Below are 136403 nucleotides of genomic sequence, written 5' to 3'. Positions count from 1 at the left end.
TTCCACCAAATTATATATATATATTTTTTAAATAAAACTCTAATAAAATAGTTAATGTGAGGGTTTTTTCTAATAGGTCACAATAATTATAATAACAGTTTGATTGATACAAGTTTTTCTTCTCAATTGGAGTCTTTAATTCACTTTTAATACCCTATGTTGTTATTTTTCCAGTCACCTGGTAAAGCACTTTGAATTGTATTTGAAAGGTACCATGTCAATAAGGTTGGATTGTATTGAATGACGACAGTACGAGTTCTAACAATTACATTTACTCTTCGGCTTAAATACAATTTCCAGGTGCATTAGCACGTTATATTTATCTACAGCAGATGAAGGCAGAAACGTTTCAATCAAATAATGGTTTAAGCCCTATAATGCTCTAAAAATTGATCAGGTTTCTTTTGGAACAATATGGATTATAAAAGAAAGATTCCTGGAAGAAAAAATACAGACAGAACCAAAAGCACATCTAAATATAGACACAAGGTCAGAGTTTTTCCAGGTACTGGCAGATTATTTGCGAGCCACAGTTGATGACTGACCGACCTTCAGAGGCCAGAGTTAAAAGAATCAAATTAACTCTGCCACCGGACAGTCAATAACCCGAGTCAATAGTGCTCCATTAAGCTATGCGTCCGTCTGGATGTGCTTTAGTTTATGTGTAAACATATCTTTGAACTTTGTCAGTAAAACTACCCAACTGTCAAAGTGACCGATGACCGTCTTTGTTGTCCGTACAGAAAGTACAAAAACAAAAGCAGTGAGCTAACAGGTACGAAGCAAAAAACTCATTGACAAAACTCATTGGCAATTTCATTGCCAGAAATTTAAAATTATACATTGTGCGCAAACACTGCATTGTGTGCAAACCCCCACCCAAGTCCTGAAATGTGATATATATTTTTTTGTCCTGTGTGCACAAGATAATTTTTTTATCTTTTGAGCGCCAATACAAATATTGCCTTTCGTGACTTCGCTGGCTCTGTACATTTATCCTACCCTACGAGAACAAAAAATGCAGTACGACATCTGAAAAAACGCGAGAATGTGCATAAATCCTTCAGCCGTTCGGGGGAGAGATTTCAGGACATGAGTCCAGAGCTGAAGTTTGCATCTCTGTGTGCGACGACCTAAACTGCTGTGAGCTGCTCTTCTCAAAAAACAGACTTGGGAAATCCGCCTCGCCGAAGAGAAACAGCTGAACCCTTTTAAAACAGGGATTATTCTTATTTTAGTAGTTTTTATTCTCTTCCAGATACTAAAGTAGATTTTACGGCTAATTTTAATGAGCAACGAATTTAACATACAGGGATCAGCATGTACATTTTGAATGTGGTACTTCACCAGAGGGTTTTTAAGTACTACTCCTGCAGCGAAGGGGAGTTTGAAGTGTTGCAAATTGCCTGGTTCCTAAGCAGCTTATCCCCTTATCCTTCACAGATGAATGTTTCATTTGTCCACAAACGCTCGGGACACACTGTTGTTCACACACAGTCGGGAGGGAGTCTGTACAAAGGGAAAGAAAACAGTTTCCAATCTTCAGGAACTGGTATGTTATCGCTGACCACGCAGGTTTCACAACACGATGAAGATGAGCTGGTGAAAAGAAAAACAAATTTATAAAAAAGAATATATGTATATATATATATATATATATATATATATATATACTAGACCCATACCACTGCTTTTGTCTTACCAACGGGCAAAATACCTTATGTCGGAACTATTTCGTCAAGAGGAATCCTGTTTTACGGTTATAGTCGAAAGACAACAGGAAAACACAACAGACAGAATAATTCAAAAGCTTTTTTTTTACTTGTTGTACATCAAAGATAAAAACATCTCCACTGTGTAGTGCAATGACAGAGAAGCAAATTATGAACTTTACAATGCGATGATTCATTTTTTTTCTTTTCTTCATTGCTCCTAAGCGTCTCTCAGGAGTGTCGCCATCATGTTGAATGGACATTTCAGCCAAACAAACATTTGACTGGTTTAGATGTATATGACTGAATATATATATATATATTAAAAATATATTCAAACGCAACAGTAAGCTTGAAAAATTTAAACAATATCATAGTCATCATAAGGATTCTTTGATGAGTGAAGAGAGTCTCCGGAATCCCTGTTGAAAGAATTGTGAGAGATTAGCGTCAGTTATGGAGTGTGTCCGTGTGTCCGTGTGTCCGTGTGTACCTCATCCATTTGTTCTGGCGAGGAGAGAGAAAAGGCGGCTCTGATGTAGGCGCAGGCCTCGTTACTGTTGATCATGAAGACGCCTCCGGGAACCAGCAGCACCTTTAGCACAAAGACACACGTTATTCAGCTTTTCCTTTCACGTTTTCCTCTTTTTCTCCACAGTTGATCTTTTCATACAAGTCGTGAGAACAGAGCCGGCCTTAGTTTTTTTTTTTATTATCTGCAGCTGATTGTACTGGGTCTTGTACATTTCGGTTTCGAGACAACACAAATGAAACAAAACTTGATCTTGATTTTCTGAGTCTTTTTGTACAGATTAGACAAATAAAATATAAAATGTTGATTAGTGAGCTGGTTATATTTTTTTTCATCAGACAGTGCAGGCTAGCTGGTTCCCCCTGTTTCCACTCCTTATGCTCAGCTCAGCCAACTGGCTGCAGCTTCACATTATATATATATATATAGATATATCTATATAGTATTTTTTTCAAAAACGTCAAACTATTCCTTTTTAACATCTTTCCGACATACTGCTCCTTGAAATAGACAAATAATGTCAGCATTGAATGGTGGGACAGATAAAGCATGAACAGGGTTCTCTTTGTGAATTCATGACAGATTCAAAGTGTTGTTGCTGTGAGGAGGTTTTAAATATCCAGGCCTCAGAGGAGAGAAACTGCTACGACGACTGTGCGGAGATCTGGAACAAAAAAACTAACTGTCTATTCAGCTTTTTTCTATCAGGGATTTACAGTACAGTCATTCAGTGTGTATCTGTGTGTGTAGGTGGGAGACATTGAGTTGCTAAACCCACTCGCACTGTGAACAAAGGCTGCTTCTCGTGCACCGTCACTCTCTCTATTCACACAGAGAATCTCCCTCACCCCTGGCACAAAACATGTGCTCACAGTGCATTCTGGGTACCTGCTATTTGCACATCAGAGGCGAGCAGGGGCGTGTGTGGTTTTTTTAAACCTGGAGGACTAGAGTCAAATCACAGGATCGTATGTTCGGGTGTTTGTGTGTCTGTGTGGATTCTGACCTCTTTCTCCAACGCCTTCTCCATGATGAGCTTCTGGGTGTCGCTGATGCCCTTTAGTTTGATCCACAGGAACATGCCTGCTGACGGGGCGTGCCACTCTGCTACATCTACAGACACACGGACGTAAACACACATAAGCAAATTGGGGGGGAAAGGAAAGCCTGGGTGTGTGTTTTCTGACTCAGCAGTCAGAAAGAAACAGAGCCACTAAATTCACATATGTATAAACAGTATAGCTACTATTTCAAAACCCCACAAGACGCCTTTTAACCCAGAAAAAAGAAGATCTCTATTGGAGTGGATTTGCTTGATTGACAGCTCTATACAAAACGTCTGGCTCAGTCACAGTGGTGGCCATCTGCTCCGTCCACATCAGCTCCCACCCAGCACCCAGATTTGGGTTTATCCGGTTTTTAAACACAATCCATTGCTAATGTCCACAAACCTTTGAGCCATCTGTCTGCAGAGGTGATCATGGCGTCACGTTGTTTCCTGTAAAACTCAATCAACCTGTGTAAGACAAACAAAAAAAAAAACAGTTCCATACATCACCGCAGGACTGGCTGTGTTATTTATCTTGCACTGAAATCACCACAAGTGACCAGTCGAACCAGTCAGGCAGAGCAGTTGTGGCTGTGCGGCGGTAATCGCTGGAGGGGACGTACCTGTCTATGTGCTGGAGGAAGCCCTCCCGGCCCCAGCTGTGCAGCAGCTGAGACACCATGAGCTGGAAAGATGCAGGAGATGTTTTTTGTATTGTGAAATCATTGTCCTGTGGATATCACATTTGTATTTGTGTGACACACCCTTCTTTCCTTCTTTGTTAATTTTGGCCCGTTCCATGTTTCAGATCTGACGTCACATAAATAAATGGAAAAAAAGTGAACAAGCACGTGTGCATTTCTGAGTTACTGCCAACATGCTTGTCCAGATTAGAGGCAGCATATTCCTAATGAATCCCCCCTCTTCATACTTATTAAAACCTTCTCTTCGGCTGCTGCTAATCAAGACGCACCACAGGACGGCTCGTTTGGCCTGGCGGTGGCATGAATGACAACGTTCGACTTTTTCCCTCTGGTGAGTTTGATGCTGCCTTCGCGTGGTATCGGAATTATGGGAAATTCGATAAGCAGACTTGGAAACTCGTAATTACGAGTGGGAAACCGGAGTTCCAGAGTTGGGGTGACGTAATTGATGGTACCTAATTCTTTGCTTGTGTACAAAATTTGAATCTTTAATTTATGGACACGCAACTTGATATAGACCAATGCTATTTATCGTTCGATCCCTAACAAATGGACTACAGTCGATTATTACATGAGCCATTTCGCCATTTTTTCCCAATTTGTCCCGACAACAAAGCACTTGAACGTGACATTCTAGTTATTCCGATTCCACAAGTGGGAAGTAGGATCTTCCGACTAGCACGTAAAGGCAGCGTGAGTTGTTGACGTGTTGGTTTAACTGTGGCTTGTATAACGGGTACAGACATTTAACATAACATAGCCTCCCCTGCTCTATGCTTACCGCTGCATGGATGTCTGCTTGGTGCAGTACTTATTTCTTTTTTTTTCCCATTTGCGTGCGACCAAGATGGAGTCTGCCACACGGGATGAATATCAGACACCAGCAGGGAGCAGGTTTGCAAGAGTGCCGGATGTTTATTTAGTGAAAAGAGCAGGACGTGGTGGTGTCACGTGACAAGGTTTGTACTCACCTGCGTGAAGGTGCTGGTGTGCATCGTCGAGGCCTGGATGTGCAGCACCACTCGCTCCACCAGCGGCTTGGGACCCGTCACAAAACCGATCCTCAGTCTGGAGCAAAACAAATAAATAAAAAGGATTCAAAGACATAAACGTTCTGGTGCAGTAATACATACATACATACATCTCCCGCACAGGATCATGTGTAATATTAAACTGGACATTACTTAAAACATTAAACCCCACAACCTAGAAAACATTAACACACAAAAATCAACTTGCATGTGTCTCTAAAGCTTTTATACGCTGACTTTGCACATTGTTGTACGTTCTTATGTGGCTCTTTGTGGTTTATTAATGTTGCATGTTCTGTCATGGAAAAATGGTCTAAATTCGAACAGCAACTAACAAAGATAAGATTAAATTAATAAACGCAGATTCTTAATTCCTACAGTTTTACTTCATCAAACAAATCAAGATCTTTCTTCTTTATATCTGTAAGTGTGATCATGTAGTTTAACGTGACTAAGATGTGAAGGACGTATGGCTGTAATGTGTGTGTGATAGTAATGGTTAAAAACTTTGCACACAACTTATAATAATATTAATTCTCATCCACAATGATCAGCAACACACACACACACACACACACACACACACACACACACACACACACACACACACACACACACACACACACACACACACACACACACACACACACACACACACACACACACACACACACACACACACACACGATACTCACCCCGAAGACAAGATCTTAGAGAAAGAGTCTGTCCTGATGATCCTCCCGTCGACGTCCATGGAGAGGAACGTGGGAGTCCACGGTTGCTAAAATAAAAAGAAACACAGAACAGGAATCACAATTGCTAAGATCAGAGTATGAAGTAACAATAAAAAGGAGACAACTCAACTGTTCTAAAGATTTAATGTCATGTAAAAGTACATTTTGACAAACAGAGGAGGTGGGTGAACTCTGTTTTTCCTCGTACCTTGTCAAACTGCAGGAAATAGTACGGGTCGTCCTCGATGATGAGCATGTCGTACTGCCTGGCCAGCTATTAAAAGAGACCAGAGGACGTTTATAGAAAACGACAGCGTGAATCTTCAGGGAAATCAGCCTCACAACAAGCTCTAATTAGAGGGAGTCGGCCTTTCCCCCGTGGCTTCTCATACAGTGCATCCGGGAAAGTATTCACAGCGCTTCACTTTTTCCCACATCTTGTTATGTTAAAGCCTAATTCCAAAATGGATTAAATTCATTTGCAGGTTTTCATCAAGGATGTGTCTGTACATTGCTGCATTCATCTTTCCCTCGATCCTGACTAGTCTCCCAGTTCCTGCCTGATGGTATTGGCCAGGTGATGAGCGGTGCCTGGTTTCCTCCAGACATGACGCTTGGCATTCAGGCCAAAGAGTTGAATCTTTGTTTCATCAGGCCAGAGAATTTTGTTTCCTTCAGTTCTTCAGTCGCCTTGTGGCAAACTCCATGCGGGCTGTCATGTGCCTCTTACTGAGGAGTGGCTTCCATCTCCAAATGTGGAAAAAAGTGAAGGGCTGTGAATACTTGCCGGGTGCACTGTAAATCTGACTGAGGAGACGCACCTCATACACGTCTTTCTTCCTCTGAGCCGTCATGGAGGCACCGGTGGGGTTTCCTCCATTGGGGATGGTGTAGAGGAATCTGGGAGCGGTGCTGCCGGGCTCGTGCACCTCCGACGGGTCCCACCGAGACAAGACCTCCTTCAGGGCGGTGGGTATGATGCCGTGCTGGTCGCTGGGAACGTTGATCAGGTTGCAACTGAGCGGCTGAAGCTAGGAGCACAAATCAAAAAGGTTAAAGCAGCTCGAATTTACTGTAAGTCTGTCGGTATAAATATATACATATAAATTTGGAAATTGACAGTTCTCACCGCTGCCAGTGTGCCCGAATACGTGGGCGCATCCAGCAGAACGTTGTCTCCAGGGTTGACCAACATCTCAAACACCTGAAAACCCCAATAACAGTGAACACACACACGCGCCGGATCTTGGGCATTCACACTTCTAATGAAATCTGTATGAGGAGTTTGTTAAAGTGTGACGTGCGAAAATGTCCAAAATGCGCCTAAATTGGCTCACTAAAATAAAATGGACGACTTCCTGTTGGTCGTCAGTAATGGCGGGGGGGGCTTTTTTGAAGGTCTTTGTCACGTGATACACGTGCCTACCAATCTTTTGTTCATATACATCAAAGTTAAAGCAGGGAGAAATGTGGCAACGGGCTCTATGGAGTCATTTTGGCACGCCAATGAGCCCGCGACCCCTAAAATATCAACATTCTTCTCAAGCACGTTCAGGCCCTCAAAATTTGCGATTAGTTTGCGTAATAATAGTAATAACAATTCCCTGCTGACTTGGCAGTGGCTCGGTCCCTAATTACAGGCAATTAGGATAACAACATTTTCAAAGAGGTAAAAGGTTCCCTGGGTTTTCAGGAACCCCAAAACAGAAAATGACTGACACCAACTGCTGTATGTGACGTGGCCCCGTAACAACAGCATGAATGAGAGTAGAGCGCAGAATGGCAGCTGGCGCTGTCAGTACCTTGCAGAGCCCCTCCTGGCTCCCCGTCGTCACACACATGTCCATCTGGCCTTTCTCGGGGGTGTAGGCGGCGGTCGGGGGGTTGTGGAGGTCCTTCTGCAGGTTCTTCATCCACGTCAGCAGCTCGGGGATCCTACGTAGGGATGGACACATAGATCACACTGTAATAACAGGTGACACTCATAGATAACGGTAGATATGGTGTGAGATAATCTCTAATCGCTGATTACTCAAAGTCAACAAATCAGTCGTCGAAGCGACTCACTTGTTTACAGAGGAGGTTATAAAAAGATAACCTCCGCACACTCTGCTGGAAACCCGTTAGTCTGGTGTAGCTTGAAGTAAAAGTAAGATATATACTTTTTTAAAGGACAAGTTTATACAGTATTTACTTCTTTCTATCTCAAATCCCAAAGTGCGGTCGATAAGATGCATTTCCATTAAAACTCTGTGTATTTTGAAGTTATCGATACATTTTAACATCTCTGTCCGTGTGGATGTGGGATTCCCGTCTCCGTCTCTCACCCACTTGAGGAGGAGTACTGCAGGGCCCTCTTCATCGTCGCCGCGTCGAAGGTGACCGTCTGTCCGTTCGTCACCGTGATGGACGCCGACTCGAAGGGGAAGGTGTTGGGGTTCGGCAATCCTCCGGCCAGAGAGATCAGGGTCGGGGGCGACCGCATCTGCAGCTCCGCTTCGAGAACACAGAAAGATTGAGGGATGACTTGACGGAGGCTTCAGCTGTTTGTTTTGAATTTGTTTCAGGTTTTTATTTCATTTTAGATGTGTGTCAACTGTGTGTCGTAGCAGTTCAGAGACTGTATCTTCGTGTTTGACAGGTTTAGTGCAGGTGATGAGGCAGAGACAATCACCAAGAAGCTGCTGTGACAGTGATGACACGTTCCAGGTTGTGATGTTTTCATATGAGGGAATAAAAAAACACTTCCAACTTTTCATTCTCATTCATCACAGCTTTATCTTTCACCCCAGTTCTCCAGAGGACCCTGTATAGTCACTCACAGCTGAACAGGCTGTGCTAGTTTGTGCTAATTTGACTGAAAATTACTTTGGGACTCTGCCGCCCTGAAGCACAATCTGAACGGACTGAGAGTCAAAATCTGCTCTTAACACATTTATTATTTTGGCCAATACTGTTGCATATGTGTCCATAAATCACTGTGTTAAATGTATGGAATTGTAAGAAGAAGAAAAAGGCCTGTTATTATGTCCTCAAAACATGTTTTTTCGTATAAACGGTCACAAAGTCAGATCTTCAGTTCACCGAGACACAAGAGACAAAGAAAAGCAGCAAAATCATTTTAAATCATGAATCATAAATAAAGGCTGAAGACATGACCGCCATGGTTGGGTAGTTACGGATTACATGTCATGTAGATTACGTAATCAGATTACAAAATTATGTAACTATAATTAGACCAGATTACATGTGAAAAATGTGTCAATTTTGATGTTTTTTTTTAATATGACAATTTCAAAACCACTGTCCAAAACAACAACAACAACATATTACTGTATTTCATTACTCACCAATACACACTCTCAGGTAGCCAGTTTTGGTAATGTCATATTTGACTTCTATGATTTATAGATAATGATAATGCTTTTTTGTGTTTGTTTTGTAAACACTGAAGAATATGCTTAATTAATTGTATTTGCATTGAATTTTTTTTTGATGTTTCAACAGTTTGAAATATTTATGTGTGGAACTCAAATTCTTTTGCGGTTCAGTACATTTTTTCCCCCTTAAGGTGCAATAATTTCAATGTTTGATTTTGAAGTAATCCAAAAGTATTCAGATTAGATTACATTATTTTTGTAATCCAATGGATTCTTATAAAAAAGAACCCACTCATTTTCATCAAAGCAGGAGCGATGCACCATCAGAAATACTCACTCAGCATCATGATGGGAGAGGGTTTCCTGGCCGCACTGACAGCCGTCAGAAACCGTGCGTAATTCATGATTCTGCAAAAAAAAATTAAATATAAAGTGACAGAGAAATGGTTTGGGTGTGTTTGCAATGCGCTCATCCACCTGTTGTCGATACCGATTTCGGAAATCTTGTACTCTCTAATATCGACATCGGCCCCCAAAAATCCATATCGGTCCGGCTCTTTATTTTTCATTATCGTTTATTCCGTAAAAAATAATAATAATAAAAAATGCTGAAAAGTGTCAATTGCGTTTCCCCAAAAACCTCACGATGATGTTTTGTTTTGCCGGCACACCAAAGATATTTAGTTCACTGTCACTGAGGAGCAGAGAAACCAGAACATATGTAAGAAGCTGAAATCAGAGAACTGTGGACTTTTTTCTCCTCCCGCAAAAACGACTTGCACCAATTAATCAGTTATCAAAAAATAGTTGGCGATTATTTTACTCGTCGATTACTAATTATGATTAACTGCTGCAGCTCTAAGTTTAACTAGTCTAATACAACCACAGAGCCAGTATATATATATATATATATATTTTTTTTTTTTTTATGGCATCTCTTTATGTTGTTTGTTTTTTTTAACTACATGGGAGGAAATTCAAGTTCTGTGACTCTGTGACCTAACCAGTTGATCCAGAACAGTGAACTTTTCATTTTGATTTTAACTGACAATGTGTCACTAAAGGCGACATGACAGGGAAATCAACGCAGTTCATTCCTGGCACTTCTTTTTAAGGTTTTTACAAAAACAGAAATCCTGTTTTATCAGAGGAGTGTATTTTTTAAGGGTTGCACTAATTTACAACACAATAATTTACAACACACTAATTTACAACACACTAAACAGTGTTGGATTGGAAGTGTCAGGGTTCGAAACTTATCAGGACACCACCGTGAACACCTGGAAGCGAAATTATTCCATAAATTAAAGTTATTGAATCCATTAACCACGTTCTGCTGTTGTAACTCACCTGTCGTACGCCTGTTCGATATTCTTCCGCTTCTTCTTCTACTACTATTACTACTACTACTACTGCTACTACTTCTTCTTCTTCTTCTCTTATGGCGGTTGGCAAACAACGAAATGGCGATTACCACCACCAACTGGTGAGGAATGTGGATCTGAATCACTAAAAACAAATCCAAACCAAACAAATCCAAACCAAACCAAACCAAACCAAACAAAACAAAACAAAAATGTACAATACAATTAGATTCTCCCTAACACCTTCATTTCCCTGAGGTAATGTATTAAATGACTATAGAATTCGTTCTGTGAATCTTGCTGTAAAATGTCCAAAATATTCAGTTTAATTTTGAGCTTTCTCATTCTTTGATAGAGTCGTGTTCTCTCAGTCCCATATTTCATGTTGTTGATGTTGTTGTTGTTCTTCTTCTTCTTCTCTGATTTTAGTGGCGGACCAGAAACCAGTGCCCCCACCTGTTTTTTCAGGTTAAACTGCCACTGTGGGTTTGTTCGCCGCGGGGGCTCCTGGGAAATGTCCGTTATGTGAACGTTTTGTTTTGTTTTTAATTGAACAAAGATCATTATACAGAAGATTTGGCATTAAGATTTTTATATTAACCCTTACTAAAACATTCAAGGCACATAAGGATACATTAAACAAGTGTCAACAAATTAAAAAATAAATAATATGCAAAATAAATAATGATAAAATAAATATTTGTAATAGCATAAATAATTATGAAAAGTAGATTCCCTGAACGCATAAGAGTTTATAGAGGTCAGTCTTCAAATATTTTCAAAGAATCATAAGCTCTGAGAAGCAATTTCCGTTACGTGAACTACACATAGGAACTACTAACCTTAAAAAGAAACTCGCTACAAATAGCAAATTATCCCCCGTTTTTTCTTTTACATACATTATTATCAATATTCGAGTCATTGACTGTTGCTAGTTAAGAGTTGTGTGCACCACGAAGGTGTGTGACGTTTGGTTCGTCTGCCGCCGCTGGGTGGCGACAGAGTGTCCAAAATGTAATGTAGTTGAAAAGGTTGAACATGTAATTTTGAGGTGTGACAAATATGATTTGGAGAGGAAAATCTTACGTGATAAGATTAAAAAAAATGCCCTTTTTTTCTTATATATTTTTTGTTTCTTTGATTGTCTTTGTTTCAGTATAATTATACATATTATTTTGATCTACGAATGTAACCTGAAGTTTACGAAGCCTGTGGTTACATACTCCGGTACAGTTGGTGGCGCTATGCACCGTAAAACGTTGGTTTGCGACCCCCATACACCAGAGAAGAAGAAGAAGAACTTCCGTGTTGTTAGCTTAGCCTGCTCGTGCTAACCACGAACGACACTACTGATTTCCAACGAGTTACGGTCAAAAAAAACCACAGCTTTGCACCACATTTATCTAAAATGTGAACATGCTACGATGGACTCCCCGACGTTAGTTTCGGACGGCGAATGCGTGCGAACATCAGAGCTTTCAAAACGGAACAGATTACAACTTTCCAAAAAAAAGGGGAACTCAGAGCTTTATCGACGGAGCAGTTTCACAAATACTGAACTCAGATGCTGCTCAGAGTTTGGCCACGAGCAGCAAGCAGCTATAAAACGTCCCACACACATATTTAACAAGAACTATGTGGGTTTTCAAAAGCACAGATGAAATGTGAAACTGTGATATGAGCTGTGTTTTGAAGTCTGGCGAAAATCCATCAATGCATTGTTGACTTATTTTGTACGTGCACACACACTCACACGGGCAAAAACAAAACCCTGCTCCCAGCGCTGCTGGCGTGCGGGGTAGTAACTGCAGCTCGTGCTTTGGCAGTGCATTTGTGTGGTGTGTGGAAATGAATGAGTCAACGCTGTTGTGACTCACTGTTATTGAAATCCTAGCTGCTGCGTTTTTTCCCGGTTGTGTTCCTTTTGAAGATTCTACTATTTTTATTATCACATATTTTCATCCAAATAAATATGTTTCTCCGAAGCTCTCGCTTCTCAGACACATCCTCCCCCATCTACTGGGGTGCGTATGCGTGTCATCACCCAATCAGGAAAGGTTACTACAGGGAAAAGTTGCTTGATCACACATCTCTGCTCAGAAGCTTACCGATTATTATCTGGCCACATTTGATGGCTGGGCTGTTTGGTGTTAATCCGTGGACGGTCAGTCATTCATCCCGCGTGACAACGGCGGGATCTGCGTGTCCTCTACTCCACGAGGGGCGGTGCACCACCCCCAGCAGAGCCTCCAACAGGCCTCCGCTGACGGAGAGGGGTGTCGACGCACCTCCGAGACGTTTGGGGTTGAGGTAGACACACACCTCCTTCAGCTGCTGCTGCTGCTGCTGCTGCTGCTGAACAGTGGCGCCCTGCCTCTGGCTCGGCTGGTTCTTCAGGATGGACGCCGGGGTCGAGTTGTCTTTGCCGCCGTCTTTCCCTCCTCCTCCTCCGCCTCCGCGCTGCGACGGCCGGCGTTTCCTCCTCAGGATCCTGGCGAGCCTCTTGAGAGCGGGCTCGCCTTTGGCCCGTGAGCCGCACCGCTGCTTCCTGTGCTGCTCGGTGATCACCTCCGCCTCCTTCTCGCTGAAGCGCACGTGATTGGTGGACGCGCCTTGACCGGCGCTCGCCTGGGCCAGCGCTGCCTCCTCTTCGCCCTCGCTCAGCTCCAGGTAGAAGAGCTCGCCGTTCTTCTGAATGTCGTCCAGCCATTCTGGCTCCAGGTCACTGGCGAAGGAAACAAAACAAAAGAGCATTGAGAGATCCAAAGCAGAGCGGGTACAAAACTGGGAAGAGAGGGCAGAGTAGAAGAGATGAAAGATGTACTGATATTAATCCAAAATATGATTGAGATATTCGTATGCAAAGAGGCAAAATTGTCTCGAAAAACGTGATGGTTTATCTCAAGGGTTTTATCCTCATGAATAAACTAGTACAACACCAGTGGATGGTTCCACTTGCCAACCATTATATTAAAATGATCAATTTGTGTCCTGAGAGGGAAAAAATACCCTCCATTGTATAGTTTAAGTATTTGGGAAACAGTCATGCCAACATGTCTTCAGATCGACAGGTCCATTTACAGTTACTTCAGTTATTTGGCCGTATGTACACTGTTAGAGCGAAATAGCTCAACTAAAAGCTACTATACTTACAAACTGTAATCATGTGTTTGACCAGAAAAAAAAGGGTGTTAGGGAGTAAATGGTAGATGTTTTCTTTTTTTGGTTTCTCTTCTTTTAACCCTGTGGTGGGCAGCTCTGACATGACATCCATGAAGTTCCTTAAGGGTGGCAAGAGGAAGCCTGCAATTATTTACGAAGGACTTCCTCCCAAATGTATTTATTTATTTATTCTATTTGTAAAAATACCCCCCAAAAAAGGCTGATTCCACAGCTTTTTTCACCTCTAGACCACATTGGACCAGGTCCACATAGAAAACCACTGTAACTAGACTTGTGAAATCCAGACTGGATTGTCACAGAGAGGCCAAAGACTCTTTAAAACATAGTTTCTGATTTATGAAACCTTCATTCTATTTGTAAAATGGAACAAAGGGATGATTTCACAGTTTTTTTCACCTCTTGACCACATTGGACTCTTGCAAATATCACTAGACTTAGACTTGTCGAATCTAGGCCTGTCACAATAATGACATTATCGACTTATCGTATGATTACATGAATTTGAACTCAATCCTTTTTATTGACCTCAATAACATCCATTGAGTCTACATGCGTGTTAGTTGTCATAAGAATGAACGTCAACAACAGCCCAGCAAAGTTTTGCTGCTTCTTTCCTTGTCGTGTGATTAATCTTTTACTGGTTTGTTCTGTAAAATGTCAGAAAATATGGATTTTTTTTTGTATTTTTGTGTCTTCAACTTGCTTTGTTTTGCCTGAGGCCTAAGATTGCAACTCTCCACTCTGGATAACATTTCTCTCAGCAGCAACACAAATGGAGTGGGACCAATATACTTGCGAGCTCACAAGATTCAATATCCCCCCCCAAAAAAGGTCATAAAATGATGATAATATTATTTATCGCAATAATTTCGGGGACAATATACCATGTTGCTGTCCTGTCACAGACCCACCACATAAAATAAGCAATGCATTAGTTGCTCCTCTTGCGTGGTTGCATTGGGCAACCAGCTGGAGCACAAGCACACTGATCATATTCATATTCCCTCATAGTTAGCTGACAGCACTTCAGTCTGATCTGCCACTACACGTCCACAGCTGACGCCAGTTACATCACATGACAAATAGGAACATGTCATACAGTATCGAAGACCGGGCGAGATTGACTGTAACACTGCATGTATGCAGTTGCTTCTCTCCGGTAACGGCGGTGTGCAGGAGGGGGGTTGGGCTCCGTCTAATCGCTGGATCGCGTCGGGGCCCGCGGGGATAGCGCAGTGAGCTAGCGCGGGCGAGTCACGTAATACTCTCAAAACGATTATACACAGTTACATGTATTATATGTGTCCGCAGGAACTAGTGTGCGTCGCAGGGAAACGGCGCAGTTTAAACGCAACGCACGGTCGCCAGGCGAGGGACGCGGCTACGTGCTGGACTGCGGTCGGTCGATGTCACGGGACCCGTGTGGAAACCGAGTGTAGCGAAGCGTCCTCGACACATTTTAACGGGAAAAGAAAGCTTCGTGTGTCGACGGATTCATTTTGAACAGTCGAGAAGAACACGGGGAACACGTTACCCTCCTCCTCGTCGTCGTCGTCCTCCTCCTCCACAGCGCGAGTCCGGCAACCGGCGTCGACGTTAGCTGCGCAAAAAAAAAAACCCACAAAAAAAACCGCGCAACAAATCGCTATTTTAATGAACTTCCGGTTTGCTAACTCACATCATTGTCCGTCGTCGTTCGGACGCGCTTTTGTTCGGTGGTGAATCAGCGGAGCCGATGATGTTTTTGTCGCTTATTTCTTCTCCGGCATCTCCATCATCATCATCATCAGCAGCAGCAGCATCATCATCCTCCGCTACAATGTCTCAACCATGGAGCTTCCGGTGCGTTGCCCGACCGCTGCGTGGCAACATCGCCCAGTCGCATTGCCGTGACAGGCGGCGAATACATGACAGTGATCAATGCTTTTACAATATTAATGATAATAATAATAATTTTATTTATACAGCACCTTTTAGAAGTAGCTTCACAAAGTGCTTTCACAAAAACATATATCTCAGAAAATTAAAATCATCATTCCACCAAATTATATATATATATATTTTAAATAAAACTCTAATAAAATAGTTAATGTGAGGGTTTTTTCTAATAGGTCACAATAATTATAATAACAGTTTGATTGATACAAGTTTTTCTTCTCAATTGGAGTCTTTAATTCACTTTTAATACCCTATGTTGTTATTTTTCCAGTCACCTGGTAAAGCACTTTGAATTGTATTTGAAAGGTACCATGTCAATAAGGTTGGATTGTATTGAATGACGACAGTACGAGTTCTAACAATTACATTTACTCTTCGGCTTAAATACAATTTCCAGGTGCATTAGCACGTTATATTTATCTACAGCAGATGAAGGCAGAAACGTTTCAATCAAATAATGGTTTAAGCCCTATAATGCTCTAAAAATTGATCAGGTTTCTTTTGGAACAATATGGATTATAAAAGAAAGATTCCTGGAAGAAAAAATACAGACAGAACCAAAAGCACATCTAAATATAGACACAAGGTCAGAGTTTTTCCAGGTACTGGCAGATTATTTGCGAGCCACAGTTGATGACTGACCGACCTTCAGAGGCCAGAGTTAAAAGAATCAAATTAACTCTGCCACCGGACAGTCAATAACCCGAGTCAATAGTGCTCCATTAAGCTATGCGTCCGTCTGGATGTGCTTTAGTTTATGTGTAAACATATCTTTGAACTTTGTCAGTAAAACTACCCAACTGTCAAAGTGACCGATGACCGTCTTTGTTGTCCGTACAGAAAGTACAAAAACAAAAGCAGTGAGCTAACAGGTACGAAGCAAAAAACTCATTGACAAAACTCATTGGCAATTTCATTGCCAGAAATTTAAAATTATACATTGTGCGCAAACACTGCATTGTGTGCAAACCCCCACCCAAGTCCTGAAATGTGATATATATTTTTTTGTCCTGTGTGCACAAGATAATTTTTTTATCTTTTGAGCGCCAATACAAATATTGCCTTTCGTGACTTCGCTGGCTCTGTACATTTATCCTACCCTACGAGAACAAAAAATGCAGTACGACATCTGAAAAAACGCGAGAATGTGCATAACTCCTTCAGCCGTTCGGGGGAGAGATTTCAGGACATGAGTCCAGAGCTGAAGTTTGCATCTCTGTGTGCGACGACCTAAACTGCTGTGAGCTGCTCTTCTCAAAAAACAGACTTGGGAAATCCGCCTCGCCGAAGAGAAACAGCTGAACCCTTTTAAAACAGGGATTATTCTTATTTTAGTAGTTTTTATTCTCTTCCAGATACTAAAGTAGATTTTACGGCTAATTTTAATGAGCAACGAATTTAACATACAGGGATCAGCATGTACATTTTGAATGTGGTACTTCACCAGAGGGTTTTTAAGTACTACTCCTGCAGCGAAGGGGAGTTTGAAGTGTTGCAAATTGCCTGGTTCCTAAGCAGCTTATCCCCTTATCCTTCACAGATGAATGTTTCATTTGTCCACAAACGCTCGGGACACACTGTTGTTCACACACAGTCGGGAGGGAGTCTGTACAAAGGGAAAGAAAACAGTTTCCAATCTTCAGGAACTGGTATGTTATCGCTGACCACGCAGGTTTCACAACACGATGAAGATGAGCTGGTGAAAAGAAAAACAAATTTATAAAAAAGAATATATGTATATATATATATATATATATACATATATATATACTAGACCCATACCACTGCTTTTGTCTTACCAACGGGCAAAATACCTTATGTCGGAACTATTTCGTCAAGAGGAATCCTGTTTTACGGTTATAGTCGAAAGACAACAGGAAAACACAACAGACAGAATAATTCAAAAGCTTTTTTTTTACTTGTTGTACATCAAAGATAAAAACATCTCCACTGTGTAGTGCAATGACAGAGAAGCAAATTATGAACTTTACAATGCGATGATTCATTTTTTTTCTTTTCTTCATTGCTCCTAAGCGTCTCTCAGGAGTGTCGCCATCACGTTGAATGGACATTTCAGCCAAACAAACCATTGACTGGTTTAGATGTAGTCAGAGGTGACCGAATATATATATATATTAAAAATATATTCAAACGTAACAGTAAGCTTGAAAAATTACAACAATATCATAGTCATCATAAGGATTCTTTGATGAGTGAAGAGAGTCTCCGGAATCCCTGTTGAAAGAATTGTGAGAGATTAGCGTCAGTTATGGAATGTGTGTTTGTGTGTGTGTGTGTGTGTGTGTGTGTGTGTGTGTGTGTGTGTGTGTGTGTGTGTGTACCTCATCCATTTGTTCTGGCGAGGAGAGAGAAAAGGCGGCTCTGATGTAGGGGCAGGCTTCGTTACTGTTGATCATGAAGACGCCTCCGGGAACCAGCAGCACCTTTAGCACAAAGACACTGTGGGTACCTGCTATTTGCACATCAGAGGCGAGCAGGGGCGTGTGTGGTTTTTTTAAACCTGGAGGACTGGAGTCAAATCACAGGATCGTATGTTCGGGTGTTTGTGTGTCTGTGTGGATTCTGACCTCTTTCTCCAACGCCTTCTCCATGATGAGCTTCTGGGTGTCGCTGATGCCCTTTAGTTTGATCCACAGGAACATGCCTGCTGACGGGGCGTGCCACTCTGCTACATCTACAGACACACGGACGTAAACACACATAAGCAAATTGGGGGGAAAAGGAAAGCCTGGGTGAGTGTTTTCTGACTCAGCAGTCAGAAAGAAACAGAGCCACTAAATTCACATATGTATAAACAGTATAGCTACTATTTCAAAACCCCACAAGACGCCTTTTAACCCAGAAAAAAGAAGATCTCTATTGGAGTGGATTTGCTTGATTGACAGCTCTATACAAAACGTCTGGCTCAGTCACAGTGGTGGCCATCTGCTCCGTCCACATCAGCTCCCACCCAGCACCCAGATTTGGGTGTATCCGGTTTTTAAACGCAATCCATTGCTAATGTCCACAAACCTTTGAGCCATCTGTCTGCAGAGGTGATCATGGCGTCACGTTGTTTCCTGTAAAACTCAATCACCCTGTGTAAGACAAAGAAAAAAAACTGTTCCATACATCACCGCAGGACTGGCTGTGTTATTTATCTTGCACTGAAATCACCACAAGTGACCAGTCGAACCAGTCAGGCAGAGCAGTTGTGGCTGTGCGGCGGTAATCGCTGGAGGGGACGTACCTGTCTATGTGCTGGAGGAAGCCCTCCCGGCCCCAGCTGTGCAGCAGCTGAGACACCATGAGCTGGAAAGATGCAGGAGATGTTTTTTGTATTGTGAAATCATTGTCCTGTGGATATCACATTTGTATTTGTGTGGCACACCCTTCTTTCCTTCTTTGTTTATTTTGGCCCGTTCCATGTTTCAGATCTGACGTCACATAAATAAATGGAAAAAAAGTGTACGAGCACGTGTGCATTTCTGAGTTACTGCCAACATGCTTGTCCAGATTAGAGGCAGCATATTCCTAATGAATCCCCCCTCTTCATACTTATTAAAACCTTCTCTCCGGCTGCTGCTAATCCAGATGCACCACACGACGGTTCGTTTGGCTTCGGCGGTGGCATGAATGACAACGTTCGACTTTTTCCCTCTGGTGAGTTTGATGCTGCCTTCGCGCGGTATCGGAATTATGGGAAATTCGATAAGCAGACTTGGAAACTCGTAATTACGAGTGGGAAACCGGAGTTCCAGAGTTGGGGTGACGTAATTGATGGTACGTAATTCTTTACTTCTTTGCGTGTACAAAATTTTAATCTTTAATTTATGGACATGCAACTTGATATAGACCAAGATACAGATACAGACCACGTGACAAGGTTTGTACTCACCTGCGTGAAGGTGCTGGTGTGCATCGTCGAGGCCTGGATGTGCAGCACCACTCGCTCCACCAGCGGCTTGGGACCCGTCACAAAACCGATCCTCAGTCTGGAGCAAAACAAATAAATAAAAAGGATTCAAAGACATAAACGTTCTGGTGCAGTAATACATACATACATACATACATCTCCCGCACAGGATCATGTGTAATATTAAACTGGACATTACTTAAAACATTAAACCCCACAACCTAGAAAACATTAACACACAAAAATCAACTTGCATGTGTCTCTAAAGCTTTTATATGCTGACTTTGCACATTGTTGTACGTTCTTATGTGGCCCTTTGTGGTTTGTATTAATGTTGCATGTTCTGTCATGGAAAAATGGTCTAAATTCGAACAGCAACTAACAAAGATAAGATTAAATTAATAAATGCAGATTCTTAATTCCTACAGTTCAGTTGTCTGCAAAAGTTGTCTGTAGTTTAACGTGACTAAGATGTGAAGGACGTATGGCTGTAATGTGTGTGTGATAGTAATGGTTAAAAACCTTGCACACAACTTATAATAATATTAATTCTCATCCACAATGATCAGCAACACACACACACACACACACGATACTCACCCCGAAGACAAGATCTTGGAGAAAGAGTCTGTCCTGATGATCCTCCCGTCGACGTCCATGGAGAGGAACGTGGGAGTCCACGGTTGCTAAAATAAAAAGAAACACAGAACAGGAATCCCAATCGCTAAGATCAGAGCATGAAGTAACAATAAAAAGGAGACAACTCAACTGTTCTAAAGATTTAATGTCTTGTAAAAGTACATTTTGACAAACAGAGGAGGTGGGTGAACTCTGTTTTTCCTCGTACCTTGTCAAACTGCAGGAAATAGTACGGGTCGTCCTCGATGATGAGCATGTCGTACTGCCTGGCCAGCTATTAAAAGAGACCAGAGGACGTTTATAGAAAACGACAGCGTGAATCTTCAGGGAAATCAGCCTCACAACAAGCTCTAATTAGAGGGAGTCGGCTTTTCCCCCGTGGCTTCTCATACAGTGCGTCCGGGAAAGTATTCACAGCGCTTCACTTTTTCCCACATCTTGTTATGTTACAGCCTAATTCCAAAATGGATTAAATTCATTTGCAGGTTTTCATCAAGGATGTGTCTGTACAGTGCTGCATTCATCTTTCCCTCGATCCTGACTAGTCTCCCAGTTCCTGCCTGATGGTATTGGCCAGGTGATGAGCGGTGCCTGGTTTCCTCCAGACATGACGCTTGGCATTCAGGCCAAAGAGTTGAATCTTTGTTTCATCAGGCCAGAGAATTTTGTTTCCTTCAGTTCTTCAGTCGCCTTGTGGCAAACTCCATGCGGGCTGTCATGTGCCTCTTACTGAGGAGTGGCTTCCATCTCCAAATGTGGAAAAAAGTGAAGGGCTGTGAATACTTGCCGGGTGCACTGTAAATCTGACTGAGGAGACGCACCTCATACACGTCTTTCTTCCTCTGAGCCGTCATGGAGGCACCGGTGGGGTTTCCTCCATTGGGGATGGTGTAGAGGAGTCTGGGAGCGGTGCTGCCGGGCTCGTGCACCTCCGACGGGTCCCACCGAGACAAGACCTCCTTCAGGGCGGTGGGTATGATGCCGTGCTGGTCGCTGGGAACGTTGATCAGGTTGCAACCGAGCGGCTGAAGCTAGGAGCACAAATCAAAAAGGTTAAAGCAGCTCGAATTTACTGTAAGTCTGTCGGTATAAATATATACATATAAATTTGGAAATTGACAGTTCTCACCGCTGCCAGTGTGCCCGAATACGTGGGCGCATCCAGCAGAACGTTGTCTCCAGGGTTGACCAACATCTCAAACACCTGAAAACCCCAATAACAGTGAACACACACACACACACAAGCCAGATCTTGGGCATTCACACTTCTAATGAAATCTGTCTGAGGAGTTTGTTAAAGTGTGACGTGCGAACATGTCCAAAATGCGCCTAAATTGGCTCACTAAAATAAAATGGACGACTTCCTGTTGGTCGTCAGTAATGGCGGGGGGGGGCTTTTTTGAAGGTCTTCGTCACGTGATACACGTGCCTACCAATCTTTTGTTCATATACATCAAAGTTAAAGCAGGGAGAAATGTGGCAACGGGCTCTATGGAGTCATTTTGGCACGCCAATGAGCCCGCGACCCCTAAAATATCAACATTCTTCTCAAGCACGTTCAGGCCCTCAAAATTAGCGATTAGTTTGCGTAATAATAGTAATAACAATTCCCTGCTGACTTGGCAGTGGCCCGGTCCCTAATTACAGGCAATTAGGATAACAACATTTTCAAAGAGGTAAAAGGTTCCCTGGGTTTTCAGGAACCCCAAAACAGAAAATGACTGACACCAACATCTGTATGTGACGTGGCCCCGTAACAACAGCATGAATGAGAGTAGAGCGCAGAATGGCAGCTAGCGCTGTCAGTACCTTGCAGAGCCCCTCCTGGCTCCCCGTCGTCACACACATGTCCATCTGGCCTTTCTCGGGGGTGTAGGCGGCGGTCGGGGGGTTGTGGAGGTCCTTCTGCAGGTTCTTCATCCACGTCAGCAGCTCGGGGATCCTACGTAGGGATTGAAACATAGTTCACACTGTAATAACAGGTGACACTCATAGATAACAGTAGATATGGTGTGAGATAATCTCTAATCACTGATTACTCAAAGTCAACAAATCAGTTGACGAAGCGACTCACTTGTTTACAGAGGAGGTTATAAAAAGATAACCTCCGCACACTCTGCTGGAAACCCGTTAGTCTGGTGTAGCTTGAAGTAAAGTTTATACAGTATTTACTTCTTTCTATCTCAAATCCCAAAGTGCGGTCGATAAGATGCATTTCCATTAAAACTCTGTGTATTTTGAAGTTATCGATACATTTTAACATCTCTGTCCGTCTGGATGTGGGATTCCCGTCTCCGTCTCTCACCCACTCGAGGGGGAGTACTGCAGGGCCCTCTTCATCGTCGCCGCGTCGAAGGTGACCGTCTGTCCGTTCGTCACCGTGATGGACGCCGACTCGAAGGGGAAGGTGTTGGGGTTCGGCGATCCTCCGGCCAGAGAGATCAGGGTCGGGGGCGACCGCATCTGCAGCTCCGCTTCGAGAACACAGAAAGATTGAGGGATGACTTGACGGAGGCTTCAGCTGTTTGTTTTGAATTTGTTTCAGGTTTTTATTTTATTTTAGATGTGTGTCAACTGTGTGTCGTAGCAGTTCAGAGACTGTATCTTCATGTTTGACAGGTTTAGTGCAGGTGATGCGGCAGAGACAATCACCAAGAAGCTGCTGTGACAGTGATGACACGTTCCAGGTTGTGATGTTTTCATATGAGGGAATAAAAAAACACTTCCAACTTTTCATTCTCATTCATCACAGCTTTATCTTTCACCCCAGTTCCCCAGAGGACCCTGTAAAGTCACTCACAGCTGAACAGGCTGTGCTAGTTTGTGCTAATTTGACTGAAAATTACTTTGGGACTCTGCCGCCCTGACGCACAATCTGAACGGACTGAGAGTCAAAATCTGCTCTTAACACATTTATTATTTTGGCCAATACTGTTGCATATGTGTACATAAATCACTGTGTTAAATGTATGGAATTGTAAGAAGAAGAAAAAAGCCTGTTATTATGTCATCAAAACATGTTTTTTCGTATAAACGGTCACAAAGTCAGATCTTCAGTTCACCGAGACACAAGAGACAAAGAAAAGCAGCAAAATCATTTTAAATCATGAATCATGAATAAAGGCTGAAGACATGACCGCCAGTGAGGGTAGTTACGGATTACATGTCATGTAGATTACGTAATCAGATTACAAAATTATGTAACTATAATCAGACCAGATTACATATGAAAAATGTGTCAATTTTGATTGTTTTTTTTAATATAGCAATTTTAAAACCACAATTGTCCAAAAAACAACAACAACATATTACTGTATTTCATTACTCACCAATACACACTCTCAGGTAGCCAGTTTTGTTAATGTCTTATTTGACTTTTCTATGATTTATAGATAATGATAATGCTTTTTGTGTTTGTTTTGTAAACACTGAAGAATATGCTTAATTGATTGTATTTGCGTTGAATTTTTTTTTTATGTTTCAACAGTTTGAAATATTTGTGTGGAACTCAAATTCTTTTGCGGTTCAGTACATTTTTTTCCCCATAAGGTGCAAAATTTTCAATGTTTGATTTTGAAGTAATCCAAAAGTATTCAGATTAGATTACATTATTTTTGTAATCCAATGGACTCTTATAAAAAAGAACCCACTCATTTTCATCAAAGCAGGAGCGATGCACCATCAGAAAAACTCACTCAGCATCCTGATGGGAGAGGGTTTCCTGGCCGCACTGACAGCCGTCAGAAACCGAGCGTAATTCATGATTCTGCAAAAAAAATTTGAATATAAAGTGACAGAGAAATGGTTTGGGTGTGTTTGCAATGCGCTCATCCACCTGTTGTCGATACCGATTTCCGATATCGGTATCGGAAATCTTGTACTCTCTAATATCGACATCGGCCTCCAAAAATCCATATCAGACGGGCTCTTTATTTTTCATTATCGTTTATTCCGTAAAAAAAAGAAAAGAATAAAAAATGCAAAAAAATGTCGATCGCGTTTCCCCAAAAACCTCCCGATGATGTTTTGTTTTGCCGGCACACCAAAGATATTTAGTTCACTGTCACTGAGGAGCAGAGAAACCAGAACATATGTAAGAAGCTGAAATCAGAAAACTTTGGACTTTTTTCTCCTCCCACAAAAACGACTTGCACCAATTAATCAGTTATCAAAAAATAGTTGGCGATTATTTTACTAGTCGATTACTAATTATGATTAACTGTTGCAGCTCTAGTATAGAGCCAGTATATATATATATATATATATATATATATATATATATATTAAAAAATTATTATTTTTTAATTTTATATGGCATCTCTTTATGTTGTGTTATGTCCATTCATTTTTACTACATGGGAGGAAATTCAATTTCTGTAACTCTGTGACCTAACCAGTTGATCCAGAACAGTGCACTTTTCACATTGATTTTAACTGACAATGTGTCACTAAAGGCGACATGACGCAGTTCATTCCTGGCACTTCTTTCAAGGTTTTTACAAAAACAGAAATCCTGTTTTATCAGAGGAGTGTATTTTTTAAGGGTTGCACTAATTTACAACAGCACTAAAAACAGTGTTTGATTGGAAGTGTCAGGGTTCGAAACTTATCAGGACACCACCGTGAACACGTGGAAGCGAAATTATTCCATAAATTAAAGAGATTGAATCCATTAACCACGTTCCGCTGTTGTAACTCACCTTGCGTACGCCGGTTCGATCTTCTTCTTCTTCTTCTTCTTCTTCTTCTTCGTCTACTTCGTCTACTTCTTCTTCTACTTCTTCTTCTACTTCTTCTTCTACTTCTTCTTCTACTTCTTCTTCTACTTCTACTACTTCTTCTTCTTCTTCTCTTATGGCGGTTAGCAAACAACGAAATGGCGCATTACTGCCACCAACTGGTGAGGAGTGTGGATCAGAATCACTAAAAACAAATCCAAACAAAACAAATTACGTGAACGTTTTGTTTTTAATTAGACAAAGATCATTATACAGAAGATTTGGCATTAAGATTTTAATATTAACCCTTACTAAAACATTCAAGGCACATAAGGATACATTAAACAAGTGTCAACAAATTAAAAGATAAATAATATGCAAAATAAATAATGATAAAATAAATATTTGTAATAGCATAAATAATTATGAAAAGTAGATTCCCTGAACGCATAAGAGTTTATAGAGGTCAGTCTTCAAATATTTTCAAAGAATCATAAGCTCTTAGAAGCGATTTCCGTTACGTGAACTACACATAGGAACTACTAACCTTAAAAAGAAACTCGCTACAAATAGCAAATTATCCCCCGTTTTTTCTTTTACATACATTATTATCAATATTCGAGTCATTGACTGTTGCTAGTTAAGAGTTGTGTGCACCACGAAGGTGTGTGACGTTTGGTTCGTCTGCCGCCGCTGGGTGGCGACAGAGTGTCCAAAATGTAATGTAGTTGAAAAGGTTGAACATGTAATTTTGAGGTGTGACAAATATGATTTGGAGAGGAAAATCTTACGTGATAAGATTAAAAAAAATGTCTTTTTTTTTCTTATATATTTTTTGTTTCTTTGATTGTCTTTGTTTCAGTATAATTATACATATTATTTTGATCTACGAATGTAACCTGAAGTTTACGAAGCCTGTGGTTACATACTCCGGTACAGTTGGTGGCGCTATGCACCGTAAAACGTTGGTTTGCGACCCCCATACACCAGAGAAGAAGAAGAACTTCCGTGTTGTTAGCTTAGCCTGCTCGTGCTAACCACGAACGACACTACTGATTTCCAACGAGTTACAGTTAAAAAAAATAAACCCTACAGCTTTGCACCACATTTATCTAAAATGTGAATATGTTACGATGGACTCCCCGACGTTAGTTTCGGACGGCGAATGCGTGCGAACAAACGGGCGACATCGCACGGCCGCATAAGGTAAAGTTGAAAGCTAACCTCCTCCTTCCTTGTGCTCATGCCGACACATCAGAGCTTTACTCGCGTTCGAATAAAAGCAGATGTCGCACGATCGTTGCGATCCATCGCGGCTGAAGACAACCAAGTTGTGTGTGTGTGTGTGTGTCTTGTTTCTGCAGCCCCGGGACACTGCTGCGGCTCCTGGCTGCGCGGTCCTTGGTGTGTTCAACGTCCCTGTCGTCGCCTCGATGGGGAAAAGAAAAGACATGATTCACCCCAGGTTCCTCGGTGAGTAAAGAGAAGAAGAATGGGTTTCAGTTTAGGTTTGCATCACGAGACAAAACACAGAATGGAAAACGTGTTTTGATTGGACAACCTTTCGATCTACAGTTTACTGTTCAATTCATTTTTGACATTTCTCATAATTTGAATCATCTACCTGTAATTCCATCGTTTTTTTCAACCGTTCCATACCTGTACCATTACACACTTGAAGAAGTCCAAAGTGTGTAAAGATGCAGACACCCACAGGCTAAGTAACTAAATCCACTTTTTCATTGCAGCAGCTGTTATTTTTGGGCTCGTGTGCATTTATTGAAATTGTGAAGGAGCCGGTTTAAGCCGCTTGGAAAGAACAGAACTGTTTTGTTGGGAACAAAAACCAGATAGTGGTTTGGGCGTATGCAAAGCCAGCGGGACCATTTGCTTCATGTCATCCCCCTCTCACTATCCCCACATTTCCTGTCTCTCTCGAAATCTTTGAAACACTTTGTCGCGTCTGTAGGCGATGGCCTCTGGCTGACACGTTCAGCAGACAATCTAGATATGAAAGAAATCTCAGTTTAACAGCTCACTCTCGTCCGTTCACGTGGATTGTGGTGTCCCCCCCTCCCGTCCTCCGCAGGTGACGGCAGCTGCTCCGGCCTGCACAGCGTTCACAAGCGGAAACACAAGAAGCACAAGAAGCACAAGAGGAAGCACCACAGCTTCGCCGAGGCCCCGGAGCCCGAGCCCGTCGCCCTTCCCCGGCCTCCCCCTCCTCCGCAGCTCCGACTCAAAATCAAACTGGGCGGACAGACGCTGGGGACCAAGAGGTGAGCGGTGATGTCGTCGGTGGTCTGGTTTGATCCTCGGCCCATTACAAACGTGTATGTGTGTGTGTGTTGGTGCTCATTTGTCAGTTTTACCAGTAAACAATTCCCTGTTGTCTGCACCAGTGTTCCCACCTTCACCGTGCATCCCGGCGTGGCCTGTCCTCCCTCGCCACTGATGATCATCAACAATGATGTTGACGACGATGATGACGACGACGATGACGACGAGGACGACGAAGAGCCTTCTGTTCCCCTGGAGCAATATCGGGCCTGGCTGGGTGAGCTACAAGTTACAGCCGGTAGATATCAACTGGACCTGGAAGTAATATTCCCTTTTTCCTGTTAGGACAGAATTTAAAGGGTCACGACACAAGTTCGTTTTTTTTATGTCTTTATAAGATGAGGATTTATTATGGATGGCTCACAAAGCATTTTCAAATTAAATAAAATTTAGACGAGAGCTACTGAAGCGGCATCTTAAACCCTGAAAAAAAGCGCGCGTAGCGAAAGCACCGCCATCTTAATATTTAAATTATCGTTTTATCCGGGTCAAAATTAAAGACCACTTTTTGGCCTCGGCGGGACAATAGATCCAACGATCCGTATCTTGTTTGTGCATCAGATGAAGACAGTAACTTGGCCACATCCCCTCTGCCAGACATGGACTCGGACTCCATGCTGTGTCCGCCCGCGGACGAGGAGGAGCGGTGGCTTGATGCCCTGGAGAAAGGCGAGCTGGACGACAACGGAGAGCTGAAGAAGGAGATCGACGAGTCTCTGCTCACCGCCCGACAGGTGTGGAGGAGACACGGAAGCAGAAAAGATAAAGTACATCAGTCCGCCATCGATTTAGAAAATGAATTCAAACATTTTTTCCCCTTCCTCTTCAGAAAGCCCTGCTGCACAAGCAGCAGAGCCAGCCTCTCCTGGAGCTCCCGATGGGCTACAAGGAGAAGGAGATGACCGTGGAGATGATGCAGAAGCGGGAGGAGCGAGCCCACAAGAGGCGCCTGCAGGCCGCCAAGAAAGCCGAGGAAAACAAGAACCAGACGATCGAGAGGCTGACGAAGACTAGCAAGGCCAAGATCAAGAGCATGCGGGAGAGGAAGTCCAGGCTGAGCCAGTGCCTCATGGTGCGGTACAGCGACTCCGTCCGGGGCATGGCCATCTCCTTCCCCGCGGGGGTCCCCGCTCCGGCCCCGGCAGCGCCGCCCCGTCCTCCGGCGGCGCCATCCAGCTGCGGCGTCGGCGGCTGCACCAACCGAAAGATATACTCCTGCTCCAAGACCGGCGTTCCTCTCTGCAGCCTCGAGTGCTACAAGACGAACCTGCTGCTCGTTCAGAGCGCAGCCTGAACTCTTACCGGGGACGAGGATCTCTCTGCTCATACTTTACTGGGATGTGATGAATGAATACAAACACTCAAATCTTTTCAGGACTCAGAATCCATGTGTAATATGGATTTACGTTGTTTTTTTTTATCTGCTTCCTTTTTTTTCTGTTTCTAGATGTGCTCTAATAATTATCTCATTCCCTGCGGTCATGCAGGTTACACAAGTCAATTATGGTATCAAAAATCTGTACAGTTGAAACATTCAATATTTATGCTTTCCATATTTTTTTAAGAAAGCTTGAGAAGGTAGTGTTGTTTCTTTTGACAATGATTCTGACAAAGATAAGTGTGAGGCTTATTTAGTTTTTTTAATCTCATGTTCATTCTTGGTAACAAAATTAGTCATTTTCCGTACAAAACTATACAAACATAGTTAAATTAATAAACGATTCCTCCCCAACACTTTGCAATCTGTGAAAATATCAATACAAACTCTGTCACCATGGAGATGTGCGTTTTTACTGGTCCAGCGTCGTAAAACTTAACGGCAGCAAACGTCTGCTGTCACTTGGAAGGCCTTGTCTGCTCTTATCAGAGGTTTACACCGACACGAGAGGTATTTGCTGACTTGAGTGTTTTTTTTTGTTCAGCACAGAGCTGCTTCTGTTGCGGAACACGATACCTGGTTTAACAACAAGGCACAGGACGTACTGGTGTGAACTCCAGGCCAAGCAGTTGACCTGCTTATCGCTCCCGTCCTCGGTCACGCTCCGCTGCTCTCTGCAGCAAATCGCCTGTAATTTGAGGCAAACTGTAACAACTGACTCCAGTCCATTATCCCACAGATACTGGCATAAAATTCCCACATGTTTTCTCTCGCTCGGGTGCTTTTGCACAAGCCCCCCGAATTTGGTTGAGCTTTTTTTTCCCCCTGAGAACGCGACCCGATGCTTCATTTTGGTTCAAGAAATCTCCGTCGCTCTGGAGAGATCACAGGGCCAGGCCGAAGGAGAGTCTGAAGGCCATCTCCACGGGAACCTCGGCCACCGAGTCGTGAAAACACACATAGAACTCCTGCGGGACGGGCTCGAGCAGCATCCGTCTGAAAGTCGATAGAAAAAGACTTTAGATGGGAGATGCATTCAATTGAACCAATCGTATACAGTACAGCTGCTTTCAGACATGCACTGGATCCAGACATTCTCCTGAAATTTTCCGGAGGGGCTGGTATGTGAGAAGGCAAATGTCCGCACACTTTTCCTGCCAGCCCCCCGAGTAAAACATTCTGGAAAATGTCAGAGCGAGCCTGTGTGAGGGAAAACGTCCAGAACGTTCATGGTGAGCGAGCGCTGCCCCCTCGCTTGGATGTCCTGACGCAAAGGAAAACTCTGGGGGGAAAAAAGAAAAACGTCCAATTTTCCAGACGTTTTTCTGGAGTTCATTGTCTGAAAACGGCTCAAGACAAATACAAAGGGCCACCAGTCAGTTTCCCTCCCATTCAATTAAAACACTGTGGACGAGACTGCTGCTTCATTCGAGTCGAAACACAACTGGCGTTCATAACTTTTAGAAAATGTAATGGGAGTTAAAAAATAAAGGCAGACATAGTGGCTTTGTTTCTATTCTCTATAATAGTCACCTTCCCTAAAAGGATAATTTCAGTGAAGATGATACACAATGATCCTCCATGGTTCAGCTGAATAGTTGTATTCCACATTCTGGAGCCAAAAGAAAAAAGAGCGAGCTCAAGAAAAAGAAAAGCTGACGTACCCGATGACCCAGTAAGTCATGGTGGGAGCAGGCTTCCTCTGGTCGGTCCAGTTCTCCGGTTTACACTGGAACAGGACCCCGTGTTCCTTGACGGGGCCCAGGCCCCAACCGCCGCCACGGGGCCCGTCTGCCGCCCGACGACCCTGCAGCCAAGACACGGACACAGACGATCAACTTGAGACGGCAGATGTGGGAGGAAACCTAATGCAAACACTGGCTGTGGAGCAGCAGATGTGACTTTACACAAGGAAAGATTTATGAGCAAAAGTCAATCCTTCATATCCTTAGAATTTTATACGAATGATGAATCGGAAATTCCACTCGTTTTTGACTTCCAATACCGGTCAAATGCAAAAAAACATAGTTGCATCACTGTCCTACACCTGTGCATACTCAACTGATACTCTACTTGTTATAACCTTACAGTTTCAGGTCGACATTAATGTACAGTAGATATTTGAGAGTTTTGGAAAAATCTGATGATATTTAATTTTTTTATTCATAACATAAACAGAATTAGGGCCAGGAATAAGAAAAAAAAAAGATTTGTCATTTTGTATTTCAAGAATGAAGACAAAATGTTGACAATAAATTCCAAATTTCAGGAGAGTCAAAACAAAAATGGAGGAGAAATATAATTTTTTTTACATTTTATTTTGCAAATGACTGCCTCGGCAAAAGGTCTAGTGCAAATGCAGACAAAAAAAAAGAATCTTCCTCCTTGTGTTCTTATGCCTGGCCCCAATACTCTTCCGTAATATTTTTTTATTATTAAAAAACACGACCTGGTCGTAGTGTAACGTCTTCACTTGCTTATCAGCGGATATAGACGCCAATATAAACACAACTCTGATCGGATAATATAGATTATAATGAATATATCAGCCTCGCCAATTTATCAATCTATCTATAATTATTTCGATATTTTGTCTTCCTGGATTCTTGTCTCGTCTTAACATAAGCGAGACATCGTCTTTTTATTCATTCATGAAGGAGGTAGCGCGAGTCACCCTGGCCGGCAGGCTCTGCTGGAACGCCGCCCGTATGGAGAGGCAGCAGTGGTGGAAGTTGCGGATAAGCTGCGGGTGAATGGAGCCGCTGAGCTGGGCCACCTCCCTGTGGGTCGGAGCGATGAAGATCCCCTGGACCGCCTCCATCAGGACGTAGTGGAACAAGGTGTTCTCCGCCCCTGAGGTCAGTCTGACACACAAACGCAGGAGGGTACCGGTACAGTTAATATAGAGGGGCCGATGGTCTCTAGAACTAAAGGGATTATGACAGGGAAAATAAAACAACATGTTGTTGTTTGCATGTGTGTGTGTGTGTGATTGATCTTCACAATCTGTGCATTGGAGGGATGGATAAATAAGTAAGTAACAAAATAAAATAAAGTAAAAAATAAGGGGCTGTCCTGCCCACTGGTGCCGAATCAGGAAGCAGTCAACCTTTTTCTTCCCATTTGATTTTTGTATATATAATATTTGTTATTGTTCTAATTTTATTCCCCCATTTTTAAAAATTCCTTTTATTTCTTCTTTGGGAATGCTTTTTTCACCTTTGGCCCCAGACCCTTGCGAGGACGCCCGTTTTTAGGGGATTCTCGGTCGGTTGATAAAGAAGTGGTCTGGACACAGCCCACTGTTTTATAATAATAATAATAATAATATTTTTGACAACATTTTTTTGGCCAGTCTTAGCCAACAGATTTTCTTTGCATCTGGAGTGAACGAACGAAAGCGGTCACAGTCCATCACTTACTTCATGGTGTTGTACATCTCCTCCGTCTCCCTCTCAGTCAGCGTCTTCTTCAGCGTTCCCAGGTAGAAGGGGTTTGGGTGCTTCATCCTGGGAATCTGGTGTAAAAAAATAACATGACAAGAATGAGGCCAGAACATTGGCTAAAACTCAATTAGTTCAGCACACAACTGAAATTTAAGTTTGTTTCTCAGTAATCGGACGGGTACTGAACCTTGAAGAGGCCTCCGCCGCCCCCGCTTCCGTCGGACCCCAGGGAATCCCGTCGCGGCCCCAGCTTCCTCGCCGAGTCCGGGGTGGAATGCGGACTAAAGCCCGGCGCCATCGACGACGAACCGGACCCCGACCCGGCATCCATCTGTCCCTCGCTGCCGCTGTCTGACAGGCTCCTCTGGGGGCTGGACCGCCGGGACTTCTCCCCGAACAGGCTGCGGCCTCTGGGGCCCGACGAGGAGCCCTTCACCGCTCCGGCCAGCTTGCTGAAAACGGGCGAGGACGAGGCCCGGCCGTCCAGACGGTCGCGGGCTGCGGCGGCGGGGAGGAACCAGTCGGCGCAGGAGAGGCAGGGAGCGGGCGGGGCGTTCAGTCGCTCTTTGATACCTGCCTCCAACGCCTCCAGCTGCAGCAAAGTGGCCTTCACCTGGAGTCACAGAGTTTTTTTTTTTGGTTTAGATCGCTTTGAATCAAACGCTTTTGTTGTCACGTAGACGTGTCAAATATGTATACGAATATGAGGATTTCACCTGGTCCACGTAGACACAGTCAGGTCCTGGAGAGCCCAGGGCTGGCGACGCACAGCCCCCCGCCTCTAACAGCACACACTGCATGAAGTGCCTCTGATGTGGAGAGAAGAATCAGAATCGTGTTTATTGCCAAGAAGGTTTTTCACGAGCAAGAATTTTGCTTTGGTGATTTTGGTGCATGACATCATGAGTGATTAATAAGAAACCCTCACTGTCGTGTGTCTAACAGAAAGAAAGAAAGAAATAAAACCCTCCAGAGTCAGATTCCTGATCGGGACATTTTAAAAAGCTTATCGTGAAAAGACTTAATGTGCCAAAGCAGCGATCAATAGTCACCAAATTTCTCTCAGATATGCTTCGTCATTAACACTTACACCTGTGAAAAAAATCGAAACCAAAATCCTATAATCCTGGACGTTGTCTTACTTTAAGCCCAATAGATGCCCATCATAAGGAAAAGACTGAATGTGATTACGTCCATAATTGTAGGATTTGTCCGTTTTGATTTTTTGTGTTTATGTCGAAGCATAACTAAGAGAAATTTGGTGATTATAGATCGCTGCTTGGCGCATTAGGCTTTTTCACACATCCCTTCCTGATTAACAGACACCGATTTGCCTCCTCACCAGCCCCACTATGAGAAGGAAGTGTCGTCCCTGTGGCTGACTGTAGCCCGGCGCCGTGTCGCCGCCGCCGCTCGCTCTCTGCTGGGGGAACACCTCCCTCCAGATGACCAGCTGACCCACGCGCTGCTCGGACGCCAGCGGCAGCAGGCAGTAGTGCTGGCAGTACAGGCACACGTCCAGCAGGTCCTCTTTGGGCAGGTGGTTGGCGATCAGGTAGGACTGGGACGGAGGACAGGGTGAGGAGGATGATTTGAAATCTTTAGTCAAGCGTTTGGTGGCAGCATTTTTGAGTGAATATTAGTTTCATGGAACTGAATAAATGAAGAGAACAAATATGGGATTAAAAAAAAAAGTGTCTGGAAGCAGCTTTGACAACTTAACGGACATAATCATTAACAATATAAAAACAAATCACTTTTTCCTACACATCCCAAATTGCATCTATATATTGTAATACAGTGATACCCATCACAGAACATGTATGAATTTAATTCTTCGTCAAACGTTAAAATTTCTCGACATGTAAATTGTTATTCTTATTTAAAGCGGTTGCACTTTATGTAAGTATATTCAATATGGTGAAAACAAAGGATGCAGCACAGTCTGCTGCTCCCTTTCCTCCTCCTCCCTTTTCCCACTCAGTTAATATTTTATCAAGCAATCAGGTTGATGATTTGCCACGGAGTCAGACTCATCGTGTTATCTCCTGTGAAAGGCCGTCTTCTGCACACAGTAACCGTCAGCTGGGTTCACCTGCAGCGTTGACATTCAAGCCGTCTAGACACGGCGGGTTACCATCAGGGGAGGATATAGATAGGCCGTCCGCTGGCACCAGAGCATGTGTGTGTGTGTGTGTGTGTGTGTGTGTGAGTGTGCGTGTGTGTGTTTCGACTGCGACATTTACCTTGTAGAACAGACAGGAGCCTAAAATAACATACAGACGCCTCAGGCCAAAGAAGTCCTCCGACTGCAAGGATGAAAATACAAGAAGAAGATAACACAGTCAGTGAATGTTGTACTGTACATTCAAAAGGAAGAGCCAGAGCCCATTAGCTTCTCATTAAAAATACTCACATACACATGAATATGAATATACTGTATGCATACAACCTTCCTCCTCTCCCATACTAAGGCCAGGAGACAGACGGCGTCTCAGCCAATCTCCAAATAGTATAAATATGGAAGTAATATGGAAGTTTCAAGACAGTAGAACTGGAAAAAAAAGCTTTTCTGTGTGTGTGTGCGTGAATGACCACATCTTACCATTTCGCCAAAATCGGAGGATTCAAAATCAGAGAGAACAGTGTCCACCTCCATCTGCGGAAAGAAGAAAATCAAATATGAATGTCACAGTTTTTGATTATCAACATGGCTAAGGTAACACGATGAGGTCATAATATGTTATGAGAAAATGTCATGTTATGAAAATAAAGTCATTTTAGCAGAAATTAAGACATAATATTACAGAATAAAGTTGTAATTTTTCAACAGTAAATTCTCAATTTGATGAGAAATGTCGTAATGTGAACTTTTAGAGGGGGCATATGAGAAGATCAGCCTGATCGTCTGCTTTCAAATGAAGAATGTGGATCATTTTGTCTTGAAATATTATGAATTTTTTAAATCAAATTTTGGACCTTATTCTCAAAAAAAAAATAATGTTTTTCTTCAATATGGCCCTGATACTCTAAAGTGCTAAGTATTCAGTACTTTAGAGTATTTTATTTTAATGTACAATTTCTTGCAGTTTTATCAATAGTCTTTGCTCCTACAGTGATCCAAAGTGTTTATGAGAATCATAAAATTTCCAAATTTCTATCCAGCTGTTAAAGTCATGCACTTTTTCATTTTCAGCAGTGGCCACAAGAGGGAACCACAGCTGAATTCAAGGAAACCTCTGACATTTAAAAGAAAAGGAAAGCCAATGCTTTTGCTGTATTTACAGATGCTTCTGGACTGAAATCTCCACGCGAACAGACAGAAATGCACCTTGATTTCCGGGGGCAGCGTGAGCCATCGGACCGCCGGCAGTCCGTCAAGGAAGAGGGTCCCCGAGATGTCGGGGGCCGGGGCCGAGGAGCCGTCCCTCAGACGGGCCGGCTGGATGAGCTGCTGGAAGAACAGGCAGAAGAAATGGTCCAGCCTGGGAGCGTGGTCCGCCTTACAGAAGGCACTGTGTGGAGGACACGATGGAGAATAATAATATAATAAAAGTAGTGAGTGATTATGTTTGATTATTTCTTTTGTTGTGGTCGAGCACACAGTTTTTACTCCAGTATCAGCAGGACCATGGGAAAGCTGAAGGCCAACGAACCTGTCCAAAGAGCCATACATCACTTTTAGTGTCCGCACCACGTCTCCCACCACCGTCTGCAGATACAGCAGCGGAACCCTGAAGGGGAAAACGGGAAAAAAATATCAAACGCCCAGCCTGGATACCCTTTTCTAGCCTCTGCAGATCAAATGTCTGGACTATCGACTATTGCTCCTAAAAGAGAGAAGGTGGCTTATACGACCCGTCTCAAGAGCCCCTTTTTTTAAAAAAAACACATGCTCCTTAAAGAGGAGTTGAATGCTGCCAACGAGAGACGAAGATGAGCACGTACAAGTTTAAATGGAGGAAAACTGATTTTTGTTTTTACAGATCATGCTCTTATTTCCTCTTCACCAAGAGTGCCGTATAGAATCGACTCATGTAATATCCATTCGGCGTGTGTCTGCATTTCATGGCTTTATTGTCGTTATCGTCTCTACCTCTCAGCGGGAAGGCCAATGACCAGTAGGTTGTTGCTGTCCTTCCAGTAGCCCACGTGCACCAGATGTTTCCCGAGCACAAGAGACGAACTGACGAGCAGAGAGAGGAAGACCGTAAAATAGGAGCGAGGAAAAATAGATTTAACAACCCCACGTTAAAGGAAAAGTGACAAAAGTGGAAAGTTGTTTCCTCTACCTGCAGATCTTCCCTCCTGTGACGTTCTCCAGCATGTCACACAGGGTGAGGAAGATTCCCCTCACTCCTTTCAGCTGGCTGGACGCTTCAGACACCGGGTACTGGTACAAGATCTCCTCCTGCACACACACACACACACACACACACACACACACACACACACACACACACACACACACACACACACACACACACACACACACACACACACACACACACACACACACACACACACACACACACACACACACACACACACACACACACACACACACACACACACACAGGAATTATACAGTACGTGCAGCCGAAGCAAAAACCTCTGGTTAAACGATCAACAGAAAGCGTCACGCAAAAATGTGAAATATCTGTCGTTGGATGCTGCGAACATGTTTTGTGCGCACACAGTTCATTTTCTAAATAGATTTCAACAAAATTATAATGATGATTCAATTTGCTGCTTATTTTTTGTCGTGAATGTTAGGGCCACTTGAAGGGAGGAGAGAGATTTCAAGAATTGAGTCAGAATTTAATGAGAAATAAGTTGGAATATAACGAGCTTACGACTTTATTGTTGCAATATTATGACTTTTCTCATTAAATTACATTTTTAATGTTGTAATATTATTATTTTTCTCATTAAATTACAGCTTTATTGCTGCAATATGATGACTTTTCTGTTTTGTCATTAAATTACAACTTATATTATGATTTTTGTCTCATCAAATTACGGCTTTACTCCTGATATATCACCACTTTCTTCTCGTAAAATTACAACTAAATTCTCAAGATCTCCGAATTTTTTCTTCTGCACTATGAACTATTACAATCTATAATCTATAGCTTAAAAAAACATTTAGAGCAAAAGAGAGTCGCGAGCAGATTCAGAGAATGGGGGTGATGTTAGTATTCTGGACGCCTTTGACGGATTCAGGCTGGGTGAGAGCCAGAGGGCCGAGTGGTGGGTGAGGGGGATAAAAACCTGGACTGAGCGAACGCTCACAGCCCTTGGCAACCACAACAAAGACACAACCCGCTGCCTCGGGAAGACATTCACCTCGGGGTCACAGCCACACACGGGGAGTTTGCTAAAAGTATGCGAGTTGTGAGCTGCTGGAGAACAACCAACGCAGTAAAAAACATCATCACACAGTTAAAACTCAAAAAATACCACCACGCAACTGCTCCAGCTCCTGCTACCCTGCAATCAAAGGACTAAAAAAAAAAAATCAAAGTCAGGGTTTAGCGGGTTCTCAGCGCGGCACTGTCATTAAGAAGAAATCAACCCGCCGGCTGATGTGGCTCCGAACAACCCGCGCTCTCGATCAGCACCGCCGTTAAGGTCGAGAAAGAAAGAAGGGGGGGGGGGGGGGGGGGGGGGGGACGACACTGTCTGGCTTGCAGACATACCAAAAACAAGAGGAACTGCAGAGCCATGAAGAACAAACCATAAAGAAAACATGAACCTGCCAATAGTCGCCCGCGAGGGGAGAATGCGATTACAGTGTCAAAAAGGTGTCGGGCAGCAATTGAGCGTTGTTTGATTCTCGCGGCAAGGAAACACACAGTTTGGCGTGAGAGGCGAGATGCCGCGGGATACAACACGCTGCGCCCTTTGCACGGATCCAGTAAAAATAAAAAATAAAAATGCTATTTCGTCTGTCGACGTAATTTATCGACGGCAGCAGGAGTTCCCTTCCACTCCTTCTGTTTCCTGTCAGCGGCACACGCAGCCGCTGGACGCCGTCCAGGGCGGCAGTTGTTTCCGAGGAGCGCCGCTCTACATCGCAGAGATTCCGAGGGGGGAGCCTTTTCACTTCCTCGACGAACGGTCAGTCTTATCGCCCCAAGTCGCCGGGAGGCGCTTTGTTGAAGGAATGTGGAGGATAAAACTGGCCGCGTTTGGTTGAGCAGTTGAATGTTGTGAGGGCAGTTTTTGTCTCCCTTTCCAGAGGGATGGAACAAGATGCGGTCGCCCAGGGTGCAGATTCCAACTACGGCCTTTATTATCTGTTAATTCTGTCATTTTAATTTGCCAAATTCATTCTTTTTCCCCGCCAGTGTCAGCACCCGCTTGTACACCTGCCTGTCACAGAATGTCGTTCGCTTTTCCCAGTGCTGCCTCGTTGCTCTGTAAAAGCCTTTTGCCACCGGTGGAACTACAGGAACTTTTTTTTAAAGTAACTTTAATGACATTTTGATTGGAAGAACTAAAAATGTGGCTCTGTGGCCGCTGTTCAAAAAATACGGGCCTCACTTTGGTAGGAAATATGAGGGCGGGGTCTTTTGCAGCACTGAGTGTCGACGACTGGTCCAAACGGGGGGTGCTGGATTATTTCATCTTCATGGGCCGACTCTTACAAAAGCTACGTATAATTCCTTGTATTTTTTTCCAATTTCCCACTTCACTGCTGCACATCTCTTCTCCGACACTGATTCAATCCAAATAACAACTCCGACGTCAATGTTTATTGTGCTGTGTGTTGTGGTATCGCACAAAAAAGTAAATGACTTCGTCATCATGTCTGAGCATCATCTTCATCATCTCTGGAGGTAAAGGCCCTCTCCGAATTCAAGAGTAGACTTTGTTTTTCCACTGTTAAGCGCTAAGGGGCGAATTGTGATTTGTGAATATGGGCCATACAAAATAAAAGTTGATTGATTGAGGATTGCTGCTGCATTGTCGCAGCCACGTGTGATAACCAATCATACCTAGAAGATCCTGAACGGAGAAAGCCGTACACTGAAGGAAAAGGAACCAAGTTCCTGGAAAGACTTTCACCCTTTTCTTTTTTTCAAAACCCACGTGAAGTCCTTTCAACGTCTGAATCGTACGTTCACACACAAACTGACCTCCTCCTGTGGCGACGCCGAGTCCAGTTTGAGCGACAGGTACATGACGACGTGCGGGATGTGTCCTATCGACATCTGGAGCTCGGCCGTGTCTTCCCCCCACAGCAGGCGCACCAGCTGGCTGACCGGCGGTGGGGACTTTGTCCTGCGGGCTGACGAGGCGTCGCCGGCACTGCCGCCGCCGTCCGCCTGAGCCGCGGTCTCCAGGGTCAACCTCACCTGGAATGAGAGGGTGGGGGGGAGGAGGAGGGAAGGCGGCAGAAATAGGAGAGGAAATGGAGAAGAGGTGGTTTTTGAAAAGGAAAGGAATGGAGCAAGAGATCGAAAAGAGGCGGAGAAGAAAGGGATAAGTGGAAAAGAAAATAATGGGGAAGAGAAAAAAAAGTTAACAAGGCTCCATGTGATGATGCTTGGCGAGGGACTGGCAAACAGAGGTGTGTGTGTGTGTGCGTGTGTGCGTGTGTGTGTGTGTGTGCCGTGCTTCCAGAGGGAAGAAGAGCTTCAGTCACTACGCGTTCCCAGAAAAAGGCAGAGAATCGCCAAAAAGCAGGATGGCGACTGTCCGAGAGAAAGTGACACCGACATCTGGAGCTAACCGCAGCAAAACAAATAACAAGGAAACTCTCTGTGTGTGTGTGTGTGCGTGTGTTTGACTAAATGAAAACCAGACCACTGCAAGCCCAAGAAACAGTGGCAAGACAACAGACGGCCTATCTCCTCTCATTTTCTGCAGGATTTCGTTTTTTTTGTAACTTTTTTTACTTTCCATACACCAGTGCTCTATTTTTTTTTATGGCCATTCATAACAAGACACAGTGGAAACAGAAATCTAGATCAAATTTCAGAAGATCGGTTTTCCTTTTCAATCAAAACTCTGATCCTGTGATTTACATTGAACCTTTTTTTAGACTTTTAACCACCTAAATGATTTAAACGAACGTTCACACACACACACACACACACACACACACACACACACACACACACACACACACACACACACACACACACACACACACACACACACACACACACACACACACACACACACACATCTGCAGCTGCTAGAGCTTAGTGGGTTGCACCGCTGACTTTGGTACAGAAGGTTGGAGTTCGATTCCAGGTCATCCCGGTGGGGGCCCTTATAGGCTTAATGCTATCTGCCTCGATGAGTGTAAGTCGCTTTGGACAAAAGCGTAAATACTGTAAATTGCTGTACATACAAGCAATATGTCAGGCAGTTATTTTTCAAATATACATACTGTATGCACATATACATAGAATAGAATTAATGCATTGTGTCGCTCAAATGTTCACGTAATTGGTGAAAGCACAATCATTTTTTTTTTCCTTCAAAAGATATGTTTGTGTGCATTTTCTTTTCCTGGTTAAATAACTGTTGAATGAATGGGAAGTTGGGTTAATCACAGAACGCATCGAGCTCAAAGCCATTAGGACGGCGATTGTTGCATTTTTTTTTACCTCCGTGCCGCGTACTGTACAGTAACTCCGGTGTGAGAGACGGAGCCTGTCGAGGCAACAACACGGTGGGTCCGAGGAGTTTTTTGGGAAACGCGAAGCTGAAACTCGGGCCGAACAGCGGAGGTTCTGCTGGGATTTGACCTCAAACCACCGGAGACTTAGCGGAACCCAGTTATGAGTTTCAACCACAAACCAACTTTGCTGGACACGCCCCAACTATATTTTGGTGTTCGACTGAAACTGCTTACATCGCTTTACAAATGTAAAACACAGGTTTGCGTCCCCGACCCGGTTGGAGCTCAAAGAACTCCGTATGGTTTTATATTTATACATTTCCAAAAAGGTAAAGACCATAGTTCTCTCAGTCCTGGACCATGTGTGTGAGAAGAAAAAAAAAAAAAGATCGTATTCCCCGGTCAGATATATTCAAACTGTATTTTTTTCTAATCCAGCGATCACTCCCAGAGCTCTGCGAGGCCTGTCAGCGCTAACCACAGGCCACCCGCCTCTCCGGCAGGCGCCTGCGTCTGGGCCCCCGGCCATTCCTGCACAGTCGTAGGGATGTTATTAAAGAAGAGCCGGCGCGTGGTGGTGGTGGAACACCACGTGATGTGTACCTCTCAACCGGCGACTCCGCCTGGTTGCAACCCAGCAGTCTGAGAGTGAGGCGAGGGGTAGAGGGGGCGAAAAAATGGATTTAGAGCCGCGCCGCGTCCTCAGTTCCGTAAGCGTGAAGCAGCGTCGATTAGACCCTAGTCGAAGGCATCAAAGCCAAAACATGAAAAGAGGAAAAAGGAAAACGTCCTAATAGGCAAACTCAAAATTGGGGGGGGGGGGGGGGGGGGGGGGGGGTAATTGGATAAAGAGGCTGAGGGGGCTTAACTGCAGCACTTTCTCATCATAAACAAGGATGTGGTTAGACATGGAGCGAGGCGCTCACTGAAATTCCAGTCTGTTGATGTCAGTCTCATACACACACGCACACACACGCACACACACGCACACACACGCACACACACGCACACACACGCACACACACGCACACACACGCACACACATGCACGAGCACGCAGTAGTATCTGTAGTTTGTCCTGGGCTAGTAAAGGGCACAGTGGACTGACTTTGATGCTAATACACACACACACACACACACACGCACGCACCCCAGCACACACACAAAACAATCATTCTGTCAGCAAACACGACTCTATTTCAAGTTTTGTCAAAAGTCCCAGTGGTGCCCGAGGAACCGTGCATTTTTTGCCAAAAGATCATCCGCTCGCTCTCCTTTCTTGTCTCTCTCCTACAATGTAATTTAGTTTGCGTCGACGTCTTCTAATCAGCCTGAGCTTTTCGATCCCACAACGGCTTCCTGTGGCAGCGAGCGTAAAAGAGTCACGCCACAGCGCTCGCCATCAACCCTGCACGCACTCTGTTATTTGCAAATTCCTACTTTTTTGATGGTCTGGCTTCTTTTTGTGTGTGCACAACCGAGACACAGACAACAGGATTTTTTTTTTTTTTTGCTACCGATCAAAGCATCATTTCTCAGTAATTGCGGGTTTTTATTACGTTCGAGCGGCGCTGGCTTCTGCTTTCTGTGCACATTTTAGCATCTTAGAAAAAAACCCAAAATGTGTTTGAGAGTAATTTCACGTCTATATTTACTGTCCCAAGTGGGTTTGTTTGCGTCTAGCCAGAGATTCAAAGACCTAACTGCCACCTTCACGGGTCAGAGGACTAATCCAATAACTGGTACTTGTTTTTTATGTATTGCAGCACATGTGGCTATTCATTGTGACAGTAAAGAAAAGTACAAAAATGTGCGCACATGTTTTTTTTTTGGAAGATTCACAATCACTGACCTGTGTTGGTCCCGGGATGCAGGACAGAACCCTCTCGATGTTTTCTGTGGTCACGTCCACGTCGTCCACTGCCACAAGCACGTCACCTGAACACAGCGCGCAGAACATCAACGTGTGAATCATAAATAATAGATGAAATAATAAAAGATGATGCTGTCAGTGCTCACAGCTTTACAGTACCAACAAAAAAAAAGGGTTTCCCAACACACGTTGAGATATTAGAAGTGGAACACAAGGCTAGAAAGGGTTTTTTTCTTCAAGAAAACAGCATTGTTCTCTTGCAATTCAGTAACTTTCCTTTGAAAAACAACCAAGGACCCCAAACTTTGCCTGCATGTTATTTAAAAAGACAATGCACTCGGCACTGACTGGTCAGCAGCAGTATTGATTGTTATGTTTGACCCGGTTTAGGGTTAGAGACTTATTACTGTAAGTCACAGTAATAATAATAAAGAAGATAAATAAAATTTAATCAAATAAATTTAAATCCACACAGAGACAAAAGTTCTAATCTCAGCTGGTGAAGTGTTTGGGGCCCGTACTGCACCTTTAGTCCCCAGTCGTGCTCTGGGAACAACCCGAAGGCCACTGTCAGCTGATCTAAGATGGCGCCCGGGCTCATAGGGAGTTTCCTTGATATACATTTTTGATATACATTTAAATTTAAATAACAATATGAAAAATTAACAGGAAGCCAATGGGGTGATGCCAGAATTTGTGTTAAACGATCACGTTTTTCCTGAACCGGCGATAATCCTGGGAGTGGCATTTCGGGGTAAATTGAAGCTGATGCTGAGTGACACCTGTTATGAAAAGAGCATCACAGAAATATAATTAATAAAAAAATAAAAGCAGTGGGGAGTCCTCAAATGCTAGGAAAGATTTATTATTTTTAAATTAACTTAAGTTGGGGAAAAAACAGGACTGAAGAACCTTCTGTACTTGGTCATCAAAGCCGTACAAAAATTTAAATAATAAAAAATAAATACTTTTATTAATTGTATGAATTTGTGTGTGCTTTTGACCTGTGCACTGACCTGTAGAGAGACAGAAGAGAGCTTCCCCTGCTTGTGTGTGTGCACACCACCGTAACAGAGATATTTCAGGTATTAAACGCTTCAATTGTTTAAGCATGTTGCTGCGCTGCACACAGCTTCTCTAAACATTAACGCATGTGGGTAATCAGCTGTGGCGAAGCACAACAGGCATTCCTGTCTGCTGGTAAAAAAAAAAAGAAGAAATAAAATCTGCCCGACGATTAGACCCCCGGCTTCAAAAAAAAGGGGAACTCAGAGCTTTATCGACGGAGCAGTTTCACAAATACTGAACGCAGATGCTGCTCAGAGTTTGGCCACGAGCAGCAAGCAGCTATAAAACGTCCCACACACATATTTAACAAGAACTATGTGGGTTTTCAAAAGCACAGATGAAATGTGAAACTGTGATATGAGCTGTGATTTGAAGTCTGGTGAAAATCCATCATGCATTGTTGACTTATTTTGTACGTGCACACACACTCACACGGGCAAAAACAAAACCCTGCTCCCAGCGCTGCTGGCGTGCGGGGTAGTAACTGCAGCTCGTGCTTTGGCAGTGCATTTGTGTGGTGTGTGGAAATGAATGAGTCAACGCTGTTGTGACTCACTGTTATTGAAATCCTAGCTGCTGCGTTTTTTCCCAGTCTTGTTCTTTTTGAAGATTCTACTATTTTTATTATGACATATTTTCATCCAAATAAATATGTTTCTCCGAAGCTCTCGCTTCTCAGACACATCCTCCCCCATCTACTGGGGTGCGTATGCGTGTCATCACCCAATCAGGAAAGGTTACTACAGGGAAAAGTTGCTTGATCACACATCTCTGCTCAGAAGCTTACCGATTATTATCTGGCCACATTTGATGGCTGGGCTGTTTGGTGTTAATCCGTGGACGGTCAGTCTTTCATCCCGCGTGACAACGGCGGGATCTGCGTGTCCTCTACTCCACGAGGGGCGGTGCACCACCCCCAGCAGAGCCTCCAACAGGCCTCCGCTGACGGAGAGGGGTGTCGACGCACCTCCGAGACGTTTGGGGTTGAGGTAGACACACACCTCCTTCAGCTGCTGCTGCTGCTGCTGCTGCTGCTGCTGCTGCTGCTGCTGCTGCTGCTGAACAGTGACGCCCTGCCTCTGGCTCGGCTGGTTCTTCAGGATGGACGCCGGGGTCGAGTTGTCTTTGCCGCCGTCCTTCCCTCCTCCTCCTCCGCCTCTGCGCTGCGACGGCCGGCGTTTCCTCCTCAGGATCCTGGCGAGCCTCTTGAGAGCGGGCTCGCCTTTGGCCCGTGAGCTGCACCGCTGCTTCCTGTGCTCCTCGGTGATTACCTCCGCCTCCTTCTCGCTGAAGCGCACGTGATTGGTGGACGCGCCTTGACCGGCGCTCGCCTGGGCCAGCGCTGCCTCCTCTTCGCCCTCGCTCAGCTCCAGGTAGAAGAGCTCGCCGTTCTTCTGGATGTCGTCCAGCCATTCTGGCTCCAGGTCACTGGCGAAGGAAACAAAACAAAAGAGCATTGAGAGATCCAAAGCAGAGCGGGTACAAAACTGGGAAGAGAGGGCAGAGTAGAAGAGATGAAAGATGTACTGATATTAATCCAAAATATGATTGAGATATTCGTATGCAAAGAGGCAAAATTGTCTCGAAAAACGTGATGGTTTATCTCAAGGGTTTTATCCTCATGAATAAACTAGTACAACACCAGTGGATGGTTCCACTTGCCAACCATTATATTAAAATTATCAATTTGTGTCCTGAGAGGGAAAAAATACCCTCCATTGTATAGTTTAAGTATTTGGGAAACAGTCATGCCAACATATCTTCAGATCGACAGGTCCATTTACAGTTACTTCAGTTATTTGGCCGTATGTACACTGTTAGAGCGAAATAGCTCAACTAAAAGCTACTATACTTACAAACTGTAATCATATGTTTGACCAGAAAAAAAAGGGTGTTAGGGAGTAAATGGTAGATGTTTTCTTTTTTTGGTTTCTCTTCTTTTAACCCTGTGGTGGGCAGCTCTGACATGACATCCATGAAGTTCCTTAAGGGTGGCAAGAGGAAGCCTGCAATTATTTACGAAGGACTTCCTCCCAAATGTATTTATTTATTTATTCTATTTGTAAAAATACCCCCCAAAAAAGGCTGATTCCACAGCTTTTTTCACCTCTAGACCACATTGGACCAGGTCCACATAGAAAACCACTGTAACTAGACTTGTGAAATCCAGACTGGATTGTCACAGAGAGGCCAAGACTCTTTAAAACATAGTTTCTGATTTATGAAACCTTCATTCTATTTGTAAAATGAAAAAAGGGATGATTTCACAGTTTTTTTCACCTCTTGACCACATTGGACTCTTGCAAATACCACTAGACTTAGACTTGTCGAATCTAGGCCTGTCACAATAATGACATTATCGACTTATCGTATGATTACATGAATTTGAACTCAATCATTTTTATTGACCTCAATAACATCCATTGAGTCTACATGCGTGTTTGTTGTCATAAGAATGAACGTCAACAACAGCCCAGCAAAGTTTTGCTGCTTCTTTCCTTGTCGTGTGATTAATCTTTTACTGGTTTGTTCTGTAAAATGTCAGAAAATATGGATTTTTTTTGGTATTTTTGTGTCTTCAACTTGCTTTGTTTTGCCTGAGGCCTAAAAATGCAACTCTCTACTCTGGATAACATTTCTCTCAGCAGCAACACAAATCGAGTGGGACCAATATACTTGCGAGCTCACAAGATTCAATATCCCCCCCCGCCCCCCAAAAAAAGGTCATAAAATGATGATAATATTATTTATCGCAATAATTTCGGGGGACAATATATCATGCAACCAAAAGTAGTGATCGTGACAGGCCTGGTCACATCTGGACGTAGTTTCAGACTAGGCCAAAGATTCTATAAAACATAGATCACATGTGTAAATAGATACATTGTCCAGAGCAGCCACGTGTCAGGTGTCATCTGCTACTACCTTCATCAGCTGAAACAGATGACTCCAAGTGGAACCGGAAGTCAATGGGGAAAAACTAACTTAGCCTGATTTCCTTTGGACTGAATCGTCCATTACTTAGTTGTGAAACCTGTTTTATATATTTTTGAAAACGTAACAAAAAACAATAATGTTTACTCAGAGTAGTCGGAACTGTTGTTGCTCGCCGATGTAGATTCACGGTCGTTGTCCGTGTCGCGCTCGGCTCCGTCCGCTTCCGCTCGACCAACGCCGAGATGCGCCGAACTCTGCCGAACATTTGCGGAAGCCATTTGGTGGAAAATGAGGCTCTTTTTTTTTTTTAATTCCGCGGCCAACTTTCTTCTTCTTCTTCGTCTTTTACTTTAGCAAAACGTCGGCGATTCTCTCTCGCCATGTTGTGAGCAGCAACATCCCGCCCGCGTCACGTGACGCGCGAGCGCCCGCTCCGATTGGGCGGACGGCGCAGTTGCCCCTGACAACGCGAGAAGCTTGCGGGGAGGAACCACAGAAGCGGCGGCGTGAAAGTTCCAGGTCCCGTTTAAATAATGAAGCAACCCGCTTCAAAACAACACCACAAGAGTGAATTAACAGGAGACTTGAATTCAAATGAAAAGATTAAATATTAATAACAATATGCGGCATTTTATTAATAAACCACGCTGTCAACGTATTTTTAAACGCGTCTGTAAATGAAGTTGCAGAAGGGTTACAATTAAAGTAAATAACGCAAAGACCTGTGGGTAAAATATCAATCTATAGACTGGATCTTTAAAGTCATGCACATGTGATCTTTTATTTGATATTTATGTATTTGTGCATTGCCCCCTTTCCCCATCTCACCTCCCCCTGCACGAGGTTTTTAAATCCCCTCCGGTATTCAAGTAAACTTCGCACTCTGGCCAAACAGAAGCACACGAGCTTTAAGGATGTTTGAAAAAAGTTTCCAACATTGAGAAATGAATTTTGATCATTGTTATTGATATTTGTGTCATGTGTAAGGGAAAAAAAACGTGACGTGTTTATGTACTGACCTGTAAAGGAGCACACTGCGGATGGAGTCGAAGTCCTCCAAGTTCTTAGAGAAGGGCCCTCCATCTATGGAAATGTTAAACATCATTTGTGTCTCATGTTGTCGCCGGGACACGCACGAACCCCAACGATGCCGGTGTGTTCCCTTTTAAAGTGTCCGGTGAATGAAGCTGCGATTTAAAAAATAAATAAATAAATAAATAAAGGAGGTGACGGAGGAACAGTCCGTCCGTCCGTCCTCACTCAGGTACCGACCGGATCCCAGTTCATTCCTCCCCCTGAGCAGCACCATGCGAGGCTGAGCGGAGCGAATCCTCCTCCACTTTCTCACGTCAATCAATAAACCCCTCTTCAATACCAGAGCTATTCTAAGGGAGGATGAAGCCGTTGGTGTGGGTTTTTTTTTTTATCCCCTCCTCCTCTTCCTCCTCCTCCTCATTCTTCTTCTTCTCCTTCTTCTTCTTCTTTGGTGAAGGTTTGAGTGTTTCTCCAGGCTGCAGAGCGGAATTTGTCCCAGTGGTTTTGTTGGCAGGTGGAGTAAAAAACCCGCCCTCTGTGGCCCAACCAACAAAAAGCCCCGCGGGACCAGCCCACTAACATTAGTGCTTTTATTGAAAAAAAGAAAGAAAAAAAATGGGCAATAACCCTTTAAAATAATAATAATAATCCCACACTAATAGCCCCCAGTCATGGAAAAGACCTAGCAATAAACTTAACACACAATATCCCTGCTGGGAGGAGGGGGAAAAAAAGTCCAAGCATCTACAATGTTATTATAAATGTGTCTATTACAAATGTGTTTTTAAATGTAGTCAAGTAAAAGCAATAAAAAAAAGAAGGAAAGAATTAGTGTTAGCGTTCAAATCTGCTTTAAGTTGAGTAAAAGTATAGCTCGTTGGGTATTGCCATAATATTATTTAATATTAATGGGAAAGTGGTGGAGGAAGTATTTACGTCATTAAGTAAAAGTACAAATATCACAATGTTAAAGGTTAAAGTCCTGCATTAATAGTTTTGCCTAAAGTTATTGATTGTTATAGACATTTAGCGACATATATATAATTAATAAAGAGTGAACAGTGACAGTGTGAAAGGAGCATCATTACAATAAAAGTTGTTACGTAAATGTGTTGCCATAGCAACAAACACCTAACCTGTTACATATTTAGGGCTGCAACAGTTAATCGTTTACTGAAGTAATCGGCAACTATTTTGACAATCGATTCGAGTGGTTTTTATGAAAAGAAAAGTCAAAATTCTCTGATTTCAGCTTCTTAAATGTGAATATTTTCTAGTTTCTTTGCTCCACTATGACAGTAAACTAAACATTTTTGGTGGACGAAAACAAACATCAGCTTCTTGGAGTTTGGGGAAACACTATTGACATTATTCACTATTTTATGGACCAAGCAACTAATCAATTAATCGAGAATATTATCCAGCCGTACAGTTGATGGACTCAAGATGAAATATGTATTAATTTAATATTTCACACGTACGCACTGCCACTCTGATCATACTCCTCCCCTCAACATCTCGAGAAGAGACAATGAACGGTCATCAAAGACGAAGAGTCAAGATGTGAATCTTGCCTCTCCTTCCGCTTCGCGCTCAGGAAGGAGTATCACGACCTCTTCATCGTGGTTAGCGAGACCAAACTGTTTAGAAACACATTTCTCAAGTCATAAACTATAGAAATGATCCCTGAAAGTATAGTCTTAAGTTTGTCACTGTACATGTCCAGCTATTAGACCGACAGTCCCGGACGTCCACTCCATGGTGCTGCCGTACGACACAACTTCTACGTGTATAATTACGCACTACACAATCAAAATTATAAAACACAGCCTCGATGTGGCAGCAGGTTCATCAATATACAATATAAATCGACATCAACGTTTAAATAATCTAGAAATGGATTACCCACAATGCTGCCCGGCGGCACGTCCCCCCTCCCTCATTGGCTGCTGTGAAGCTAGGTTAGCTTCATTTGCTAACAACAGCTCGTGTTTTTAAAGCCGAGACGTGACACAGTCTTCACCGCACGCGGGTTCATTGAATATATCCGTCAGTCAGTGTCGAATAAGTTGGGGGGTGAATATATTGTCACCGAAGAAAGGTCGAGAAATTTACAATTTCACGTTAAGAGAAAGCTAACTCATAACGGGAAATGGAATGTCCCGTGTTTTAAAACTTCCGACTAGAAACAGGGTTCCGGTATAGTTCCATAACCAATTGTCGTTGCGTGATTTTTTCTTCTTCAATGTTTTAGTTTTAATGACGATGGTCTTTGAGTCGATTAAAATTCACAACACAATGCTTAAAGCCACGGGGATATTTCCTTAGAGTTTATTAAACACAGTTGTGTGTGTTTGGCAACGGTTTGCTACTGGAAACTATTTCCTTTCCCTTTTTAATGGTACCCCCCCCCCCCCCCCCCTTGTTAAATTTAATTAAGTCCATTTAAAAGCGGAAACTAAAACACACATAAAAACACACATGGATTCCTCTGCTCCCATGACATCACCACATTGGAAAAATCATAACATGCTATATGCAACTGTCAAAGTACAGAAAACGAAAACGAAATATATGTATTATAATTATTTTATTTTTAGACTATTTTTTTTCAAATGTATACTTTATTTAGTCTATGAAGTAATTGTGTAAAATGTTACCTACTTTATGCTCTGTCCATATACCTGTCTGTCTGCCTACCAAATAAACGTCTGCATGTCTCCCTGCAGAGTATCAATAGCTATTAGCTAATATGCTTGATAACAGTATTTCTTTGATTTACCTACATTGTGCCTATTGATGGCCGGAGCACAGGGTGGGTCCAGTAAACCAGGAGCCTATTTAAGTTTGTTACTCCTCCACCAACATGGTATATATTGTTATGGTAAACTTATAATTACTCTTTATTCACTCACAAACGACTGACCCGTATCGGTGTTACACCGCCCTCTTCTGGCAAACAAGTAAACTTTATCACTCTGCTTATGATCCGAGTCTATTTTTTATAAATACATTAAATAAATTACACAACAACAAATACCTAACAGGCGGATTGTGTCTGACGAAAAACATGCAGGTTCGTTTATTGGCCCCCTTTCAAATAATAAATAAACTAATTCTTCGCCTCCATTTCGCCAACCCTCGCATTTGTTTACCTTGACGTCATAAGCGTGCGCCGCTCAAATGCGACTCGTGTCTCTGCCGCCCAGGCATGTTTTTCTTTTTATCTTCGACCTTTATGTCGTTAATATGTTGCTTTCGGTGCATCACTTAGACTCTTTCAATAGTTTATATGATGGAGACAACAGCTAGTTTTAAATTTCCCCCGATTTCTCTTTTAGCTGTATCAAATAGAGAAACAATACGGAAGCCGAGAACGGACGTGCCTGCAAACCTTTTTTTAAAATCACGTTATTATCATGTTACAAACACGATCTTTTTTGCAGGTGATGCTCCTGAGTTAGGCAGATTTGACAGGAGGAGAGGGGCAGACTGAAAAAAATGGCACATGTTCCCTCAGAGGTGTGTGACACGCAGCTGAATGGAGTTTCAGAGGTGATGGATCTGCTTCGCATAGAGGTGGAGGCTGATGTGATGGAGGACAAGCCTGGGAGGGAAGATGCGCTGTGTTCAGTGAGCTTGTTTTTTTTAAATAAAAGTCTTAGTTTGAAATATGCACCATTTAATGCTAACCATTTCTTTGTTGATTAGTTGATTATTTCCTTCATGAACTGACACATCGACGCGTGAATCTCATGTCTGGAGCGCTGGAGTTTTCAAAAGTTTAAGAATAAAGCTAAACTACATATTGTTTTTGTCTGGGCCATAGTTTAAAAACTGCCAAAATATGAAAAGCGACAAAATGAAAACACCCGAGGTGTTTTAGAGATGTATTTAAAAAGTTCTGTTGTTTACGCAGATGCCTTGCAATGGGGTATCCCAGTTACTTTTGTAGTTTGTCTGAATATACTCAGCTGTGAAAAAGTGTTTTTTTTTGTCATATAAACAGAGGAACGTGTCGAGGAAGCAGCGGAACTGGGAGAGGCAGCTCGCAGCCAAGAAGGGCAAGAGGAAAGAGGAGAAGCAGAGGAGGAAGCTCAACCGTGAGCAGGAGTCGGGTAAAGAACCAGTTTAAAAAAAAAAAGAAGGATCGAACAGTCGTTTTGTTCTTGAGGGACACGTTTCTTTTCCCTCTTCTACAGTCAAGAGCATCTGTGTTTCCTGTCGACGCAGGTGGCAGTGCCGACAGTCCTCAGTTTACCAAACGGGTCCTGAAGGCGATCACGAAAGAGCGTCTAGCTGAGGCCCAGGCCACCGGCCTCAAACTCTGCGTTGATCTGAGCATGACCGACTGCATGTCTGACAAGGTAGGTGAAGCCTCAACGCAGCATCGCTGATTCTCAAACAGCCTGTTTCGTGCGCCTTACGTTTTTTTTCTTCTGTGCGCGTCAGGAGATCAGCCGTCTGGCCGGTCAGCTGAGAAGACTGTACGGCTCGAACAAGAAGGCGGCTCGGCCGTTCCACCTGCTCCTGACCGAGCTGCGAGAGGACAGCCGTCTGTACAGAGAGTGCGTACGGATGAACGCCGGCTTCCTCAACTACGTGGCGAGTAGCGGAATTCAAATCTTTGATCCTGAAACAGAAAGAAAATTCCAAATTCAATGTACGGAGGCTGTTACTTCCAGCAGAAACAATAAGAAGACTGGTGAAAATGTTTGCTGAACTATAAAATAGATAGATAATCCATCAATCAAAGCAACATCCATCAATTACAGGACGCTCAAAAGTTTATCGTCACAGTTATGTGACGATATTAAGTTTCACCCCCTTTTCCTGTAATCTGGACCTGGGATCGTTTTTGTTCTTAGCAACATACTGGGACAGTTTTCACTTTTCACCCCCTGCTCACATGTCCCTTGTCTCTTTGTCATGCCAAATGAAATGACATTTCCTTTTGTCTGCTCATTTCAGATGGACATAACAGAGGAAAGCTGCCTGGACCTTTTCCCCACGGAAACTCTCGTCTACCTCTCTCCAGACGCCGAAGAAGGTTTGAGTGTTTTGGGTTAATTGTACTTATGGGTCAGGTTTTTTTTTGTTGCAGATCTTTTCAGTAGCAGTGTGAAATTTTTAGTTGAATTTTATTTTTTGGCCAGCAGAGGGAGCCACACGACCACTTCCGTTTGACCAGAAATAAAATAACTGCTGCTGTTGCCACCATTTTGTTAATCTAGTGGTAAAGTTGTCTGTATAGTTTTACTTTATTAAATTATATTTTAAAATGTCTAACCCACAATAGAACACAAAAATACTCCCACTATAACAAGAAAATAAAAAATAAAAAAAACATTCAGTGCTATTTGTAAAGATTGTGAGGATTCACAAGTCATTTACCTCCAACAAACAAACAGTAGCAGTGAGATGAATATAAATTACTTTGTTCGTGATACATTTCACATTTGCATCTTCAGTGTTTTTTGGCCATTTGATTTTTCCCTGATTCAAACTTTTCTTCTGTTATTTCAGCTTTGGAAACGGTGGATGCTGACAAGGTGTACGTGCTCGGAGGCCTTGTGGACGAAAGCATCCAGAAGGTTATTACTCATGATAACAGTCATGTTTATCTCTTTTGTTTTCTCTTTTTATTGAGTGCACAATTCACCCATATTTCTCTTCAGGTCAAATGAAGTCTTTAGTTGAGGTGATATAAATTTTGTACGTTTATAAAACATGGCAGGTACAACAATGTTTGTGTTCACCTTCCGCCTCTCCTCTGCAGAAGTTGAGCTTCTCGCGGGCCAGAGAGCTGAGCGTCCGCACGGCGAGGCTGCCCATAGACGAGTACATGGTGAAGAGGGACAACGCCAAGAATTTCCACTCAAAGGTCCTGGCGGTCAATCAAGGCGAGCAACGTTTTTCTTTGGGTTTTTTTCCTGAATCGTTTTTTAAAAACCCTCTTTTCGTCCGGCGCGTTAACGAAAGCCTCTCTCTCTCCGTCCGCAGTGTTCGACATCCTGTCGACCTTCTGCGACACGGGCAGCTGGACGGAGGCGCTGCGGGCATGGTTCCCCCAGGGGAAGGGTTACGTCGTCGCACCGGACGGTCGAATCCACCCGGAAGATCATGTGAATGGACAACAAGGGAACAGTACATGTTGATTAAGTGCCTGGTTAAGGATTTTTTTGTTGTTGTTGTTCAACATGTCCAGTTGCTCTTTGCACTGAAATCAAATATTGTGATGTCATGGTGCTGGAGAGGATTATTAGTTCTGACTTCAGGAATGTATTTGAACAAAAGAGAGAGAGGAGCTCATTTGACTCTTTTTTTCTCTGGAGTTTCTTTTTTTTTTTTTTTTAGTTCAGCAGCAGTGAACAACATTATTTTTGAACTACCGCGTTTTGAGACAATAACCTTTTTTTAATCATAGCAAGATGTAGTAAAATGAAAATGATGCCTATATGTTCCGTCCTGCAGAGAGTATATAAAATAAATCGTGCATAAAGTCCTGATATGATTGTTGTTTAAATTGTAGTGAACTGTTCCCTCAAAGCTATTTGCTGATTGAATGAATCAAAATGGTGAGGATATAGTGGTGGGTAACCATGTATGTTATTAGAAATGGACTCCATGTCCTCTATCTTATCATCTTTTTACATTTAATAAACTGTAAAATACACGGAGGTTTTAACTTAAGACTATTAAGAATGTTTATTTATTCCTTTTATTACCAGTTTTACTTGATAAAACACCATCGACATGCAAATTCAGCATTTAAGATTAAAATACATGACATGACACAGGATTCACTTTTTAAACATGTATTAATTTTTTTAATTAAGCCCAGAATTAGACTTTTCGGGATATACAGTGGTGAGTTCTTTCTAACGCAAGATCGAAGTGAGAAATTGAATGAATTGTCTATGTGTAGGAAGCTTCATCAAAAGGGAGCATTGCAAAGAAATCATGTGTTACACGTTATCCCACACGTTTACATTACAACCTTTAAAAATAGAATAAATAACACTCCATATAAATCCGAGGTCAATGTTATTTAGAAAAATGTGTAAAAAAAAAATAAATTGTGAAGGAGTACAGGTGAAAGCTACACAAGCCCGGTTAGACATTGTGTTAGTGTGTGATTGTGTTTAAAGTGAAACAGCACGGCTCAGTGTCGCAAGGACGGAGGCGGCCCGCCACCCGTCGACGGGGGCTCAGGCTTCATTCTTGGCGAGCGCGCCGCCCTGCTGATGGAGCTGCTTCTCCAGAACAAAGTGGACCAGCTTCTTCACCCACGACGACCGAGGGTTCAGGCAGACCTTCTCCCCGCTCGCCAGTCCAGCTCTGTGAGCAAACGGATGCAGCACAAGCACATGTTTTGACAGAAAAGACAGATAAACGTGTGAAAAACAAGATATAAACCATCAACACCATATTGCCCATGACTGTAATAATCTATCCAAGAAGGTATACATTTGACAGTTGGTGTAGACCACTGCCCGGTGTGATTGTAATGAGCTCTGATACAAGAACACATTCCTAATTAAAAACCATATATATATATATATATATACTGTATATATATAGAATTATATACAGCTTCAAGTGTTCATTTTAAAATTGTTAATATTTTTAAATTCAAGGAGAATTGTGCTTTCTGAACAGGTGACTTGTCAGTCTGCGACGGAAATCTCTTATTTATTTTCATTTCTTGAGTGAAGTGTACAACTCTGGGAGCCAAGCTGTGCCCTACATGGGATCAGTTCTCCGTGATCACTTGACAGAAAATGACACCTCTGACGGGAAATGAGTCAGTTCTGTGTGGGGGAAATTCTGACGGGGGCCTTTCTCACGAGCTTGAAGAAAACAGAAAGGATCAGCCCATCGTGTGCGGACTCACATGACTTCTATGTCTGGGCAGTGGGGGCCCTCAGGGACCAGCTTGATGCTCCTCAGGTTGTCGGGCGGGATGATCCTCGACTCCACCTGCAGGCAGCGGCAGTGCTTGTTGTAGTCCCTGCTGATCGGCGGCATCCCTGTCGACGACACACAGTCGGAACACAGGCCCCTGGGTCAGTCTCAGTGGAACGACAGTATGATTCTTGGGATGATCTTTTCGCGGGGAGCCTGGCTTCTGTCCAGTCATCGTGACCGTGGCCCCTGATGTCGCGTGGCTGCAGGTTCACGAGTCGAATGCTGACAAGGCCGCTTTCTCCCCGTGCGCTTTTCCCTCCCGATCACAGCTCACCCAGCCTCGGCGTTGTGACACTCTCGCACACGGGCACTTCCACATTTTCTCGCTCCGAATCATCTTCCTGTTCTTAACTTAAATACTCAGAGTCACTGTTGTCACTAAGACACAGTAACACACGGCGAACACGTCTTTGGAGATTCCATCTGTGTGCATCCAAAATACTGTAAAACCTGCAGTGAAGTTTTCCATTCGTTTGTTTTTGTACAACAACATGTTTGTCCATTGGTCTCCTTGGTTGAATCGCTGAGTCAATTTCTTTTGACTATTCAATTATTTAATTATCAAATTCCCTGAAGTTCAAATGCAAGTCAAAGTCCACAGGACACTGAATTCATTGTGTGAGATTACAGCGGAATTAGAGCTTCAACGAGTAATCGATTAATGTATTAGTAATCAATTACTAAAATTAATCGCCAACTACGTTATACTTTATACTACTAATTTATTAACTGACAATGAAAATAATCATTAGTTGCAGCCCTGAGTCTGAAACTTAACTTCTGCCATGTGTTTCCGTGCCTCCCAAACAGCCACCGGTTTACATTGTCTTCTACAGAAATATGAAAATCAGTGAGTCAACGACTTTAAATCATTTTTTAACACACTTCACCTGGTTGCCGTGCAGCAGTGCAACACAGACATTTCAAATTAGTCTTCTCTGCGAACCCGTTTCCACTCAGAGAGATTAATGCCCTCCTGGAATTTGGATGAAAAACACTTTTCCCCCCCAAAAGGGGGCAGAAGTTCAAAGTTCAAGAGAAGGCCGACGACGGATGGCCCACTGGTTCAGCCCCAAAGAGTTTAGTCAAACGTAATCTGGGTTTGAGCGTTTGCCAAAAAGATAAGAGTTCCTGCAGTGAAGCTCTCACCGTGGACGAGGACAAAGACGGACAGGAACACGAACGGGATGCAGAGCTTCATCTTGTCAAATCGGGCGCCTTTGGTCCTCGAGTGCGGTCAGATATCGTGCAGCTGTTGTGACTGTTTACACGCTGCCCGCTCTCCTGTATTTATACATGCAGCGATCATGTGGAAGTCCAACCCCCCCCCCCCCCCCCCCACCCAGGTTTTGAGAATATATGCTTGTTTCACTTTTGTGCATCCACGTGTGGCAGCAGCAGGTCGTCATGGGACGGTGAGTTCAGGGACCGACCACAGGGCCACATTGAGGCCTGCGATACAATACGCTCGTGGTCAGCGGCGAGAACAGATATTAGTCATATTAGTGTTTTTCTGTCGGAGTCTCTGCAGAAGAATGTGACTCTGTCTCCCCCCCCCCCCCTCCCCATCTCGCTGCCAAAGAGGAAACTGATACAGTGATCAGCAGATACAGTTTTTGAAAAACAAGCAGTGTTTATGTGGCTACAGTGCATATGATGCTGTGAGGAAGTGCCATTGATGGGATTGTAGGATTTCGTCCCTGGGGGCTTATTCTGACCTTCCACGTGCAGTACAATACGGTTACTATGCAGAGTAGTTCAGCAGTGTTTTTATTCTCACACAGTCATATTCATTTTTCCCTCGTCTGATGTCCGTTTGAAGTGTGTGAATGTGTTTTTCGTCGGCTCTCGGCCTCGGCCGCCGCTTATTGATGTCACGTGGCCTAAGCGATGGCTCTGATTGGCCGCGTACCGCACCCACAAATGACTGTGCGGAGCGTTTTTTTAGCGTCTTTCAGCTCGTTGTTTTGGTTCGCTCTCAGGTAAAACAGACGATTCAAGTTAGCGACTAGCTGGCGAAAAAAAAAGCCAAGCGAATATTGGACTTATTGTACTGGTAATGTTAACGTGAGCAAATAGCACTTGAAACGTGTAAATAAATACAAGATAAACAATGTAACAAATCCTGGACATTTGAATTAAATTGAGAAACAGTTTTCCCTTTGTTTCATGCATTTTACGGTGTTTAACGCCTTTGGTTCCCTTTTCCATAATAACCGCAATGTCCACAAAGTGAATAATGTTGAAGCGAGTTGCGATGAAGAGGATTATTGAGAGCATCCATCGGTTTTATGAAGATAAGATGAAAGCTCAGTGTATTAAGACCCAGTGATTTATTTATTTTCTTTTACTTTTATGTTCTTGTCTTTAATGATATGGACCTACTGTATGTGTCTGAAATAAAGATTAATGTAATTTTCAAACGTCTCCACCATCTCTGAATGTTACCGTTACGAATAGACAAATTCTTGGGTTAAACTGATCAGTCCAGACTGGAAATACCTGCGGGTTCAAATTCTACTTCGAGCCAAAAACATTTGTCCAATGGCAGAAATATCAATGTCGTCCAATAATTGGGCCTCAGATCCATTTGCATGAATGCACCAAGTGAGCCTTCGAGACAGAAGTCAGACGGATACACAGAGAGGCAGACAGAAAGAAACCACAGTCTGCTTGGCGGCGGTTAAAAAAAGGCGACTACCTCCTGAGCCTTGAGGAACACTGCTCCCTTATGACCGAGGACATGTGTCTTTATCAGACGGTTCGGGGTCACACATGTCCACATGACGAAAAAAGAAATGAAACAACATTGTCATGATTTGAAATGGAGGCGTGAATGCAACAATGCCTAAAAAAAATGATAAGATAGAATATAATTGAATAAATGAAATAAGAAGTAACTATTTTTTGGATGGATGTTGGGACATTGCGGAAAGTTGTAGGCTGCCTTGCACAGGGAACTGATTATTCATCCATAATAAAGTACCATAACGTAATTTTTTTTTTTTGGACAAACAACAGCTCACGGCGAGAGTTTAGCAGATTATGATTTTAGCCTCGAGAAATAAACATGTTACGTTTACAGTGAGATATGTGTGCACATGCAAACTAAATGTAAATGTATCATAAAAAACACAAGGCCTCATTATGTTATGACAGTTTCATGCCTTACCACAGTATGATGTATTTATCCCTTACTACACAATATTATACTACACTATCAAGGGCCTTGTGTGTGTGTGTATATTATCTTCACCTCATTTACTGTAAAACCCACACAGAGAGATAAGATTGACTGTAATAATCATCTCATATATTTCAGTCTGCTCAACAAAAGATTCTAACGTAGCAGTGCCTGGTGTCTTTTGACGACTTTCTGTCTCATCCAAGAAATCAGAAATTAGTTCATTTCAATGCTCATGAGACGAATGAACCATCGGACTTGCATGTACATGTATGCGGTGTGAAACACAATCATGTCAATATGTACACTCTCTTCAAAATACAGTTTTATTCGCAGGGAATTCAAGAAATGTACGGTGGCAATGGAAGGACAAATTCTTTTCTTCAAAATGTATCCAAATCCAAAAATGTGAACATGTGATCTGTGCTGTTTTGAGTCTCGGTGTGACATCTGGTGGCCTGGTGAGGTAATGCTGCAGGATGGCAGGTTTGCAACTTCCACTTTTTCGTGTGAGTGAGTGAGTTTCTCTGGTTTGGATTGGATTTTGGATTTTTTTTTGTCGACGGTGCAATAACATTGAGTGAAATAGATGAAACATCCAAAGCATTATTAGGTGTCAACATCACCACTGGTGGAATAATGAGCCCTTCTTTTACCAGTTATCAATATCATGATCTAGGTCACCGTCATCGTTACCTAACAGTGTCGACGGTGACAGTAATTGTCCAACAGGACAAACAGTCCCACCGAGAGCTAAATTTTGTGTACCAAGAACACGTGTCCATTTACCAGAAATGAATCATAAGTGAAAGTGAAAGAAGACTCAAGCACCTCACACACACTCTCACAGTGTGACACAAAGAGAGGTGTTAAAACCCTACTCGTCGAAAGAGTCTCCGTCAAGTTCAGACTTGCTGTTAGAACATGGATGAATATCAACATCCGCTGTTCTTCGAAGCCAAAGACCTGACGGACCGAGAGAAGGACAAGCTCAGGCGATACTTTCAGAAGAGACGAGATTCCGGGGGAGGCGATTGCACAACGGTCCAAACCGTCGGGGGCAACATGCACAAAATCTGCTTCAAGGAAAAAGAAGGTAAGGAATCACGGCCCAAAGAAATTGGCTATTTGTGGGACTCGCTTTGCAGGTTTGGGCCTGAATGTAGATTTTTGTTGCCGCTTCCTTTCACAGACCAGGAAAGGGTTTTGCAGAGGAAGTTTCACACCATCACTCTACCGTCCGGAGATCGGCATCTGACCGTGAGCCGAAGTGACGCACCGCAGACCCCCGATCAGCCATCGACACAGGTGAGCGCCATGTCCCCCTGTCCAAACCCGGGTTGGCGCCCTCGCGACTAGGGTTGATCACCGAGCCAAAAGAATCTGGCCCGACCGGTTGGAGAGGATCCCTGTGGCGTCTGCACGTCGTGTGATTGTGATTGGTTTAACATTGCCCGAAACTCATCGATATCTTTGACGTTGTTGTTTCTTCTTTAGACGTTTACAAAAGCGAACACGAAAGGCCTGGAGAAGATTTTCAAGATCGAAGTTTACCTCCTGTATTACCTCAGAGACAACCCCAGGGCAAACAGAGTACTGCGCAAACAACTCTCTTCCATCGGCTGCACAGTGGAACTGAATTTCGACGAAGAGGAGGCGGTGGTTAGAGGGGATATCGAGAAGGGGCCAGGAGGGGCTTTTGGTGCTGCGGAGAAATGGGAGCTACAGGTGGACCTTCATCGGTCTTCATCGGTCTCACTGAGACCTACCTCTGCTTTCATGTGCTCAATCCAAAACAACAGAGAATGCTGCTGCAGGACCGCTCTTCTGTGGCCGACGACGAAATGAAAGTGTACAGAGACACTGGTTATTCGGTGGTCGTGGGAGAAGCCGAGGCCGTGAGGGAGAGGATTGCGAACCTGGAGAAGAGCCTGCCGACCTGCAAGGAGCTGCCAATCGTGGGGGAGACCTTCAAACTCGTGGAGGGAGAGTTCAGTCGGGAAATGCGCGCACATCACCCAGGAGTTCAAATCCAGATACGTCATAGCATGATCATCGTGGAGGGACCCGATGAGGAGGTGCAGGCAGGAGCAACAAAACTCGACCAACTGATGAATAAGGTGTTGGTAAAGACGGTACAGTTCCCTTCAGACTTAATGACCTTCATGAGGTCCAGCGATGCAATCTCCAAGTACCACGCTCGCTTCCAGCACAGCCTCAGACATCCCGTTTCCGTCAAAGTGGCATTGAACTTGATTCTGTCCAGTCTGTCGTCCGACGCCCTGGATGAGGCCGAAGCGGCGGTGAGGAGAGAGCTCGGCGCCGACACTGTGAAGCTGCAGGGCGCCGCGGCCGTGCCTCCAGATCTAGACAGGGTGAAGGACATCCTCACCAGAGCCAAGAACGTGGCAAACTGCCGCGAGCTCCGAGTGGACGTCAGCTACATCCCAGGAGCCAGTGTTAGCGCTGTGAGCGCAGTACGACTGGTGGGCTACAGTGAAGACATTAGCAAACTGAAAGAGGTTCTGCAGGACTACCAGATGAACCAGGTCGGGATACAAGAAGTTCTGATGCTGCCATATCCTGAGCTGGTTGACCGCTTTGATAAAGTCTTAGGTCTGATTTGCTTGAAGCAGACGGAAGTGTCCATAAAAACCTCACCTTTGCCACATCCTCGTGTGCTGATGTCTGGGCCCCGGTGTCACGTTCAGGAGGTCCAGCAGGCCCTGATCGCCGCTCTGTCCAGCCTGACATCGGACATCCTAGTTCTCGATGGACCAGGGGCTCAGCGGTACTTCCAGGCAGAGGGAAAAGTGAGCAAGGATCTGGTGGAGAGCTCCTGTCAGGTCCTTATCGCGGAACATCACGGCGCGAACTCCCAGGATGTCAATATCCGATCACGAGGCACCAGCAGCCCCGGCGTCACGCCCTTACCTTCCATCACCGGATTGGCCAGCAACACTGTCGAGAATGTCGCGGCCGACAAAACGATCCTAAAGATAACGCTCGGCAGTTTGGAGGATGAGCAGGTTTGACTGTTTTGTTCTAATCCGCATTCAACTCAGCTAATGAAGCAGCAATATGCAACACTCACAGTGATGATATATACCTAATATCCGCAGGTGAACGCATTGGTGGTTCCCATGCTCGACAAAAAGCTGACTTCCACAGTCATTGGCCAGTGCCTCTTGACCAAAGCAGGGAACACAATCCAGGCAAAGTTTGACTCAGTGGCGGCGACTCGCACCGTGTGCCCCGGGGACGTTCTGCAGGTCGCCGGTCCGGCATCTCTCGGCTGCTCCAAACTCTTCTTCATCGAGTGTCTGCCTTGGGATGGAGTCAGGGGGCAGAGTGTGCAGGTACAGTAAAAACACCTTGTGGATTGAAAAAACAATCATAACATAGGTGAGCGATAAGGCTTAAGTTGCTATCAAGTGTACCACCGTATGCCTCAGTAGTTGGTAGATGGAACTTTCTAAGGCTAAAAAGATCAGCATTTTTAATATCAGTGTAGCCCTGTGCCGTTTTAGCGGCCTGAAGTAACATTGACTTAATCAGAAAAAACGTGGTTCTTTTACTCCGCGCCTGTTTTACTCTGCATCACTCTGCAAAAAGAAAACCTTGCAAAAGGTAGCATACTCCACACATTCATTGAAGACGTGTGCAACGTGAATGACCGTCTAACCTTTGTGTCCTAGGCTCTTGCAGACGGGTTGAAGAGATGTTTGGACCTCTGTGTGCAGCAACGCTTGGTTTCAGTCGCGTTTCCACTTATTGGACCAGGAATTGCGCTCAAATTCCCGCCGAGGGAAGCCATCGGAGCTCTGGCCGAGAACATCCGCCAGTTTGGGTTATCCGCATCCTCCGGTTGCCTCTCGACCATCCATGTCGTCGTCAAACCTGGATATCCTGACTCTGAGGAGGTGACTATGGGCCCTTAGAGAACCGCTGTGACTGGTTTGCACGCATGCACGGTTTACTGAAAAGAAAGAGCTGAACGTCATTATTATTCACAGTGCTACCATGATGTCTACCGGCACCTCAGCGCGAATATGAACCAGGGAGACCAAGGTAAACTAGACAGCAATGCTTTGATTGACAGTTAATTACAAATACAGCAAGGGAAAAAAAAATGCATTCTCCACTGTTAGATAAAATATCAAACACACCTCCTCTCAGTGATCTTCCGGCCCCTCACAAGTGACCTGGACGACATCACCCTGACAGCGGGAGGTGGGGTCAGACTACGGCTGGTGTTCGGCGACATCACGAACGAGACGACCGACGCCGTCGTGAACACGACCGACTTCGTTCATTTTCAGGACGGTAGGTGAGACCCGCAGAAGCAGAGGCTGCACTAGAGAGGCAGGACGCAGGATGTCCTGGTGAGCCGGGACGCGTTACTGTAAAGGTTGTTTTTTTTTTTAAAGCTTTGTAACGTGGCTCTTCTGATGGCAGTGGCCTTTAGTAGGCCCACTGCAGCTGAAACATCGTAATGACTTATCAGATGGATTGCCACTAAACTTGGTGCAGATATATTGACCCGAGGATGAGTCTTAATTACACTAATGATCCCATGATCCCCCAAACTTTTGTACAGGCATTTATGGATCCCACCCGGTGATTTCGGGCGATCCCCTGACTTTTCAATTTGTGTCACCACAAGATTCACATCTTTTTTGTCAAATGTTTCCGCAACCTGCCGCAGTCTTGACCAAGAAAATTTGGTAGCCTATGCTCAGGTTCCCAATAGGATGAATCCAAAATTAATTTTTTGTTATGACCATCATCATGATTTATACAGATGGCGTCTGCAAAGACATCTTAGCCGTGGCTGGGCCCGAGGTGACGTCCGAGGTGCAAGCGGGTGAGAAAAAGAAAGATCAGGTAGAAAAGCACACATTGAACAACTTCCTACTGATTTTCGTCTCTTGTCGTGTCATACGTGTAGCAACAGTAAAGCGGGGAGAGGTTTTAAAGACCCGGCCGGGATCATTCCCGTGCAGAGCCCTTTTACACGTGTGTGGACAAAAGGACGCGGGCGTCACTGAGAAACTGGTGCATCGCATCGTTCAACTCTGCAATACCTCTGGGTACAAGTCCGTGGCCATTCCTGCCATCTGCACTGGTAAATGTTGTGCGACACGACCAAAGCAGTCGTCAGTCTGATTGTTTAGCCCTCTGTCAACTCACTGTCAGTGTTAATTCTGCCCAAACGCCGACCTCTTCTGTCGCAGGGAGTGGTGGGCTGGACCCCGGCGTGGTGGCAGCTGCCATCCTCCGAGGGGTCGAAAGGGCCACATCATCCACTCCCAACAGCTGTCTCGCCGACATCCGCCTCGTCCTGAGGAAGATTGATGTCTTCCTGGAGTTCAGAGAGAAGGCGATGCAGGTGTTCCCCACTGCTGCGGTCAACAGAGGTGATTTTCAGAAAACAAGACTTCTTCCTCTGTTTATTCAGATTTTCCTAAAACTATTTTCATTGTTTTGATTGTTTTTGGATCTTGCAGTGTCAGTGCCTCATGTACAACAGACTCCACGCAGGCCTGTGGCCGCAGACCTGAGCATCCTCCACAGCAGCTCCGCAAATCAGCAGTCCGCTTTCCTGTTCGTGGGTCTGCAGGACATCCCAGACGCCATGGCGAAGCTGAAGGATCTGTATCAGGCACAGTGCTCCAGTCAAACCTTCACAACGGAGCAGCTGGAATTTCTCTCCCAGGACGACGTCGAGAGTCTGAAGCAGGTGGTGGAGGCCGAGGGACTGTACGTCCAGTCGGGCCCGGGCGGCTCAACGGTGAGCGGGTTGAAGGATGGGGTGAACCGGGTGATGCAGATGATTAATGCGTCTCTGCAGGGCGGCCTCAGGGCACAACAGAGAGTCAGGGAGGAGGAGGATTTGTACACCCGTGTGGCTTGGTGCATCCTGGGAAATAACGGCAACTGGGAAAGGCTCCCTAAAGTGGCCAATCGCAAACTGGAAAATAGCGACATCTCCGGGGCGATAGTGGACGCACAGAGCTACCAGTGGAATGTGGATCTACAGAGGACGGAGGCCACAAGACGATCAACTGGACAGAAACAAAAGTTAAAGCGACTTGAGAACCTGCCAGGTGAGAGGATTGCTCTTAGGCTTTTCTTAGGCTAAATCGTAACACCCTTTATTTGAATCTTCAATTAAAGAAAGGGTCCCACCGTAGAAGAAAGTAACATCTGATACTTGTCTATTCATTATTTTTCCCCTTAACATTTTTCAGACTTCACTCTCCCTCTGTACTGGGACAACATGGCTGCCGGGGAGAGTATGAAGGTGGTTACACTGGAGCCCTCCTCTGCAGAGTACCACGCAGTAAAGGAAGCCTTCAAACGAACTGCCCCCAAGGCTGTGATGAAGGTGGGTGGCTTTCTCCGGAGGAGACGGGGTTGACCGTGCGTAGACTTGAACTGCACAAAAGCGATCGTGTAAAGTATATTACACGGGCATTGTTTTGATGATTTGTTCATTTCTTTCTCATTAGATCAACCGTTTGCAGAACGTTCACCTGCGTCGGGCCTATGAATCGCAGAAGAAGCACATTTCTGATAAGAACGTACAGGGGGGCGGCGCAGGTGAAAGGCTCCTGTACCACGGGACGACGCAGGAAAACTGCGACTCCATCATGACAACCGGATTCAACCGGAGATTTGCTGGGCAAAATGGTAACGATCTTTTGGACCCATTGCCCCCAAAATAATAATAAGTACCACATCGATCATTTTGGAAGGTGCTATCGTGGTAATTGTCGTAAATTCCCTGTTCTCTCTTATTCTCAGCAACTTTATATGGTCTTGGAACCTACTTTGCGGTGAACGCCGTCTACTCGGCCCACCCCACCTACTCAAAGCCAAATGCTTCAGGCTGTCAGTTAATGTTCGTGGCTCGGGTCCTTACCGGCCTCTACACCGTGGGCCAAGGTGGAATGATGGTGCCGCCTCCTCGCAACACCCAGCGGCCACATGACCTCTACGACAGCGTGGTGGACAACACGGACGACCCCAACATGTACGTTGTGTTCCACGATGACCAAGCGTACCCAGACTACCTCATCACCTTCAAGTGACTGTAAGGGGGCATTTTATGCGGTTTCCAATTTACAATTATGTAGAGAAATAATGATGATCTCCAGAATAAATGTTTTCAGGTATGCTCAATGGAAGTTTCCGATATTTGTAACCAGGGGTGTAGCACCAAATTCTGGGCCCTATACATAAGCAGTCTCTGTGGGCCCCCCGCAGCCATGATGCTGATTCATAAATGATACTGTGTGTGTGTTGTAATGGAACCCAGACTTTAGTTTCTTGGGGAAGACATGTCGAAGTCACTGGTTAGTAGATTAGCTGACATTCTCATGCTGAGTCGTGATGGGCTGACTAAACCATTTTGCGAGGGGTGAGAGGTCCCTCTGAGAACCTCCCCTATTTTTAGAAATACATAGTTCAGTCTCTCAACCAATGTATTCAGGCAATTTTTACATATATTATGACACTAATTACTTAGAAAACACTAATTACAAATAAAAAACCTTTTAATTCCAGGTTTAAGTATCCCACCTTTGGACCCTGGGTAGTCTGCCCCCTGCCCCCCAGTACTACAGTAATACCGTTTCCATGTTTGTAAAGGTATATTTGGAGGGTTAGAAAAACATATATAAGTAAGTCTTCAGTACTCGATGTTTAAGTTAATGATGATTTCTTCAGTGATGAATTATGATGGATGATTGTTAGATTTAAAAGCCATAGTTTCTGCTGTAAACCAATCACTAATAATACATGTTGACTCATTGATGGTGCCACAATGACTTTTTTGGTCCTTCTAATGAAGTAAAAAATGGCAACATGACAACTCGCGTACATGCATATGTTATTGGGGACTTGACACAAAATAATGCAGTTGCTAATGTTTTATTCTGTTGATGATTGCAAATTGTTCATGTATACAGTTATATAAAGAGGTGTAGGAACACTTTACTCAAATAAGAAATGTTGATATTTTTGTATTAATTGTAGTTATATGGGACTAACATTTGATAAGTAGCCAAGTTGAAGCTGCATTAATCAATATTTTGTATTTGAAATGAAACATAGCTTCCAACGAGTTGTTCATATCCACAGAGAATTGTCACCGAACTCTGCTCCCCAGTTGACCGAAAAACCCAATTGGAGGTATTATTCGTGGATCCACTATTTCCCAATTTTTTACAGGGTTAAGTATGATTACCCTCTTGTGTGTTAACAAATTGAATTTTTTCTTTAATGACTATATTCAGAGAAATCCTAATGCACACGCTATTCTTACGCCTACCACTATATGAAAACTATAACCATTGTTACAAGTGCAGAAGCTATACCTGTTGTGAACCTACAGTTACATAGCTATATATAATACTATAGCTCTATATATTTGGCTAAAGTGTATAGTGAGTTAAATGATGTCAGGGCATCGGGGAGGCTATGGAGACCCTCAGGGCTCGATGGTGATGGTCGCCTGGCCGAGGACCTGCCTGAGAGAAGGACAGTCCAGAGTGGCGATCACTCGGGTGGAGCCGGCCCTCAGCGGGATGAAAAACTCGGTCCAGGTCAGAGAGGAGCCTCCTGCGATCAGACTGAAACCAGGAAAGTTAGAGTTATTAGAGAGGATATTATTGATTTTTGGTGTACGTATGTGATGCCAAATTAGCTGAAATTGTGCTACGCACAACCAGCTCACCTGTAATATTTGAATTTGGGCGGCATGATCCCGGGTCCTTCCATGCGAATGTAGACGCCCTCCAGGCTGAAGGTGAAGGGGTTGGTAAACTGGACACTTGCCATCATCTCTTCACTGACTTTGCCTCCACCGGATACCTGAAGAACAAACGGGACATAAATCATTTAAACAACTTAAGGGGAAGTTCTTGGGTTGTTGGCTCTGTAGACAGAGAAAGAAAATGGCTGCAGGATTGTAGAAAGTAGAAGAAAAAAAGCGGCCATTATTTCAGACCTCAATGATGAGTTTGGGATTGTGTAGGTTGACGACTTTCATGGCGGTGACAATCTGGCCGGTCTCCTTGACCTTCCCAGTGACGATGAAGTGAAGGTTGGCCTGTTCGACCAGCTGCTTCATGTAGCTCTTTGACTGAACCTCCACCAACTCCTTAACAGCTGCAGAACGTGAAAAAAAAGACAGTGCTGCTCTCAAAAGATTTCCACGATTCGCAGATTGACTGAACCTTGCTCATTTTAAATTATAGTAGAGAGGAGCACTTCTGTAAATGAATCAACACCCACATTTGTTGGGTTCAATCTCCACTGTGGGAGTCATGAACAGGAACTCGGAGCTGGTGACTCCAGTGTAAAACACCACGCTGCCGCTGATGTAGGCGTCCACGGTCCGCTGCTGGTCACTGCGGTTGACGAGCTCCAGGCTGAACGAAAAGTCGTCGCCGACGCTGACCTCCAGGGTGGGCAGGACCAGGTCCACGTCGGCCGGAGGAGGATTGGACTTCTCTCGTTTGCAGCCATACTCCTCTGCTTTCTCCAGGACGGTCCGCTCTTCTGCACTGCCTGGATTGGATGTTCGAAATAAGTGTGAGTTTGTGCATTTCTGTATTTCGGAAAGGAAAATATCAACTTGTTTTGTCCAGAAGGTTTGTCTTCCGGATTATCTCCAGACTGCATACATCTGAATGCCATATGTCCGGTAACGAAAGCACCAGAATTGGCCGAAGTATTCTGGCCCTATTCCGAGTGGCAGCTCTGGTAAAATCAAACCAGAATGAAGCCAACTGAGCTTGATTTCCCGACCAAAAGGGCCAAAGCCCCCACTCCAAAAGCCTTGCCTAAGATGGTAGCCACTTGGGGGGCACGTGGCTGATCCTCTGGTGCTAGAACCTGCACACGAATCATACCAAATTAACTAGATTTTTAGACTACTTGAGCAGGATAAGCCTTCATGCATGAACCCCTATATTATGTATCGACTAAGTGCTCTTTATCAGTTTATCCGAGATTGCGTTTTGGATAAATATGGCGTCACCGACCTTCAGAGAACTTGTACTGGTCGGTGATGTCGCGGCGGGTCATCTCTCCCGGAGTCTTAGTCAAGACCATGCGGCCCACGTGAGTCCGGTTGACTTTGACCGGCTCCATGGTCCCGTCTCTGCTCCGGGAATAAAACACCACGTCGCTGTTGACCTACGGGGAGAAAGACAGTGAGACCACATACAGAATAGATACAACTGCTTTCTTGCAGGCAGAAATACCTCTCACTGAAAAGACTCACCTCAGCAAAGACAAAGGCAGCATCGAAGGGGAAGCAAATCTGCCCATGTTTGATGGCCTTGACAGAGGCAGGACCACATCTATACATGCCTTGATGAATAATAAAAGAGGAAATGAAATGTTGATTATTATTGCACTGTATTTACTTTTATTCTGAGTAAAAACACAGAAAAAATTGGTTCATTCTTTGCATTGCAGTTATTATAATGTATAAAGTCCAACCCAGAGAGAAAATTCATTTTTCATTTGGGGTTTTTGTGTCTGTGATTTATCTGTACATGATACAATTATACAATTCTTGATTACTCATAATCTGTTATCATCAAATGAGAAAACATTTATATTGTTATGATAATTACCATCACTGGTCTCCTGTGGTGTTGCATCCACAACTTGCCAACCTCCAAAGCCAGGAGGGAGGTCTGGCCTGGACATGAAGCACTCGTTCCAGCAATGATAGTTCCTGACAATGACAAACATTAGTTTTACATATGATTGGGGAAAGTATCATTATCATTCACTTGTGTGTTGCTGATTCAGGTTTACACAGTCTGTGTTGGAATGTGATCAGTATAGATCTAGTAGTTACAGGGTTAAATGTGTTGGGTTTCCCCAGAGGCTGGTGTTATAAAAGGACCGTGGGGTCATTCAATTTTACAGGTTTATCTATGGAAGCCTAAATTTGTCAAAAAAAAAAAGATTGTTTATGAGATGTCTTGACTTTTTTGTCTAGATAGATAGCACAAAGGGAAGTTTTCAATATGCAAAGGTTCATCCTCTGAGAAGCATGAACGTGCGTGATTGGTGTCTTTTTGATTTTGATATTAGAAACTTTGGTCCGATGGCCAAAGAAAAGGCCAGGGAGTCACAAAAATATTCTGAATCACCCTCTGGGGACCATGAATACATGCCCGATTTCATAAAAAAAAATGTATAGAAAAGACCAGAGTTTTAGTGAAACGTTAACCAAAATGTCAGTTGTGACCAAACTTGTTAAAAGAATTATCGCCAACGGCAGCATCCGTACAGGCCACAACACCAGCAGGTCAAAGACGGTTAAAAAAATGTCAATTTCGAGGATGACGTGGTACCAGATGGAGTCCCTGGTGAGGTTGCGGTCAATCCTGCCGTTGTCGTCCAGGATGATGTCAGTCTTCAGGTTCCCGTCGTTGTCGTGGGCGGAGTAGAAGTTGGTGACGACCCGGGATGGGATGCCGAGACAGCGAAGAACTGGGACACAGTGGCAAAATGTTAAATGAAAAGCAAAGACAGAAATCAGGAGGTGGATGGATCTGTAAGATTGATCAGAGCTTCTAAATCAAATGACCCAAAGTATCAGCAACAATAAGAGTTGGTTTAAATGCTGGAAAATGATACCTCTACTCTTTCGTTGCCATCTCATAGAGCCTAAGACTTACAGCAACACCCCTTCATGGGAATTGATTTACTGTCCTGAAGCAAATTTTGACAGATAGTTCAGGCATTTTCTGACATTGGCTGGGGTGATTCAGTTCAATCGAAACAATGTGTCTCCCTTTTACCAACTCCTTAAGGCCTGTCTGTCTCAACACTTCTTGACATAAAGTGATTTAACGGCGAGGTCAAGGAAACCAAAAAATGTGAAACACATGTGGCTCCGGTCAAGATCTCACAGGTGTTGAAGACGGCGGCGTAGACCCAGCACTGAGCGTAGCAGACGGGCATCTTGCTGCTGGCGTAGCCGAGCAGGATGTCAGTGCTGCCGGTCCATGATGTGGGCGCCACACCGTAGGTGTAGTCGCCGGACCAGCTCCCCACCAGCACGCCCTCGTCGTCGCGAGAGTTCAGCTGAGAGCGACAAAGAGTTCAGACACGTTTTGATAAAAAACAAATACAGCACCGTTGAATGAAGATATCGCTAGCCTTTTCTGCATTTGGTTTGAAATAATTGTAAAGTTATGACATGATTAAAAAGATACGGTTTCTTAAATAAACATATATCCTTGACTTATGTATTTCTTCACAATTTCACCACATATCCTGTAAAATCAGTTTCATGTTTTTGAATATGTTTTTTTTTTTACCATCGCAGAGGCCTTCCTGCTGATCTTGATGGGGTCTCCTCTGTCGGTGATGGGCATCTCAGCCCTGTCCATGATGTACAGACAGGCATCCAGGATCCCATAGTTAAACTGAGGAAAAGAAACTCGTTCAGTTAGAAAATTTTATGGGTGAAAAAAAAAGCCTTAAAGTCTTGATCGTTTTTTTCTTCTTCTCCTACCTGTCCATAGTTCCAGTTTCTCTCCGAGACGTCGTCAGAGGAGCCGTGGAAGATGAGCCCCATCTCAGACATCACGCACTCCTCCCTCTCTGGCTCGTCATCCAGAAACACGGCATCGTCTGGGGAAAATGCGACGGGTCACGCGGATGTTTATGAAACGTGAAAGAGCAACGGTTGCGTGATGCCTGTTCTCACCTGCCACCCAGGGGTTGAAGAGGATGTAGAGGTCCCGGCTGTGGTCCTTCCTCGTCCTGCGGATGCCGAAAGGCGTCGACACGGCGACATACATGTGGTACTTCCCCACGATGCAGTTGGCCGTAGGAGTGATGCCCATGGTGACCGTTTTGTCTGACTTGTTCGTGATGCGGCCTTCCCAGGAGCCCTTGCGCTGCTTGGTGGGGAAGACGGGGATGTAGGTGCCCTTGCTGTACTGAGGGCTGGAGCCTGAGATAAACATAGTATTTTTAACCACAAAACAATAATTCAAGGCTTCTCAAGAACAATACCGAACTCAATTATAGACCCCCCCCAAACAGAAATGGTGTTGAATCTACTGAGCTCACCGATGACAAACTCCACGGCGATCTTGTCGCGAGCAGGATCGTAGGGACGGTTGAAAGTGATGTTGACCTGGAACTCTTGTCCCCGACGGACGACGAGCTGGTCGGAGCTGTAAAACGCGGTGTGGTGTTGCATCTTGTTGCTCTCGTCGGGCCGTCTCATCATGTCCACGTCGAAGATATCAAGGTACTCTGGACGAGGCACAGACACAAGGAGAGCAGGGTGTAACGGAAAAAACTAACTGATGAGATTTTTTTTGAGGTCATCTGAATTTGTCAATGTGTACAAACCATTTGCATTTAAAAAAAAAAAGAATGATTTCTTCCAGATTTCATAACGTCCACATAGATATTTCCCTCCTGACAAACCTGTACTTAATGACAGATATCCACAGGACAGGGGTCATTGGGATGACTCCCTCTGTCCTTAGCTGTTGAACTGGCTTTGTATAAAAACTTAATTTAACTAGTTTGTGTCTCTATCATTATTGGTACACCACTATCAATGCCCTGATATCACATAATAAGGGGCAGTATGGAGGCCACAACACACCTCAAGTATCTCTCTACTAACAACTATCGATCATTAAAGTTATTAAGTTCAAGTTAAGAAGTTCTGGAAAGCTGTAAACTGGTGCACGTGTAGAAAAACATTGTGTGTAAGTAGAAAACCCTATCAGGTATTCATCTGCTGTTATTTGACCTCAATCGGATTAACTACTTATCTAACCACAAAAACGACAGACGTTGCATTCATACATTCCTGTCACATCTGGATCTCTGCCTGTGTGCAGCTCTTTGACAATGAGACGGGCTGTCGTGTGGCGACAAGCTGCAGGAAGTCAGCCGCTGTTATCGTGTCAGGGCGTCATTCACGCGTCAGTCACGTGCAAAAAGTTCCCGGAAACCGGGAAACGGACTTCATCTTCTCCGACCAAGACACACTGTGACATCTGTCAACTGCTCTTCAATCCAGCTTTTTTTGAAAAACAACTTTTTTTCTTCTATGTATGAATGAGAGCATGTTGTTTTTTGGAATCCAACATTTAAAATGACATGTATACAGAATTTATACTCCCCCCCTCACCAGTCAGAGGTGGCAGCCCTCTCGGGCCCGGCGAACCGAAGAGCTCAAACTCGGGCATGTCCGTCGAGTCGGAGTTGGAGCTGGCGACGGGCACCGCGGTGCGGCCGCGGTTCGTCACCTTGGGGGGGCGTCCAGTGGGTGCAGGGGGGGCAGGGGAGGGAGTCGGGGTGGTACCCTGATCAGACATGGTGGGTTGGTGGGTGGATGATCCACGACTGGAAGAGGAGAGAGGACAAAGAACAGTGTTTCTAACAGTTCCTCAATCGTAATTTTTATTTACCACATTGCATCTTCATTGCTTTCACAATAATTAATTGAAAACATATTTTGTGGCTAAAATATGCTTGTACACAAGTAGTTTGTCAGTGCAGTTTCTTAAGGCTGAATTCCCGTCATGCTCCATTTGTTCCTGAATCAAGCCGATTTCACACTCATCTGCAGTGAGTGAGTGAGACAGACAGATCTTTTTGTTGTTATTCAAAAAAGAAAAGTTTTTAAAATGAAAAAGTTATAACTTTAAAGCAAATGAAAATATAAAAGATTATATGAATGATGAAACTTACCACATGCATTGATGAATACATAAAGCAGATTGTCTGTTTTGCATGTGTGTTACCATGTGTGTTTGTGGGTTGGGTCCTGTAAGATGCTGGTATTTTGACTTCACAAATATTGTCTAATGTTCCCCCCCCTTTTTTGTGGCCAGAGAGAGACGAAGATTAATTTTAACACTGAGCATCAAGCATGTCTATTAAAAGACAGAGTTATGTATAACTGGCAAATAAAAGAGTCAAGGAACTGCAGCAGTCTTACTTGTTTCCTTTCGTGGGACATCATGTTCTCATGACGTCACGTTATGTTATGTCATCCTATACATTCAATTTGACTGGAGAAGAGGTTTTGAAATAAGCACACAATTCAACCCTGTAGAGGTTTAAAAGAGTGTCTGCATGTAGACGAACTGGAACGACTTTTAACTTTAGTGCCAATACGAATGCACTGTAAAAAAACAAACACATGAGAACTGATCTTAGTAGTGGTATAAAGTACGAGTGGTTTTCGTCAGTATTTCCAGCTTTATTCTTCCACTCATCTTAATTTCAGGGGCAAATATTGTACTTTTACTTAAAGTTACATGTATTATCATGTTTTACAAAATGTTTTGTATACAAAACATGAGTAAGATGCATCGTTGTAGATTAAATCGGGTAACAAACTTTCTCAATCATTCGCAACCATAAATTGCTAGTAACAATCCTGTAATATAACATAACTTCTTTTGCATAGTGTTTTTATTTTTCATTCTTTAGGTACTTTCATTTATTAAAATGCATGACTTTTACGTGTTAATTAAGTATTTTTGTGAGGTTTTACTTCTACAAGTTTTTTACTTCTATAAGTTTTTTCACCTCAGCTATTTGTACTTTTTACAGGATATGGACAAAATGTGCCCGTTTGGGCACATTTTGTCAAACACTAAGTACGTGTTTGAGTTTTAGCCACCAGAAATTGTTATTAATAGCCATTTATTCTGACACCATGTCATTGAAGGGAAAGCATCTGAATACATCCCCCACTACGGCTTATGTAAGCATGACTATACTGATTATGAATTCAAGGTTATATAGAAATGTATACACACTAACAAACCTTGTAATATTTACAATGTGTCGCCCCTTTGTCGCGCTGCCAACCTGCAGAGTGTGCACACGTCTGTCTGCGCATCACTGCCACCGGTGGCTGAGGTGAGAACAGAGCCTTCAATGTGCGAGATGACGACTCATGCGGCCAAACACCGCCCCAAACTTCTCCTTCCTCGTCCGGCACTTACACCCAACATTTTGCAACAGTGAGTCCCTTTTCTCTCTCAGGCAGGTGTTTGTCGCGCCTTATGAAAACAGATGTTGTGCACTTTGATGTTTTTGAATCAGTCTCGCCACATGCTTACATAATCACCACGGCAGGAACTTCATGCCCCTCTGACCTGCAGTGGCGGCCTCGCGGAGGCAGGTTTTTTTTTTTTAGATTGACCCCATGTGGGCTGACGGGTTGATGTAATGTTGTTTAAAGCTCTGCTTCATGTTGAGTGGATTGAATGAGTCACACTGAGAACACTGAGGGTCTTTGTTTACATGTGTTCACACCCAGGGCTAAGTTTGAATCGAAAGGTTTGTTTAAATTATTACAGTTGTCATGTAGGTTTTTTTATTTGTAATATTATTTTTTGTCTTAATAGACACTTTGGGTGACTTTTAATGGTTAACCATGGATAGAAATAAATAATTTAAGCAAGAAAATCTGACTCCCGCTGTTACAACTGGTAAAACTATGTTTGGTAATGTTTCCTGATGTTTTCATGGCAACTGCCACTACTATTAATCATTAATCTACTATTAATAAAAATTATGAATTATTCCTATTAATATATGTTTTCTTGAATAATGGTTTTCTAAAATGCTCTATCTGACAGTCCAAACCCCAAATGTGTTTAGTTTTCACACATATATATGTGTGTTATAATACAAAAGCATTGCGATCCAAAAGTAAAAGTACTCATACAGATATTCATACAGACCATTTCATAGTGGGATAATATTCTATATTATATACCACCGGATTTGTGAATTAGCATGGAAGCAGCATTTTCATGTTGCAAATGGCGAACACCGAGCTATTGACATAAGTTCATATTTTGCAGAAGATGAATTCAGCTAAATAACTTGTAATAAATGTAGTGGATTGAAATGTGGTAGATTACAAGTATACATACATGGAACATGCAATGGAAATACTCAAGTTGAGCAAATGGCAAAAAAAAAAACTGCACATCTTAAAAATCTTTTTCATTTCTTCGACACTTATTCAGTGACATATGCTGACACAGAAGAAACATCCACACAGGTTTAACGGCAGCTCCGAGCCTTTTTGTGCTCAACAGACAGTAGACAAAGTTTATCAAATATGATAAATAAGTTTACGTTTTTAAGTTTTTCATTCTTCACCGATGCAGGGTCTGCTTAAGAATGAACATTGGAAGATGAGTTTTTACACTTAATATACTAATAACTACTACGTTATTTGTTCTGCTGGTATCATAAGCAATATACGCAGCTTATAACCAGTTGGTTATTAATTTTAGTTTAACCAAATTTTAGATGCAAGAAAAATGCCAAAAAATAGACAGTAGGTTTCGTTAGAATTAGCGCTAGTCTGTTTCAAACGTTGCACAAGAACTGCAAAAAAAGTTTTTAAAATTACTCTCAGATGTATCAGCAAGTTAATTTGCATCTTAACATCTGGAAGACATAAACAACACAACGTTACCGAACTGCAGTGGAATTCTGGTGCAGTAAACCCAGAGTTGTTTTTTAGTTTTTTTTTTACTTACAGATGAAAACTTTATGTCTTGTGTCTTCAGAGGAAGTTGGACAGAGAAGCCGCTGTTGGTTGGAGTCGGTCTGCTGCTGCTTCTCCGTCCGAGAGTCCTCTGCGTCTGCTTATATATCCTGCAAGGGCGTGTGTGTGTGTGTGTGTGTGTGTGTGTGTGTGTGTGTGTGTGTGTTCAAGACCTCTGTTGGGAAATTGTCTTGTCGTGGGTGTAGCTGGTCAAGTCCAACTTGGGAGCAGGATGCGGAATCTACCATCTCTCCACAAGCCACATCTGGACAGGGCTCGGAGAGAAAGTCAAACTGATCGACGTGTCTCTGCTCTGCAGCTGTCAGATGGGACACAGACAGTTAGATAATACATGCACGCTCAGTGTGATGAAAATATTATGAGAATATGAATTCATTCAGATTTTTTTCATGTTTCCTTTTCTTTTAGTTTCACTGATCTTGTGCAGTTTTCCTGCGTTGTTTGTTCACAGCCAGAGCTCTGACTGATATCTATATCAGTAAGTTTGTTTTAGTACGGTTGGTTCAAGTTATAATTGAAAAAAAATAATAATCTCAGGAGTCTGTAGTTTTTGCAAATTTTAGGGTTTTTAATTCTGTCTTTTCGGTCACAGGTGTGTTTAGTGTTTTGACGGTGGTGTGGTTTTCTGTTCGCTTGTGTTTTTATTTGAAGCGGTGGTTTTGGTTTGTGTTATTGCCTCCAAGGGTAGAGGACTGTTTGTCCTGTGCCATTCTTTTCTCTTTTTTTTGTTCTCAATAAATTATGCAGCAAGTCCTTCAGAACAACACAAAAATAAATTGCTTCACACTTCTAGTAATGTACAATTACTGCTGCTACCATAAATATGTGCACTGCTGCTGTTTCTGCCACATTACTTCCTCTGATTGTACTTCTGAGCAATTAAAACTGCACATACACATTTTTCCATATCGGCAACGAGCAACTGCATTGCTTTTGCAAACCTATTTCCTTCTCGCTCATTCGATCCTCATCTCCAACCACGAATTTCCATCACTAACCACTCAAAACATTGAGAGAGAAATAAAGTTTAATTTCCCTTTTACGCAGAGGATTTGCACTCCAATAATAATAAAAAAGGAACCTTGCAAATTTTATGCCAAGATGCGGAAACAAGCTAAAAACGCGCACACTGCACTTATTTTTTTAGATCGACAAGTTCATTTTAGGGGGCAAACTAACCAGCTATAGTGCCAATGCAAAATGTATGTGTTGAATCACAAAGGACGACTGTGAGCTCCAGAAATCTCTGGTATCAGACGGCCTCATATTCGGAGGGAAGTCCTGCTGCTGCTGCTGCTGCAGGGAGTCCAATAAAAAGTCCTTCACTTGACATTTAGAAAAAGCAGCTCAAAAGTGAAAAGGCATCCACCATGGTGATATTCAGCAAACACTTAACAGACCTAAAATGAAAAAAAAAACTTAATGGCACCAATCAATACGGCTGATTCACTTCTTTCCATACACAGGGTTTGTTTTTATTAACCCTGAAGGAAAGGGTGAATCATAAAGGACATGATCTAATGTGTGTGTGTGTGTGTTCATGGTACTCACTGGGGCTGGACACGAGAACTCGTTGTACCACGCAACGCAGCCAGGGACGCCACACAGCCAAGGTGTGGTGACAGCAAACAGCCCCTGACTACGCGCGCGATGAAAGGATACTGGCTCTTCTCACAATACGACGACTGTTGGAAAAACAAGCGCTTCTCTATTGCAGCTCCGGGGGTTCATCAATCATCGGCTGTTCTGTTTTGGGAGTTTCATTTTTTTGGGGTGTTCATTTAGCATTTAATGTTTTACAGAAAAATACCACGAAAACTAAACTGATGGAATAAAGTACAATCACCATAAGAGACCATGAAATCCTCAGGAAAATGTTTACGCACGTCACAAATCAAGCGGGAATAAGAATCCTTTTCTCGTAGACTTCTATAGAAACAGACTTTTTGGGAGTTTCTTTACTTTTGAGTCGCCCTCTGCTGGTCATTCCAGAGAATACTGGAATTTTTTCAGAGCACCCTGAATATGAACATATCAAATTGTGCAAGATCTTTTTTTAACACTGCTGTTTCTTGTTTCCGAGAATTATGATAAATGATGATGCGCAGACAAACTTAATGCAAGAGGTTCCTCCTCATTTGACGCAATCTTTTTCAGTTTGTGTACTGTGGGTAAAATATTTTTTAAAAAGAGCTTTGCATTTTGCTTTTTCAAATCATCTGCACTGTACAAAGTCTGCCGTTTGCTCACATTGTCCTCAGCTCTGTATCACATTGCCTGTGGAAGTGTTTCAGAAGTGCCAGTGCCACACATTAACCACAGGACAGTGTCTAACTGTAATGAGCTCTGCGGCGGTCAGCATGAAGCCTGCTGCATGTGTGTTCCAGCATGCATGTGCATACACCATGTGTGTATACATGAATGAATCCCTGCAATTCTCTGTCGCATTCAAAGTATCCATGTATGTAGGTATGTGTGGTTCGTATGAATTTTGCATGTTTAACCGTGTCATAAAAGCTCACCGTGTCACCCCTTAACTTCCTGCCATCTTACGCGAGAATAGGTTAGGAAACCGCACGTGGGTCACATGACACGGCGAGTCTTCCTCTCTGTGTTCAGTCCTTGTTTCGGACGAATCAACTATCGGGGGTGTTTCTGCTCTGTTAAGCAATGACGCCGGGGAAACTCTTCTTCCTTTGAAAAGAACACACGTGAACCAAAAAGAGGAAGAGGAAGGACAAGAGGAAGAAAGCGGACGTTTAGAGGTGATGGACACGGCCGACGAGAACTGCAGTCTGATCACCGTGGCGAATGGTGGTGAGTCTGATGTTGAGCTCTTGCAGTCTTTGTTGATTTAAATTCTATACATTTGAAATAAAGTTGTAAAGATGCCTTACTCTAAGGTGATCAGCAAAATGGTTAATAAAAGTTTGCACCTTTTTTTTTTAACAACAAATTGCAATTGTATGTTCAGGTCTTTCCTGAAGGACATTATCATAAACTAGTTCTAAAACAAGAAACTACATGACTGACTACTGTCACGTTTCTGTCTTCTGTGTCATCCAGCTTATCCGGTACGGTGCACTGAGGAAGTACTTCTCCCTTTCTTCGCAGATGAGAGTTTGCAGGCTGCCATGGCCTCACAACGCCCCCCTGGTTCGAAGAGCATCCCTGCCGCTCTGCCGGAACTCAGACTGGTCCTCCTGGGCAGGAAGGGAGCCGGTAAGAGTGCGGCAGGCAACACCATCCTAGGAGGAGCAGGAGGGTTCGAGAGCGGGAAGCCCACAGAGGAGTGCGTGAAAAGGCGAGCCGACGTGGCGGGGAGGACAGTCACAGTGGTGGACACTCCTGGGTGGGAGTGGTACTACCCGCTCAACAACACCCCCAACTGGGTGAGGAGGGAAACCCTACGCAGCGTATCGCTTTGTCCTCCTGGACCCCACGTTGTGCTCCTGGTGGTTCGGTCCTGTGCTTCAGTTACCGACGCCTACATCAGGGAGATAGAGGAGCACCTGGAGCCGCTGGGAAGGGGAGTTTGGGGCCACGCCATGCTGCTCTTCACCAGGGGAGACGAACTGGGCCTGACGTCCATGGAGCAACGGATTCTGACGAGCGGCCCGGCACTTCAGAGGCTCCTCCACATGTGCGGGGGCAGCTACTGCGTCGTGAACAATCTGAGCAAAGGAGACGGGACACAGGCTGGAGAGCTGATAAGGAAGATGGGGCAAGTGGTGGATCGGAAGAAGGATGGCAACATTGGTCATTTGGAGATGGACACCGCGGTTCTGTCGGGTCTGGAAGCAGACGGGAAGAGGAGAGCGAGGGAGAGGAGGAAGAAACAGAGGCGGATGGAGGCACAGATGCAGAGAGGGACCATCAAGGCTGCTCTGATGAGTGAGTTCTTCAGACCAATTGATTTATGAAAAACATGAAATCATTTCATTTAATGGTAACACACAAAATGTTTGGTGCCACAGTTTAACACAAATCCAAAATAACTTGTGTGCATTCTTATTGAAGACCTTTTATATGTAATACTAAATAAAATGAATCACACATTTTTGTAAGACAGAACATCTACAGAGCCTCTCTCTCTCTCTCTCTCTCTCTCTCTCTCTCTCTCTCTCTCTCTCTCTCCTCTCTCTCCTCTCTCTCCCCCCTCTCTCTCTCTCTCTCCTCTCTCTCCCCTCTCTCTCTCCCCTCTCTCTGTTTTCTTTTCTCTTTCGGAGCTGGTGGAGACCAAAATGGAGATAAAAGGAGGATGACTATTGCACATATGCTAGAAAAAAAAGAAGTGAACAAATGAAATAGTTGATTAAAGTAAAATTAGATTTGTTTCACTGAAAATCTGTACCATTATACCTGGCAGGTGATGCTCCTCAGGGTTCCGAGCTCGACGCCCATCAGTCGTTCTCCAAGGCTCCCCGGCGTCTACTCGAGGTCCGGCTGGTTCTCCTGGGCGAGCGTGAAACTGGAAAGAGCTCAGCTGGCAATACTATCCTCGGCAAGACGGGCTTCTTCCAAGCTGGGGCGGTGACAGAGGAGTGTGTCCGTCGCCAGGCGGAGGTGGCCATGCGGTTTGTGACGGTGGTGGACACGCCGGGCTGGGAGGCAGGCGTGGCGGGTGCGACACCGGAGAGGGTGAAGAGGGAAATCGTTGGCAGCGTGGCCTTGTGTCCACCAGGGCCCCACGCGCTCCTGTTGATGCTGAGAGTGGACACGCTGGTGACGGCAGGACATGTGAGGGAACATCTAGAGCTTTTGGGTGAGGGTGTGTGGAGACACATGATCTTGCTGTTCACCCACGGCGATCAGCTTCGAGAGGGGGTGGATATCGAGCAGCATATCCAGGGTGGGGGCAGGGACCTGCAGTGGCTGCTGGAGAAATGCAGGGGCAGGTGCCACATCATCAGCAGTGTAGACGGAGGAGGAAGAGGCTCAAATAAGGTGACTGAGCTCCTGGAGAAAGTGGAAAAGATGGCGTCGCTGAACAGGTGTGAGGCTTTCTCAAGCCTGGTCCAGGACGTCAGGGATCTGAGCCAACAAAGGAACGAAAAGTTCGACCAGCGCCTGAAGGAGGTGGGCGACAAGATGCTTCGTCAGGAGGTGGAGCTGAAGAATATGAGAGAGAGGGAGATGAAGAGCATCAGGTGGCTCTTTGATAGGAAGAAGAAGGTGAAATCACCCGGGAAGGCCGACGTCCAAAAGGAAGAAGAGGAGGATGAGGACAGGAGGATTGGCCAAAGGAGGCATGACATCGGAGAGCTAGAAGAGAGGATGCGGTGGCTGACGGAGGATAAGGAGAAAGAGATTCAGGATCTGAGCATAGAAAATGAGCGCATCCGCGTCGCACTAAACCAAAGCAGACGAGAGAGAGACAAGGCCATCCTTAACCTGGAGCAAAAAGAGAGGGAAATTGAGGAGCTGAAAGAGAGAAGTGACGAGCAGCAAGCGAAGCTGCTCGACCTTGAACGCGCCACCGTAGAAAACGAGAATGAAGGAGAGCAGAGGGAGGATGCCATCAGAGCAAAGACACAAGAGTGGAGGAGAGAAGTGGAGCAACTGGAGGAAAATCTAGAGCTACACAAGAAAGAAAAAGCAGAGTTGGTGGAAAAAATAAAAGCAGAAATGGACGAGACAAAGAGACACTGTGATGATGTTCTCGAGAGAAAGGAAAAAGAAAACAAAAGGGAGATGACAAAGCTGGAAGAAAAACTAAAACGAGAAATGGAAATAAAACTTGTTGAAAAGGACAAAGAGCAGGACGAACTGAGGAAGACAGCTATACGAGAAATAAGACTGCAGCATGAGGAGGAGATGGCCAGAAAGATCTGTGAAATCGAAAAAAGTATGGAGAAAGTGAGAGTTCAACACCAAGAAGACATTGATCAGCATTTGAAAGAAAACGCTCATGATTTGGAAAGGGTCAGACAACGGAATGACAATGAAATAAGGGACATGCAGCAAGAAAACCAGAGACAAATGACAAACCTGAAAAAGCAGTTTGTTAAAGAAAACGAGGAACAGATGGAGAGAAAAAAGAAAGAGATGGCAGAGATAGAACGAAAGTACCATGCCGACATGACAGAAAAAATCCTAGAAGATGAAAAAGAAAAGGAAATGATTAATCTAAATCACAAAAAAGACATGGCACAAAAGATGCGAGAGAAAGAAAGAGAAATAGAAGCCTTAAAACTGGCACATCAGGAAGAAATGGGAAAAAAAATTGATGACGTGGAAAAACTGATGGAGGCGACGAAGGGTCAGCAACAGAAAGAAATAGACGGAAAAACAAAAGAACACAAGGAAGACATGGAGAGGGTCCAACAACAGTACATGGAACAAATAAGAGACATAGAGAACGAAAGAAGAAGAGACACTGAGGAGCTTAAAGAACAGTTTGCAAAAGAAACTGAGAAACAATTACAGGAAAGAGAAAGAGAGATTAGAGAGTTAAAACTCAAGTATTCTGCTGAAATGGAAGAAAAAGATCTAGAAAATCTGAAAGAGAGGGAAATGATTAATCGAACAAAGGACAAATACATTTTGGAAAAACTGCAAGAGAGAGACAGGCAAACAGAAGAGTTGAAGCGTCAGCACATTGAGGAAGTTGAAGAAAGGATGCAAATAAGTGAAAAGGAAAAGGAAAGATGCAAGAAAGAGATGGAAGAAAAGGAAACAGAGATGGAGGAGATGAAACTGAATGTCAAGGAACTAAAGAAAAAGCTGCAACAAGAGGAAGAGAAAGAAGCAGATCATTTAAATTACAAAAGACATATAGAACAAAGACTGGAAGAGAAAGACAAAGAAATTGAGAAGATGAAACTAAATGTGAACAACATGAAAGAGCGACTGCAACAAGAAGAAGAGAAAGAAACAGTTAAACGAAATCACAGGAAAGAAATGGAGCAAAGGCTGGAAGAAAAGGACAGAGAAATAGACGAGATAAGAGAGCAATTAGAACGACTTCAACAAACCCTGCGAAAGACAGAAGAGGAAAGAGAAACGAATCGATTGAATCAAAAGAGACAGATGTTGCAAAAGCTGGAAGAAAATGAACGAATCATCGAAAAGTTAAACCAGCATATAAAGGACATGGAAGGGGTCCTGCAGAGGGAAGACGAAGAGAGAGGGAAAATTGGAGCCATCAACGAAATGGAGAGAAAGTTAAAAGAAAGGGAAACTGAGATGGACTCCAGGGAGACGAGATGGAGGGAAGAGCAGGAGGAGAAGGATGAGAGAAGAGAGAATGAGATGAACAAGCTGATTGAAATCGTTGATGAGAAGACGACAGAATTAAGACGAGCACAGTGTCGTCTTGCACAAAAAGACAGTGAGGTGGATGAAGCGAAAAAGAAGTGTGCAAACTACTTCAAAGAAATTGAGGACTTGAAAGAAAGCAACAAGAACCAGACCTCCAGCATTATCGAGATGCAGCAACGGGAGAGGACGAAAGATGCCGAAATGCTGGAAAAGCTGCAGGAGAAAGAAGAGGAGCTCGAGCACCTGAGCAGAAGAGACAGGGACAGCGGGAAAGAGATCGTCCAGCTGAAGCTGACGATCGAGCAAACAAAGTCAGAGCTGAAGGAGCTCACCAAGCAGATGGAAACAGAGATGACGAGTATGATTCGGGAATACGAAAAGGAGATTGCAAGAGCGAACGAGAACATAAAGTCAGTCGTGAGGGAGAAGGACGATGCTATGACTCGTCTGGAGGAAGAAAGTCGCCAAAGCATTTCGTCCGCCACCGGGAAATATGAGGAAAGTCAAAAGAGAGTTGGGGAGCTGCAGGAGCAGCACGAGAAGATGAGGAAGGAGGCGGACAATTTCAAATTTAAGTATGAGGAACTGAAGAAAGAGAGTGAGGAGGAAGTTCAGAAACATTTTAGGGGATACGAAGAGCAGGCGAAGAGCAAAGAATCGGAAATCCGAAGGGTTCTTGCAGAGAGAGATCTAGAGGTCGAGGCTTTAACAGATGCAAACGACAAACTACAAGCAGAGATAGCCGGGATGTCAGAGAGACTCGGTGAGGCACATGTGCAAATGAATGAGCTGAGAGAGAAGTTTGAGAGACAGCTGACGGAGAAACAAAGCGGGTTCAGAACCAGGGAAGAGGCGATTGAACAGAAGCAGAAGGAGGTACGGCAAAGGGAACAGGAAGTGGGTAGAAATGAAGACGAGTTAAGCACAAGAGGACTTCGATTGGATGAGAGAGAGGTAGAGCTCACTGAGAAAGAGGTCAAGCTTGAGGGTGAGGAACGAGAACTTAGGAATCTGGAAGTGAATCTAGAGATGCAAAAAAAAGAGAGAGATCGACGCGAGAACGATGTGAAACGGAGAGCTGAGAATATTGAGGAAAAGGAGGGGGAGATAGAAAGCTTGCTTAGAGCGCTTGAAGGCAAACAGCAAGAGCTGAGCCATCACGGACAGGATCTTCAGAGGAAGGTCAAAGGGCTGAAAGATAAAGAGCACTACTTGAAACAGGAAGAGCAGGAGTTGCTATGTTGTAAGTCGGAGCTGCAGATGCGGAATGAGCACGTGAACGCTACAACTCTGCAGCTGGATGAGATGGTGAGAGACTTGACTTCACTGAGAGAAGAACTTGACCAAAAAGAGAAAACGGTTAACATGTCACTTGAGAGATTGAGCAAGTGGGAAGCATGTCTTGAAGCTCGAGAGGCCGAGTTGAACGAAAGAGGGCAAAGAAAGGTAGAGAGGGGTCAACGTGAAGCCGACAACAAGGAGAGCGTGCATGAGGCTAGTCTTTTCAGTCCGGGGGCAGCGGTTGAGAGCCCGGAGGACGACGTCCAGATAACGTACAGTGAGGTCAGTGAGAGAAGGGACACGGGAAGGGAGGTAGATAAAGGAGAACACTTAAAGGACAGGGAGGATCAGACGACGAAAATGGCACGGTCAGCTGTAAAGGGCAATAAATGTCATATTGGAACACTTAAAGAGATAGATAGGACTGAGGAAAAGGAAGGGACGGCGGGAGGAGGAGCAGAGACGAGAAAGAAAAAAGGCAGCGGGGACGCGCTAAGGGAAAGGGTCATCCAGGATCGTAGGTCGTTTTCTCGGAGTCAAGGTCACGGAAGCTCAAACAACAACCACGCCACGACGGTGGATTTGAGGGTGTTGGTGTTGGGGGAGTCCTGGTCGTCTCGCTCCCCGGCCGGAGTCACCATCCTGGGTGGAGAAGTGCCCACACACGATGGATCCAGCTTCAGGTCTTGGAGAGGTCAGATAGCTGCGAGACACCTCGCAGTTGCAGAGCCGCTAGGTCTGAGGTGGCGAGACGGGCCGGACCCAACAAACACCTCGCCGAGGAAAAGCCTCCTCGACAGCATCTCCTGGTGTCACCCAGGACCCCACGTCGTCCTCCTGCTCATGCCGGCCTTCTTCACCTGCACACGCAAGTACAGGCGAGCTGTGGAGGAGCACGTGAGTTCGCTCGGCGACGAGACTTGGCAACGCGCCATGGTGCTGTTCACATGGGGGGAAACTTTAGGGGTGAGCGCAGAGCAGCACATCCTGAGGAACGGGGAACTGATGGGGCTCGTAGAGAAATGTGGGGGCAGGTATCATGTGCTGACCAGCAAGAAAACCAACACTGGGACTGAAGGATTGCTTGAGAAGATGGAGGAAGTCGTGGCTTTGAACAGCAGAGAGCAGAGTTTGGTGTAGAGTTCCAAAAAGACTATGAATTTATCATGTAAACACAGTTTTTTAAAAATGTTCTTCTATCTTCTAATAAATTTAAGAGAAAAAAATCTCATAGAATCTTTTATTTGAGCTAAAGCTGAGGAAATTCAGCGTAACAGTAGTAGAGTACCTCAAAATTGTACTTAAGAACAGTCCTTGAATAAGTTTAACATCCTGCCTGCAGAAGAGTTCATATAAATACCCATTAATCATGGATCACTTTAAATAATCATAATATTCTGAAATAGCTACAAACTCAACATGATTTTTCCCCCCCTCACTACTCATGTGAGAATGACTTCCATACTTCCTCCACAAGATGGGGACCTTGCGTCAGCGTAGAGAGACGACACTGAGCGCCAAAGCCATCAGTGTTGAAAACGACTGATGATAAGGAGTCGATGGTGAAAGCTAGTCAAATTCATGTTGTTGTTTTTTTTCCTTTCCAAAACCACGTTTAAAATGTTCCGTGTAAATGGCTACTTTTATAAAGGAAGACCACACAAAGCAGGCCCCGCGCTCCGTCTTGACTGGAGGCCTTTTCAGGGGAGAAACCAAAAGCATCTCGCAATTATAACCCCGGGGAGCCTGCCGCACGCTGAGAGGACTCCTGCTTTGACAAGTAAATTATGACTCTTGATGGGACGAGTACCAGCTTTCTCAGAATGCTATTTTTTTGACAGCCGGCAAAAAACGCGGGGTGGATGCATACAACAACTTCCATCATCCGCGGAGCCAGATGCAACATCCAAAAACACTCGAGCGCAATCATCAGGCTAATAATTATGGAGTGTGAGTGCTGGTCTGTACCTCACATGGCAGCAATGTTTTTTTTAATCTCTCCATTCAATGTGAGCTGCCTTTAGTGGTAAAAGATGAGAGGGGCTGTTGTGTCAAGTTGAAGCTCTCGCTTCTTTGATCATCTCTGCAGGGTGGGACTGCTTTCAAAGAGTCTGGGGAGAAATTAAGGGAAAGAAGAAAAAAAGTTGTCAAATCGCAGTTGATGCAGACATCATTTTCATACATTTCAGCATAATGTTTTTAACGGATCAGGCACCCAACACAAACTCCACCAAAACATGTCGTAAGACGTGGGCTCTCATTTTTAGATTTAACATTTAATATCTAATCGCAACACTTGATTTTCATAATCCTGGTTCAATAAGTGAAATAATTACAAAGACATAGTTATTAATGGTTTAGTTTAAAAAACAATATTGTTTTAAATCTCTTAAACAGTCTAACTATTGCCATCACTAGCGATAGATAGATGGATAGATAGATAATAATTCAAGAAAAAATATGAAATTTGAATTATTGAGCTTTGCAGGTGCAGCATTATTTTTGTTCCATTTGGACAGAGCCTAGCTGCCTTTGTCACCCCTCTTGTTTCCAGTCTTTGTCTAGCTTTCAGCTTCATAATTAGCTAAGGCATATTACATTAATATATTCTGTGTTTGCATCATCATTTTCTATCCAGTATGGTGATGTAGCCAAAAGTAAGTACATTATAAATGTATTTAAATAAAAAACAGTATTCTTAAAAAGTTGATTTCATATTAATCTTTCAAAAAGGAAAAACATTTCTTAACACCAGCACGATGAACAGATGATTAAAAGAAAAGCAAGGTCGCACAAGTTTAGGGCTTGTGGATTTTTAAAAAGTTGGGAGGATGTGAAAATGATTTCTTTTAAGCAAACTACGATCCCAAAAGCCATCGCACACTTCCATTCAAGGACAATAAGAAAACAAACCAACTAAAAAAAATATCAAATAATAATCACCACTGTCTGTGAGTTCACAGGTGAATCCTTGTTCCACATCAGTATTGTCGCGCTGAATAGTGCAAAACACTGAATGATGAAACCACTCTCGGGCACTCATTTTGGTTTTTGCTGGCATTAGTCCAGATTAAGGCAACACAGTAACCCTAATTTATCTTTATTTGGAGCCTTTTAAGGTTTCGAATCAGGCTTTTGGGGCCTCATTTACATGCACCACAATAGACAGGACCAGCACAGTCAATCATGTCTGCGAATGTTCGAAACCAAATTACTGCGCTGTGTTAAAACAGAAGTTAATGGTCGGGCTGATTTTTTTTCATTAAGGTCTGTGCACTCTCATTTGAATAATGGTCTGTCCAACAATGTTTTTTTTCTCTACAGTACTTGACCCAGGAAGGAAATAAATGTGATTCTGCTTTAACACCTCCATTAATATTCAAGTGGCTTTAATACTCCGGGTTTATTTTCTGACACATCATAATTAGCATGGCAGCGTGGCGCTAGTTTATGATAAATCATGTTCTGATTGTGCATTTGGGCGGCATTGGTGGGAATGGGTTGAATTACCTAAAATGTGTTGCCGCCATGAGGAAAGACCGGCGGTGTCGGTGTTGTGAAAAAGCAAAAGTGATTTTGTCATCAAATACAAAATTATTTGTTGAGGTCGATTCGCCGGATCACGCCAAATCTGCTTTTCTTACATGGAAGTTGACCAAGAGTCAATCACAATGTATCTTGCTTTCATATTTTTTTTTTTTTTTATCACTGAGAAAGCCTGACTTGACTCAAACCATCTGTTGTAATTTATTCTGGTTCAGATTTCAGCCCTCCAGAAAGTGGGCTCCTATTAGTAACTGATAAACCCTTTGGTTTCTCTGTGCACATTATTTTCACTTCCCAAGACATTGTGGAAGGAATAACTTCAGCCATTGATTGTCCTGGAAACGTCACCACTCGGGGAGTAGTTCGCGAAGGCATCGGTGGCGTCCAGTGACGAGGACAGGTAGGTATTTGCGTGATCTGGGCTGCAAAGGTCACCACTGCTCCCTCCAGGGCGAGGATTTATATTGAACCTGATGGACCATGAGAAGTTCAACATCTGGGCCCACCCACCCCACCTTTTCCAACTCGGCCACCTCCCAGGGGGCACATTTTGACAACATTATATCTTTCAGAATTAGATAGCCCTCGGTTACATAAACCCCCCACGGCTCCACAAAAGCCCCTCTGGAGTGTCGCCGTGCAAGTCAAAGAAAGGCGTACATTATGAGGACAGACGCTAATCAGGGCTTTATTTTGGGGAGAAAAATAATAATAATTTATCCTCAAAAACAATTATTTGGTCTGTGCCTCAAGTTGTAGTTGTGTAAGGGAAGAACAAAATGTTCCTGTCGGGGTAAAGAGGCGGCCAGACATTAGATCACCTAAAACATGGGCTGATTTTGAAACAAGAGTTGACTGAATTGAAATCACAATCACAGAAAATGTTCAACAAAATATTTATAACCCCAACTGGCAGTTTTGTGCTTCCATGTGTTTTACTTCCTCGCCTCCTGAAGGGGGAGGGAGAGATAGAGAGACTGAGCGAGAGCGAGGAAGAAGAGACGATGCTGCAGATGATGAATCCCCCTCTGGACTGCATCCTTTCTGGCTGAGTGCATCCAGTGGGCCAGAGCCAGGTCCTGGAATCTAGCTAATGAGACACACCCCCCCGAGGGCTCCGCGGCGCCCCATTGGTCGAGGGGCTGGCGGCGGCCGGGCCGATTGGGTCCCCGTGCACGCAGCTGTCAGAGCGTGTTGCGAATCAAAGTCACAGTATTCATATCCAACGTGGCACACAGTAAAGAAGCTAAATGAGTGGAGTGAAAAAGTACAGCAGCTGCACTCAAACCAAAAACTTGACAAGCTCAAGTTCGTGTTGCAGAATTGTTCTTTTTCCCCCCTCGTCATGTTATGAAGGATATATTGAAATGTGCCCTATGGTAAGACCATAATTCATATTAAGATATTTTGAATATTTCTCACGACAGCAGTTTTACTGTTTTTTATCTTTTTTACGTGTTTGGCTTTGCTCTTATGGCTGAATGAGTAATAATGCCTCCACAGAGTCAGCGCTGTAATTCATCTTTTTTTTTCCAAGATCCCATTAAACTAAAAACACAGACATCACAAGAAATCATCTAGATATGATCGCTAACTTCCATCGAATTTAAAAAAAAAATGAATACAAATCTATATATACATATAGATTTTATTTATTCAGTGAGATATCTGAGGAGGACATTAGACAAGGGTCTTTGAAAAAGACATGCTTTGTATCTTGCAGCATGAATAAAATATAGAACCTCTCATCTGGAATGTCCTACAAATATATTTGGTTGCATTTTGAAAGATCCTCTTTCCCTAAACATGATGTGGACACTGACTGCAGAGAGAACATCACCTGAACCTCGACCCACGTTGAAAATCATTTACATTAAGGGGGAAAGCATCACAAATACGCAAACGCGTTTTCAGTATTTTGCAACGAGAATGAGACAGAGGCCCAACGCGAATTCAAGACATTAGGGAAGTCCAACAAGGGACATGGGAAAAAGTCAAACCTGCTTCTTTTCCCACCCGATCTTTGACATCTTTGCTTCTCCTCCTCTGTCTCAGTGGCCTTGGAGCTGTGAGGCAAGTTCAGCACGAGGTCAGGATGCAAGAAGGGAGGAAGAGCATTTCTGGTCCTCTGATCAGCTCATGGTGGCAGATGCCTGAAGGCTGAAAAATGTCAGGGGGAGAAAAAGAAGAGAGGAGGAAGAAGAAGAAGAAAGGGGAAGTAGAGGGAAAGGGAACATCGAAGCTATGACTTCAGCCTGGAAGCCTGTGGGGTAGAAAGCATGGATGGATTACAGGCCCATGGGCACAGACATGAAAAAGCCCCCCCACACTCATATTACATAGGAGCAAGATTCTTTTTCTCTTTTTGACTTCTCTGTCGTCCTTCTCAGCTCTTGTGTGGTCGTTTGGAGTGTCCGGTTGTCTTTGGGGTCATGTTGCGTCTCTATTTTAAGTCAAGTTGCATGTCTTTGTGGTCTTTATGGTCTTTTTTCAAAAAATTGCTTTGTGCTTCTATAATCATTTTTGTATCTTTTCACGGTTGTTGTTTTAGCCTTTTGATTGACTTTCCAACAAGAAATGTTAACAGTCACACAGAGAACAGGCCCAGGTCCAGGTCCAGGTCCAGCCCCCCCCCCCCCCCCGCCTGACCCTATGGGACCTTTAGGTTCATCTAGTTATCCATCCATGGTGAAATGGCATGATAAAAAAAAAAGGGGGAAGATCGTTGCAGCGGCGGGGGGGGGATATACGTGGAAATCTGGAGTCAGCGATGACAAGACAGAAAGCCGCCATGTGCTTGAATCCACACAGTGAGAGCAGCATGTCTCCGAGTGTCGAACTGCATCGAGTGAACACATTCACATCTATTACAGCTCCTGTCAGCTCCTCTCGCCCGTCTCCGCCCACGTTCCCATCTCTCTCTCTCTCCCTCTCCTCCGTTTCATACTTTGTCAATTTGCATCACGTCACGCGCTCCCTTCGTCCGCTCGCTCTGCCCCCCTCCTCGAATCGTCCAGGCCGAGGCCCATGTCCTCATTTGAACGGTCATAGAGTCAGTTTTGTTGCCATTGTATTCGGCTAATTAATCAGAGCTCCTACGCAATAAATAAAATAGATAACAGATGCGATGTTTGCCTGAATGCCCGGCAGCGGGGGAGGTCAAAAGTTCACAGGCGACGAGCGCCCTCTAGTGGCGAACGCGACGTCTGTACAGCGTGTACCGTCTGTGCTCTTGTGCCGCCTTTTGCTCTTTTACAGATGCACGCATGCATGAACGTTCAACCCCCCGGGCGATATTTGTTTTGGTGCGTTTGCGTTGTGCTGCGTAGTTGTGTTCATATATACATTTTTTCTTCTCTGCCCTATACGCCGTGTCTCTTCCTGACACAGTCACTCACAGTAGGACACTGGAACACAGTCACACGGAGACTAATCCACGAGAACCTTGAATGACCCCCCCCCCCCATGTTGGCCTTATGTGAGCCATTATGTAAGGCCGAGAGAAAGAAAAAGATTGGCGGGGAATTACATAGCTGTACAAACATGCACACACTTTTATTTCAGCTGCTGTGGACAGAACAAGAGAATATTCTGACCTCAGCTGAACTCTTTACTTTCTTAGTCTCTCAATATGTAAAAAAAGAACACAGTGAACCCCAGTGTGGACGCACGCGCGCGCGCACACACAGGCCGTCTTCGCTGTACATTTGGTGCAGGAAAAACTCGAGCTGTCTGGCACCTCGAAAACGTTTCCTTTCACCTTTCCTACGGGACTCAGCGGAAGACGCAGTTGTTCCATTTCAGCTTTATCTCGATTACCCGCATCAAAATTTGATGGGCCTGGCGGGGAGCGGGATGAGTCACGGCTCTGGATGGAGGTGATGAGCAGATTAAAGATTAATTTGTGTACGTATGATGAAGTCAATCTTGGATGGAGGGCCCGTTCCCCCCCCCACCGCAAGTGTGTGTCCTGCTGTGGGTGTACAGTACACGTACGTGTGCGGGTGCATTTCGGTTTTTTCGGAAGGTCTACATTTGCAGCCGGCAGAAATATATGCGTGCAAGACGCGGCTAAAATAACTGTGACACCATATGATTGGACCATTTTGGAGCCTTTCATAGCGTGCATGAGAAGACGGGAGACGAATCCTATTGTTCCAAAAATAAGAGTGAAGAAAGACAGAAATACACAGAAAGAAAAAGAAGCATGCAATACTCTAATCGAGAAACTTTGCCTTCTGCCGAGTCCTTTGAGTGAAGTTCATTTATAATACTTTAAACCAAAACATTTATATACAATACTCCCCATTGTGTTTTACTAAATGTTAATGCACCAGCAGTTTTTTTTTTAGATATAGTAGGAACTTTAATATTCTGCCTTGCTTCAAGATACTGACAGAATATTTTCAATGAAAGAAGTTGTTCCGCATTAGGAGCAGGTTTGAATGTTCTCATTGATCTTTCACTTTCTGGCTGGACGACTAAAGTTTACTCTACATGAGGTGAGGATATTTATTCTGGAGTCAAACTAACAATCCCAAGTTGACAAGGCACGGATATAGTCGACAGACTGTACGGTCACGAGACAAATGAAAACAAACAGCGCCCTTCGCTTCGAGCCGTTTGGAAAAATGACGTGAATCCACAACGATTCGCGACTTGAAACGCAACCTTTTGCTCTGGAGCACAAAACCAGCGGTGCAAATAAAGAAGCGTGATCCTATTAGCTGTTTATCATTTTTAGATAAAACTGATTGATGGTCAGAGGAGTTCATTTTACAGGACATTGTGATACTTTCCCTCACGTTGCTCTCACACTTGTTGCTGATGTAAGATCATAAGACTTTTTATACGTATGAAATGTTGCTTTATTAACACCATTTTTTTCATTCCTCAAGGACCAGGAGGCTTTTCTACAAGAAGAAAGGTCCAATGTCCAACTACACACAGTTAATAACTCGCATTACACCATTCTGAGTAGGACTGAAGCTGTGACCTCAGTTTACTTAAGTGCTGCTTAGTATTCACATACTGCCAGGGTGTTTCAATCACTCCTTTCATCCTCTGTGTTATGTAAATAGGTTATTCTACAAATCGCCTTAGACCTTGACTCGACGTAGCTTTATGTTTATGAATTTTTAACACCACTTTTGTTGCCCAAATGAAAGACACCACATTATTTCTGTTTGGATTTGGACCCAGAGACCAGGCCACTGTCAGGAGGGTAAGCAAAAGGAAAGTAATGTTTTTCCACAAAGAAAACAATCCTGAAATGTGAAATCGCAGCTTCAACCTTTTGCAGCGGCTCGTGTCCTTGCTCGAGACATTGCTCCCTTTTCACAAGCTCAAAGAGGATTAAAAACAAAAACCTGAACCGCTGGGTTTCAAATTGAAAAGTTGTGTGCTGTGTATTTTTCGCTCTTCTCTCCACACCGGGGAGGTGGACGGGCGGGAGGACTTAATTGCTCCAGTGGCCGAGCCCACGACAGAGATGATGAGTGGTTGTCTCCGACTGAACGAGTGGGCCAGCCCACAGACCACGCACCGTCCTAACACAGGCCAGCGAAACGCAACGTTTTAGATGAACATTTTAGCATCTCGCTATCAGTTTTAATTCAGCTCATTTGAATTTGGTTCGGCCGATTAATGAGGACAAAGTACAGAAAAAACCCCTCCATTAGTTGCCTGCAGTGACCATCGGAAAACCCAGTAAAAAAAACAGAGGAAAAACACTGATTATACATATCTTTAATCTATTTCTTAATCTAGTTTCGATTGTCGTATGGGTTGTATTATTATTGTTGAGGGCTGTTAAGCAACGCTTTATTGAACTGCCAGATTTTTGAGTGGGTTTCATCGGGACGGGTTAGGGGTTAGCCCACCTGGATAATGCATGCAAACTAGGCCAATAATGTATGAAGTTGCCGTGAGTCATAAATTCACCGCTTCTAAGCCGAGCGGCAGTAATAATCTTCATCCTACTTCCTTCAGGACAACCTTTTCTCAATTTTCCACTAGATTCTGAGGTCAGTTATTGATTTTATTTTCTATATTTCACTATAAACTGTATGTATTTTGTTCCTTTTTACTGATCTATTTTGTATTTTGTCATGTGTAATTAAAAAAAATCGAATCAATCAAAAAGATGACGTCATCTCTGAGCGACACTTAGACTCACCCTGGGTCCGGGTCCAAGAGCTGCCTGGAGTGATTTGACCCTGGAGAGCAGCGTGAAAGCGAGGAGTGCTCGCTCTGCCGCTACTGCAGGTGGGAAGCGAAGTGATCCCAGAAGAACTGTACTCTAAATGAAAGAGAGAAAAACAAAAAAAGTTATATATTGTTATTTTAAAGTCTTTTTAAATCGCTGTTTGTGCTTTGCCTGTGTACATTTTGACCATCCTGTTTAAGTAAAAAAACAAACAAATTGCAAGTTGGCCTGAGGCCACTTCAGTACCAAAGACGCCGCAGAGAGAAAACAGTGTTGGACTGCTGTGAAAACTGTGCCATGACTGCTGAACAGCTGGTCAAGTACATACACACACATATATACATATATACATATATATATATATATATATATATATATATATATATATATATATATATACATATATATATATATATACATATACATATATATATATATATATACATATACATATACATATATATATATATATATATATATATACATATACATATATATATATATACACATATACATATACATATATATATATACACATATACATATACATATATATACATATACATATATATATATATATATATATATATATATATATATATATATATATATATATATATATATATACACACATATATATATGTAAAGCATCGACGCCTGCAGTCTGCATGTTGCAGCCTGTGGAAAGCGGACAGAGTTAAGGCCTGGTGGTTACCATTGCATTGCTAGGACTCAAATTTCTGCCTCAAGCTACATCATGCATGCACGTCTGTCAAATTAGGGCCGTTCGGTTGTGTGCATGAGTCACATTTATGCATGTATGGCCTTTTTATTCATACGCATAAGCCAGGAGAGCAGCCGACGCTATTTAATATACAAAATTCCTTGTATTTGTTCAGTAGTTTTTCAGTTGCAACTGCAGAAATATCATCGCATCTCTGTACACAGGAGGTAGAGGTGCAGTTTATGCCGCACAGTTTCAACATACAACATGTTTGCGCTGCTGCTGCTGCAAAGCCCCAGAGCCTGTAAGTGAAGTAAATTGTTCAGCCCCTGCAAAGTAAGTAAGGCTGCGTCATAAAAAATGCATACAGTGGCATATGGTGTGCCAAGCTGCGTTTGAGGCAATATAGCTCCAGCCCATACACTCATAAATCCATATCCATTACTGTCATATCTACTCTTTTTTTTCTCTCTTTCTCAAAGGCAGAGGTCAATAGTTCATCCCACACGAGAAATCCCTTAAACATCTGCCTCTGTTGCCATGGCAACTGCCGTTCACTGCCACCACTGCTGCTACCGCCTAACGACTGGAAAGAGAACTAAAAGGAGAAATTATTTTATTTTAAAATATTGCTGCAGGTGCATTTCAGTGCATTTGGAATCAAATTGTAGAGCAGTGACACAGCACCGCAGGTCTCAGTCGTCTCACACAGCTGGACCACCACAGGTGTTTTTCGAACACATTAGGGGAAAACACATTTATTCACCTGTTCTGGAGGGAAAGAGGCATCCAGAGGTGGACTGAGAAGTATACACCCAACAGATTCAGACTAAGCATACATACCAAAGCTCAGGCCATGTATTTTATAAACTATAAACTCCCTACCAGGATGTACCACGCCTATCGCCCCAACGACAGCTGGGACTGGCTCCAGCTTCAACCCTCAAAGGATAAGTGGTATAGATAATGGATGGATTATAACTGTGTTGTACAATACTCTTGGATACAACTAAATATTCTCAATTTCATTTCGATTCTATGGTGGAATGATCTGAAGATTGTAATAATTTGTAATAAAATAATTTGGTCAATCTTCAGATCATTCACTCTGGAATAATCTTTTACAGAATTGAACCTGAGTATCTCCGAGAATTGAGCTATTCCTTTGTATAATACTTTCCAGAATAGTCTAGAAAAGATTACAGTTCTCCAGAGTACCCTGGAGCTAAAAAATGTTTCACTCCAGAATTCTAAATACTCAAGAAACTACAAGAAAAGCCTAGAGACGAGCAGCTCTAGTCCCTTTGATATTCTCAAGGGGAATAATCAAGAATTCTGGATAGTCCAGTTTCTGCATACTCAAGACTGCTCTCACATATAAATGAATACTCAAGACTTTAGGACAATTCTGTTCAAGTGTACTTTCTAGATTTGAGCAGCTCTATTATAAGATACACTATGATTATCATCTTATTATATTCTTATTCTTGTTATTCTAGATCACATCTTGAACACTCTAAATGTACTAATATATATATATATTAGCCGACCATTTGTGCTGACATTTGGCATCTGATAACTTCTGAATGTGCATTGCGATGCAACTACAGAAGCACAGGACCATTTATTTATTCATTGTATATGAAAAATAGAGGTAGCATTAATGAAGAATAAGAAACTCGTATCATAGATGTACAACAGCTACGTTGGGCCTGGAGCATGAAGTTAACGCAGTCGTTGCATAAATTTTAAATGTTTCAAGAGTGTGTTTTTATCTCGGCAATGTTTCATCTTAACTCAAACCTCAAGACACAACGGTGTCATCTAAGAACTCCAAAAGGAAGGAAAAAAGAAAAAAAAAGAAGATACATCTAGGAAAAATATTTACTGAGTCATTAACTTAATGTGACCTAATTATGTTTGGATTCCGCCTCAACACGTATTAACCTTCGTTTAAGGCTTCACTGTAAGGCACACACCTCCTGGCTGTTTTAAAGAGGCACACACACACAAAAACATAGTGTGCTGTACTAATGCAGCCGTAAAGGGCCACTGTTGTGTAAGTACTAGTGGACTCCCAGGTTAATTAAAATAGTAAAAAACTAAAACAAAAAAACAATGAAATGAAAAGTAAAAATGTAATATATTTAATATAAAACTCTCCCTCAGTCTCCCTAATGTGACTATTGTAGTAATATAACCTCTAGGTTTTAATATTAAAACAGAATAATACTCATACAATTGAAAAGTTGATCAGAATTTGTGTAATATTTTAGGTCCATTCATGTTTTATTCTAACCTCTGTTAAATCTAGACTAGTTTAAAAAGAAATACTGGCAAATACTCATCAGCAAATAAATAAGCTATTCACATAAATAAATACTTAAATCAGCTGTTTGTGAAACTAACTGCGATCAGATTAAAAATTAATTTCCCATAAATATGCGTTGAAAATAACAAGAGGGTTCATGCAGGGCTGTTAGAAAAAAATGATATTTGCTCTCACCATCCCGTTAATTTAATTTTTGTGTTTAATTGCACACACCAGGGGCTGGGGATAATAACAATAAGATAGATGTTAATATTTATTTAATTTAAAAAAAAAAAGGGAACCAATTAGCACAATCAGTTGTGGTTCTGACTGTGTGATGAATTATGGATGAAATCAGAGTTATGAAGAGGGAGAATGAAGGGATCAGCTTGCCCACCGAGGAGGGTTTGGTATAAAGACAGGAGACACTGAGAAGACACACGCTCAGTCTGCTGCTGCTACTTGGTGGATACAACTGCACAAGGTACTTCTTTTAAAATTGACCCTTACAAACATAAAATGTGTAATGATCAAATTGAAATTTGGTGTAATTTTATTTATTTGAAAACTGCATTTTTAAAGATTTTACAAATCTTGTGTGTATCTTCAATTTGTAGAAAATTACATTTTAGAAATACCTTATGTTTAACCAATTTCCCTCTCACGGATTTGCCTTCAAGGGAATATTCTATTCTATATTTTTATAAGATTAAATGTATCCGATTCATACATTGGATTGCATGCTACAGTTTGTTAATATTTTATTAATTACTAAAAAATTTAAACCTTTTCAGAGGCTATTTAGTCGAGAGGGATTTTAAAGGACGAACGGTTCCTTTCATGTGCGCAGAAGAAAGTTAAAACGATAGGAAGATGATGTTATATTTTTTCCGCTCATCATTCAGCTCCATCGTCGTAAACAGGAAAACTTTAGAAATTATTCACAACTCCCCTTCAACGTGGGGGGATTCTACCCCTGAAAGCGGCGGGCCGCAGGACCCAGAAGCCCGGCGCGGCTGAGGTCCCTGTGCGCGGTGCATTCACAGTTCACAGGCATCTCGACCTAAATGCGATGTGACGGGAGAACCTTTACAGAAACAAACGGGAATATAGTATCAGGGAAGGCTGACCGAGCTGTGAACCGGGGCCCTAACACAGAGCAAATTAACATCAGCAGAAAATAGCTCTGTGTTTTTTTCTTCCAGATCGCTTATGTGTCGGGCGGCAAAACGCATCAAGTTCTGTCAGGGTCATTTGAGACTGCAGATGATTAAGAAAAAAAGGCAGAGTCCTCCAACTCTGACCCCGTGGAGCCGGACCAAACGTCCTGAGGCGCTGCCGTGTGGTGTCCTGCGGGCAAAACGTCCCCGGGTCTGAGCTTTCACTCCCGCTACCGTCCATCATGAGATCTCTTTCGCGATGTCTTCGAGTGAGCCGAGTTGTCTAATGATGCTTTCCTTGCCACTCTGCCCAGCCATCTGAACACAGAGAAGGGGGAGAGGATGGCTTCTATGAATGCAGCTTTACCATGCCTTGCATGGTTAGGGCTTCTCCCGGCATTCCCTGTTCTGGTGTGACCGCTGGTGGATTCTGGTTTTGCAAGGTCAACATCTCAAAAAACCATGACAGTTGATGCACAGCTGTCAAACCAGAGCTTGGGTTATGTGACTGACGGACAGCGCATCACACGGGACTGGTTTCAGGTCAGATGACCGGGGTTTGAGGGAGAGGTAGCAGCAAAGTAGCAGAGCTGCATCCAAACTGGTTTCTTTTTCAAATACAGGCTCAGTATATTTAATATCATATTTAAGCTTGAGCAAGAAGTCTCAATAAGCTCTACCTGAAAACCTGCTCTGCATTCCACCAAACAGTGTGGAAGGATCCCTATAATCAGCGAAAAAAAAAATTAGATGAAAATGGCTGCCAAAAAGAAATTGCTGCGCACCATCATTTCCACAGTTAATCATATGCACGTCTGCCAGCCTCCGGTCGAAGCCAAGACCGGGATGATCCAAGTCAGATGTCATAAATTAAGCAATAAAAAAGCAGCTCTTGATTAGAATCAAAGTCGATTCCACACGTTGGTTCCTCTTTTTGCATCGTGTGTGACTTTTCATATCATTACAGCACATCGCACAAAAATCTAAATGACAGATTACCTCAATCCTACAGTCATCTCAGTTTAATATACTCTCAGTTTCAGACATGCAGTGGCATCGTCTACGCCTCCTGACTCAGGAGATAAAACGGTGAATGAAGAGGAAAAGACTAAGAAAGCCAACAGTGTATCGGCTAAAATCACAATGAATGAAATATATTAAATAAACTATATAAATAACCCAAAAGAAATTGCTCCCTGCATCTACACTGCGAAGGTTCCCAAGGCTAAAGATCTCTCATCCCACTGCATTTCTAGAGCAGCAAAGTCAGGGCTGAAAATACCGCAGGTGACGATCAAAACTCGAAACTAAAAAAAAAGGGAATAAACATTTTGGGGTTGTATTTCGATGGACTCACCAGAGAAATGAAATGCCAAAATAGTGCAGAGGAGGAAAAAAAATGGAGATAAAAAGTTGAGAGATTGTCATTCCCCCGTCCCCTCCCTCCCTCCCTCCCTTCGCTGCTGCTTCACAGCCCATTAGGTCAAGGCGGAGCAGGGAGCGCGGCACTCAGGCTATAGCAGGTGTAACGTCGGAGGACACAGCCGAGGGGGAAGGACAGGCGAGGTTTTTAAAAGCCTGTGCTGCTGTTGTTGGGCTGTGTGGAGGAGGTGAGATGTCGTTTCCTCTCGCTGCCCCCACAGGCGCCATCGCAGTGATATGAAAGCGTTCAGCTTCCCCGGCAGCTGCTGGAGGGTGGAGGCAGGTAACACACTGTAAGTAACATTTGCAGATCATCACCCAGATGTGTTCAAAATTGAGCTGGTACTGACAGGCGCAGCAGAAATAATCAAAATACAAGTTCTAAAACATTATCTTGTTTCTTAATGCATTGTGTTTGAAAGTAGGCTGCAATAGCTTCATCAGATCAGGTGTTTCCAACCTTTTTTCCTGTGACCCTTAAAATGAATGAACGTCTAACTGTGACCCACTGTTTGATATCTTCATAGACATGTTGACAAAGTGCAAATGTCTCAAATTTCTTTAAAAATTTCTGAGGCCTGAATATGCCACTCAGTCACAAATTTGGAAAAAGCTGATATTTGGGGGACGGCTGAAGAAATCAATATCATTTTGTTACTATCAGGGTAAATATCTTTTTTGTTTTATAGCCATGTTAGTTGAACTCCTCAGATTTATTTTGCAGCCCCTTTAACTTAAGTGTTTCCGCATTTGCGACAACATCCCAACACCATCAAGTCAGTTTTTAGATGAATGAATGAATTGTCCTTTAAGGTCGACCAGAATCTTAACAGCCAACGATATTCGTTCTTTTTTTTTTTTCCAAGTCTAAGTGAGTCCTTCATGACTCACTATGACGTATGCGCGCGCGTGTGTGTGTTTGCATTTATTATACACCATGTCTTCTTCCATGATGTCATGCATGTCAAAGTTGATTTGTGTGGCGTGCTGCTACAGATGCTGTACAGTAAATACCGCACCCCCACACGCCTCGGGGGGAAAATTGATGTTGCGGAAAATGCCACTCAGTCACAAATTTGGAAAAAGGGTTAGCCCTAACGCTAACCCAACAACAGCACCTTCTCTTTGTCGTTTAACACATCCTCTCATGATCATTTTCAAATCTGCTCTCTTCTCGGCACATTATCGGAGGTGTGAGGACACCTGAGAACCAGAGGAGAGAGACTCTGGTCCGGGGAGGGAGGAGGGGTTGGGTGTGAGTTAACCCCCCGACTTTTCTCATGCCCAGACTTCTTTTCACACTTTTGATCACATTTGCGAAGGTGACCCCGGGTCAAGGCATCTGCAGATACCCTCGCCCTACAACGAGAGGCAACACTGAGCATGCTCACGGCCTAGTTTATGGGTCACACCCCGCCCCCCCCCGCCTCCCCTGAGGGCATTTGAACATGTAACAAGACAAATGAAGAAAGGCCTCCACACCCAGCTTCCAAACATCTCATTCAAGATAAGGGAGCACGTATGATAGAATACACACACACACATCCACACCGCATAGTCATAAAACACCATACACATATGAGTAGATAGTCATAAAACACCATATGGCCCAACGCCACATGTTGCAAGTGATATTAATGTATATATGAGTGTGACAACGGGGAAGCACATGGAGCTGTGTGATGTGTAAAAAAAACACGTCTGGTGTGTCACGGACACACACACACACACACACACACTGTGAGAGCACAATACACCCAGCACAGTGGGCGTCTGCATGCAAGCTTGGCTGCAAATGCAGAGAGAGCCCAAACATGCCAGACGGCATCATCGTCCGCTCCTCTGTGCCCCTGCCGACATCGGGACCCCCGGTAAGAGGAGCCGGACAGGAAGGGTGGCAGACCTTGGCGTTGGCACTGTGGGGGGATGCCAGGGGAGTAGAGGAACACACAGAGAGAGAGAGAGAGAGAGAGAGAGAGAGAGAGAGAGAGAGAGAGAGAGAGAGAGAGAGAGAGAGAGAGAGAGAGAGAGAGAGAGAGCGAGAGAGATGAAAGGCACATACTGACCTAGGGTAGCCTATCTATGAGGGTGGAAGTAACGTGAGATCTGCACTTGTTACAGACACGAGCTCCGCAAAATGTCCGGACATTTTGCCGTTCACATGCAGATAACGCAGCTCAAAGATTATCCGAGTCAAATGTGTTCACACATGGGCTCACTCGGGGCTGGCAGGAAAAGTTCCGGTGAATGTCTCGGGCAACATTTGCCATCTCACATACAGCCCCTCTGGAAAAGTTCGGAAAAATGTAAAAAAAAAAAATATATATATTCTCTCAGAGACATTTCTCTGCGGGTCTCTCATTAAAAACGCCGGCGGAAATAATAAACGGGATTGATCGTTTGCATTTTTTCCCCCTCATACTTTTCATTCACTGGGTTTCACTCGACCAATATTATTTATTTCAATAAGAAGAACTTTGTATGAACTTTGTGTCCTTGATACTTTGCAGCCTGAAACTGTGACAGCATGTTCTTAAACTTCGTCCACTGGTGATGTCTACATCTGCTGAAAGGGGGGAATTCTTCTCCAACCTCCTGAACTTATGAACCCTTTTTCATAATCTGCCCGATAATGTCACAAATGCTCGGCTGTCAAGCTGGAAAAAATAAAAATAAAAATAAGGTTGTTTTCATTTATGCCCCGAAGAGGATGAGATGAAGTTTTCACCTGAGATCAACAATATTATGATTAATGTTGCTTTAAAACAATAACACTTTGGACATAAATTTCCTCAAAGGCGAATCAAGAAATTGACTTGCGCAAGGTTGTTGCAGATATGAATTAATTATATTAATCATTTCCATTAATGCATTTGCTCTTATGCATATGTGCATTGCAAATATAATGTGAAATCGTCGGGGTTAAGTTTAGGTCTATTCCAGTTGCAGCCGAGCTTGATGAAACTGCTCATATGCAGCATCAATAATACAGCGATAAACATGTCGTACAAAGGGTATGAGGCTACATCCTTTTAGTCCTGTCGCTCCAAATGGATTTCAATGTCTCTGCGTGTAGCTGCCACACCGCTGAATTATTTAAGGCGGTAATTAGGTGATTGTGGCCACTGTACTCTGTGTCTTTGGAGGGCCAAAGTAAGTGTCAGAACATCCGTCGGCTTTTTGTTTGGGATTAGGTCATCAGATCGGCTTTCTGTCCATCCATCCATCCGTCTGCCCGAAAGACAAATCCCCCCTCCACCCTCCTTCTCCCCCCTCCTCATTGTGTTTATTTTGGCCTAATTCCAGCTCCGCGGCTTCATGAAATAAGCAAAATCCAAGCACTTTAATTGAGTAGATATGAGATCCTGGGGCAAAAAACGAGAGTGGGCCTGTGTGTGTGTGTGTGTGTGTGTGTGCGCCTTTCAATTTCAGTCGCATCGTGTTTGTCTAGGCAGAGAGTGTTGCGCGCAGCACAAAGTGGCCAACTGTCCCAGAGCTGTTGTGGTATCGCTGTCCCGACAGCATTTACATTTTTGCGCGGTGTTATCTCCACCGACGCCTGCATTTTCACAAAACACAATCGGGATGCGTGTCAGGTTAACAATGGGTTTTGTGAAGAGCGTTTGCCCTGCTGATGAACCAGGGATGAGCCAATGCTCCGTGACCTGGATAGAAGAGAAGGAGGAACCCCGCCATATTGTAAGAGGGTCGCGGTGTCAGTGACACACCCACACACACACAAATACACACATGCAACGAATATATATACATATATGTTATTGCACGCACATGCAGCGTTGGCACATACACTGTGGCGTGTGTGCCGGTGGTTGCGTTTCAAGCTCCATCTCTCAAAGCTTTATGTTCATGTGTGATCTCCTGACTCAAAAGGAGTTCATCGTCTTTGCGGCTTCACACACACGACCAGAGTGTGAGTTCACACAGCGGCTGAACAGAGTTCACGGCAAAGTCCAGGAGGTTTGATGTGGGGAGAGGTTCTGTCTCTAGACACTGAAGCCATTTTCGGCAACATGTTGCCATGTCCACTAATATCCTCCTATGAATCAGTCAAAAACGAGAAAAACATTTCAATACTCAAATTAGTGCACCGCATCCTCTGCCTTTCCACGATTTTTGGCCATAAATCTGCAATAACACTAGTACAGTATAATGGATAATTCTGTCATTTTCAACTAGTTTCAAAAGGAATCCAATTAGATTTTTTTTATTACACAAGCCTGAATCTGTCTCATTATAAAACTGCACAACATTCTCAAATAATCACTTTTATTGAACACTCATAAGTGGCTTTTATTGTGGCTAAAGGAGAAGTCTGCCAATTTTACGGATCAAAGTGTGTTTATTGGTCTCGGGGATTATTTAATTAGGCTTTTTTTTCATAAGGCGTCTGGTGTTAAACTGCCTTGAGTGATGTCATTTGAGTCTGCATTGGTTCAGTCTGAAGACTACGGGTTTGAACTCCGCTGGTGTCGAGTTAAATAGTTCACCAGACCAGTCCAGACCTCTGTGGCTCGCTCCTCATCTCTGCTTGAGGTTAATGTGTGGAGGCTTCATTAGCTGCAACTAGCATAACACACTCGAGTCCCTGACGGAAGCAGTCCAGTTGCATTGTGGGTAATGTAGCCACCAAGTTTTGACAGGAAGAGGAATGCATGGAGTGAAAAATATTCTACTGCGCCAATGTTTGACCCTTTTTAACATTGCTTATTTAACTTGTCAGGTGATAAAATATAACTATCCCATATTAATAAATGACACATTAATTGCATAATTCATAACAATTTATAAACCCTTGGCCAATATATGTTGATTTTACAAGGACCACACAAGATAATCTGTGGACTCTAGCTGAACTCAGGAATCCTGACGTGTCCATTTTATAAAACCAGCTGCTGCAGTTCCTCAACAGAGCTGGTGCGCTGGCAGAAACTTAATTTTTCAGTTCGACCACAATCCAGATTGCTAGTGGAAGCATCTCCAAAAGCAATGACGGCCTCATTTTGTGTCAAAATAATTGTGACCTTTTGCTCCACGATGTTCATCACTGCTAATCACATAACTTAAACCAAACTATAGCTCTCACTTGTAATCAAGAGTAACACCATCACATTTAACCCCCAAAAGCATTTGTTTAAGTGCAACAACTGTTCAAGACTAGTGGGCAAATTACAGCGCAGTGTATGTCTCGCCTCATGTTTGACAGAGAAGAGATGAGCTGCCATGTTGAGAATAATCTGGATTTACAAATAAATTGAATGGGACTGGCCTGACATGAGTTAGTTCAGGGACGGGCAAACACTTCCTTTTCCTCTCTACATTGGTAACTTTGACCTTCAAGGCCTCCCCTCTCCTTTTCTCACTATCTCAGTCCTTTCATCTCCTCTTCCCCCTGGTCATTTTGTGCTGAGCTGCGAGAATTCGAGAAGGATGTGTCTGCGGGATGCGGAAAATAAAGCTCGGGATCATGGGAAGGTGTGAAGGCGGGATGTCTGGCAGGACCTCAGGGATGAAGAAGCGAGGGCCGAGATAGGAAAAGGGGAAAGAAACAGTCAGGGTTACTCTCCTTTGTCCTCTTCTTCACACTGACGACTGAAGGAATCGGAATATCCAAGGGTTAGGCGGCGCCTCAGCTGTTTGATCATCAACAGGTGCAAAATGATAGCTTTCTGCCGCATAAGAAGCCACATGGAATGACTGGGAGTTATAATCTGATCACAGCATTCTTCATGTTTCATGCCCTATAAGCACAGGAGCACACCGCCTCCGATTTGACACTTTTGATAATTCACATGTGGGACGAAAATGCCTTCTAGATAAGCATCTCACACCCGTCAGTGGTAGAAACCCCTGCCACCCCCCCCCCCCCCCGCAACCCCAAATACCCAACCGACTCCGTCCCTTCGCCCCTAAACTGGCCCTGGTACGGCGCAGCTCCAGTGTGCAGCGGTGCTGAGGGAGGTCGCCGTGCGGTCACTGCGCAAAGCCTGGTCGCATTGTGACTCGGAGCTGCAGAATGTGCCATGGTGCATTAGCGCGCTGCCGCCTGGCTGAGCATGAGGCGAGGAGAGAGCGAGGAGGAGGAGGCAAAGATAAAGAAATAGAAGGAGGAGCTAAAAAGGATGGAGTGAAAGGCAGAGAGATAGGCGAAGCAAAAAAGGGGAGGAGGACCAGAGGAAGAAAGAGGGGTAAGGAGGAGAAGAGGAGGAAAAGTGAGGGCATCAGCACACTTACAACACAGGCAGAGTTCAGCAGCCCAAGGGGCACAGGGGCCATGTAAGACGGATCATCAAATATGAAGGAACATCACAGGCTGTGTGTGTGTGCTCTGGTATCTCCTCCTCATCATCTCTTTCTCCCTCGCTCTTCTACACAGTCTCACTTTTTTCATTCCATCTCCTCCCACTGTTCCGAACCCATTTAAAAATAATGTTTTTATCTTTTCAGGAAATATGACAAACAATAACCCAAACACCCAAACCATTTTTCCAAACCTACAGAGCATCAAAAAGTCATTATTGTGAATCTAAATCCTTACCATCTCGCCATGATTCTAGTCAATCTGTAATATCAATAAAAGCTGATTTAATACATAACAGAAGATGTTATATAGAACACTTGACAATATGTCCTTATGCAAAAGAGCAACCGAGGAAACAGGACTTAATGCGTTGCTGTCACTCTTCACAACGCGACCCAACAGCCAATTGGTCCGGTGCCACTGGCTGAGCAGAAACCTGTGTCGTGCCACCAATTAAAAACAGATGGGGCACGATTGGATGATGTAATTGACCAATGGGGAGAGGCCGCCGGGAGGACGCTGGGACATGATCTCATTTTCATCCTCGCCCTAAGCGGGTTTAGACGGCTCCGATCAGCCCGTTGCTAATCTGCCCTGTACAAACTGGATGTGCTGCAGCTAAAGCATGTGTACACACTATTGCACATACACACACACAAAGTTCAATTGAATTTTTTTTTTTTTTTTAAGCGATGTGCATTGGAGAGAAGGAACGATAAATTAAAAGTGCACATAAACAGTTGCTCTTATTTCCCTCGCAAATTGAGCTCTAGACCGCCACACGTCAGAAAAGCTTTTAAGGTTTCGGAGCTCTTAAGGAGTACACAATCACATGGAGGCCCCATTTGACAGCACACACACACACACACACACACACACACACACACACACACACACACACACACACACACACACACACACACACACACACACACACACACACACACACACACACACACACACACACACACACACACACACACACACACACACACACACACACACACACACACACGACTGTCAGAAGAAAGAGGTTGTGTCGGAGGTCGGCCTAATGGGACTTGTGCTGAAAATCAACATGAAAGAGCTCTAACCCAAAGGCCCCGTACAACCTCCCTGACAAGTGACCGAGGTCGAAGGAAGCCACTGAGGCCGCAGCAGGGCCACGCTGTTCGCCTGCTATTGACCCTTACATACACCCACACACACAGTATGCACATTAATGTGCATATACACACACACATAAACACAAATTGACACATGGACTCACTCTGAGTCACTGCCATTGCTGCGAGGCTGTGTTGTGGTGAAGGCGAAGGCTCTGGGGGGGGGGGGGGTTTGGAGCCAGGGGTCGGTGGCCCGTCCTTGACCCGCCACAGGACCCTGATGGACAGAGGGAAATAAAAGGGAACGTCACAAATGAAAGAATGGAATAAAATGTTGTTGTTGGTTTTTTTTATAAATATACAGCCTTTTATAGGCATGTTTTTGAAAATACACGGTGAAGTGGTTAACAACCTTTCTGGTTTATCATAGGTCAACAGAACAGAAAAAGTTCTTAACGATAAATAATTAAAAGAATGAGGAGATGCATTGATGGGGTCTAATGAGAGCAAAAAGTGAAAAACATACAAAAATAAGGTGAAAAAAATGAATAGATGGCTCAGACAGGCACATAAAGTGGGAAAACTGAGGGGTAACTAAATTAAAATACTAAATTACACAGAAAAAATATAATTTGCAGTATGGATGAGAGCAATAGAAGTTTTAATTCTGTCATTATCACGTGGGTAAACTTTTCAAACCCCTGATAAAATGATTTCTCCACTGTATCTTTCCCACACTGACATTTCCAACTCTCTAAGAGGAAAACAATTGACTGCTCCCAAACCTCACACTTTTTCTGCCCTGACACACACACAGTCCACAGTATATACACACTGTATGTGCCTTCTCAATTGCAGTCAATCACACTGCAGTGCAGTCAGGGGTCAACTGGTCAATAAGCTGTGACGAGAGAGGCCCGATCATCGATGAGCACCATCAACCCATGCACCGCACAGATGACACAGAGAATATTACTGCTCCACGTCAGATCGGCCTCACGCGTGCGTGGCAGCGAGTCCGGGGTGCATCGGAAACAAACGGTCCTCTGCAGGGTCAGCAACTATTGATCTGCTTCACTCGGGCCAAGTGTGAGCAGCCAATCCTAACGCCAGGTCAATAACATACTGCACAGGCACGCCAGATATGTACGGTACGAGGACACAGAGCTGTGGCCTCAAGGTACGAGGGTGAAGTATATAAGTTTCTGCCAAGAGCCTGCAGCCACTAGTCTGCCACAAGCTGTCGTACCGACTCGATATAAAACGTGTGATACTGAATATGCTGCATTATAAGAGAAGTTTTATTCAAGAGATGGAAGGAGATTGGCACTTGCATGCTGATGAAGGCTGCATATCCATGAGACCTGTTCATGCTTGTTCACCGCTGAATAAAAATATATTCCATCAAGCGGCTGCCCTTGAATTTTCGGAGCTTTTACAAACCATCTTTTTTTTTTTTTTATTGCTGATTTGAGCGTCCCTTTGTTTGACATTACCTTCAGCAAATTCGTGGGGAAAAAGGAGGAAGTTCACTTTCTTCTAAAAACTTCAATTTATGTCTGTTTTCAGTTACATTGATAAAATGATGAATAAAACACCATATAAACAGAGTTGAATAGTTGAAACATAGTCATTATTGAATTCACTTTGGTTTCACTCAAACCAGAAGTGTAGTAGTAATAGGCCACTCGAGCACTGTACAATTTCAAGGTTCTTGTACATGAGTATTCGCATACTACCCAACTAAGTTTTGCATTTTACTTAACATATCTGCATTACAGCTACCAGACTATGATTTAAGATGCAAAATGAGATGTTAAGATTTAAATACGATGCATTAATTGATCACAAAATAAGTGTTCTTTGTTGATTGTTCTTGATGACAAGGGTATTTGATGCTTTAGTCCTTTTCCCTTTCCAAATAATAGAACTTTTATTTAATATACTGCAGCTTTCATAGCATAAATGCAGCTCAAACTATTTTTGTGCTTTACATGGGGAAATGTAGTTAAACCAGAAGAGAAGCCTAAAATCAGAACACATTAATGTTACAACAATAAAATCTTAAAATGGAATATATAACATATGTATATGTAGAATTGTCAGTAGAATTTTGACAGCAGGGTTTTACTGTTAACTTTTATTCTTCAAGCATCTCGACACTTCCGCCACCGCTGAGTTCGCGTTTCCCTAGCAACCATGGAAGCCGTCAACAAATCCGGCAAACGGAGACGTGGGAAATGTAGACTAAGGTAAATACATAACGTTTATAATACTTTGAGACAATCCTTTATGTTCGTATGGGCCTGAACTTCTATACATTTAAATCAAGCTAAAGCTGCGTTTCGGCCATTTTCAACGTGAATCTACATGTATTTATTCCACGAAGAAGAAGAAGAAGAAGAAGAAGAAGAAGAAGAGGAAGAATAAGAAGAAAATATATTAAAAATTAGCGAAATTGACTTGAACTTTTCGAAATTAAGTAGACGTTGGCTTTCGTCATTTATTGTGACTTTTATTTGGTCTTATATTTACCTATTGTCTTGCAGGGAACTTCCCGACGGCGGCGCTCCGCCGGACGGACGCGGACTCCAGGCTGCAGCTACACGGAGGCCGGAGCAGCTGGAGGTCGGCGTGAACAGACAGGTACAGAGTGTGGTGGGGTGTATTCTGGCGTGACCTGGCCTCATCCTTCGAAAATATAGCACCGTTCTTGTTTTTCCAGGAACTTTGCAAGCAGGAGGCTTCCTCGTTCAAAGCAACTTGACGTAATATTAAACCCGGAAGGCGCCAAATATCAATTAGCCAAGACCAAATTACACCTGTGCTCTTATTATCAACCGTCCAATGTCAACACATCTTCGGTAGAAATGGACGACATGGTTTACTACTCGCACATTTCCACAAAATGGAAGCATTTGGGGGGTGTTTTTTTTTTTTTTAATTCACTAAATATTTTCGGTTACCTTCCACGTCTTCTCTGCGAACGCTGCAGCAGCTCAGCTCACTGATTGGCTCTCCTCCAGCCGGCGTGCTGAAATCCCCAGGTGGAGCTGATTGGCTGAAGGGGAGAAAAAAGCGAACACTTCCTTATTCGCAGCACAAAACAGGAAATGCAGGGTAGTGAGGGGGGTGAACTATCATCAGTGATGCTCTTGATCTGCAGTGATAGAACATGCACAACTGCCATCATTTTTCATGTTATTCGTCTCACTTTTTGCTTTTCCTGCACCTGCTCTGCTAAAATGGGAAAAAAAGAAGGCCTGTTGGTTATTACTGTCCCCCCCCCCTCTTTTTTGCTCAGGGGCCACATTGACTTGGTGTGAGCTCATGTAGATTTGGAGACAGCAGGTTGTAAAAGTGAAAACAGACACTGACACAGAACTTTGCGCTTCCCTCTGCGCGTGTTCCTCCTCCTCCAGGGCCTGTCGTCCGCACTCCGGCTCCTGGTGGAGTCCATGTCGGGACGGATGGACAGCAGCGACCCCAAGGGTCACACGGTCATGTACTCCCAGAGCCAGCTCGACACCTCCACCCATCTCAGGTGCCTGCTGGCGAACGGAGCCGACGTCAGCGTGTAGGAGGCTTTCATTTAAAAAAATGTATTCTTCAGCTGCCACTTTAGTAAAAAATCTGAACTAAAGCTTTTAGGATGGGAAGCTTAATATAGAAAGAGTAAGTGATGTGAATTATTCAGTACAAGATAAAGTATGAGTAAAATAAGATGCCAGGGATGAGTTTATAGCTGCTGTGAGAGATAATGATAAGCCACAAATAATACTTGTGTATGTGGAAAGGACATTTTAGTTTTTTTATATATTTTTTACCAGCACCACAGACTCGGGGCAGACCCCGCTGCACCTGGCCGCCTCCGAGGGCCTCCTGGACTGCACACAGATCCTGGTGCAGGCCGGTGCAGATGTGACGGCCCGGGACGGCACAGGACACACACCTCTGGATTTGGCCCGGATCTGGTGCCACAGAGAGGTGGCAAGGTAACAGAGAGACGAGGGAACGACTCACACCGACATCAAAAGGTTAAGAAAGAAACTGACTGATCTGTGCGTAGGTATCTGAAAAGCTGCATGTGGGAGGCAGGGAAGAAGAAAGAAATGGAGGAGAGGAAGCTGGCTCAAGCTTTGCGCGGTGATCTCGTGGCCATGGCAAAACTGAATGAGCTCAACAAAAGGGTTAGTATGTCGTGATAAATCCAGAATTACAGGGTAACACACACATATTTGCCTGAATTCAGAATTTTCAGATGTCTTGTCCCGCTTCCTCCATGTGTCATTTCACAGACACTTGTAGAGGAGAAGCTGGCAGAATGGGCGAACAAGAAGGGTCTTCCCCACCTCAAGGGTTTCTCCCCCAGAGTCCTAGTGAGCCAGTACCACGACCGGTGCCTCTCATCCGACGAGGACAGCTCTGATCTCAAACAAGCCAAGGGCCTGGTGAAGCACCAGCCGAGAGGCCTCCAGGAGATACCCTTCTCACCCTGGACCATCTACACGGGCCTCCCGCCTGGGAAATCCGTCTCAGAGCCTGACCTCCGGGACAGTGTTACAGTGTGGAGAGACAGCAGCAGCAGCGGGCGGCCTCAGTACACCACCAGTTGGGACGGCACACCTCGCGCCGCCCCTGACCTGCCTTTGGACGTCCTGGAGAGGGTGTTGTTCCCCCGGGCGTTCCCGTCCAGGATCGTCTCCCTGCGGCACTTTGAGCCACAGAGCATCGTGGAGGTCCGGCACAGGGGACGCCCCCGGGGACGGAGCCTCTCCCCCTGGACGGAGGCGGCCATGCACCTGGCTGAGGTGCTGGAGCCTGGACACTACTGATTTAACACACTTTCACAGATTTTATATCGAATGATGTGTAAATTAGCACATTGGGATTAGAGGGTTACATTTGAGGAAAACATGTCCTTTGTACAATCTCTAATCTGGGGTCATACAAGCAAACATATCCTCATAAAATATCTAGCCGCCCCATAACCTCAGCTCTTGAGTGACAACATTAAAAATGCCACTCTCTCCAGAAGGCAGAGTGAACAGAGGAGAGAGGGTGAAAGATGAGAAACCCTCAGTGAACTGGGTCACCTGTCACAGACGTACCCCTGCACTTTCACTGATCCCCCCCCAGGGAACTGACTCAGGATCCAGGTGAGGACTTGTCAACAGCATGTGTGTGCACTGTCAACTGAAGGTGTGTTTGTGTGTAGTGGTTTTGTCTTTTTCTTTTACTTCATGAAGCACTTCACACCTCAGTGGGGGTCATAGTGCACACTTGCCTCAGCCTGGTGCTCCCACTGCGACATGAAGCCACATGGGACTTATAGATAAAATAGTTGAGTGTGTATGTGCATGACAACAGCTGGAGAATCCATTGCAACTGCAAATTAAATTTTACAGATTTGTTGAATTTACCTGGTTTCATTGGAAATGATGAGGATCGGTTCATCTATCACACACAGGCCTGCGAAAATAACCATTTAATTTGCAGTTATTTCAACAAAATCTTTTTATTTCACTATACAGTCATGTGTGTGTACCAGCCGAAAATGATCCACACTCCCAAGAGATTGTTAGAAAGAACTTTTGCCTCTTCAAAAGCACTTTTCACCAAAACCACTGACTGAGCAGCTTTTTTGTCCCCAAATTCATGGAGGCTTGTAAAGAGTCATTGCACAGGTTTCGATCATCAGAAGTGTTTCTGTTCGTCGTCCGATAATAAATGTATAAAAAAAATCAGTTTATTACTGTGACTTCTTTAAAAAAAAATAGTCCAAGAAAGTTGGGAAGGTTGCAGGCTACAGCTCTGATGAGTAACGGGGGGAAGAAAAAGAAAACAATCTCACAGGGCACATTGTTTCCGTGGCGAGATGCTGACGATCCAGAAAAGGGAGACGTCTCTTGTAGGTCACCAAAGAAAGTGCCTTTTCATCAATGAGCATTTACAACATGTCATACCATGTAATCCCAAAAAATGATCTCCATAGATCAGAGGCTGATTCCTTACAATGTAACTGCCCTTTAGTGCTTCAGTTGAATTTCTCCTGTAGCTGGTTCGCCACTTTTTATCCTTTCTAGGATCATTTCTCACAAAACGACCGAGCTCGGACTTCGGCGTTAAATTAAGAAAGTACCTATTAGACCGTCTCATTAATCTCCAACCCACCTTTCACATCCGAGGGGATTAAAAAAAAAAAATACTATCTCCAATGCTACTTTTGTGTATCGACTCCGATGAAGCGAGAGACGTACGACACGAAATCACAGCTGGATGTCACGTCGAGAAGAAAACTGATGAGGATTTATCTGCCAACGTCAATAAGTCACAGGTGTTTGGTGGTTGTTTAGATTTCAAACCTGCACGTACATATTTTAATACCAAAGATTCAGGAAAAATAAATGGAGTCACAATAAGAAAGCATTGCGCTAAAGACACGATCCCCTCAGCCAGGTGTCTAGTAGATGTTGTTGGCAGTCAGTACAAACAGTACAGTACAGTACAGACAGACAGACAGACAAAGACAGACAAGACAAACGTGGCCTGTGTAAATACGTCCAGCAGAAAACTCTCCTCTCTTCATTGGTCCGTCCTCTTCGTGTGCTTGCGTTCCCACTTTTGGCCTCTGCTTCGTTTTTAGTCCCTTCCAGAAACAAGTTTCCACAGTCATTCCAGCTTCCCCCTTCATATCCAACACACTCTCTCACACACACACACCTCCCAAAAACCCCCAGTCCCTAACCCGAGTCTGAGCTCCTTAGTACATTTTCTGCCGGCTAGGCAGCACCGCCTCCTTGAGGAAAGAGAACACGAGGAGGATCCCTGACCTCTTCCCTCTCTTGCCCTTGGTGAAGTAATTAGACACCACGTCATCTAAAAAAAAAAAAGAAGAAGGAAGAAATGGAAACTGTTACTAATTATACCGTCACTCAGTACCAATGTGTCCTGTGCAGGACTGCGGAGGGTCTGAAGTCTCTGTTTATAATGTGCTGACACCTAGAATCATGGAAACCTTAATTCATGAAGTGATTTGGAAAGTTGCTGCTAGTAGGCAATAAAATGTATTAAATATTTTACAGAGATACAGATACTATGAACTGAAAAGAAAAGGAGTGCGCCTAACATGGGGCTCGAACCCACGACCCTGATATTAAGACTCTCATGCTCTACCGACTGTGCTAGCCGGGCTGCATGTCCACAGTCATATATTCAAATCAAAGTGATATGGTTTCAATCTGCACAAATACATTTCAGCATCATAACATGAATTGAAAACTGGACTTGAGATCCATTAAAGAAAACAAAGGTTAAAAAAGGTATTCACACAAAAGCAAGCGTCTAACAAATATCTTAAACTCAGATGTTTAACTGCTGTAATCAGAAATAACCTTAATCTGGGGAAACTAGAAAAACTCATGTTTGATTACTTCTGCTGACCAGTCAAGAGAAGCTCACCTCCTTGTTGTATGGTGGACGGCAGCACGTTTTCGCCAGCCGACAGTGACACAAAGAAGGCGAAGGGGATAACCCACAGGCAGATGGTGAAGTAGGCCAGCACCTGAGGCCAAAAAGGGATTTAGTGGAATATGATTACCGAAGGAATTGTGACAGCAGAGCATACTTTTATTGTTACGTATCGTAAATCTGAGATTGTAAAAAATGTCACCCGGTCAAGGCGATTACCTCTGAAAATGGATAATACTCTTGAGCAAAAAATTGGAAGGCCATGTAATGGTTCACCACCACCAACACTGCAGAGAGGAGACAGAGGAAACAATGTTAGTAAAAGTAAAATAAAAAGGTTCATTTTTACGTGATGCATCTGAAGCCAGTGTGTGTCATACTGACCACAGGAGAGGATGAAGTTGGGGGAGCTCAGCAGTATGTAGGGGAAGGTCTGCAAGAGGCCGAAGTACACCAGGTTGGTGAAAAGGGCAAGTCCCACCATCAACACCGGGAACCCTTCAAAAACATAGAGACCTGCCAGCACACCTGTCGAGAACTGGGCGACAAATCACAGGTACGGTGAAACAGCAGTTTCTCATTAAACCCAAAACATGTACTGTAAAACAACCTTACTCACCAGTATCATGTACTTTATTATTCGACTGGTGGCTACTGTGTATTCTTCTATAAGTTCGGCCAAGTAGTACAGGCCAGCAGCTGTGTGGAGGCACGAAACAAACAAAAAAACAACAAAGAAGCAGATTAGCACAGTGTTTTGTCATTTGGATCCACGCTGCTAAGAAAGGCATTCATTGGTAATAAATGATTTAGCCTTGTTTGTATATATATTTGTAAATAATTAAAATAAAATTTCTACTGATTTACAGAGTAACTATATGGCATTCATAAGAATTGCCAAGTTGTGAGTGACTAAACTCCCTTTAGAGTTTGTGAACGCAGTGAGAAGTGTTGGCAAGCCAGCCAAGATATCAAAAGAGTTTTCAAAACTTTCTGAGATGCCGAGTGCGCAGCAATAAATGTTGATAAGCTGTTAATAAAACAGATGCTTTGCGGGCCGTTTTTCCAGATGGTGTGCAACTGGGCAGTTTATTGAAGAGTCCATTGCAATGAAGCGAACGAGACACTGGGGCAAAGGTTAACACCATCCAAAGAGATGTCGTACAACTTGGCAGCGCAGAAGTTGTTCTAATTAATGGACTGAACCACAGATTAATTCATAAGCGACAACGCATCAATCAACCTTTAATAAACGGCGTCCTATTACTGCATCTCATGGGTTTTGCCCTTTGAGCCTGTATGAGACGGAGCAAACGTGGAATTCTGAAAGTCATCGCTGCAACGACACGATAGCGAAGGACAAAAAAAATCAATACACATGCAAGTTTCTTTTCTGCTGCTGCACATGCTCATGTCGAGAGTTAACAGCTGGAGAAATAAAAATCCACGGACAGGACTAACAAGCACTTTGAAATTGCTTTTAGCAATGAAAAGTGCTCTATAAATGAAATGTATTATTATTATTATCATTATTATTAACAAGTGTGACGGAGTCAGTGCACTGACAGGTGGTCTGACAGCCAGGAGCCACACCTGACAGCTGCAGCAGGTGTGACGTGGACCGACGAGGCTCAGTCGCCACCAACTAAAAGTTTTGGGACGCACTACAAAAAAAAACAAAAAAACTAATCATACTTTACTGTTGGGCGTCACGCAGCCATTTTGTCAAATAACTTACGGCATGACCAACTAATGTAAACAAACGGAAATAACCCTCCGAGCTAACTCTTAGCTCAGGAAGCTAGCATGCTAACCTTCCCACTACACGCTGCAGAGGGAGGCTACTTTAATCAGCCATTACATCAGACATTGCCACACATTGTGACCACGCTGTTCGTCGATGGAGACGTCAGGTGGATTCGTTTATATCCCTTTAAAGCCTGCAAAGAGTGAGATGAAGCTAGATGCTAGCTGCTATTGGCTAACATGACATCAGCCGCAACAGGTGTTTCCCACGTCGGAACAACGGCATTGCTAAACCCGGCGACACTAGACCCATACTCTAGTAAATAGTGTCATCGTGTTTTAAAAAGTTAAAACATAGCAGCTTGTCTAACTGTGATAGATCCAAGGCTAGCTAGCTAGCAAGCAAGCTAAGTAAACAGGTATTAGCATTTCCGTGGAATGACACGCGTAGCTTCTTTATTCTTTTGGGTGGGGTGACGCTTTGTGTTTGCACGTAATTAATAACTCCGCTGCTAAAGGAGTCGTCGCATTGATAAAAACCAAAACATTCCCGCAAACGTTTACTAGTGTAACTTCACCTGCTGGTTCCGGTCCGCTAGCATTAGTGAGCGAATACGAGCTAGCAGCGTTAGCACTTGCAGGGATTGGTCAGCGGCACTGCACTTACCAATTGCGAGAGTGACGAAGGATATTTGGACCACCAACGATAGCCAGCTGAGTAAATAAATAAACCACATCTCGCTGCATATGACACAACACACACAAATATGAAAAAAATACAGGAAAAAATAGCCCCCGCGGCTAGCCGACTGCTAACTAGCACTGGTCAAAGTCCCTCCCTCTGTGTTTTCAGTGCAGGCTAACGAGAGCCGAAAAGGAGGGGTTCATCTTTGACAAAGACTGGTGCGTCGTGCCTGTAGCGCCACCAGCGGCTGGAGGAAAAAGTGCAGCGGGCTGACTGTGGTCTATTTGATCCCTGTGAAATGCAATATAATGACAACATATAAATAATAGATGACACATTAGAAATTATAAAGAGTAAGAAAACTCATGGTTGAAAAGTTAAAATTCTGATATCACGTTTGTTTTACCGGAAAATAAAAAATCTAAATTTGAGATACCAGTTCTTTGTATCTGTGACTTCAATTCTGTTACTCCATGCCACTGATACTTTGTGAGTGACTCTCAGACGACATTTCTGCGACATTCAGGAGATGGGACGATGCCTGGGTAGAGCGCCCACTCGCCAGCCGCGAATTTTCCAGAGATTTTCCTGTCGTCTCACATGCGCTCACTCGCTTGCGACATATTCCTGACATTTTACCACGGGGTTGGTAGGAAAAGTTCCAGATAAAGTCTGCAGCGACATTTGGATCTTCACATTCTGCTCCTCCGGAGGGGTTCAGGAAAATGTACGGACTCTCGGTGCACGTCTGAAAGAAGGGATGCTCACTCACCTAAAAAAAACCACCTGATTTTCAAAAGGGAAAGTTGACGACGTATGTTGACGATGCGGTTCACGCCACGGCTGTCTCTCTATTAGATCTGTATTGATTTTCCTGCGATGTGCATGGTCTAGCATTAATCACTTCAACAGAGGTCAGGGGGAATGTTGTTAAGAAAGGGAAGGATGCGCCATACGGATCCAGCCCTTTAGTGAGCCATGAATATAATCGCTATATGTATAGAATGGAGAAGTGATTTCAGGACTTCCTTTGTCTCTCTCTCTTTAACTCGCACACACACACACACACACACACACGCAGATTTGCACACACACACTTGCTTTCATGTGTATGAATAACACAGGGAAGGCAGCCCATATTACTGTATCTCAAAAGCAAACACCTCTGAGGTTGAGGTGACAAACAATTAAAAATGTATATGCTTGAGCGTGAAAAGGCACCCTCCCCCCTCTATAGTAAAAAGAGCTAAATAAAGTAAATATATAATGTGAAACAGTGTGAAGACACTAAAATGGCGTCAGAGTCGAAGGTGAGAGTAATTTCCTCCCCCTTTTTAAAATGCTTTTAACAAAGGCGGATAGGTTGGTGGCATGCATGGTGTGAGGCTGTGTGTATTCATTCATGCATGCATGCATGCGTGCACACACACATATATATACAGTATCCGTGTGGAGGTGAGAAAACAAAAAGCGACCTGCTTGCATTCAAAGATACTTTCAGGAAGGGAGGGTATCGGCCCACCTGAGGCTCTTATCTCAACAACACCTCCGGGCTCTGGGTGTGAGAGCTTTAATGTGCCTAAATAAATGGCGGGTCTGCCGGATCGAGCTTTAAGAGACAGACACCTCGGGAGAGAAGTGGGCGAGGCGAGGCGAGGGTATTCATATTCAAGGGGTGTCTATTTTTTTAATGGCTCGGGCTATTTTTCCTCCGTAGAAATCCCTGTAGCTTGCACTTAGATCAACGAGAAACCCAAGCAGCCAAAAGGGAACGACGTCGGACATTAAACACGGCTGAGGGGAGCTCCACTTCCCTTTGACACGCAACAAGTAACTGGCTCTTTTGGAACGGACTTGTGTTAAATGGAATTTGAAGAAAAAAAAAATGCTTTTCTTTGTTTTTTTGTGGCGATGAATGTGGGATTTGGCGTTTGTTTGCAATGTGCCCCTCCCGTCTGCCTCTTCCAGGAGGATAAAACAAGTATTAAGGACTGTTTTCTGACAGTGGAGATTTGAACTCAAGTCTTTATTTAACCTTTTTCCTTTCCACCCCAAAATATAGGTCAATAAACACATGCTGCACTCTAACATCATATAAAACAGTGGTGATGTTCTGAGGTGAGCAAGCATGAACATGACTTGACCTCAGTTTTCTTGGCCGACGATCAGCGCCGACGCCCGGATACGAGAGTCCCTCTTCTCCCGGTTCTGTTTCAGCCTCCGGAGCACCGGGGCGCCGCCGCCGCCGCTCTCCGCCGCCCAGGGAGCATCTCCTGCCGCCGGGACGCACAGTGTTGCCCCGCACGGCTGGGGGTCTGACCGAGAGATTACCACATGATCATCATGATCATATTAGGCATGAATCAAAAAAATAAAACAATAAACAGATGTGAACTTTAATATCCGACCACGGTGATATAATGAGGTGCGTTATAAATATTACAGCGGGCTATACAATACTACTTTGCAGGCAGATCAAAGGAGGTTAAGCCGGGACGTGATCTGATGGCTATTTTTTTTTTTTTATCCTTTGTGTCTTTATCTTTCCCTTTTAATACATTTAAGTGTATTAGCATAGCTTTTTAATAGTCAAACGTCGGCGTCATGCAAATGCTCTCTTTAAATAGCATTGGTAAATACGGACGCCAATACACGGGGAACAAGTAAGAGAACGTTTAAAAAAAGAAAAGGGGATGAGGACATGTCATGACCTGTTAAGCCTCTCACATGTGGAGCAGTCGCTTTTCCCGTTGAAAAGAAACAGCTCAAAGTATTAAAGGGAGAGTCCGACATTTTGGAGCATCCGTTTGCTTTGTTATTAAACTGTCCATTTTGGAGTATATCTGGTCCATATTGTAATTTATGATCATGGATCAGTACAGGAGCGACAGGACGTCCATACCCGGTGATTGCGCGGAGGCGGGCGGGTCCTGGTTCTCCCCCATCGCTCTCCTCCGCCTCTGGAGCACCAGCAGGAGCTCCGCCTCCCCGACGTTTTGGCCGATTCCCCTCCTGGAGGGCGCTCTGCGGTGCTGCTTGCGCTTCATGTCGTCCTGCCGTGTCACATGGTGAAAGAGATGATTCAAAATTGCGGGTCGCTCCGGTTGGCTTTTATCAGTATAACGGAAAGAAAGACATGACTACCAGCATTCCTTTCAGCTCCAGAACTGCTGATTTTCTGTTTTCACTCCTCTGGTCCTGTAAGAACACTTTGGAATGTGAAGAAAACCTCTCGTTGGGGACAGCATGAAAATCAAAAAGAAACATTTGAAGATCACTGACCCGCCACGAGCTGTCATCCTCCTGCGAGCAGAGAAGGTGGATGGATGGTGGTTACAAAAGTTGGATATTCTTTCTACTTTGGATTTTTCTATACATCATCTTTTGACTGTCTTAAAGACAAATAAAAAATGCTGCTTACCTGCACTCTCTTCATGGGCCTCAGCATGATTCCTTTCTTTATTCTCTCCATCATTTCATCCACTGCTTTTGTCTTCGGGTCCGACGAGGGCGCCGGTTCTTGAATATTGAAAATGAGCAGAATGATACTTTGAAGCTTGTCATACTTGTTTTCTGTTCTGTGCTCCATCACATTCTAGCCAGTGCTATAAAATCACATTCGAGATAATGTCAAGTGTGCGATGTAAATGTTCATTCAACCAAAGATGTGGTATAAGACGATTAAATACCTCGGATGGAAGCCGTGTGTTTCGAAACAAACGGAAATATAATAGAGATAAAAGATTAAGAGAAGCTCCTTCAGGGGAAACAAAAGGGGGGACAGGGAGACTCACTGTTCACCGGATCACCTTTACTGGCCCCATCTTTCCTCCTGCTCCTCAGGAAATCAAGTGAACTAGAGCGAGCGAGAGAAAGAAGTCACAGGTGTCAAATTCATAGGTTTTTTTCTGAAACTCTCGGTTTCAGAGACCTCGGTTTAATAGAGGAAGGTGCGAGAGTCTTCACTGTCATCGTACAAAAACAAGGGGAACAGGACGCTTTCAGTCACACGTACTTGACAAAGGTAGAGGGAGGTGGAGGAGGGGGAGGCGGTGGAGGGGGAGGGGGCGGAGGCGGAGGCGAGTTCTCCACCAGTTCACCACTTGTCAGTGTTCCTCGGAACTGTTTCACTGAAAAAGGAAGACGGTGACACATTGACTTTTCCTCACCAGCGTCTGAGAGAGAATTGTGTAAAAGGGAAAAGAAAGTTGGAAGCTCATCAGTCATTCAGAGAGAGAGGCGTCATGTGCAGTGCCGTGGAGCTGCGGCGGGGCAAACAAGAGTTGGCCGCCACTTGTTGGCCGCCACACACCAACACGCTCAGGCTCTTCTCACGCCTTAGCATCTTTCTCACTCGCACAACATTTCATCGCATTGGCTTAAACCATTCGGCCACCTGCGCAGCGCCGTTACCTTCCTCGTGGAGCTGCGCGCCGGCGCCGTCCGCCTCGGACAGCCGACTTTCCAGGGCCTCTTTCTGCACCTCGCTCCTCTGCAGCTGCTCCCGCAGGCTCTGCAGCTCGGCGGCGACGCTGCTCTGTCTCACCTGGACGAGACCATGGAAAAAGTCATGACACTTGGTCTGGTGTCATGTCACTCCCCGTCACTCCCCACCACTCCCATCCCATCCCATCCACACCCACACACACACACACACCTGGTCCAGGTAGTAGCGCTGCACGTCACTCAGGGCTGTGCTGATGTCGGATATCTGCTCCAGCGCCTGCTGCAGCTGCAGGCCGGTCACCGCGCTCCGCTGCTCCACCATCATCTGACGAGACGGACCAAATCTACGGCTTCACCCTTTGACATTCTGAACAAATCTTCGCGATTATCCGGAATACGTCGGTGACAATTGGACCACAATTAGAGGAAAAGCATAAAGAGGGATCTCGGTTGGTCATGTTCTCCCTCCTTCTCCTCATCCTCCCAACCTGAGGTTGTTCAGAGGCCTTGTAGGAGCAACTCATCTCATCTTTCCTACGTTATGATAAGGATAAGGGAGACAAAAAAAAATCTGACTTTGCCTCGATTTCTTCTATGTGGTGACGGGTCTTTACGCCAGTCACAGTCAATGATCGTTGTCTGGAGCCCATAAATGAACCCAGGGGTGTAAACAAACCTTTTGTGTACAGTTTATAGTGTTTACATGAACGTAGAAAGCTTAATTTATCTATTACCAAGGAGGAACTAGTTTGGCGTCCAAATGCAAATTAAAGTAACCAAACAGACGCACGTGAGGCACGTCACAGGAGATAACAATGAAAGAAAACGGATCAGGAGTCAGCCACAAAATGAAAAATAAAAAAAGCAAGATGATTAATACAATCGACCAGGTTGTAAAAAGAAAACGGCACTTGAAAAAATGACCAGTAAAACAACTTGAGAAAACTTCTTATTTCATTCTTTGTCCTCATTATTACTGTAGTATAGTCACAATAAGACGAGTAGTCAGAGTCTGAACTCCTCAGCAAAAGCTTTTTTGATCACTCCCAAAAAATGTAGCAAAATTTTCTGACAACTTCTAATTTTCAGAACATTTAATTTTAAAATGTAACGGCTCTGCGACACGTTTTGGTTGGTTTTACATATAGCCAGAAGCCAACTCCTTTTAAATACGTCGACGGAACGATCAGAACCAACCTTAAAAACCTATCATGAGTAACATGTGCAGATATATAAAACCCCCTAATTGCCAGAAACGATGCAAAGGATGTGACCTCACTTGCCGCGTTCGGGTTTCCTAAACCATCTCTGCGAGAGTCTGCGCGGACACTTTGTTTCGGGGAGCAGGTCGATCGTCGGGGAACGGCAAGGGAAGAGGGGGGGAGAAAAAAGGTGAGCTCGCTGTCACAACGCGCAGCAGCGAGGCTCCACGCCGCAAATCCCACCGCCCTACTCCACCGGTCTCCCCTCCGCAGACGGCAATTTTCACACAGCAATTAGCGCAATTATTTCATACATACATACAAACACACACACACACACACACACACACACACACACACACAGGCCCAGCCACACACACGGCAACACAAAGAGACAAAGATGCACACACACACACACACACACACACACACACACACACACACACACACACACACACACACACACACACACACACACACACACACACACACACACACACACACACACACAAAACCCCTCCTCCAAATTGTTTCCTGTTTGAGGCCCTGCATCATTATACCACCATGCATCACAGAGAAGAGGTGTGAATGGTTGGTGTTTTCAAAACACATGAAAACAGACAAATAGTAGTGCATACAAGAGGCATTCAGCACAGGGGGCTGGGGGGTGGGTGGGCGGGAGGGGTCTTTTACCATGAGCTGAGAGTAAAGGGGCTGAATTGTGTGAGCAGTTGGGGGTCCTTTTCACAGGTAAGGACCCCTGCCGAGGCAGCTCATTGTGCGCCTGTCCGGTAAATGGAGGACACCGCGCACAAAGGCGACAATTGCTATATGCTCGGCGAAAAAACATAAAGGTGTCGGGCAAAGACAGGTTGTGCTTAAAGACCACTATTCTCCCCCGGCGGCGGTGATGACCACTAATTACGGGGCGAGGGGGAGGGGCTACAGGGGAAACAGAGAGATGCTTCTTTTTTTTTTTTTTGAAAGAGAAAGGCCTTCATGATGGGAACCAGGTGGGGCAGCAAGAAAAAAAAACTTTGCTCCGTGCAAGTGTGTGTGTGTGTAAGCAAATTGGTGGTCGTCCTGCGAGACGTGTACGAGTGTGTCCTCTGCTTTTTGTCTTTTGCGCGTGAATGCCTCGCCTCGCACAAAGACGGAGTGTCATCGGTGTGAAAACGGAGAAAGGAGACCCCCTCCTCCTGTCCCGCCACATCATCAGCTGCCCCCTGACAGAAGAAGTGCGTGCCCCCAAACCTCTCACTTGCCCATACCCCCGCCCCCCCCCGCCAACCACCCCCGGACCAAGTGTCTTGTCTGTCCGTTCACCGTAGCTGCCCCGGAGGTCGGCGCTAACACTCCTGGTCCCTTCCTGTTGGCACGGCCTGTCACCCGTTGTATCAATAGGTGTGAATGGACACGACAAAATGTTTCGTGCCATGCTGAAACCGCACACACACACACACACACACACACACACACACGCACTCTCACACACATATACTCTATATGCATGCCGTGCGCTCCAGACCTGGTGGGCGAGGACTTCCGCGTGCTGCCTGCGGCCCTCCTCCAGCTCCAGTCTCTGAGACATTTCCGCAAACTCCTCCGTGACAAGCTGGGAGACTGCGCATGTGCACGCACACACAAAGAGAGAGAGAGAGAAATAAAAACAAAAATTCGGTGGCATTCGTGATGTTTCTTAAATGTTGTATTGAAATGATCAATCGCTCCAAAGTTTAGTCACTCTGCATTAAATGAATCAATCATGTTATGGACATGAATACGATGACCTATATAATTTGAGGACTTGTTGCTTTTCTCTGTTCAATGCAAAAAAACACTATAAAGGGTCAATTCACACAAATGGTATTAAAACTACATTCCAATAAGCCTCCATTGTATTTAGGGTGACATGCAGAATTTTCATGACAGATTGCGCAAAACGTCCGATGATAAAACCTTTAAAAATAAAGAGTTTTAAAGAGTTTTTGTCTTTAATGTTGTCGTCGTCGTTGTCCTACTACTTTTCTTTTGTAATGTGTGTAAACTGACCATTTAAATTCCTTCAAGCTTCATGCTGTTGATCGAAAATATAAAGAAATCGAAACAAAGGAACGATGATGTCATCATTACGTTGAGGACGTGACAATTTCAACACAATCCATTTTCAGGGGAAATTACTGATTACACACTTGCAATAAAACCCGTCGTTCGTTGCGGCGCCGCTGTAAACGGGAACTCACCTCGTTTGATTTTATTCATGGTCTTGCTCTGCTTGCTCATGCTCCTCAGTATGGCCTCCTTCTCCTCCACCTCCAGAGCCAGCTGTGATAAAAGGCCTGCGATGAGGCACGCTGGGTTTTTGCGCACACGCACACACACACACACACACACACGCACACGCACACGCACACGCACACGCACACGCACACACACGTACACACACACACACACACACACACACACGTACACAACATACTTGCTCTCTGAGCTGATCCTGCTGTTTGGTCAGATCTTCTTTTTCCTGCTCCAGCTGCAGCTTGTCGGCCAGCAGACCGTCCACCGACGCCTGCAGCTCTGACACACAAGACGGACAGAAGCAGACGACGTGCGTTAGAAAAAATAATCACCGAGCACGGAAACCTAGAAATATCCTCATCCCAGTGGTGATGTGGATGATTGTGGATGACGTCATGGAAGAAAACCAGGTATATGTCATTATAAGTCCCATTAATAACTCTCATATTATTATCAACTCATATCACATCTGGATTATTACAGTGCTGTGTTGACGTGCCTGGGCCAAAACATGATTGTACGGCTTCATGGTGGCCAAAATTGCAGCCTCAGGAAGTTTTGAACGGTTGTTTTGAAAGTTGCTACATGGATAAAGTCGCCATTATCGTTCATTTTATTTCATATCATCCGGTTGAATGCGCGCCGTGGGGGTAGTCACCGGCGATCTTGGCCTGGTTCTCCAGCAGCAGCAGCGTCGTCTCCGCGCCGCGAGCGTCCCCGCCGAGGTCGACCGCGAGGTCAGCGTCCGGGTCAGAGGCCACGGCGGCCGGGCCTTCGGGCAGCTCCGGGATGAGCGGCAGCAGCATCTGGCTCCTCCTCTTCAGGGTTTTGTTCTCTTTGGTCACCTGGGCAACGGGGTGGGATATGATGTCATATCATAGATTTTGCCAGGAAAGGAAAGGGAAGGAAGGGAGAGGAACATGGTGGGAAAGGGAAGGAAGGGGAAGGAGGGGCTGGACAGCAGATGTACCTGCACAGCTATCGCCTCAGCGCTCTCCCTACATGAGCGTTCAATCTGGAACTGGAGCTCCAGCACATTCATCTCCTTCAGGAGCTGATTGGAGACTGTAAACGAAAGGTCCAAAGGTCATCTCAGAGCTTGGGATTCAAACGGACAGCGTGATGGCGTGACTTTGAATCCGAGCGCGTTGGCCGAGTGAGGAGAACGACCTCACGTTCTCACCTTCCTCCAGCTCAGACAGTCTCTGATTGGCCTCATCCCTCTGCTTCTCCAGGAGATCGAACTAGCGATCGGGAGGAAAAAAGATCAACAACAACAACAACAACAACAACAACAACAACAACAACGCAACAAACTGACAGTCGAGGCGCCGCAATCACGTCCATCTTTTTTTCTAATCAAGTTTGCACACTTTAAATCTGCAATGTCTTTTTTTTTCCGCCTTTTTCTTTGATTGCACATTGAAGGCTGGGATACGTGCTGATGACAAGGTAACGGAACATCTACTTCAGCGGGATATTCGGCGTCTGCCGCCACGCTGATCGTCTCCAATGCACATTAGAAAAGTGGCGTTAACCGAGAAGTCCTTCACTGCCCGTCACCCTCAGGGATACCTGAATGTCTCCCTCCTCTCCGGAGGACGAATCGCTCCCTCCGTCCGACTCTGTGCGGGGAAACAAAGTGATTTCATTTGGGGTTTTTTTTAATCATCACACGCAACAGACGGACTGCCACGCGAACAGAAAACAGGGAAGGCGCTCGGCGGCGAGAAAAAACCCCAAGATCCTCACATCCCGTCAGCGTGACGGCAAGAGGAACTCGGCGGGGGGGGGGCCACCCGAAGGGAGGTGTGGCCAGAGAGACGTGCGGGGGGGGGGGGGGGGGGGGGGGGAAGTGAAAGCGACTGTGTTTGACTTTCAGTGGATCTCACACTCGCGATGGCTTCCAGTTTTTCTACATCACTTTCTCCCACGAGCTCAAGAGGCTCGCGTTCGTATCTGATGAGAGCCGATCAGCGAGTGCTCCCATTTTTAGGAATGTGGACGGCAAAAGTATCAGCTACGGAAAATACAGAACATTTTGGCTCGTAGGAATAACAATAAAGTAATGTACGTCATATTGAACTCATCATCCCAACATTCACGAGGCGTGACGTTGTGAACGAGGGTGTTGACGTTGAACCACTCTGCTGTCTCACTTTGCTCTTCACACTTACAATAATAATAATCCCGTAATACATACGATGGCTTTCTTAGACACCGAAAAGACTTTTGGAAACTGCAATAATCATCATCACGCGGCTGCAACAAGTCGCTGGGCTCTGTAGCCACCGTGTCAGGTCTCACCTGCAGCCGCACAGCCGTCACTTTGGACCCACATCCTTCAAAGCTCTCCGCCGCTCGGGAAACTAACGTGGGAAGGCAAATTCCAGCACCGACTAAAAATCGGTGCTTTCTCCCCTCGAGTAGCGCTTGGCCTGTCGTGAAGGAAGCGAGAGCGAATGTCTGTTGGAACCCCTCCCCCCACTGCTGTGATTTAAAAAAAAAAAGAAAAAAAAAGGGGAACTTATTCCTCACACTGTCCAAAAGAGCGTTAGAGTTAGATGAGGTTATTATTGGATTCTATTGATCATATTTTGCTTCGCTCTTACGGATACAAGTGGACACGATGGGGAGAAGGAGTGTGTGTGTGTGTGTGTGCGCGTGAACTTTTGCCCTCTCTGTATATACAGAGAAAAGTGGAAGACGTTGCTCCACGTGGTCTCTGAGGGACGACACTGTCTCCCCACCGCAAGATCAATGTCACTCAAGCAGCCGGAGCGAAGGGGCGCGGGGAAATATGCTCTTATTCCTCTATTAGCATCTGTGCTCAGAGTTCGTGACCCCCAACCCCCCCCCCCCTGAAATATCTCTCACACACACACACACACACACACACACACACACACACACACACACACACACACACACACACACACACACACACACACACACACACACACACACACACACACACACACACACACACACACACACACACACACACACACACACACACACACCTGCCATGGGAAACCAAACCGGGAGAGGAGCGTCGGGCGGCACGCAGCGACGCGGCGACGCCGATGACACACATTCCTCCGCGGTGAATAATGGAACCATTTCAAAACTTCTCAATCCAGCGTCCCTCGTGATTTATTCATCCCGCCGCATTCCCAGCAGTGGCTCTCCGGTGCCGAGAGTTCGCGCGGGGCTTAACTCTGTGGATTAATACTGTACACATTTGCAGTGTTAGGCGCTGTCAACACCAAAGTTTGTTCTTCCCTTAATGAATACACTGCTTAGGTCGTGTCTAATACTTTTCCGGGATTACACCAGACTACAGTCAGTGTACAGAGCCGACACATGACCATTAAACTGTCTACTGATGCCGATGTCTCCACACGTGGATATTGCACTGCAAGATCATTTTTCGAAACGAAGCAATTACATCGTCTGTGTAACCGAGTATCGACGTATTGGGAACTCGCAAATGAGCAATCTAACCTCATTTTGTTCATAGAAAATATGACAATCAGGCCGCGTGACACGACCTCAGGGCAGAATAGTGAGATCTTCTAGGCTTCGGCTACAGAGACATTACTTTTAAGATCAATTCATTCACAAAAAGAAAAATATTGAATATGGCCAGACTCATCCTTCTGAATGGACTTTCGTGAACTCCCCGTGCTCGACACGTGGGAGCGGGGACGACAACCTGAGACCTAAACGGGATGAGCGGAATCTCGTAAGATGAGAATGACCACAGTCTGTTCCAAGCTGGAGTTATTGCAAAGTACAGGATGTCTTCATGGCCGTAATCCAGAATGATCACAGTCATCAATGAGTCTCACGATGCTCGCAGGTTCTGGCTCGCGGAATGACTGACTCCAACACGGATGATTCCAATGTCCACAGACGTGACAAGAATGTCCACACGGGCGCTTCAGGTGATCGACGAGATTCAGATATTATCTTCAAACATTCCCATTTTTGTGCGAAAACCCTGCTCGTTTTTATTTCTTTCTGTTAATTTTTTTGACGGCGGCCTTGTGTGACTGCGTTTTTTTCAATTCCCAAATATATTGGCTGCGGGATTTTCTTTATCTGCAACACAAACACGTTGCAGCATAACAAAGAGGTCTAATAAATTTGAAAAAAGAGGGTAATCTAAAATAATCAAAAGACTTTATTGAAAGGTCTTTGACATCTGTTGGTTTTATTTTATTGGTTTTTAAAATAAATAAAATGTCGCTTTGGAATCGCCCTCAATGCACGAGCCCGTACAGTCGGACGATAAAGAGGCGCCGCGAGTCACGGCAGTGACGTCCTTGTGATTTAATGAGTCTTTTCTCTCTCGCCGGCGCGTTGCTCTCTTCACTGGCGCCACCTGAGCACCTCCCGCAGCCCGTCACCCTGACCTTTGCTTAATGATTCTTCATCGCGTTTTTTAATAAAGGTGAAATTGTCACTTAACATTAGCCGTTGTCTGGTGTCTCTAGCAGGCGGGCGACATTTGCGAAGTGGGGGGGGGGGGGGGGGGGGGGGGGGGGACGGGACTCCGGGTCCTCATTATGGGGACTGCGTCTTTAAATTCTGGTTAAATAGAGACGGATTAGAAAGGCAGCACGGCAGCATTTGTTTCATGAAAGGGACGGAACGCGGCTTTGGGTTCCGCTGAGCCCCCGTGGCCTTTAGAACACACCTCTGGTTTCCTCCGCAGAATGGATGCACTTTATTACTATTATTATTCATCTCTTCTAATCTGTCTCTGTGCCAAGTGCACATCATGTTTGCGTTTTCATTTGAAGTGATGATTTACAAAAAAATTTCAAAAAACATGCAGGAATCATGCAACTCTCCCTAGATAGCATTTATAAGCACTAACATTACAAAACAGACGACGCATGAGGAGGGTTATGATACGAATTATGTTTTTGTACGAAGCCATGATTGCTAACGTTACAATACACAGCCCACGACAACATTATGATGTGTTATACACATGTGTAGGAAAACAATAGAATAGTGTAATTATCAAGTTAATACATGGTGCAGATTCCGTATTGCCAATTCCATCACGTTTTTGTATTTGGATATGGTCACAGGCCAAAATAAAGACATAAATAAATAACTGGCTTTGTATTTCCCCGCCAGAATATTAGTCTCGACAGTGGAATTGAAATTTAAAAAACAATAATAGAAATGTATGGATGTCCAAATGCTCCAGAAATAAATTTTAAAAAAGCAATCAAACACTTTTTTTGCGTGTCTGATCAAATGAATATTTCCAAAAAATCTGATCACAAATGTGAGTGTTTCTTTATTCGTTTGCTATTGTGCGGGACATCCGGGTGATGAGGCCTGGGGGGAAACAGCCCTACAGGGGGGTTTCAAGGCAGCTAAAGGGAGAGGAAGCCCACCGAGGACAGGCTGCATTGTGCCGAAAGACCGTGTGCCGACTGTTGCCCATGGCATTCCCTTAACCTCCAGAGCTACAGCCTCCTTTTCTTTTTTACAATTTCAACAGGGCTGGAGGACATCGAGGCCAGAGTATCATCCACGTATGCCACCGTTCGGACACTGGGATCAACCGAAGAGTGCGGCAGTCGGGCTGAAATCATAATTGCCGTTAATTGTAATTAATCAGGTCGGTTGTAGGAAGAGTACAAGGGAGACGTGGTCGTGGTAACGGACAGGCAGGAGAACAATTTATAGGCCGAATCAAAAGCTACTGGCATCATCTTATTAAGAGGAGCCCATTTCTTTTGATTCTTTTGTATAATTTTTTTGGTTCCTCCTCGCCTCATTTGAATCTCCGCCGTGACCGGCTCGGACGCCACTGCGTGCCTTTCCTCCTGGCGATCTCAATCCCGGCAACACATCCCTCATCTGCATCCTCACACCGCTCCGTTTTTTGAGGCGGAGGTTTAATGAAGCTGAAGCGACCGTGTGTGTGTGTGTGTGTGTGTGTGTGTGTCAGTGTGTGACACCGCAGCAGCAGCATCTGGCTGTTTAATACTCTGGGAGCAGAATTGCACCGAGGTGACAGATTTGGTTTTGAACGCCACTGATCTGATGTGTGTTTTTCCACGCACGTGACAAAAGGGAGGGGGGGGGGGGGGGTTACGATTTATCCGCCGGGTAAATCTACACTGTTTGTGTGTGAAATAAGCAGAAACCAGAGGAGGATTACATGAGCGAGAGAGAGAGCACAACACAAACACACACACACACACACACACACACACACACACACACACACACACACACACACACACACACACACACACACACACACACACACACACACACACACACACACACACACACACACACACACACACACACACACACACACACTCACCTGCGCCGGCTCTGGCCTTCTCAGCACTAATGAGTGTGTGATTGGATTATCCGGGCTTTTAGCAGCGCCACAGCTGCAGCTGACAGAGACGCTAACCTGCAAAGGTCAAGCCGGGGTCAACGAGAGGTCAGCGGCGGGGCCGTGAACTTTTTGCAGAAGACGAGGCCCTCTGGCGCGAGAGAAGACGACGAAGAGGAAGAGGAAGAGGAGGAGGAGGAGGCAGGGGATGAGCGACAGAATTAACAGATCAGTGATAAGAAGAAGAGTGTGTTGTTGTGGGGGGGGGGATTTAACGTCTGGGGATTCGGAAAAGAGGGACGCCGCAAACGGCGAGAGAGAGAGAGAGAGAGAGAGGAGAGTCGCGAGTGATATGGTGTGTGAGGAGGAGGAGGAGGAGGGCGACGCGATGCGTTGTGACAGAGGGGCCTCGGAGACACCGCTGGCCTCCTGGTGACTCCACTGTACGCTGGTGACACAAACAAAACGGGGGCCAACGCCCGCCGCCCGCCGCGCGCCGCCGGCTCCGTCCACTTTCATGCGAGACTCTCCTTTCCCCCCCCCACCCCTCACTCCGTCGTAAAAGCCACGTCCGAACCATTACCCTTTTTGTCCAAACAAACACCAGCACGTTGGAGTTTTTCTCCTCAAAACAGAAGGCCGTCTCTTTTATTTTTTTCCTTCTCATGACCCCAAACTATAGTTCTTAACCACCTGGTCGGGGGCCAGCGGGATCGTTTCCGGGCGCTGACGGGACATTTTAACACGGGGGCCGCGTCCACCGCTTGATATTATCTCGCCGCGCAACCCAGCGCATTGGCGTTACCGCAATTCTGATGATTCACCTCGTGAACATTTCAGGCTGCAGGTGTGAGCGGATACGTCCGGTTTGGGTCGGAGCGCGTCGCCGCCAGTGAGTGGGGGCGGGGGCGCGATTCGTCTCCACATTCGCTTTGGACCGATGACGACCCGGGCCCATCGGGGGGGGGGGGGGGGGGGGGGGGGGGGGGAGTAGATGACGATATTCTCCTGTGATCGGCAACAGCGCTCGTTCAACAGGAAAACATTTACAAATCCCAGTCACTTGCAGGAGCGCTGTGAAGCTCGAGAACATGGACGACTGGGCGGATCCCCGTTCATTTAATAAATTCTTATCATGTTTTTTTCATTCAGTTTGAATGTACATTTGTTAAACGTTTTATTTTCTATTCAATGTCCATGTTTTCTAACCAAATGACCCCTGAATTGTTTGTTATTTAACCTCGGTATATTTTGTACTGATTAATGAGCATCGGATGAGATTCTCCAATCCTGTGAACTGTTACTTGATCAAATCTTCCCTGTTTTTTGGAACACACTTTTAACGTTCAGTTGGCTTCACAAACAAGCTTTTGCAGATTTTTTTTGGTGTGTATTCGAACAAACTGTAATGATCCTCTGGGGTCTCGGACAACGTCGATTGTCGGATCGGGTCACTGCCATGAACCCCTGTGGCTCCTGCGATTCATCTTCGCACCGTCACGTCTTTGAATTTTCAATCGAATAGATGATGTTTTTCTGGGTGTTTTGACATCCGCCTGGTTCACGTCGCAAACTTCGGGAGACTAATTGAATATTTTTGAACTGAGTTGAACTGAATAAACGTGGGGCTGCGTTTTGCTCGAGTGCAAAACTTTTGTATGGCTGCTTCACGTTTTTTTTCTCTTCTACAGAGAAAAAAAGAACACTGTGGAGAAAAATGAAATATTGTTGCTATGGTATCCGAACAACATTCATAAATACCTGGCCCTGCTTGGTATATTTGAGTTCGAGGGAAAAGTAATAATAATATAGTTTAACAGTGAAACTAAACTTAAGATATAATCTTCAAGAAAGCCACCTGATATTTAATTTCTGATTACAGTACAGAATTAATCAAGGATTTACAGTTTTACTTTGTCTTATTAGTTGATCAGTCAATTGCAAACCACGACACTGAGCTTTTATCTGAAAAAAAAGAAAAAGACCGTTTCTGATGTGCGCGGGTGTAACCACCTGAACTCAGGGTGAACTCATCGGGGGAAACGTACAAAGCCTGGAGGAATTAAATTGTAATCTTGCAGACCTCAGGATGGATCATGTGACGGCCGCTCGCGGTCCTTCCACCCTCCTCTCTGTAGGTGTCGCTCTAACTCTGCGGTCCGCCACCTGTTGCTCGGCCACAGATTTTCCTCCAGCGGGCTCCTCTCCTCGGGCTCCGGGTCCTCAGACTGCGGGTGGCATAGTGAACTTCGAATTGTGAACGCAACGCCCTAAATTAGATTCGGTGCGAATGGGTGATATGGGATACAAATGGATAGCAGGAAATTTCAAGTTATTAGCATTTTGTATCTAAAAAAGAAAAATGAAAATGGCAGAATTGTGCTTGCATATTTAGGACTGTGAAATCTGCACATTATCTTTGCCCCCCCGTCAATGTTTAAAGACTTACTAATAAGCTGATTCTAATATTTATTTCTTAATATTTCACCTGTTGAAGAGTTTGACTTTTTAATGTGAGCACCTCCATTCTTTCATTTTTCGTCTAATGCTGGAGGTGGAAAAAAAACACTTGAGCCAAAATACCACACACACACACACACACACACACACACACACACACACACACACACACACACACACACACACACACACACACACACACACACACACACACACACACACACACACACACACACACACACACACACACACACACACACACACACCGTCTGTCTGTGTCCACCATCATCTCCTGTAACGGCAGCCGCTACATCACCATCACCATCCACCACCTCACGGTGATGATGTCAGGACCGGAGTCTGCGGAACCCGGCGCGAAGTGGCACAGACGGTGGAATCACCCGTCTCCGGTTCATAACGGGAGAGGAAGCAGGGGGTGTCTGGCACCGTCCGCAGCTATAACACACGAGCTCACACAGATGCACGCATTCTCTCTCTCACACACACACACACACACACACACACACACACACACACACACACACACACACACACACACACACACACACACACACACACACACACACACACACACACACACACACACACACACACACACACACACACACACACACACACACACACACACACATCAGCACACTCTGGCCTGTCTGATAGTGACAGAGGCATCTGGATGGGAATTATTTATTTTTTTTTAAATTTTGAACGGCAAAAATATGCATAAATATTTAATTTACTGTGCCATTTCTGCTTATTTTCTCTTTTTAAAGATATTACATAGTTTATTCATATTTCTATTTAAATGGAAATATAGTTCCAAATGTGTATATATATATATATATATATATATATATATATATATATATATATATATATATATAATGAATATATGAATATGAATATATAACGTTCAGACACAAAACCCACACAAAAAGAGAAACGTCAGCAGATGGGTTTTTTTGTTTCAGTGGAAAACACTGAAATACTCCATAATAATTTTGTGCTCATTTTAAAACTGAGATTAAGTAGCTCGCACTACTTTCTCACATTAATCAATTGTATTCCCTTATTGTGAGTTTTCTATTCGTCTAACTGTCGATGCTTTCTGATTTCATTGCGATGCAATAACGAGACGATACATAAATACATCAATAAAATGAATGAATAAAAGGCCTGTAAGCTGTGGTCTGGACCAGGGTATCAAAATAGTTTGTTGCTGAAAATTAAAAACAAATAACGCACCCCTTGCAGTTGTCATATATATTTGGATTAATGCCGGTGCAACAAGCAGCATTTGATCGTGCTGTATTCAAGTATTCTATGTACTGTCTGGTGGCGTAATCTATAAAATACATTGTTTTTTAGCAAAAATATTTCTCTTATGATGCCTCTCTGATATGTGCATGTAATATCATCGTATTAGATTTACCTCAAATCTGTATATATCGTTTTTGCTGCCATTGGTTCGTGACGATTGACCCCAAAAGTGTCACCAGAACAATTTACAAGTAAAATCATGTTTAAAAACCTTTCATCTGACTTATTCATCTGCAACCAAATGATTTTCCTCACATGCTCCTGGACAGTCAGGCACTTATAACGCTCTACAGTGGAAGGATGCTGTGAACGACGGTGAAGGGAGATGACTCAGACCATCACCGAGGCCCCGCCCCGCCCATCTCTCCCCCTCCCTCCCTCCATCTCTCTCTCTGTATCTCTCCATCGTGCCAACACACAGTCACCCCTCCCTCTTTGCTTCCCACACATCTCTCCATCATACCTGTACATGTCACTCTTGCCGTTTCTTGTCTGCTGTGATCGCGCCTGAAACTCTGCGTTTTTCCATGCTTGCGTTTCCTTCAAAGCATTTTCTTTCTCCTTGTTTTCCTCTTTTCTTTTTCGTCTCTTCAACTTTAATCTCCCCCAAAATGAGTATTTACAGCTTTTCCTCCTTCAAAC

General features: G+C 44.1%; 12 protein-coding genes and 1 non-coding gene across 29 annotated transcripts; 5 read left to right on the top strand and 8 right to left on the bottom strand.

The window, feature by feature from the left end:
- Nucleotides 1–1799: 1799 nt before the first annotated feature.
- LOC118284488 (kynurenine/alpha-aminoadipate aminotransferase, mitochondrial-like) lies at nt 1800–12815 on the bottom strand. 4 transcript variants are annotated; one of them, XM_035607220.2, is made up of 14 exons: nt 12614–12815; nt 9479–9549; nt 8089–8257; nt 7564–7696; nt 6891–6965; nt 6583–6792; nt 5970–6035; nt 5723–5808; nt 4968–5064; nt 3916–3977; nt 3696–3760; nt 3251–3357; nt 2206–2307; nt 1800–2134 (listed from the first exon to the last, which is right to left on the bottom strand). In XM_035607220.2, the coding sequence occupies exons 1-14, from the start codon at nt 12676–12678 to the stop codon at nt 2093–2095; spliced, it is 1350 nt and encodes a 449-aa protein (XP_035463113.1). In that variant the 5' UTR covers nt 12679–12815; the 3' UTR covers nt 1800–2092. The 4 variants fall into 4 exon arrangements, with proteins under 4 accessions (XP_035463113.1, XP_047191881.1, XP_047191882.1 ...); XM_047335925.1 differs by lacking the exon at nt 12614–12815 and adding an exon at nt 10492–12590; XM_047335926.1 differs by lacking the exon at nt 9479–9549 and having other exon boundaries at nt 8093–8257.
- Nucleotides 12816–17522: 4707 nt separating this feature from the next.
- Nucleotides 17523–26265, bottom strand: aadat (aminoadipate aminotransferase). Of its 3 annotated transcripts, XM_035606036.2 has the most exons (15): nt 26124–26264; nt 24882–25104; nt 23877–23947; nt 22487–22655; nt 21991–22123; nt 21311–21385; nt 21003–21212; nt 20390–20455; nt 20143–20228; nt 19525–19621; nt 18877–18938; nt 18660–18724; nt 18215–18321; nt 17969–18070; nt 17523–17861 (listed from the first exon to the last, which is right to left on the bottom strand). In XM_035606036.2, exons 3-15 carry the CDS (start codon nt 23941–23943, stop codon nt 17820–17822), a joined length of 1281 nt encoding a protein of 426 aa, XP_035461929.1. In that variant the 5' UTR covers nt 23944–23947; nt 24882–25104; nt 26124–26264; the 3' UTR covers nt 17523–17819. The 3 variants fall into 3 exon arrangements, with proteins under 3 accessions (XP_035461929.1, XP_047191874.1, XP_047191875.1); XM_047335918.1 differs by lacking the exon at nt 23877–23947 and having other exon boundaries at nt 26124–26265; XM_047335919.1 differs by lacking the exons at nt 23877–23947; nt 24882–25104; nt 26124–26264 and having other exon boundaries at nt 22435–22574.
- On the top strand, nt 25884–28971 carry ino80b (INO80 complex subunit B). 4 transcript variants are annotated; one of them, XM_047335921.1, is made up of 6 exons: nt 25884–26105; nt 26264–26372; nt 26989–27178; nt 27302–27477; nt 27837–27973; nt 28069–28971. In XM_047335921.1, the coding sequence occupies exons 2-6, from the start codon at nt 26333–26335 to the stop codon at nt 28531–28533; spliced, it is 1008 nt and encodes a 335-aa protein (XP_047191877.1). In that variant the 5' UTR covers nt 25884–26105; nt 26264–26332; the 3' UTR covers nt 28534–28971. The 4 variants fall into 4 exon arrangements, with proteins under 4 accessions (XP_047191877.1, XP_047191876.1, XP_047191879.1 ...); XM_047335920.1 differs by having other exon boundaries at nt 27801–27973; XM_047335923.1 differs by having other exon boundaries at nt 25885–26105; nt 27302–27456.
- Nucleotides 28861–48264, bottom strand: intu (inturned planar cell polarity protein). Of its 3 annotated transcripts, XM_047335915.1 has the most exons (18): nt 46726–47021; nt 44706–45072; nt 44432–44669; nt 42556–42641; nt 39209–39427; nt 36356–36474; nt 36160–36249; nt 35720–35797; nt 35395–35578; nt 34669–34722; nt 34310–34372; nt 33406–33624; nt 32780–32872; nt 32251–32676; nt 32040–32134; nt 31292–31481; nt 30282–30424; nt 28861–29613 (listed from the first exon to the last, which is right to left on the bottom strand). In XM_047335915.1, the coding sequence occupies exons 1-18, from the start codon at nt 46857–46859 to the stop codon at nt 29502–29504; spliced, it is 2910 nt and encodes a 969-aa protein (XP_047191871.1). In that variant the 5' UTR covers nt 46860–47021; the 3' UTR covers nt 28861–29501. The 3 variants fall into 3 exon arrangements, with proteins under 3 accessions (XP_047191871.1, XP_047191872.1, XP_035461900.2); XM_047335916.1 differs by lacking the exon at nt 46726–47021 and adding an exon at nt 47601–48264 and having other exon boundaries at nt 44432–45072; XM_035606007.2 differs by having other exon boundaries at nt 44432–45072.
- An 838-nt stretch (nt 48265–49102) lies between these two features.
- On the bottom strand, nt 49103–49318 carry LOC118293500. Its single transcript, XR_004787403.2, has one exon. It is a non-coding gene; the product is annotated as a small nucleolar RNA U3 (small nucleolar RNA).
- Nucleotides 49319–50762: 1444 nt separating this feature from the next.
- Nucleotides 50763–54125, top strand: trmt10b (tRNA methyltransferase 10B). 2 transcript variants are annotated; one of them, XM_035608011.2, is made up of 9 exons: nt 50763–50825; nt 51063–51249; nt 51626–51734; nt 51850–51983; nt 52069–52221; nt 52588–52666; nt 53143–53210; nt 53396–53519; nt 53620–54125. In XM_035608011.2, the coding sequence occupies exons 2-9, from the start codon at nt 51118–51120 to the stop codon at nt 53772–53774; spliced, it is 954 nt and encodes a 317-aa protein (XP_035463904.1). In that variant the 5' UTR covers nt 50763–50825; nt 51063–51117; the 3' UTR covers nt 53775–54125. The 2 variants fall into 2 exon arrangements, with proteins under 2 accessions (XP_035463904.1, XP_035463913.1); XM_035608020.2 differs by lacking the exon at nt 50763–50825 and having other exon boundaries at nt 51098–51249; nt 51819–51983.
- A 293-nt stretch (nt 54126–54418) lies between these two features.
- cxcl19 (chemokine (C-X-C motif) ligand 19) lies at nt 54419–56892 on the bottom strand. The gene is made up of 3 exons (XM_035609126.2): nt 56737–56892; nt 55514–55649; nt 54419–54957 (listed from the first exon to the last, which is right to left on the bottom strand). Exons 1-3 carry the CDS (start codon nt 56786–56788, stop codon nt 54828–54830), a joined length of 318 nt encoding a protein of 105 aa, XP_035465019.1. The 5' UTR covers nt 56789–56892; the 3' UTR covers nt 54419–54827.
- Nucleotides 56893–59181: 2289 nt separating this feature from the next.
- On the top strand, nt 59182–65959 carry LOC118289053 (protein mono-ADP-ribosyltransferase PARP14-like). 3 transcript variants are annotated; one of them, XM_047335912.1, is made up of 14 exons: nt 59182–59867; nt 59964–60079; nt 60269–61800; nt 61894–62130; nt 62470–62694; nt 62788–62842; nt 62951–63097; nt 63576–63638; nt 63723–63899; nt 64009–64191; nt 64282–64881; nt 65026–65162; nt 65287–65467; nt 65582–65959. In XM_047335912.1, the coding sequence occupies exons 3-14, from the start codon at nt 60487–60489 to the stop codon at nt 65866–65868; spliced, it is 3606 nt and encodes a 1201-aa protein (XP_047191868.1). In that variant the 5' UTR covers nt 59182–59867; nt 59964–60079; nt 60269–60486; the 3' UTR covers nt 65869–65959. The 3 variants fall into 3 exon arrangements, with proteins under 3 accessions (XP_047191868.1, XP_047191869.1, XP_047191870.1); XM_047335913.1 differs by lacking the exon at nt 63576–63638; XM_047335914.1 differs by lacking the exons at nt 63576–63638; nt 63723–63899.
- Nucleotides 65960–66693: 734 nt separating this feature from the next.
- On the bottom strand, nt 66694–76520 carry f13a1b (coagulation factor XIII, A1 polypeptide b). Its single transcript, XM_035606501.2, has 15 exons — nt 76363–76520; nt 72975–73189; nt 71891–72079; nt 71523–71771; nt 71328–71446; nt 71131–71238; nt 70720–70894; nt 70159–70297; nt 69427–69530; nt 69069–69157; nt 68827–68980; nt 68075–68350; nt 67788–67948; nt 67515–67651; nt 66694–67410 (listed from the first exon to the last, which is right to left on the bottom strand). The coding sequence occupies exons 2-15, from the start codon at nt 73159–73161 to the stop codon at nt 67269–67271; spliced, it is 2229 nt and encodes a 742-aa protein (XP_035462394.1). The 5' UTR covers nt 73162–73189; nt 76363–76520; the 3' UTR covers nt 66694–67268.
- Nucleotides 76521–79004: 2484 nt separating this feature from the next.
- si:dkey-185m8.2 (trichohyalin) lies at nt 79005–87017 on the top strand. 2 transcript variants are annotated; one of them, XM_047335911.1, is made up of 3 exons: nt 79005–79208; nt 79506–80285; nt 80761–87017. In XM_047335911.1, the coding sequence occupies exons 1-3, from the start codon at nt 79160–79162 to the stop codon at nt 86073–86075; spliced, it is 6144 nt and encodes a 2047-aa protein (XP_047191867.1). In that variant the 5' UTR covers nt 79005–79159; the 3' UTR covers nt 86076–87017. The 2 variants fall into 2 exon arrangements, with proteins under 2 accessions (XP_047191867.1, XP_047191866.1); XM_047335910.1 differs by having other exon boundaries at nt 79458–80285.
- A 22883-nt stretch (nt 87018–109900) lies between these two features.
- Nucleotides 109901–113996, top strand: ankrd53 (ankyrin repeat domain 53). Of its 2 annotated transcripts, none has more exons than XM_035607588.2 (6): nt 109901–109983; nt 110281–110377; nt 111154–111275; nt 111562–111726; nt 111801–111921; nt 112030–113996. In XM_035607588.2, the coding sequence occupies exons 1-6, from the start codon at nt 109931–109933 to the stop codon at nt 112564–112566; spliced, it is 1095 nt and encodes a 364-aa protein (XP_035463481.2). In that variant the 5' UTR covers nt 109901–109930; the 3' UTR covers nt 112567–113996. The 2 variants fall into 2 exon arrangements, with proteins under 2 accessions (XP_035463481.2, XP_035463491.2); XM_035607598.2 differs by having other exon boundaries at nt 111154–111308.
- tex261 (testis expressed 261) lies at nt 113231–117812 on the bottom strand. Its single transcript, XM_035608801.2, has 6 exons — nt 117615–117812; nt 115821–115900; nt 115586–115739; nt 115421–115488; nt 115193–115295; nt 113231–114610 (listed from the first exon to the last, which is right to left on the bottom strand). Exons 1-6 carry the CDS (start codon nt 117682–117684, stop codon nt 114495–114497), a joined length of 591 nt encoding a protein of 196 aa, XP_035464694.1. The 5' UTR covers nt 117685–117812; the 3' UTR covers nt 113231–114494.
- Nucleotides 117813–119645: 1833 nt separating this feature from the next.
- shtn2 (shootin 2) lies at nt 119646–128060 on the bottom strand. Of its 2 annotated transcripts, none has more exons than XM_035606619.2 (17): nt 127886–128060; nt 127154–127203; nt 126762–126822; nt 126549–126643; nt 126237–126423; nt 125760–125857; nt 125524–125605; nt 124809–124903; nt 122290–122403; nt 122046–122178; nt 121648–121807; nt 121427–121488; nt 121054–121151; nt 120915–120935; nt 120777–120830; nt 120535–120685; nt 119646–119947 (listed from the first exon to the last, which is right to left on the bottom strand). In XM_035606619.2, exons 1-17 carry the CDS (start codon nt 127917–127919, stop codon nt 119778–119780), a joined length of 1665 nt encoding a protein of 554 aa, XP_035462512.2. In that variant the 5' UTR covers nt 127920–128060; the 3' UTR covers nt 119646–119777. The 2 variants fall into 2 exon arrangements, with proteins under 2 accessions (XP_035462512.2, XP_047192441.1); XM_047336485.1 differs by having other exon boundaries at nt 121648–121762; nt 127886–128058.
- Between the last annotated feature and the right edge of the window lie 8343 nt (nt 128061–136403).

Source organism: Scophthalmus maximus, chromosome 12 (assembly GCF_022379125.1).
Source record: "Scophthalmus maximus strain ysfricsl-2021 chromosome 12, ASM2237912v1, whole genome shotgun sequence".
Lineage (NCBI taxonomy): Eukaryota > Metazoa > Chordata > Actinopteri > Pleuronectiformes > Scophthalmidae > Scophthalmus > Scophthalmus maximus.
The sequence above is the reverse complement of the archived record's forward strand: the minus strand, read 5'-3'. Positions and strand labels throughout refer to the sequence as shown.

Excerpts from the sequence above, each read along its gene's own strand:
- LOC118284488 (XM_035607220.2), bottom strand. The coding sequence starts at position 12,678 with ATGACTGACCGTCCACGGATTAACACCAAACAGCCCAGCCATCAAATG. Across the intron at positions 6,793-6,890 it reads ATTCGGGCACACTGGCAGCG|CTTCAGCCGCTCAGTTGCAA; the intron begins GTGAGAACTGTC and ends TTGTGCTCCTAG. Across the intron at positions 2,135-2,205 it reads CGCCAGAACAAATGGATGAG|GGATTCCGGAGACTCTCTTC; the intron begins GTACACACGGAC and ends TTCTTTCAACAG.
- aadat (XM_035606036.2), bottom strand. The coding sequence starts at position 23,943 with ATGAATTACGCTCGGTTTCTGACGGCTGTCAGTGCGGCCAGGAAACCC. Across the intron at positions 22,124-22,486 it reads CAGTACTCCCCCTCGAGTGG|GATCCCCGAGCTGCTGACGT; the intron begins GTGAGAGACGGA and ends ATCCCTACGTAG. Across the intron at positions 18,939-19,524 it reads ACACCAGCACCTTCACGCAG|CTCATGGTGTCTCAGCTGCT; the intron begins GTGAGTACAAAC and ends GCATCTTTCCAG.
- ino80b (XM_047335920.1), top strand. The coding sequence starts at position 26,333 with ATGGGGAAAAGAAAAGACATGATTCACCCCAGGTTCCTCG. Across the intron at positions 27,179-27,301 it reads CAGACGCTGGGGACCAAGAG|TGTTCCCACCTTCACCGTGC; the intron begins GTGAGCGGTGAT and ends TGTCTGCACCAG. Across the intron at positions 27,478-27,800 it reads TGAGCTACAAGTTACAGCCG|ATGAAGACAGTAACTTGGCC; the intron begins GTAGATATCAAC and ends TTTGTGCATCAG.
- intu (XM_035606007.2), bottom strand. The coding sequence starts at position 46,859 with ATGGCTTCCGCAAATGTTCGGCAGAGTTCGGCGCATCTCGGCGTTGGT. Across the intron at positions 45,073-46,725 it reads AACAGTTCCGACTACTCTGA|TGACCTGGAGCCAGAATGGC; the intron begins GTAAACATTATT and ends TTCCTTCGCCAG. Across the intron at positions 32,873-33,405 it reads TCCTTCTCATAGTGGGGCTG|AGGCACTTCATGCAGTGTGT; the intron begins GTGAGGAGGCAA and ends TCTCCACATCAG.
- trmt10b (XM_035608011.2), top strand. The coding sequence starts at position 51,118 with ATGGCACATGTTCCCTCAGAGGTGTGTGACACGCAGCTGAATGGAGTT. Across the intron at positions 52,222-52,587 it reads CCGGCTTCCTCAACTACGTG|ATGGACATAACAGAGGAAAG; the intron begins GCGAGTAGCGGA and ends TGCTCATTTCAG. Across the intron at positions 53,211-53,395 it reads TGGACGAAAGCATCCAGAAG|AAGTTGAGCTTCTCGCGGGC; the intron begins GTTATTACTCAT and ends TCTCCTCTGCAG.
- cxcl19 (XM_035609126.2), bottom strand. The coding sequence starts at position 56,788 with ATGAAGCTCTGCATCCCGTTCGTGTTCCTGTCCGTCTTTGTCCTCGTC. Across the intron at positions 55,650-56,736 it reads CGTCTTTGTCCTCGTCCACG|GGATGCCGCCGATCAGCAGG; the intron begins GTGAGAGCTTCA and ends TGTCGTCGACAG. Across the intron at positions 54,958-55,513 it reads TGCCCAGACATAGAAGTCAT|AGCTGGACTGGCGAGCGGGG; the intron begins GTGAGTCCGCAC and ends GTTTGCTCACAG.
- LOC118289053 (XM_047335912.1), top strand. The coding sequence starts at position 60,487 with ATGGGAGCTACAGGTGGACCTTCATCGGTCTTCATCGGTCTCACTGAG. Across the intron at positions 62,695-62,787 it reads GATATCCTGACTCTGAGGAG|TGCTACCATGATGTCTACCG; the intron begins GTGACTATGGGC and ends TATTATTCACAG. Across the intron at positions 64,882-65,025 it reads GCGACTTGAGAACCTGCCAG|ACTTCACTCTCCCTCTGTAC; the intron begins GTGAGAGGATTG and ends AACATTTTTCAG.
- f13a1b (XM_035606501.2), bottom strand. The coding sequence starts at position 73,161 with ATGTCTGATCAGGGTACCACCCCGACTCCCTCCCCTGCCCCCCCTGCA. Across the intron at positions 71,447-71,522 it reads CTTCAACCCCTGGGTGGCAG|ACGATGCCGTGTTTCTGGAT; the intron begins GTGAGAACAGGC and ends CATTTTCCCCAG. Across the intron at positions 67,949-68,074 it reads GGAGATTGAACCCAACAAAT|CTGTTAAGGAGTTGGTGGAG; the intron begins GTGGGTGTTGAT and ends CACGTTCTGCAG.
- si:dkey-185m8.2 (XM_047335910.1), top strand. The coding sequence starts at position 79,160 with ATGGACACGGCCGACGAGAACTGCAGTCTGATCACCGTGGCGAATGGT. Across the intron at positions 79,209-79,457 it reads GATCACCGTGGCGAATGGTG|CTTATCCGGTACGGTGCACT; the intron begins GTGAGTCTGATG and ends TGTGTCATCCAG. Across the intron at positions 80,286-80,760 it reads CATCAAGGCTGCTCTGATGA|GTGATGCTCCTCAGGGTTCC; the intron begins GTGAGTTCTTCA and ends TATACCTGGCAG.
- ankrd53 (XM_035607598.2), top strand. The coding sequence starts at position 109,931 with ATGGAAGCCGTCAACAAATCCGGCAAACGGAGACGTGGGAAATGTAGA. Across the intron at positions 109,984-110,280 it reads CGTGGGAAATGTAGACTAAG|GGAACTTCCCGACGGCGGCG; the intron begins GTAAATACATAA and ends ATTGTCTTGCAG. Across the intron at positions 111,922-112,029 it reads TGAATGAGCTCAACAAAAGG|ACACTTGTAGAGGAGAAGCT; the intron begins GTTAGTATGTCG and ends GTCATTTCACAG.
- tex261 (XM_035608801.2), bottom strand. The coding sequence starts at position 117,684 with ATGTGGTTTATTTATTTACTCAGCTGGCTATCGTTGGTGGTCCAAATA. Across the intron at positions 115,901-117,614 it reads CTTCGTCACTCTCGCAATTG|CTGCTGGCCTGTACTACTTG; the intron begins GTAAGTGCAGTG and ends GCCTCCACACAG. Across the intron at positions 114,611-115,192 it reads GTCCACCATACAACAAGGAG|ATGACGTGGTGTCTAATTAC; the intron begins GTGAGCTTCTCT and ends TTTTTTTTTTAG.
- shtn2 (XM_035606619.2), bottom strand. The coding sequence starts at position 127,919 with ATGTGGGTCCAAAGTGACGGCTGTGCGGCTGCAG. Across the intron at positions 121,489-121,647 it reads CCTCCCTCTACCTTTGTCAA|TTCACTTGATTTCCTGAGGA; the intron begins GTACGTGTGACT and ends CGCTCGCTCTAG. Across the intron at positions 121,152-121,426 it reads TAAAGGTGATCCGGTGAACA|AACCGGCGCCCTCGTCGGAC; the intron begins GTGAGTCTCCCT and ends TCAATATTCAAG.